The 121,896-nt window shown below is 44.8% G+C and overlaps 2 protein-coding genes across 6 annotated transcripts; one reads left to right on the forward strand and one right to left on the reverse strand.

Moving 5' to 3' along the window:
* Nucleotides 1–3,602: 3,602 nt before the first annotated feature.
* APLN (apelin) lies at nucleotides 3,603–13,315 on the forward strand. Its single transcript, XM_045068138.1, has 3 exons — nucleotides 3,603–4,006; nucleotides 9,903–10,074; nucleotides 10,761–13,315. Exons 1-2 carry the CDS (start codon nucleotides 3,940–3,942, stop codon nucleotides 10,067–10,069), a joined length of 234 nt encoding a protein of 77 aa, XP_044924073.1. The 5' UTR covers nucleotides 3,603–3,939; the 3' UTR covers nucleotides 10,070–10,074; nucleotides 10,761–13,315.
* A 43,946-nt stretch (nucleotides 13,316–57,261) lies between these two features.
* On the reverse strand, nucleotides 57,262–119,941 carry OCRL (OCRL inositol polyphosphate-5-phosphatase). Of its 5 annotated transcripts, none has more exons than XM_045068051.1 (24): nucleotides 110,268–110,495; nucleotides 109,937–110,007; nucleotides 103,749–103,828; nucleotides 100,507–100,545; nucleotides 91,854–91,964; nucleotides 91,341–91,430; nucleotides 90,562–90,682; nucleotides 90,310–90,471; nucleotides 89,420–89,521; nucleotides 87,948–88,062; nucleotides 86,513–86,629; nucleotides 86,223–86,410; nucleotides 84,093–84,204; nucleotides 82,615–82,724; nucleotides 80,998–81,133; nucleotides 76,180–76,290; nucleotides 75,374–75,539; nucleotides 74,874–75,109; nucleotides 66,257–66,280; nucleotides 63,352–63,468; nucleotides 62,367–62,451; nucleotides 61,613–61,740; nucleotides 59,781–59,892; nucleotides 57,262–59,633 (listed from the first exon to the last, which is right to left on the reverse strand). In XM_045068051.1, exons 1-24 carry the CDS (start codon nucleotides 110,304–110,306, stop codon nucleotides 59,512–59,514), a joined length of 2,694 nt encoding a protein of 897 aa, XP_044923986.1. In that variant the 5' UTR covers nucleotides 110,307–110,495; the 3' UTR covers nucleotides 57,262–59,511. The 5 variants fall into 5 exon arrangements, with proteins under 5 accessions (XP_044923986.1, XP_044923988.1, XP_044923985.1 ...); XM_045068053.1 differs by having other exon boundaries at nucleotides 90,562–90,607; nucleotides 109,937–110,016; XM_045068050.1 differs by having other exon boundaries at nucleotides 109,937–110,016.
* Nucleotides 119,942–121,896: the final 1,955 nt, after the last annotated feature.

Below are 121,896 nucleotides of genomic sequence, written 5' to 3' on the forward strand. Positions count from 1 at the left end.
GGCAGAGATTGGTGCCTTTGGGGAATAAGACAGTGAGCAGCTGTGATGGCTACTAAAAAGACAGGTGTGGATGGAGCCAAGCAAAGACAGAGACTTTCCTTCTTGATCAGTTTCAAGAGGCCAGAGGCCAGAGCCCTAAATGGGAGGGGTATGTCAGGAAGAAGAAAAAACTAACATTGAATGAGCAATTACCCAGGACCATGCTGCTAAGTTCTTTCTTTGCATTATCTCATTTAATCTCACAAGCATAATAAGGTGGGCACTATCACTACCCTCATTTAACAGCTGGAAACAGTTTTAGAGAGGTTAAATAACATTCCCAAGGTTACACAGTTAATGAATGAGATTGGGGAGGTAGAATTTGAATTCGGTTATTTGAAATTCCAAAAGCTGACCTCTTTCTAAGAGAGCACAGTGCTCGCTCAAACCCAAAGGACAGAAAGCTGGGTGAGTCCACGGAACAGCAGCAACCAGTGGTGGTGATGGTGACAGGACACTAAGCAATGTTGAATAGCTTGTACACAGCAGTGATGAGGGTGACAAGTCACAGAATGGCTTCATGCAGGTCGGTTATCTCAGTAATCTACTGAGTCCTACCCCTGCCCCCAGGATTGCCCCTGACTTTGATCGGAAACTGAGTCTTGCCCCTGACCCAATCCTCATGAGCAACAGTGCGCTTCACAGCTGCTTGCTGCCTCAGGGCAGGAGAGTGAGGGTAGTTTCACCTCCTCCTCACCCTGAAGAAACACCTTAAAACATTTATTTGCTGATATTAACTCAATAGTCTCATTTTCTTGAACAAGTGAACAAAGGCACCACAGAGTTATGTCAACAGTTATTTCTTCAGCAAGAAGTTTCCAAATGCCAAGTATGTGCTAGGCACTGTCTTAGGTACAATCATTCCCGTGACCTTGAAGTCTGGTGAGTGGAGACAGATATGAAAACCGGTCCCTTGAATATGACATTAAGAAACATGGGATCCCATGGGGGTTTCAGACTGAGCAATCAGAGTTGCATTCCTTGTCTTCTGTGCCTCAATTCTAGAAGGTATGCTGGTGGTGGACCTTCTTCACAGCCCCATAAAGCATGGCATGCAAATACAAAAGTGTTCCCAACTCATCTCAGGAGAGACTGCCAATGAAAGGTACAACCATAGCTGTTATGAAGAGGGCGAAGCCTTTGCAGGCAAGAGTGGCCCAAGAAAGGAGGAAGAGGAGATCTTGGATCCAGGACTGGAAAAATGGATGCAATTTGGTTAAATGGAGAGAAGGGTTAGATTAAAACATGATTCTCCCATGTGTTCAGCTCTTTAAATCTTGCTTTTAAATGCATGCCTTCTATTTACTGAGTGCTACTTGCCTTAAATACTACTGGTGTGTTTTCCTATTTTTTTCCCTTGTGTATTTTGAAGATTAGGTCAAGTGGGGAAAAGGATTATAGAAAAAGGAAGAAGGTGCTTAACCCAGCACTGTCGATAACACTTTCAGCAACGATTGGAATCTTCTATTCTGTGCTGTCCAATTCAGTAGCCACTGGCCAAACGTTGCTACTAAGGAATTGAAATGAGGCCAGTGCCATGGAGGAAATGACTTTTTCGATTTATTTCAAATGTTATTCATATCTACCATATTGGAAAGTGAATCTCTAGCCACTTGGCAAATAACCCATACACACCCTAGTAAAGGTGAGATTAAATAGAAACACTTCTATTAACCTAGTGTTGGGGGCAAGCCACGTTTGGGGTTGCATGGGCTTGATCAATCAGGGGATGGAGGGTCACAGTTCCTAAAAACGACCCTACAAGGGTTTATTCCCCATTTGCACGTGCCTTCAGGTATGCTATCTCATTTAATTCCCTAAAAACCCTGAAGAGGGGAGGGTGGAGATGATTATCCTCATGAAATCCAGTTATTAGATGACACTGGCAAGGTCCTACACCTCATAAGAGTGGAGACCAGAGGCCAGGTGATTTTCCTCCTGGTTGGAAGACTCTTTCCAGCAGGACAGCACCAGGGGAAATGATATCATATTACAAATGCCCACTGCTCACAGCCTGGGCCTTATGGATGATGAGAGGTGCTCTGTGTCTCGTGTCTGCCTTTTTCCTACTGGGCTGTGGCTTATGGGGCCATCGACAATTAACAGGAACTCTATTTTATTCCCTTCCCACTGCCTTGATTAAGGCAATAAGAATGTTTTGAAAAGTTCACTTACATATTCATAATTATGTACTGAGCACCAGCCCTGTCCCAGTTGGTGTTCTGGTTCTGGGGCTGCGGCTATGAACAAAGCAGAAAAAACTCTCCCTCTCTCTGACAGTTTTGGTGGGGGGAGACTGACAATAAATAAACTGTGTACATATTGGATGGTTTCAACATTTCAAAAATATTTTAAATATACCAGGGCCTCTTACATCGTCTGTGGCACACATACACACTGTCCAAAGTACTTTTGTGTGTAAATCTGGACCTCCACTTCTAGAATCTGCCTGACTAGCTGAAATGCAGAAACACCTTTTGATGTAGTCTTTCAACATGTGTTGAGTGCCACCTATGTGCAGTCCGATACTAGGGACTTTGGAAAGATGCCGAAGAATGAGAAGACAAGGTCTTGTCTTCGGGGCTTCCCAGCCCGCTGATACAGGCATTCCCTTCCCTTAGGAGCTCCCAGCCTGTAAGAGCTGACAGTCTAGCTTAGGAAAGCAACAACTTCAGGACCCAGTTACAAAGGGGGAATCCCAAATAGGGGCAAAATGAATCCAGTCTGGACTGTTCAGAGTTGGGTAAACTGTCCACCTCATGATGATGGGGAACATGAAATGGAACACCCTAGAAGTTGCTGCTTGTCCCAACAGCCAGGAGGAGGGCAGGGCGGGGAGAGGGGGGAGGCAACCCTTCGTGGATTACTGTCACCCAGGCAAGTCTTCTGGATGAGATGAGATTTGAGGTGCTATTGCAAGAAGGAAGAGCTGGGAGGCAGGATGGGGTGGGGTGGGCATTCCAGGTAGAGGGTGCCTCCTGGGGGCCCCTGGCAATTAAGCAGTCTTGGGCACAAGCCTAAACAGTCACCCCCAATACAAATCCAGCAAAGATGGGTATGGAGAAGATGCAGAGGAAAAAGGAGGGCCAGTGGGAAGGGGGGGGGGGGTCTTGGCTGGGGAGTGGCAGCAGCAAGGAGCCCGTCAGAGGTGGAGGGGATGAGTGGGGGCAGCCTGGGCCAGGTCCTCCCTGGAGCGCCCAGGTTCCTTGACAGCCCTTAAGGAAGCGAGGTGAGAAAGGGTTAAGTGTGCCCCTCCACCGCCCCAAATGCTTCCTGTGTTTGAAATCCTTCAGGTCTCCGAAACCCTCTGGCCCCCGGCCAGGCGGGCATTGTCCTGGGAGCGGTTGTGGGTTGTCAGAGCGGCCGTGCCGCCTTTGTTGTGGGGCCACCTCGAGGTTCCCTCTCGCGCCCAGCCTGGGGCTGCAGAAGGCGTGCTGGGAGGGGGGCGGCGCAGGAGGCTCGCTCCCTCTCCCTCTTCCTGCCCCCCCCCTCCAGGCCTCCCGATGACCACATGACCAAGTGGGCTCGCGGCCAAGCCACAAGCTACAAAATGCAGCCCCTGGAGTGAGCGGGGAGCATTCTCGCTGGCAGTCTGGGCCACGGGCAGCTGGAGCCTCGGCCGAGCAGCCAGCCTCTTGGAAAGAGCTTGCCGCGGTCCCCGGAGCCGCTCGCGGAGGCCCGCTTGGCCGCGCTGCCCCGCCGCAGGAGAGGGAGGCTGCAGCAGAGGCAGCGGCGAGCGGGCGCGGCAGGCGGCCAGCCCGCGGCGCAGCCGGAGAGCCACGCGAGCTCCGCGCCCGGACGCACGCACGCACGGTCCGCGGCTCGCGCCTTTCCCAGCCTCGGGGCGCCCGGCCTCCCCGCCCCCTGGCCCGGGCTGCGGCGGCGCGGCCGAGGAGCAGCATGAATCTGCGGCGCTGCGTGCAGGCGCTCCTGCTGCTCTGGCTCTCCCTGACTGCGGCGTGTGGAGGTGAGTGCGTGGCCCCCCGGCTCGCCCGCGCGCCCCTCGCCTCCCTCCTGGACCGCAGCCCACGCGCTCCCTTCCCTCCGCCCCCCGACTCGCGCGCTCTCAGCCTCCCGGGACCCGGGCGCTAGCAGAGCAGGAGCAGCCACGCGCCGGCTGCGCCGGGCCGCGGACTCACTGACAGGGCGCCCCGGGCCGGGGACCGGGCCGGCCGGGGCGACGGCTGTCTCCGAGAGGGGTCTTGGCTCGGTCTCGGGCATCACCCGCCTGGCGCCTTGCCCCTCCGGGCGGCTCCTTGAAGTCCGAGGAGCTCGGGGCCGCGGGCGTGCGCCCAGGGTCCCGCGCCATGCACCCCACGTGGTGGAGGGTATGTGCCTGGGGGGAGCATGTCCCGCTCCCCGCGGATCAGTGGAGGGAGCCTGACCTGAGCCTGGGGTCTGGCCTCCCGAGTTGAAACTTGTCCGGCCCCTGGAGGTTAGGGGCCGCGCTCCGGTCGCGGGGCGCGGGCCACTCGGGATGATGTGCCAAGATGCAGACGTGACACTTGTTGCATAGGCAGGAGCGCGCGGCGGGGGCGGCGGCGTGGAGCCCAGCTGTTGCTCCTTTCAGCCCGCATGGGAGCAGAGGCAGCCTTCCCCAGGCCGAGCTGGCAGGGCACAGCCAGGCTGGTCTTCTCTCCCCTTGCCCCAAGGTCTTATCCGGTCTGCTCTCCTGCTCCTGAACAGGAGGTCCTCCCCACAGACTCCGCGCTTCCCCGGACCCTCCTCCTTGGATATCCTGGCTCCAGCCTTTTACTCAGCTCTGGCACAGGCACGCTTCACCTTAGGTCCCCTGTCTCCAGGCACCACACGAGGAAACATAACGCCTGACTTGACACCTCCTTGCAATTCTGTGAGGGGAAGACCATTCTCCCCCACCTGCACCACACCCCCCCTCGCCTGGCATACTTGGCACTGGTGCTCCCTTGCCCTCCCCAGACCTGGTCCCAGCGATGCCCTGGCAGCCCCAGCCCAGGCTGCCTTTCCCCTGTGTGTCAGTGTCTCCTGGGGCTGTCAGCTCCTACCTCCAGCTGCCACAGTTCTGTGATCTGGCTGTCACTGCTGCCTGCCTGGCCCCACACAAGGGGAAGGCCAAGACCCGGTGGACCAATGCCAGTGCCAGGGCTGGAGTCACAGAGAGGTGGGAGCAGAGGGGAGGAGAGGGCGGTGCAGTTTCCTAGATGAAGGGCATGGGGCCCTACTTAGTTCAGACTCCCCAGAGCAGGAGGATGGCCTGCAGCCCAGGAGCCATGGAGGGGCCTGGCGAGTCTCCACCTCCCTCTCTGCTCTTGCCTTTCGAAAGGGCCTTCACCCTGGGAGCACAGCCTGGCTTCTCAGGAAGGTGCATAGGTTAGCTCTGGCACCCCCTGCCTTCAGCTAGCTGTCCAGTGGTCTTCTTTAGCGCCCAAGTGCTGCAGGAGCCTCTTCCTTGGTAAGAAGGGAGCAGCCTTTTCCTCAGAAACTCCTGTCAGGCAGGTGAACAGAGAGCAGAAGATAGGGATGAAGAACACCGTGTGGGCTTGCCCTTCAGGTGCCTTCCATCTAGTGCAGTTGGCACGACGAGACACCCACAGGACACCACCACCAGCAAACAGTCCTAAGTGGTACCGTCAGGGAAGAAAGCGTGGATACAGAGAGGGGGTCCTGGAGGAAGCTGGGGCTTCCTGATCTGCCTACTTGGCGCTCCCCCAGAGGTTATGGGGAGACCCTTGGGGAACTGACCACTACTAGGACACTTTAGGGGTCCAGCCGGTAAAGGGGACAGCTAGTTTCAAGGGAAGGGAACACTGTGTTTGGTGCAGACCCTGTCACCTTTTGCTTTAATTCACCCTTCTTTATTAAGTCCTCTACCTTTGTGCCCTTATTCGGTAAATTTATTGCTCTCACCTTTTGCTTAAGCCTAGCACTGGACACTGGGCTCTCACAACGTTCTCCCCCTCATGACATCTCTAGGAGCCAAGGAGGGACACTTTTGTGTAGGTGGCCACCAGCCAAGGATCCAGGTACTCATGTCCTGCTCCTCCTGCCTCCCGTCCTGGGTCAGAAACAGGGACCCCAGAACCACCTTGCCCTTGGCCCAGGCTTGCATGTTCTCCCCAGCCAGAGTCTCCAGTCAAAGTCTCAGAGGCCCAGGGGGTGCCTGGATGGCACAGTCGGTTGAGTGGCTGACTCTTGGTTTCACCTCAGGTCATGATCTCAGGGTCCTGAGATGGAGCTCCCCACCCCCCACATCAGGCTCCATGCTCAGAGAGGAGTCTGCTTGAGAGTCTCTCTCCGTCTCCCTCTGCCCCTCACACTCTTGCTTACACCTCCCCTCTCTAATAAATCATGGAAAAAAAATTCCCAGGCCTGAAAATCTTGCTTCCTCCCCAATGCACTCTGTCCTGACTCGGAATGTCTGCGCCTCCCCCCCCTCACCCAACACACACAAACTCCTCCACTGCTTCCTGACCTGAGATACACCTTGCTCTTCTGAGTCTGAGAGCTACTGGGCCAGGGAAAAGTGACTCTTGCTCTTATCTGAGCACCCCTCTGCCCCTCTCCCTCCTTCTCCTCCTCCCCTCCTCGGCCCTAGCTCAAAGCCTGCAGTCACAGTGCTAGTGTGAGGACAGCCTAGTGTACCTCACCCTCTCCACTCCATCCCAGTTCCTAAGTGCTAAGCACTCTTGTAACCTGAGTCCGGCCTCTGGGGCAGAAGACTAACGCAAGTGAAGTGGAGGGCCAGGCTGCCAGGGTGTGACACGTCCAAGGTCAGCGAAGCTGGCATGGGAAGATAGCTCAGGGCACTGGGGTGGAGGGCTGAGCAGTCCAAGGACAGATGCCTCAGCAAGGAGAGACCTGCAGAGCCAGGAGGGGGCATGCCCAGCAGGGTCCCCCCACCAAGCACTCGTGAGGGCTTTTAAAGCAGTCACCAGATAGACTAGATGGCGAGAGGAGAAGCAGCCGTGTCGTTCCTGGTGAGGCTGGCATGTTCCTGAAAAGTCACACGCACCTCTTTGTCTGCCAGCAGGGCTGGAGTTCAGGCCTCGAGAAAACCAATCCCTGTTCAGCCCTGCATGCAGCTCTCAGTATGGAGAGGCCGAGGCCTCATTCTGCTGGTGCTTCAGAGAGCAGGGGCTCCAGTCCCTCTAGGCTTCAGATTCCTTGGGGCATTGCCCCCAGCCTCCCTCGAAGCAGCACATGAGTTAGAAGAAAATATTTAAGTGCACTGAGGAAGGCCCCCATTTCTGAAGGGTGGTTCTGTTGTGCAGCCAAGACCTCCGCACTGATGCGAATCTACAGCCTCTAAAACGGACAGGAGAAAGCCCACATTTCGGGTGTCAACTTATCGTAGGGGAAGCCAGATGCAGAATCAAAAGCAGAAGGAAACAAGTGCATGATGGGATCAGGGTGTGGGAGGAGCTGCAGAGCTCTGGCTACAAAGAGGACAGTGAGCCCCCTGCCTAGGAGGTACAATGTGCCGGGGCCTTCTGAGTGGCCACTCTCTAGAGCTTGGCTGAGTGCTCAGTCAGTTCAAGGTAGTTCTTCTCTGCTGGCTTGGAGTCTAGATGTTTCCCTGGCCAGAGTCTGAGCCACCCTCCCATCCTGGTTTTGGCCTCCCCCCACTTAGGGCCTTTTACTCCAGCCCTCCTTCCCTTACTGCCACCAGCATTCACTCTCCATGCCCACCCTACCGCTGCAGCCGTAATCTGCGTCATCGGCCCACATCCACTCCGCCCCTAGCAGTCAGGGTCACAGACTCAAGAACCAAGGCCTCACACGATCAAGGCCCCTAGGGTCCTTCCCTGCACCTGGCCACACCCTCAGCACAGTCCTTCCTGCCCTGAGTGTGCCTTTGGTATGGGACTCCTCATCAGCATCATTCCTACCCCCCTCAGTGGTCAGGAAGGGCCTTGAGGGGACCCCAAAACATAGGGCAGAAGCTGCAGCAGCTGAAGTCAGGGGTGGGGATGCTTAGTGAAGGTCCTTCCCTCTTCTCTTCTCTTCTCTGTTTCCCTGGCCCAGCCCTTTTGCAAATGGCTTTATGATAGACAAAAGTGGCCTCCTGCCCCACTGCCCCAAAGTGTGAACATAATTTATGTTTTCATTCTTGTTCCGTGGGTAGGTTTTAATTCTCACTGGGGTAGGAGCTGATGGATTAACCCACCCCAACCAGAAGCACAGAAATGTGGCTGGTAAACTGTAGGGTCCTAACAGGTCCGTGACTTTTCTTGGAGAAGGCGAAGTGGGGGACTAGAATGTGTGCATGTGCACAGTGGGCTTGCGTGTCTGAGACAGCAGCAGGCCCCCGGAGCCTGGGTGGGGAGGGCCCAAAGGACAAACCTCGCCTGCTTTTGGCCCAAGAGGAGGATAACTGCCTGGAAATTGTGTGCAAACGGAGGAGAAATCACTAGAGCCAAGGAGCCAACAGAGGAACCAAAGCATGGGGATGCTGGAGGAAGGAGGAGGGAAAGGAAGAGCAGCCAGGGGTATGACTGGGGGGCTAGCAGCCAACGGGTGGTGATATGGAAACTGTGAGCTAGTTGTGGAGATGCCCGGATGGGTGGAAATGGGGCTTCGGGGGCCGGGATATAGCTGAAGGCGAATCCAGTGGTGTGGGAGGAGAGAGCATGGGATTTGTGATCACTGACCTCAGAAGCCATATTTCTGTAGGCCAGCCCTGGACTGGGCATTGCACAGGTTCCCTGCAGTCCGCCTTCTGCCCAGCACCATCTCACCTCCCTGTTCGGCCTGCTTCCAGAGCCCAGGCTTGTTTCCGGAGCGCAAGCTCGCCTTCCCTGGCTGTGCTGCAGCCTTTGCGAGAGCCGGCCCAGGTGACTTCTCCATCACTGCACCCAAGAACGCCCAGCACCACTCGGGTTCCATTGTCAGGGCTTGGCCTGGCATCGGGAGCCTTCTCCTCCAAGCCAGGTGTGGGCAGATGTAGAGCAGAGCGCCAGAAAGCTGGAGAGAAGCCACCAGGAATCTAAATGGCAGGAATTACATCAGACACGGGGTCGAGTGTGGTGTGGGGATGCAAGATAAGGCACTCGGTAGGCGAAGGTGCCAGCTGCAGGAGTTCACACTGCTCCTGACGACCAGACTCGCTGCCTCAAGTGACCATTCACTCATTGGTTCACTCATCCATTCAGATAATATTTCTGGGCCTCTAAGAATATATGACTAGCACCCAGCTTAAGGTACACAGAGACACAGGGTCAGAGACAACCCCCTCCCACCCCAGCCATGCCCACAGGGAGATTACAGGGATCTCCCTGTGATCAGCAAGGGAGCCTCGGGGATGCCAAAAAACTGATGAGATGCCCAGGGGTGAGGGATGGGGGTCTCAAGTCCTCAAAGGTGGGTCACCTGCAGATTGAAGGATGTCAGAGGACAATGACATGATGTTCTGGGTTTGCTGTAGAATACTTCCACAAAGGAAAAAAAAAAAAAAAGGGGGATAACGAAAGCCTCTGTGAAACCACCTGGATAACTGTTGAATCTGGGTGATGGGGACATGGTGGCGGGGGATTCATTTCATTGTATGTGTGAAATGTTTTTAGTAAATATGTTGCCAGGGTACAATGAGGAGTTTCTGCTTGCTGCGCCCTCACCAAGGGCAGACATATGCCCCATCCTCTACCCACATGTTCTAAATGAGGAACATGTTTGTGCCTGCCAGAAACATGGTAGAACTGCCAAAGGGGCGTAAAGTCAGCTCCATACGTTGCAAGATGTGAGTAGTAGGTTTTGGCCCAGGCCAGTGTAAAAATGGCAAACTGTTCACCAAGATGGAAGGTCAAAGCAAAGAAAAGCCTTGATGAGGACTACCTCTGCCCATTCGCATCAGCCCTCTTGGCTAACAGGCTTTCCTCTTCCCGCAGGGCCCCTGCCGCAGCCTGCTGATGGCAAGGGGCTGGAGGAGGGCAGCGTCCGCCACCTGGTGCAGCCCAGAGGCTCGAGGAATGGACCGGGGCCCTGGCAGGGCGGTCGGAGGAAATTTCGCCGCCAGCGGCCACGCCTCTCCCACAAAGGCCCCATGCCTTTCTGAAGCAGGTACTTGAGCCTCTGGTCAGTGGGCAGCGAAGGAGCAGGGGAGGGACAGCCTGGAAGGTCGGTGACTCTGCTGCGTCTCGCAGGCCAGACACCCACACCAAGCCCTTCCAGGCCCGCACGCGACACTGGGGCTTACAGAGCACCCATCTTACCCCTTTGTTTTATGGACTTGGAGACCAAGGCCCAGAGAGGGGCTTGACACCTGGGCCTGAACTCCTGACTCCCCAGGAATGGGGTGCCAGCTCCCCTCCACTCTGCTGCCTGGGGTTGGGCAGGCTGGCCCAGTTGGAGAGTTCTAGAAGTCCTGGGGGGACCTTGTTGAGCCAGAGAAGAGTGCCTCAGGGTATCCTACTGGTGTGCAGGGTGGATCTTCACCAGAGTGGGGGAGGGAAGCAGAGTGCCTTGGGGGACAGCAGGCAGAGAAGAAGAGCTGCCCAGAGCCATGGGAAAGAAAGAAAAATCCAAGGCAGTAGCAGAGAAAGCAGGGCCTGAGCTTGCCCCTGAGGCCTGGCCTGCTCTCTCACCCCTAGACCCCCAACAAAGTGGCACCAACTCAGGGACCTTGGGCTTTAGATTCAGGGTTGTGGGAAGAGGGAATTGAAGGCTGTCTCCTTTCCTTTCCCGGCTGGTTCCTTTGACCTAGGACACGTCGGTGACTTCTTCTCTGGTCATTTCTGTCTCTTTAGGACGGAAGAGGCCCCGGAGTGCCCGCCCCCTGTGAATCTGGCTACCCCATAGATTGGTCTGCTTCTCTGGAGCCCTCACTTCCATTCGCCTCTCTCCTCACACCTGTCCTCACTGCTGATGGTCCCGATTCTTCTCACCCACCAGCTGCCCCGAATGGCGTGGACCTGCCCCTAGTTCGGATGGTTCCCTTTCTTTCCACGGATCCGTCCAGCTCCTCTTCCTGGCCCTCCCCTGGACTGACTTTGGAGACCCAGCACTGGAAGGCCTGCCTTCTCCCCGGCCCTCGCCTTCCCCTAGCCCCCACCTCTCCCTGCCCAACAGCCCAAGCTCCGCCCAGCCCTTCCTTCCCTCACCGGGGCTGGGCGGGGAACATTCCCTTCTTCGGGGGGCTCCAGAAGGTCCCTTCAAATGGACCCTTCACCCTTCAAGGAGGTGCTGGTTAGAGGGGCTGGGGGCATTGATTGGGATGTGCACAAGGTGCCTTGGGGGGCATTGGAATGGGGTTCCGTCCTCTGGAAAGGGGAGTGGGAAAGCATTGGAGAAGAGGAGGACTAGCTGCTGTGGCCTTTTCCACATGCCATGTTTGGCTTCAGGAAGAGGTGAAGGAGAGGGGCCATGAAGTACTTTGTCACCTCTCTGTGTCTCCTAACACTGCCCCCCACCTCACCCCCCAACTCCCTCCCTCCCTTGCCCGCTAGTTCAAGCTCTCACTCAGGAGATGGTTCTATATCCTCCCAGGAGCAAAAGCCAAACAGGACGAGTGTTTTTTTTGCCAAGAATCAAAGAATGTCAGAGCCAAAATGAACCTTGGTGATCACTTAGCTCTGCCTCCTTATGCAAACTCATGTAAAACCAGGCCTGGAGAGGGACAGCAACCTATTCTTATTCGGGGTCACCGCACAGCCAGAATGAGGACCCAGGTCTCCCCACTCCCACTTGATGATGTCCTCTTCCCTCTTGATGATATTTTTTCAAAACACATTGAGTGCCTTTCCCGTGGTTGGGGCTGGGGGTGTCTGGGAAGGGAGGGGCAGGCCAGCTATGAACTGCCCCATGGCGGTATGGGGACCCAGCTGCTCCTGCCTCCCTGGGCTGCCCCTGCTGGTTCATTCCCGGACCTGGGCTGAGAAGGTCCCTGGCCAGCTGCCCCCTGCCCACAGCGCTACCAAAGCCCGTGTGCTCTCCCAGGGACAGCTCAGGTACTGAGTCTCCCACGCCAGCCCCAATACTGGTTTTCGCTAGCCAGGATGTAGCCTTAAGTCATTGGACTCGGTAGCCTTCCCTTCACGTTGACTGGACCTTCTTTCCCAGTGGCCTTTCCTTAAGGGAGGGGCAAGGGGGAGAAGAAGGAAGGAGAGAAGGAAGGAAGGAAGGAAAGCTGGGAGGAAATACAGGTCTGAGCAGGCTTCCTTCTCAGACGCCTCCCAGGAGGGAGGAAATGGGAAACCAGAGTCTGATGGCCCACCTATGTATGTGTGGGGACAGGGGGGGTCAGGGCCCTCCGAGTCCCATGGTAACCCCGGCGTCGCCTAACCACCTCTCCCCCTCACTTCCGCTGCTGCTAATGCTGCTGCCGCCGCCGCTGCTTCAAGGCCCACCCTGAGGAGCGGGGCTGAGCACCCGCTTCCCCCACAGCCCTCAGGCTGGCAGTGGGGACTGGCCAGGGTCCAGAAGGCCTCGTCTGCCACTGGTGCCCCCACCCGGGCTTGGGTCTTCTTTCCCCTGCTCCTTTCTGCGTCTCCTGCCTCAGCAGCTGTCCCGCCAGCCCCGTGGGTTAGGGGGGAAAGTTGGTCAAGTCCAGAGACACAGGGCAGAAGAGAGTAGTAGGTGGCTGGGGTCCTGTCTTATTTAAAATGATTGTGTATGATTCTTCTACTAATTTATACAAAGATATTAAGGCCCTTTTCTTTAAGAAATTGTCTCCTTCTCATAATTGTGTTCACTGTGTTTGTAAAGATTGTTCTGTGTAAATATGTCTTTATAATAAAGAGTTAAAAGCTGACAATTCACCCTTACTCTTGAAGATCATGTTCAGGAGGGGCATTCCTGTCCCCCGAGGTCCACAGTTGTCCCCGTGCCCATATACTGCCCTTGCACGGAGGGAAGTGCCTGCATCCCAGATCGATTCCAGGTCAAACGGCCTCGAACCACTTGGCCACAAACTCATGAAAGGAACCTCTGTGCTTAATGACCGGTTCCCATAATGTTCAGTCCACTTTTAAGTGTTTGGGCATCTGTTTGGGTGTCCTTTTTTTTTCTTCCTTTGGTGCCATTTAAAGCTTTTTACAAAGCAATTGGTATAAAGACATTCTGGTTAAAGGTGGGATTCCTACTCAAAGCTGTTTTATATCCTTGGTGGGTGTCTTCTAATTTTATCTACTTTTGAACACTTTCGGGACTTTTTAGTCAGGTTGCCTTTCCTGAAAATGGTTATGTTTCCTGCAATAAGTACACTTGGTAATGACTTTGTTATGTATCATTTTATGTTTCACAGAATAGAGCTGCTTGATAAATGAGAAAGCCTGAAAAATAAAATGCAAGGAGTTCAATACAATTCTGCCCCATCTGTCTCACTTCTTCATGCTTGCTGTCGAAACGCCAATATCTTGCAGAACAGGAAGGAGCATGGGTACATGCTAATTTGGTTAATCAACTCATTAGGTGCACACAGGCATACACAATGCAGAGTACCACCTAGCGAGAAGAAAACGGGTGTGATCAGAAAGGTGCGTTCGATAAATATTGTGGAATATTCTACAGACTTGGCAGGTATTTGGTGTTAGAAATACAGAATTTTAAGAAAGAGTCTGCAAACAAACTTGTTAAAAAGCTTGTTAAAAAAACTGTTCAATAGGAGATAAAATAGAAAAAGTCACACACACGCATATAAAATAATCTCATCATTGACAAAATGCTGCAGATTGTGACATAGTGATTTAAAAATATGACATTATGCTGGAATTGCCTCTTAGGAAAATTGGTACAAAATGCCTTCTTTCAAAATTACTACTTTGACTTTTAGGCAAACTGGTCGTCAGAGTAACTGGTTAGGCAGAGGGGTTTAGGTGGGCTGGCTTTATGCTGATTGGTCTGTTACCTCCCTCATCACCCCCAAAGCTCTAATTTTACATGAACCAAGGAGAAGGGGGTGGTGGCAGGGCTGGGGAACTTAATACCCACCCAGAAGTGTGCAGCTTCCAGAACTCTTTTTAAAAATAACTCTTTTTATCATCCTAACGACTGGGTGGCACAGTCCCTGAGCCCCGTTTTACGAGTGAGAAATGAGAAAACGAGCTCAGAGAAGTGAAGCCAATAAGTGAATCTAGAATCTGGACTTCAAATTCTAGAATGCAAATCCTTTCTATGGTCCTATAGAAGATCCCGTAGAGGGAAGACTTAAGTACAAAGTGTGTTTGGTATTCTCAGTAAGTGCCAAAGATATAGACGGCATGCTGTGGACTGGTGGGATCACTCACACCAGCTTCCGAGGCCCGATCACATCTGGTCAAGTTGGCAGGAAGATGGTGGGCAGTGGAGGTGGGGCAGGAAGGGGAGCAGCCACCAGGGTCCCCCGGTCGAATGTACCAACTGGATGCTAGTGGGTGACTGCGAGTCTGACCCTGGGACAGAGAATGAGGGAAAGATAATTAGGTAATTAGACACCAAACCAAAAGAAGGTAGGACATATGGGTTGCCCCCTTTGGCAATATCTTGGCCAGATAAATACAGTAGGATCAGAGTAGGGGGTAGTTTTGAAATTGCAGGGGTAAGAAGGAAAAGGGGTTCACTTAACTGTTTCTGGCCCGTAAGTCCTAGACCAAGAGGTTGAAGGGTGGGGTTCAGGGGCAGAGCACTTGGAAAACAACATTACTGGGCACCTGGGTGGCTCAGTGGGTTAAGCGGCTGCCTTTGGCTCAGATCATGATCCCAGGGTCCTGGCATCAAGTCCTGCATCGGGTTCCCTGCTCCACGGGGAGCCTGCTTCTCCCTCTGCCTCTCTCTCTCTCTCTCTCCATGTCTCTCATGAATAAATAGATAAATAATCTTTTTTTAAAAAACCCCAACAACAACAGTACTTTAAATCCACCTGGAAAACTTTAGGCAGCTTCTGAAATGACAGAGATTAGGGAGGCTAAACAGACCCAGGTCCAGACTCATGGCTTCTTAGGCTCGCAGGTGTGTGTAAAATAAGCACTAACCCTCTGGAGCCTAACATCTCAGACTCTCCCACAGCCCCTGGCTGACTTGGTACCACCAGCTAGGGCTGGGCTCCTTCATTGCGGTGGGAACTATGGGGCCTGGCCTGAGCAGCCATTCAGAAGTGCTTATATAACTTTCTTTCTCAGGCCTAAAGGTTAGGTTATTCAACTGAAATTTCTCAATTCACAGTTTCTTTCTGACCAGAGTGAGCTCAGGCCAGCTAACTGTGAAAGAGACTAGAAGAGAAGACTTAACTATCTTCTGCTCCCGGCTCCAGAAGGGGCTGCAGACGCAGCCAGCCCTTTTCTGGAACCCTCAAATGGGAGGCCCCTCCAGAGAGCCTTTGAAAACCCGTGTTCCTGATGTAACTGGCCAGGGCTCACAGAGGGAGCCCGGCAAGGGGCTCCCTCATTGTTGCTATGGACTTCAGCCAAAGGCCGGAGCTGCATCCAGAGTATATCCTTGAAAGTTTGAAATCAGGGGTCAGAACACTTTTTCTATAAAGGGCCAGATAGTATTTCAGACTTTGCAGGGCCAGTCCATGTCTGTCTCGACTCCCCCAGTCAGCCGCTATAAAAGCAGCCACAAAGTATAAATGAATGGGTGTGGCTGTGTTTCAACCAAACTTTCTATATTATAAAAACAGGTGGCAGGTCACAGTTTGCCGAACCCTGTCTCAACTCAGCCCTTGAACTCCTGCTTGGGGCCTGAAGAGAAGACTGACATTCTACAGCGCGGTCTAGAATGAAGGGAATTTAATAAACTGATTATGAGCCGGCCTCTGTGCCATGCTAATCTGATAATAATCATACTGACAAAGGGCTTTCAGTGGAAGGGGAAGTGTGGGTCAGAACAGGGTTCAAATCCCAGCACTACTATTCACTTATCTGTGAGAATTTAAAGGCAGCGTCTTGATCTCAGTGAGCCGTGTTTCCAAATCTGGCGGGATGCTCTGCCGACTTTTCAGTGCAGTGGTCAGGTTTGAATGAAATGACGCAAGGAAAGTGTTGGGCACCGTGCCCAGCCTGTGGTACAAGCTTACCAGTGGGAGTTCCCTATCTCTGCTAAACCTTATCCTACCCTTGAGAAGTGGACAGGCTGATCTCGGAAGCTAAGCAGGGTCGGGCCTGGTTAGTACTTGGATGGGAGAAGTGGACAGGGAAGCCATCATTATCCCCCATTTATAGATGGAGAAACAGGCTCAGGGAAGTCAAGTCGCTTGCTCAAATTCACAGAACCATCTGGTTCTGTCTTCAGCTGGGGTCACCTGCCGTGCCTTCGCTGGGGGTCTGCTTCCCCATCATGATTGCGTCTCGGCCCCTAGAAACTTTCAGTATTCCGGACACTGGACGCTGGAAGGGCCTCCCCAGGGACAGATCAGACCCTCAGCATTTTCCCCTGTAGCAGCATTAGTTGGGAAAGCTCCTGAGCTAGGATTTCCAAGCCAGGCTCATGCTCTAGGAGACTTGCCTGTCCCTTGAGTTTCTCTCTATATGAGGCCAAGGGCCCGGAAACCTGAGATCTAGTCCTGAATCTGCTTCTGCCGAGCACATGCTGGGTAGCTTGGCAAAATCTCTCCTTGGTCCTTTCTGCCCAGGCCTCCTTGAAGGTGTGGGTGAGTGAGAATCACCCATTGTGCATAAGGTCTTATTGGGGGTCCCAGCAAACAGTGAGACAATCCTGTGAGGAATCCTGTGAGGGCCACAAGCACGTGTAGGGAGGAGCTCCGGGAGAAGAAATGGGCGCATAGCAGGAAATGGGAACCTTGGCCAGCGAGAAAGGTTACCACTGGGTTTGGAGGGTCTGCACAAGCTTCGCTTGGTCCCAGAGGCTGCCATAACCTCCATTTCATATTTCCCTCCTTGTTCAGACAAAATGCTTTGATTCCCCCTGGGTGCTAAGGAATGGGCAGGCTGTAGCCTAGCCAGCGCAGTGGCCTGAAACTAAAGGTCTGGCACTCTGGAGCCTAACCTCAGCTTGGCCAGTAACTGGCTGTGTGACCTTCAAGTTAGTTCATCTTTTGGGGGCCTTCCAGTACCTTCTCCTCACCTGTCATCATAGGTCAGGAATTTCTGCCCTCCTCACCTCAGACATATAGAATCACAGAAGAGCAAAGCCGGCAGGAGGTCATTCAGTCCCCTGAACTCCTTTGATTTTCGATGAAGAAAGTGGGACTCAAAGTGGTGTTAGCAAACATTCCAGGAGCCCTTCCTATGGGCCTCGCACTGTTGGCACTTCACCTGTCCTGACTTGTCTCCATCGCAGGCCCACCCTCTAGCTGAGGAACCGGAGGCATGGAGAGGCTCAGTCCATCTGAGGATCCTCTGTGATGTGTAAAAATGAAAGAGAAGGCACTTTAAAGGAAGGCGAAGACAGTGTTGAAACACAAAGCATTCAGTCAATAGCAGCTGTCACCTCTGTCTTGGGACTGCAGAAGCACTGTGTCTGCGGAACCAGGGGGAGGTTCGTCCCCTCACCCGCCGCGGAAGCCCAGGTTTCCAGAAAGTCAGTCTCTGGTTCTCTCCCCAGCAGGTGTGGGGAGAGGGCCCAGTGACTGGGGCGTAGCTATGAGGTTTCATCCCCCTGTGTGTGGGGTCCCAACCTTTCTCAGAGCCTAGAGTTCTCTCACCTCCTTCGGAGAACTCCCAGCTCCTCAGGTGTGGGCAAGGTGGAAAGATATGGAAAGATTTGTGAAGCAGAGGAAAGGATCACACAGGGGTAGAGAGGGGCTGGAGGAGGGGTCTCGTGAGGGAAGGCTCACCACGCAGCCCCTTCGCCTTCCTCACTCAGAGATCTCAGACACAGGTTTGGCCAGGAGTCGCAGTCTGATTTCCCTCCTTCCCACACAACTATGGACCAGCCCCCAGCTCAGCTCCACAGCCCTCTTCACCCCATCCCCTCTCCCAAACTGCCTGTTAAGCTTTAGGTCCCATGTCTTGTGCAAGTTTCCCCTCAAGTTGCACCAACATTCTCAGAACCCAAGCATAAAAAACCCCTTTTGGCCTGCCCCTACCCTGAGTGTGTGTGAGCCACAGTGGAGGAGGGGCAGTGAAGAAGACTTGCTCTTGCCTCACCTCTGGGAGGCTGAAGGGAAAGGTGTGCGGGGAGGGTGGGACAGCCCTTGTTGCCTGTGGCTTCCACGGGGCGCTCTGTACCCCTGGCTGCTCCCCTGGCCCCAGCAGGAGCTGTACAGGAGGGAGCTGCACACACAGCTCTCGGGAAGCAGAAGCTGCGAAGGCATCAGCCGAAGTCCCCCACCCCACCCTCTTCCCAGTACTTTTCTAGTCTACCCAGGTTTCCCTTCCTTGGCTCTCTGCCTCTCCAGATTCTCTCCATTCTTCAAGTGCCAACCAAGTCAGCCTCCCCCAGGAAATCTTACAGGATGCTCCTCTACTCTGAAGGTCACAGCAGGTGATGCCCGGATGGGAACCTAGGTTTGTCTCCCTCCTAAGCCTGTGTGCTTGCCAACCATACACTTTCTTGCCAGACTGAACATGGCTATACCCGCAGTGGAGGTGATGATGCCCATAGTGATGATGACCAGGGAATATAAGATTGTGCCTCCCAGCGTGGGATCTGGAAAAAACCTTGGCTCCTCTAAGTACTAAGCCTGGGTCACTCCACCCTTCCAAGCCTCAGTTTTATTGTATCTACAATAGAAATAACAATCCGTAGCTTCCTCACAGGCTTGTAGTAAGGCTCAAGTGAAGTGAAAATGAAGTTAAAATGTTTTTGAAGTTAAATGCTTGGTACACTAGACAGCGCTATGCTTGTGTGAAAAATGCCTACTTTCCAGCTTGCCTGGCAAAGTGCTTTGTCATCTGCAAAGTGCCGTAGAAACTCATTTCCCAACACTCAACACGTGCTTGAGCGCCTACTATGTGCCACATTCCTTACAACCTGGTGAGGGAGGTCCGATGTCATTCAAAAATCACAAGGAATGTCTGACAGTGACTGTGGTAAAGGCTCTGGGGGGAAAGCACAGGACTCTGAGAAGCTTATCACAGAGAGAACTCAAAGTCTCGTTGGGGAAGGGGTTTGGAGATGCTTCCTTGAGGAGAAGTGGGAAGCTGAGACCTCGGGGTGAGTAGAGGTTAAGCAAGAGAAAGGGAATTAATTCCTGGCGGAGGGAGCATGCTGCTTGAGTCCAAGCAGGCATGATTTACTCTTAAACCCATTTCACAGACTGGGAGCGGGCCCTGAGAGGGGCTGTGACTTGCAGAATGAAAAGTTCCACTTAACTCCTGTGTGCTGGCTGATTCTCGTCCAGGCTCTTCGCTGGGCAGAGCTAGAGCAGGGGCCTGCCATGGTACCTAAGGCATCCTCTTCCCATAACTTGGCCAATACTCCCACCCATCAGCGCGGGGCGCTGGGTGTCCCTGGGCCAGCTTGCAGGCTGGAGAGGCGCTCTGAAAACTTCTTAGATGTTCCACTTTCCTTTTGCTCTGCCACCCTTTCTCTTCCAGGTCCCTTAGTCTCTGGGTGAAATTCACTGTGACATGAGAGGTTGCCCCCTGCTGGCTGATCCTGGGGACTGCAGGGACTTCTTACTGCCTGAGCCAGGCCTTGGCCCAGACCATTGAAGGTAGCTCTTGAGGTCCCCTTGTCCGCTGTTCAGCACGAGGTGTGAGGGAGAGCAGACCAAGGTGGGTGTGGGGGGAAGCTGATCGAAGTTAATCAAAGCTGACACTCGGTTGCCTCTGCTGCAGGATTCTAAGCCTGTGAATGATTCAGTGGGTGTGAATGTATGTCCCATGATGTAAGAGAATGTGAGGGTGCAAGGGTGTATCTATGAGTCATGAGTATAGGTGGGCTGAGTGTGTGTGTGCGTGTGTGTGTCAACACTGCCTGGGGCAGGTGTGTATATCTGATCCAAGATGTGTACTGTACAACGCTAACCATGCTTGTGCATGGGGTATGGGTGGGGAAGGAAGAGAAGTTGCTAGCCAAGGGCACCAGGGGTAAAGTTATCCAGTTTGTGGTTTCAAAAGGCAGCAGCTGGCCCTCTAAGTCCAACCCAGGCCCTGTTTGCATCCGTACTGGATGGTCCTAGGCTGTCTGGCTCTCAGGCTGTCCCAAGGAATATTTCTTTGTCCCTGCCAGAACGCCCTGCTAGCGGGTACACACCTGCACCCTCACAGCTCCTAGGGGAAATCTTGTAGCCTCTGGAGGCAATAAGCAAATCTGATTTCTGCATGTGCTCATGGGAGAACCCTAAGGGAGGACCCTGCCCCAGCCAAGCCCCAGTGTAAGACCTCTCTGCTCTTTTCCTCTGTATACTAGTGTAGGCTTTCTGGGTGTTTCTGACCTGCAAATATTCTGATCAGTCAGTGCTGATCATGTTATGCTGGTTATTAGGGAATTTTAATGTTACCCCTGTCCCCTTCCCATACTCCCGAGGAATATATATATATTTTAAACTGGAGCTTCAGGAGACCATGACTTAGTTCTCAAGCCTGAAAGGAAGGTTGTGTGGTTGGTTTTTTTTTTTTTTTTCCAAATTGCCCCTTCAACATGGCATGAAAACATTCGTCCATCTTACTAGTCTCAGCAGGCAAAATTCCTTGGTGAGCCCATCAGCCGTCAGTTAAAAACTAGAGTCACTAGGTTGGGTTCTGAAGTATCAGATCAGAGTCTAATGACTCCCTTGGACTTTGCCCAAAGGCCCAGCTTTCTGAATAAGCTCAGAGGTAAGGGAGCTCTGGAGGATTCAAGTTCAGGTTCAAGTGAATGCTCCAGAGCAGGCCTAGCCTTGTCCTCTGTCCGTGGGTGAGGCCCACCAGCCACACCCTCAGCATTTCTAGGAAACAGCTTCTTCCGCTCCCTGGGCTTTGGTGTCAGCTCTTCCTGAGAGAAATGCAAACTGTGGGAGCTGTGTTCCCGCAGGTGACTGCTGGGTAGAGCCCTTCCTCTGCCGGCCCCATGACTTGCCCTTACCAAGGGGTGATAATTGTACCTCTTGAACTGTCTTGAGGCTCAATGAAGACACTGAATCCTAAAGCACTTTAAAGTTCTCCCCTCAGCCAGCTCCCCAGTTGGGCAGTCTCACTCTTGCTAGAATCCCCGTTTCTATATCTGGGGTGCTCAGGTACATTTGTTAACAACAATCATACATAATCCCAGTGTTGGCAGAAACCTCTGTTCAGCCATCATTAGATCAGACAAGTTAGTATTTGTTGAGCGATTATTATCTGCTAGGTACTGTTCTAAATTCTTTACGTATATTTTCCTCACTGAATTCCCACAACAATCCCATGAGGTAGAAACTCTTATTATCCCCATTTTACAGATGAGGAAACCGAGGCTCAATGTGACCATAGCTAGTCAATTGGGACAAGATTTGAGGCCTGGAAATTTGGTTCCAGAATCTGTGCTCTTAATCATTGTGCTCTATGATTTCTACACGGTCTTCACTGGACAGTTGTTTTGCCTCTGCTTGCATACCTCCAGTGATGGGGAGCTCCTCACTTCTCAAAGTAGCCTATTCTAGCTATAGTTGCTAGAATCTTCTTGCAAGCTTTTGGTGATCCAGACCACAGAAAGATCCCAATTCCCTGAAGACTCAAGCATGGGGTAGGCTAAAAACGGAGACTACAGAAAGCAAATATTTTCCCTGGACCCTGCCCCCCCAACACACACAGCCAGACCCTCTGACCCCATTTCCTTTGGCATTCCCACACCTTCTCCTCCTGTGGAGATTGAAGCAGGAAGTAGGATGGTTCCCCACCTCACTATTCGTCTTCTGTTGAGGAGAGGGAGTGAGCAGGTATTCCTATAGTTAGAGCCCAGAGCATATACAGCGCTCATTGTATTAACAAGTGGTCAATAAACGCTGAATGAATAAATGGACAAGCGAATGAAGGACAGACTCACAGCCTCCTTTCCTGCCAGTCTCAATCTCCTGGAAGAGTTACTTTTACATTGTACTTTGAGATCCTTAGAAGCAGCTTTACCATGGTAACAAAGCCTGCCACTTTTCAGGGCCAAATTCTTTCCTCTCTCACTGACTCTGAACTTGCTCCAGAAAAGATCCTAAATTACCTTCAGTGTCCGTAGAACGGGTTACTGTCAATTGGGAGACCTGTGGAGTGTGCCCAGCCATGAGTGCATCCCCCAGCGCACATCTCCTCCGGGAAGTTCCCGGCTGATAGACCTTGCCGGGGTTTCCATGGTAACAACACTAAGCTAATGGGTTGCCAGGGTGATGGTGCAGCTACTGCTAAGATTGCACCAGGACTGGACCACACAGGGCCATCGAGTTGAAAAGAGGCTAATAACACCTTTCTGAGTCTCCATGACAACAACACTCCAGCACCGGGTAGGCTTTGTCCCAAATGCAGATTAAACCCCCACCTTCCACACTCAGCAAGGACACCCTGGGAGGCAGGCCACTGGCCCAGTACCCTGCTGTTCCCTCCCAAGACGAAGCTCTAGCCAGGGCTTATTCCCCCTCTGAGGCTCCCTCTTGACCCCAGACCCCCTATCCATACTGTTCTTCAGGGTGTTTGGCTGAAGCAGTCTGGGGTTGGGCAGTTCAGACTGTCAGGGAGAAGGGCTGAGGCAAGAAGAGGGCTCAGGCTGTTTGGCATGGAAGAAAATGGAACTTTGGGGCACCTTTAGGGGGAGGAGCATCTCTTGGTATGGCTGGTCCCAGGCCACAGGGCTCATGCTCTCTGGAGTTGAGGAAGCAGCCAGGGGCCATCTCCCCCTAGCAAAGCCAGAAGCATGGGGCCAGAGTTGTCAGACTACTTGTAAAGCTGTGGCACATATGAATTCCATCAAAGCAGGATCTGGAGGCCCAGAGCCTCACCCATTCAGTCGTATCCTTCTCCCCCACCAGTGTCCCCTGAAACACCTAGCCTCCTGCATAACACAATCTGAAAAGCCTCTGGTCTAGGCCAGTCCCTCACAGTCAGGATGGAGAGGCTAATCGAGGACCAGAGGGGACAGGGGACGCCCAATGCCTCACAGTCAGTCATCAGTATAGCCAGCACTACAATCCAGGACTCTCATGCTGGTAGGGCCACTAGCAATAAACCAGGAAGTTATGAACTTCCAGGTGATCTCTAACTTGGGCTCTTCGAATTCCCAAGACCACTTGGGAATTATAAACTTCATGGGAAGTAAGTTTATAATAAGGATCTGGAGAAGAGAGAATGTTATATTGTGGGGACAGGCAAAAATGCTTAGAATGGACCTTCCGGATTGACATTTTTGAGCACCTACTATGTGCTAGACATTTTGTCAGAACATGCATTCTGTGCTAGGCATTGTCGTATTTCTTCCTCCATAACAAGCTAGTTAGACAGGCATAATTACCTTCATTTAGCAGATGTGAAAATGGAAGCTTTGGGGGTTAACCGAAGCTTGGGTCGATTAAATATTGAGCATCTCTTCACGGGGAGGCCGCCTTACTAGCTCCAGCAGGGGATTCTGGGATGAATGCTGACCCATAACCTATCTCTGGAGACACTGAGCTGAATCAGGTGGATGCATTCAAAGCATTAAAGACCCCTGATCACCTGCCCCACCCCCACTAATCGCAGGTCTAACTCTGCCCCGTCAGGAACGACTGAAGGGCACATTCAGTCTTGAAGGCCAGACGTGTTATTTCCTCATGGCTCACACAGCTGCTGGCCACAACAGGCAGAACATCTTGAGTTGGAAGGGGTGGGGGAATGACTCCCAGTTGCCATGGAAACTCAGGGGAAGGTGTCAGAAATGCCACATCTGTCATGTGGAAGTTCTGGGGCTGCACCATACAGAGCTACGGCCCCACTTGGTGGGCCCGGGGGATGTGGCCCCCTTTTGGCTGTCCCCAGGACCAGCCCAAGTGCGTGGGCTCTGGGGAGAGGCTTTCCAGGACTTGACTGGGCCTCAAGGGACACTGCTCTGTCAGGTCGCACAACACTTTCCTTCTCCGCCTGCTGGCCGCACACCTCTCCTCCATTGCACATCCTCTTGCCTTCTTCGGAGATTCTTGGTCTTCTTCACGTGCTCCGCTGCTGTGACTGGGAAATGCACCGGACAGGGAGTCCAAGGGCTGACTCTGGGTCCTAGCTCTGGGACTCACTCACTTCACTGGGCCTCGGTTGTCTTCTCTGTACACTGGGCTGGGGCGGGAATCAAACAAGACCTCTGCTGAAAGAGTCAAGTTCTTGGGGAGACTTTCCCTGGCCCACTAGACCTGTTTCGGTTTGGCCCCTCTTTGGGGCCTCCACACCCCTCTCGCTCCCCCCCACCATCGTGCCACAGAGTAGCTGTTTGCTAGTTGTTCTCGTCCCTTGGACTGTGGGCTGTGTGAGTCGGGGACAAGGCCACCCCGGCCCCCCTGCACAGTCACAGAGTAGGTGGCTCACAAGTGTTAAAGGAATCGAGATGGTGGCAAGCTGCCGGCTCCGGCGCTTCTCCTTTTCTTTCCTGACCTTCCCTCCCCGGTTCAGTCTCCTTAGGACCCCTCAGACCGCTGCAGAGGTCTGAGAGATTCATGTCAAAGCCTTCATTGGGGCTAATGGCTTAATAGGCCTTTTGTTCCAGCACCTCGGGCCTCACAACACAGAGGCTGTGTGGAAGCACGCGGGACATTGGCAACCCCAAACTGGGCCCTGCAAGGCTGCCACCAAGCCGGGGTAGCTTCGAGCAAGCTGGCCTTTGACTAGCAGGGGCAGCAGCTCTGCTCCAAGCTGATCTGTAAAAGAGAGGTGCTGATGGCCTCTGCCTCACAGGGACCTTGTATGTCAGTGCTGTGTGTGTGTGTGTGTGTGTGTGTGTGTGTTATATTGCCTGGCACTGAGGAAGCACTGAATAAGAATTGAAGGGGAAAGTAAGGGGGCGGTCTTCATCCTAAGTAACGGTGGGGTTTCCCTCTAACACCCTCTCATGGCCGCCACCAACCCCCCCACTGCCGCCCGGCCCTGGTGTCTTGTCAGAGTTGGGTCCCAGGAGAAGAAAGCTCACCCTGGCTGTTCCAGTCTCATTGATTTGGACTCAACAAGACTCCGTGTTGGGCAGAGTTTTCTCCCCCTGTGGCATGGTCCTTTCCCCCACCTCTGCAGGACCAATCACTTTCCTTTAGTTATGACGTGTTTGTTAAGCACCTACTGCATGCCACTCCCATGCCTTCTCAAGCACAGCTTGGATCAGTTCCTTAGAAAAACTGCTGCCTTAGCTGCCCAGGAGCCCTTTCTTTCTTAGCTTCGGGTCTCCTTCAAACAGTGGCCCTTCCCCTCAACCACTCAGTTGCTCTGTGACCTTGGACCAAACCCCTCCTTATTTTGTACCTTAATTTCCTTATAGAAAAAAAAAAAAAAAACGAGGCTCTAGAAGGTCTCTGAGAACCGAGCTCAGGTGGTTCCAGATGACCGGTCGTCATTAGTTCCTTGTCCCAGGGTCAGGGTGAGTTGTGTGTGTCCTGGGTGGAGCTCACAAAGGGCAGGGCTTGGCTTCCCTGCCTCGTGGGAGAGACACAGCCCCAGGTCTCAGGGTGAGCCAGTTCCCCTGGGGAGGGGCTAAGACCATGCTGGGAGCAGGGGTGTGGCCCGAGACAGAGATTCCCAGAGGGAGACTGCCATCTCTCCAGTGAGTTTCTAAATGTTGCCCAAAGCTGGCTGGCCTCCAGCTGAAAGGGGAACACAGGCCTTGGCGAGGCTGGAACAAAGCAGCGGCTCACTGGGCTCCACAGCTGGCTGGAGAGCCAGCAGCACTGAGTGGCGAGGAGAGGAAATCATGGGGACAGCTCCTCCGCAGCGAGGACTGTCTTTCTAAGCCACAAGCCTCCCCCAAGGAGCCTTGCTTGGTCCACATAGACTCAGCAACTCTCTGCCCATGCTTCCTCACTGGGCCTAATCAGAGTTCTGTGGACCCTGCTGCACAGAGGCTCCCCCTCACACAGCAGCCCCCCAGTTTGAGTTATAGCCCCTTGACAGTCAAAGAATTCTCACTCTGTTCCACCTGTAGTGTGCTTTGCTTTCACTGAAACTGCAGTCCCTCATTTAGTCCCCTCGGGGTGAGAAGCGGTTCCTCAACTTTGCAGGCACAAGGGAGCTGAGGTTGGTTCTTGCTTGAGCAATGGAAGAGCACGCTGAAAGCGCTGCGGCCTAGTGAGGAGCCAGCCCGGGACTGGAAACACCTACCAATACCTGACTTCTAGTCCTGACTCAGACTCTTACTGGCTCGATGACCTCGGGAAAGCCACTTCCCCTCTCCGTCCATGTTCCCTCCTCCATACAATGGGGATGATGCGAGAACCCACTCTGCCAACCTCACTCGGTTGGTGTGGGAATCAAATCAGAAAGTGCATGTAAAAGTGCTTTTAACCAACTGTGTGCTATATAAATACTCAGCAGCAGATGACAAGATGCCCTGCCTCTTCTAGGAGTCTGGCTCCACGCTTTCCCTTTCCCTCCGCCACCTGTAATGCTCACCTCCCTGCTGGCTCCTCGCCTTCCCCTTGGTCTTCAAATGTGCTCACAGCTTCCGTCTGTCCACTGACATACACCAGCAAAGTTCTGAGACAAATGGTCTCTGCCAGCTGCCTTTATCTGCTCTCTCTGTAGCCCATCCTCTTACTCCTGCTCTCTGGTTTACATACCCTCCCACCCCCGCCACCTCCCCCTTCATCCTCCTGGATGTCTCTGTGGACATGTGATCCCACTGATCCTGTGCCCACCTAAGTCCTCTGGTTTCTGTGGTAGGCAGCCTGTACGAGGGTCCCCACAATCCCCCCTTCCTGGTGTCCCCACCCTCATCCAACCCCTCTCTGGGGGGTGTGGACAGACCTAGTGACTTGCTTCTCACAAAGAAAATATGGCAAAGGTGATGGGTTGTCATTTCCAAGGTCTGATTATAAGACTTTGACTCCTGTCTTTCTCACACTCTCTCAGCATCTCTCGCTTGGACTGAGGAAGCTGGTTGCCTTGTGAGCTGCCCTGTGGTGCATTCCACATGGCCAGGAGCTGAGCGTAGCTGACAGCAGGACCTTTGCACTTGCTATTCCTTATCCCAGAATGTTCTCCTGAATATCAGCACTTGTTTTTTGTTTTCCTCTCCCCGCACTAGAATGTAAGGAAGGCAGAGGTTTTCCCTGGTGTATTCTCTACTGTATTCACAGCGCATATAAGCCTGGTACGTCCTAGGGGAGGTGGGGCCAGTTTTCATCCAGAAAGTTTTACCTATCATGAAGGAAGGCTTTCTGGAAGAGTCTCAGTCCACACCCACAGCACTTCTGCTTTCTCACAGTGAAAGCAAAGCACACAAAAAATGGACTGGGTGCAGGCATATATGTGAGAGCATGCGTGGAGCTATGTGGAGGTGGGTAGGATTGGGAGTAGGGAGTATGTGTATGTGTGTGTGTGTGTGTGTGTGTTAACTGTGGAGTAACTGTGTGTATGTGCACAGGAGGGAGAGGGGAAAGATAAATTCCTGGGGCCTTTAGGGTGAGCCCAAGCCCCTCAGATTCCATCTTTGACCTCCAGCAGGTGTACTTGTGGCTCAGTGTCCCTTGAGGAGCCAAGAATGGTGGTGACTCTTTGGACAAGCATCTCTGAGGAGGTGGGGGGAAGCTTCAGGCATTTCCCCTCCTGAGCCAAAGGAATGCCGGAGAAGTCCTGAGAACAATGGGGAGCTGACAGCCTCTCAGTGGACCTGTGACGTGCGGACCCCGAGAGGAGTGCACAGCTGCCTGCCAGAACCTGGGGCATGGGACAGGGGCTGGCGGGGATACAGAGGAGCCACGGAATCCATGAAGGAGGAAGCCGGAAGCAGCTGGGGATGACACTGAGAGGCATTTCCCGCCTCAGGATGCCCTCCCGCTTTCTTCACTGCCGCTGCAGCTGCAAAAGCAAAAGACTCAGCTTCCCTCTGGCCCCAAGTGGCTGTCCTACACATTGGGAGCTCGGGCCCCAGGCAGCCCCACTCCCAGCTTCCCTCTCCGGTCCCCGAGGGAGGCAGGCAGCTCCTCTGGGTAGGTGCCCTATCCCACCTCGGTACAGTGTTCCCAAACTTTTCAATCTTCTTGGCACCACAACACACTCTGACATACTCAGATTGTGGTGACAACTACCTCCCCAACCCAGATGGTAGTAAGCATGGCTACACATATTAGTGATGCTTCATGGTGACTCCAGGGTTGTGCCTAGAGAAGACGGGGATGGGGGTGTGTGCAATCCCAGCACGAAGCTATAACCCCATGCATGCCGGACCAGCTCAATGATCCAGGGACAGAAGCTCCGCAGAGCCTGAAGACCGAAGAAGACAACACACTTCAGAAAACGCGTGGGATGCACTGAGCCTGGGTGGCTCAGTTGGTTAAGCAGCTGCCTTCAGCTCAGGTCATGATCCCAGCGTCCTGGGATCGAGTCCCACATCGGGCTCCTTGCTCAGCAGGAAGCCTGCTTCTTTCTCTGCCTCTGTCTGCCTGTGCTCACTCTCTCTCCCTCTCTCTCTCTGACAAATAAATAAATAAAATCTTAAAAAAAAAAACGCGTGGGAGATAGTCAGACACAGGGAGTCCTTCAGTGAGAGAGAGGAAAGGGTGCTGAGAGATCCTGTAGATCTCCGCCGTCCAAAATGGTCATCAACAGCCCCATGTGACTTTGGAGCCCTTGAAATGGAGCCTGTGCAAAGCAAGGCATGCTGTCAGTGTAAAACACATCGTAGTTTGAAATCGTAATATAAAAAAAAGAATGGCAAATATCTCATTAATAATTTTCAAGTTGAATTTAGATATAAATGGCAATATTTTTGATATGTTGAGTTAAATAAAATATATCATTAAACATATAATTACAAAAGACACTAATCTTGATTGTGGGGAGGGTTTCACAGATGTATATATATGTCAAAACTTTAACTGCACACCTTAAATATGTTGCAGTCATGTCAATTATACCTCAATAATGCTGTTAAAAAATTCTAAGTAGATCCCCCATTGCTACCCAAGAGGATAAAAAAAGAACTAATTTCACCTGTTGATTTATGGTGTGGTTCTTAGAAAATTTATTTATTTGTAAATATTTTATTTACTTACTTATTTGAGAGACAGACAGAGAGATTGGGGTGTGGGGGGCACAGGGAGAAGAAATGAAACCTCAAGTGGACTCCCCCCAGAGCGTAGAGCCCAGTGTAGGGCTTGATCCACAACCCTAAGATCATGACCTAGGTCAAAACCAAGAGTTGGATGCTTAACCGACTGTGCCACTCAGCCACTCCAGAAAATTTATACTTACGTGTGTTGCTTGCATTGTATTTTTATTGGACGGGACTGATTTAGTGGTTATAGTTCATTTTACAGACCATGAAACTGAGGTCCAGTGACGGGAAGGAGCTTGCTCATGTAATGAGGTGGGGAAGATTTCATTACTCAATGGCAAGAATCCACAGGGCAAGAACTGCCTATGTTGGTTAAAAACAACAACAACAACAACAAAAAACAACTTACCTACCCCTGACCTTCACACAGTTAATAGGTACCAAGGCTTCAGAAGTGGGTGAATTTGTTGTAAACTCAGAAACCTTGAAGGGAAAGGGTAAGGAACAAAGGGGAAGGGGGACAGAGGAGCCAAAGAAATGAAGAAACTCCATGTGTGATGTGACCCCTTCCCCAAGATTCCATCCCCCAAAGACCTTCAGTAAATTCTGCTCTCCTTTACTTGGTGGGAACTGAGGAAGGGTCAAGGTTTCATGCCTTGGTCAGTGCAGTGAAAGTAGGGACCATGCCCTGAGCCACAGAAATCTGGGTGGCAGAGGAGGCTGCAAGTATATAAATCTTATGGGGCTCCTGGCTGATTCACTTGGTAGAGCATGCAACTCGAGCTCAGGGTCATGAGTTCAAACCCAATGTTGGGTATAAAGCTTACTTAAAAAAAAGAATATAAATCTTTTCTATTCCTCCACCCCAAGAAATTCACCAATACCTGGGACAGGGCTCTTGACTTGCACAAATCATGGCACAGAGGTGAAGGGCAGATCATTATAATGTTGTTTAGATCTCACGGGTCATGAAAGACTCTGGTAATTCATGGACCCACTAGCATGATCAGAATTTTAAGAGAAGAATATGATCATAGTGATTGTTGCTTTATTTCCCTCATTCAGCAACTGAAATTGCTTTAATTTAACCCTTTAATTCAGCAACTGAACCAGAGGATGCCTCTACTACGTTCAAGGCCAACCACCAGCCCCACCATGTTAGGTGCTGTGAAATATACAAGAAATCTATGGTCACTTGAAGCCCACAGAGAAGTCATTTCAGCAAGAGATGGATAAGCAAAGAACAAAGTCAAGAGAGTAGAGTAGTTAAAAGTATAGAAGGGTGCTTAGGGCTACCAATGAAACAGCTCAGTACCCTGGTAGGACCCAAGTCTAACTTCATTCGATATGGGCCTGGCTCAAGGAGGTGCTGGATGTGTCCATAATCCCTGACCAGGACGGAAATAAAATGGACCAGGAGGCCCAAGATCAGCAGGAACTGGGTCAATCATGGAAAGAGGACCAGTGAGCTGCATTTTGGGGGAAGGAAATGTGTGACAGTTGCTCTGAGTTCTGGATTGATCTGACTGTACTGTAGACAGAGAATCCCAGGATCCGAGTGGGCATAAAGGTGCCCAGACCCTGTCTATTGTGCCTTATGGCTACTCTCAGAGGACGACATGGTGGGGGCAGCTTGGTGCATCCCTTCACTGTGTCCTGCTAACCGTGCCCCAGCCTTGCCGATGCTCACAAGGAAGACCTGATGAGAGGATAGAGATGGATCTGCAGGAGCCAGCACCACGGTCACACACGTGACTAGCTGGTGAGGCGTCCCTCGCCTTCCCCTGGAGAAGCAGCCAAGGCTGAAGAGTGGCTGCACTGTCCCTTTGGATCCTTTTCAGTTCCATCCAATTGTTCCCTAAGCATCCACTGAGCACCTAGCGCGTGTAAGGTCCTGTGGAAGTTACAGAATGGATCCCAGCCCTCACTTAGCTGGTACCTGTGCATACATTGTTACAACGCAAAGTGGCTAGGTGTTCCCAGGGCAGATCCAGCTAAAAAGCTATGGGAAGTTGGAAGAGAGAGAGAGCATTTCCACTTGGGTTGTCAGGATGACTTCATAGAGGAGGTGACATTTGAACTGAACTTGGAGAGGGGATAGGATTTGGATATCAATTCCTAACACTTTATACAGTGCTTACTGAGTACCAGATAGTCTTCCAAGTGCACTAAAAATAGTAACTCATTTGGGCAAACCACAATCCCATGAAGTAAGTATCATTGCCACCCCCATTTAACATTACGGAGGTGGAGGCACAGAAAGATTAAGTGACTTGCCCAAGGCCACACAGGTAGTAGATGATGGAGCCCAGAATCAAACCGAGATAGAGTCATGCTCATACCACTGCCTCTTGGATAAGCAGAAACAGGGTGGGCCCAGGGGTCCAAGCAATAGAATGAGCAGAGTCAAGGATGTGAGGAAACATGGCCCCCTTATGGAAAGCAGAGGTGAGTCTGTCAGGGCTAGAGTGTTTGGTGTATCAATAGGAGTGGGCAAAGATGAGGTAGAAAAGGAAGGTGGTTTCAAGCTGGGTTTTCAGGCACCTGAGGGTAATGTGTCTTAGGGAGCTTTGAGGGGTATAGTAGTGGCCATTACCCCAGGCCTGACTCCAGAAGGGAGGCATGCCCCTCTGAATCCAGGCCCCGCTGAGCCAGTATTGCCCATTTCCAGGAGGCCTTGCTAAGCCCCAGCAGCAGCCACTAAGCTTTGAGGTGAGTGTTCATTCAGGGACAAGAATGGAAACTTCATCATGTTTACCACAGGAAATACCACTGCATCAAGAGCCACCCCCCTTGGGAGGCAGGTTCCATTCCTGTTTTGTTTGTTTGGGGACTGAATGTTGTTATTCCTGTGTTTATGTCAGGGAATGTTTGCTATCAAAAAAACAAAGTCCAGGCAGCGCCCCTACCAATGCAACAGCCACAGAGCCCTTCGCTCAGGCATTTCCGGGCGCTAGCTTCCACCTAATGGATTTCTCCATTGAACAGCATCAAAGACCTCCTCTTTTGGTGTCCCTCTCATCTTAAAGGGACTGGTGCTGAGCGGAAGTCATTTGACTCTGGAAGAAAAGCAGTTTCTAGACTTGGCATCCTTGCCTGTCTCCAGCCTGGGTGAAAAGTGAAATAGGCTTGTACCCCAAACCCCAACAATCAGGAGCAGAGACCCCCCCTCCCAAGCCTGGGCCCTCACACCTCCTCCCCCTGGGGGGACATCCCCAGGAGCCTGCAGGGCTCAGGCCTTGGGGAATAGCCCTAAGGAAGCTGGATCTTACTAACCAGTTTTCAGAACCGAAAGCAGGAGAGGTGACACCACAAGCTTCCGATAAGCTCACCTTTATTTTGCAGATGAAAGAACTAAGACTCAGGAGAAGGGAGGAGGGCCCTGACTCAGAGAGAAGGGAGAGAGAGTAGGGGGAGTTCTGCAGAAAATCCTCTTCTTCTTCAAGCCCTAATCCCATCTCTTCTGCTGTGGTCCTCACTGTTCTTCCCTTCTTTGATGGCATAAAATATGGCTTGCATAGTTTCACACTAGGCTATGGAGCAGCACCCCCTGGGCTTCCTCCTTCCCTCCTGCAGGAGATGACAACTCTCCTTCAGCTAGGGCAGAAACCAAGGACTCATCTCCCCCCTCCCTCCCCCTCCTCTTCCCCAAAGCACCCAACAACGGGCCCTGTCCTGTGGGCTGGTAAGACCTATTGGTGTGATCCAATGAGCCTCCCCATTGACATGAGGGATACACTGACCACTGAAGCCAGTAGTGACTGAGGACAGGAACTGGAGAGTGGGCAGGTGGTGAAAAGAAGAGGACAGAAATAGACAGAGTCTCTGACAAGGAGGGGAAACTATTTCTCAAGAAAAGGGGAAGAGTCATGACACATTGCTAATGGCCAAAAAGCTGAGGAGGGGAAACAAAAAATTGGTGACCCAGTTATGATCTCCACAGCGCTGACACCCCAAGTCCTGTCTTATGCACAGCTGGAAACTCGTGCCTTGCTCTGCTGGTGGCCTTGAACTTGCACTCAGTTGTGCCTCTGGCGCAGGTGTGGGCATAGGATTTGCAGGTGTGATTGGTGCACTGAGCCAGCGACACTCTCTGGTCTGGACCCTGTGGGACCCACAGCAGGTGCTCACACATCCAGCTTCAAAGTCTCATGCATGAGGCAGCTGGATTGGAGGCTGTGTGAGGAACAGAGCCAAGCTGATCCGTGTCTGACTTATTTTTGCATTCTTCCTCCATATTCTCCTGTACCTAGTGCACTGCCTAACACACAGTGCATGCTCAGCAAGGCCTGGCTAATTACGGTAATCACAGAACACCTGCTATATGCCAGGCACTGTGCTAGGCACCTTACAAAGATATCTCATTTCGTCTTGACAGTCCTATGAGGAAGGTGTTGCATTTTTAGCCCCATCTTACAAATGAGAAAAATGCATGCTCGGTGAGGTTAAAAATGACTTGTCTGAGGTCACAGGACAAGTTCATGCTTGGACTAGTACTCAAGTTCAAGTCTATCTGATACTAGACTCAGGCTCATAACTCTGTGTTATACTGACGAATGAAAGAAACCAGAATCCACAACTCTAACCGCATTAGTCCTATGCTGAAGCAAAAGACATGAATTGATGAAATGTGAGGGTTCTGAGATTCATCCCCCTTTTGCAATGCAGACACGCACCCACACATGCACACACATAGCAGGCTTTGAGAACATCTTTTTTGTGCAAATGTTACAACCCCCAGCAGAGAAGTAATTCTGTGAAGCACAGGCTGCTGAGGGTTTGGGGGAGGGGGAGGGAGGGCCTAACCCAGGACTGGCTTCACACTGGACATACAAAGTCAAAAGGACAGACTGCAGCTGATGTCCTCAGCAGGGAACCAATAAAATGCTAGGGAATGGGGCTGCCCCTTTGAGACCTTGGGGAGCCTCTTGGCTCCTGCTGCCCCTTCAGTGGCAGGAGGGGCAAGAGGGTAGGGTTATTTCATCACAGCAACTTCTGAAGCCCCGGCAGGGTGGGCGGGGGCGGGGGGGCCCTTGGTCTGAGCTGCTTATGCCAAGCACCTCCCAACACCTGCAGATCACAGGAGCTGACTTGGAAAGAGGAGATCCAGGAATGCCTGGGTGGTTGAGTTGGTTAAGCATCTGACTCATGATTTCACCTAAAGTCACAATCTCAGGGTCTTGGGATCGAGCCCTGTGTCAGGCACCTGCTCATTGTGGAGTCTGCTTGAGGTTCTCTCTCTCCTTCTGCCTCTACCCACTGTACTCTCTCTTTTTCTCAGAAATAAATACATGTTTTTTAAAAAAAGAGAAGATCCACCTCTGAGGCCTTGGCAAGCTGCCATGATGCCCAGGGCCTCGGGCTAGTCTCCAGGAAACAGGAGACTTTGCTCCCTCGTCACTTTCTCAGTAAGGACTCCCTCAGCCACCCTATTTAGAACTGTACCCATACCCCTTTATGCTTTCTTTTTCTCCAGTAGCATTTATCACCAAATGACATTTTTTTACTTATCCATTTTCTTTGCTGTCTGTTACATGGTATGGACCACAGAGGCAGGGGCCAGTGGGGTGGAGAGGGGAAGGGGTGGGTTGGTTTGCCGGCTGCTGGGCCCAGCAGCCCCGGTACCAAGAATAGTCCTTGAGAAGAATTTGTTGAAGGAATGAATTCACTGATTTCAATTCTTTTTGAGCACTACACAAAACACGATGATATTCCCATTGTCATGCATCCCCAGCCACCCCTGAGGGGACGGCATGGCATTTGGGAGCTCAGCCATTAAACTGGCCAGTGGGAGATCCTAACTTAGAACAAAGAAAAACTCTTATAAACATGACTTCCCTGCCAAGATCAGTTACTGCAATGGTCACTCTTGAGAAAGGGCCTCGGTGACTGAGGTTCAAAGCTATTCAGTTGCATACAAAATCAATGAGACAATTCAGAAGTGCTCTGGGCACACATGCAGGTCTCCTACAGCATTCTTTGTTTACCATGACTATCAGCAGACAGGATCTAAACTGCAGTCGGGGTTGATGTAGCACTTCCTAAGCAACCTGGGTCAACAACAACCACAATAGAAACAGGGGAATCCCCCCCCCCCCCCCCCCCCCTCCCCCCCCCCCCCCCCCCGTTACTGACTAATAATAGCTCATTTCACACTCAAAGGCTGTGTGACCTGGAGCAACTTACTTGACCTCTCTGAGCCTCAGTGTCCTTGTTTGTAAAAATGGGAATAATTATGGTGCCTGTTGCCTGGGCCACTGCGAAGTTTAAATGAGTTACTAGATGTAAGGTACTTGGATCTAATGCATGGTACGTGTTGAGCACTCTGTAAGTGTCACGTGTTATTTGTATTGTCATTTCTGGATAGTGAGTATTTCTAGGAGAGGATCTATATGCCCCTTCCCCCCCATGTCCAGAACAAAATATGTAAGCACATTTTGTTAGTTGTTACTACTGTTCTCAGGATGATCGCGATGATGATTAGGAGTAGGTCTGGTATTAATTACTTGATTTCTCTATCTTTCTTAAGAACTGTGAGCTCCATGAAGTCAGGCAGGGACCACGACTTCCTAGAGCCCTAGAACATAGAAACTCCTAAACTTATACACAGTAGGTATTCAGTTGACTCTCATACGACCTTCACCCAGGGCTTTGCTAACTCTTCTGCTACTTTAGGACTCAAATATTCCTAAATATGAGTCAGCAGTGCCCCTCCCTCCTAGGGGGAGGGAACGAAGGATATAGAGACCTCAGTCCCTATTTTCCCTGAGGAAATTCACGGTCTAGTACATCCAGCCCTCACAAATCACTTCCAAGTCATTAATGAGCAAGTAATTGAAACAGATAGGTGCAGACTGTGACCATTGTTACCAAAGAAATAAATTGGGTGATGATAAAGAGTATATGTGTATGTGGGTGGCTGGGGGAGAAGGGGGCAGACTTTGACTTTAAACGACTAAAGACTGCTATGAGGTGGTGGCATTTGAGCAGAGACCTGAAAGATGGAAAGGAAGCAGACTGCAAAAATCTGGGAGAACATTCTGGGCAGCGGAAACAGCAAGCACAAAAGCCCTGAGGCACCAAAGTGTTTGGGGTTTATTGGAATACAGTGTGGGCCAGCATGCCTAGGTTGTTAAGCAGAAGGCTGAGGCTGCAGAGGCAGGTGCGGATGTAAGTCATAGTAAGAGAAGCCAGTGGAGAACAAGCCCAGATGACCCAGAGCCTTCCCTAAAACAACCCTCAAAACATACTGCGCAATCACCCACAGTCTATTGGAAAAAAGGAAAGAGTGGCACCCAGTCACGCATTTTCCCATGATGGTTATGGACATTTCCGAACAGCAAAGCCTGTCTATTCTGGACTTCACCAATTCCAACGTTGAACGAGTCCACACAGAGGCCAGGCTATGATGTGGTGGGTTTGCTCTACTGCCTCCCAAATGCCACCAGATAAAAGCAGAGCTTATCTGTTGAAAAGAACAGACTCTCCAGCAAGTTAGAAATCAACCACGGCTGTGCAGCTCACAGAGCAGTCCTATCTAGCCATTAAAGTAGGTTGCTGAAGACTCTGACTTGGCTGCATATTATTAGCCTTTTTCATATTGACATTAGTGGAAAATGATTTTTTAAAAAATTTATGTAGGCTCCATGCTGGGCGTGGAGCCCAATGTGAGGTTTGAACTCACAACCCTGAGATCAAGACCTGAACTGAGATCAAGAGTCAGTTGATTAACCAACTGAGCCACCTAGGGGTCCCCAAAATGATTTAAAAAAAAGAAAAACAACAGAGGAATATTCAATATATCAATTTTTTAAAAATTGAATCAAATCTTGGTCTCTGCGCAGTTCACTGGAACTTCCTGAGCATCTGTTGGTATATCTGTGATGAAACATTTTGTTTACATCCTGGGCAGGACATAGTAAACTCAAAATATACCAAACACAAGGACGGGCTTCCTATCCTCGCCTGCTCAGCCCTGGAAATTTTGTTCAGAATCAGCTTCTAGGTCTTCGTTCTTGGAACGAACCTGGTAGATAGTCCAGGCCGTGTCTTTTTCATCCTTACATCTTACATCTGTTCTTGTGACCTTCAAGACTTTTCTTTTCCAGCAAAGCCCAGCCCAGAAGAGAGTACATGGCAAAGATCGCGCTCAACAACCACACATTTGCTCCCCTACGTTTCCCAGCCTCCCTTCTAGTTAAGTTTGAGACACGTGACTAACTCTGACCAGTGGGGAGTCATCAGAAGTAGTGGGCAGCATTTCTGGGCCGAGAAAGTTAACAGGTGGTATGTACTATGACCAAACTGCATCCTCTCTCCCAAGTTCCTATGTCGAGGCCCTAACCTCCAGTCCTCCGGTGTGGCTGTATTTGTGTTAAGGAAGTAATTAAGATCGAGATCAAACGAGATGATGAAAGTGATGTCTCTGTCTCTGTTTTTGTCTCTGTTTCTCCTCCCTCGCCCTCTCTCCCTTCCATGTGAGGATGCCTGTAAGAAGGTGGCAGTCTGTTAGCCAAGAAGAGAGTCTCACAGGAACTGAAACGCCCAGCACCTTGATCTTGGTCTTCCTGGCATCCAGAACTATGAGAAAATACATTTCTGTTGTTTAAGCCACCGCATCTGTGGCATTTTGTCATCGCAGCGCAACCTGACTTAGACACATGCTTCTTCAACTCTCTCCTCCCTGCTATGGCGATCTCAAAGATCACATGTTCCAGATAGCTCAGCTTGTTCTGTGAACAAGAAGAAGACTTTCCTGTGTTAAGCCACTGAGATTTCAGGGTTTCTGCATTACTACGGCATAACCTAGCCCATCCTGCCCAATGCCCGGTGGCAGAGAAAAGGACATGATATATATACCATGTTAGTCCAGACACCTTAGGACCAAAGCAGATGAGTGCACCAGCACCAGCGAGGCCTGGGTATTCACACAGATGCAAGCTATTCTTCCTGGGTCCTGGGATTCAGCCCACGATGAAGATGTCAAGGGCTCAAGGAATCCATTGAGGTTTCACATAAGAAAGCAAGTGCTCCAGCTGCTAAACATTGTCTCCCGGAAGCCCCCACTGAAATGCATACCAGTTCCCTTCAAGGGCTCAGTCATTTATCCTGTGACAACCAGGAGGCACTTTTTAAAAGAACATTTTTTATTTATTTGACAAAGAGAGAGATCACAAGTAGGCAGAGAGGCAGGCAGAGAGAGAGAGAGAGGGGAAGAAGACTCCCTGCCAAGTAGAGACCCTGATGTGGGGCTCGATTCCAGGACCCGAACATCATGACCTGAGCCAAAGGCAGAGGCTTTAACCCACTGAGCCACCCAGGCTCCCCCTTTTTTGTGGTAAAAAAAAATTTATATTTAGATTTAGCCAGCCGGACTCCGTTTAGATGATCCCAATTCTGTTGGCCACATCCAAAGCATCACAGTCAAGAGCCAAACACATCCCTTCTCTCCATCGGGCCTGATTGGCATGTTGACTTTGGCCATGTCAGTGTCATAGAGCTTCTTCCCAGCCTGTTTGATCTGGTGCTTGCGGTCTTCTGTTTTCTTCATGGCTGACTTGGTAGTTGGGGGAACTTGATGATGGCACAGTGGTCAGGCTTATTTCTTGTGGGGGCTCTCTTTTGAGGATATTGGGCTGCCTTCAGAGACACAGTGTCTTGGGCCGTTGGAAGGTAGGTGATGCATGGATCTTCTTTTTTTGTGTGACTGTGGACACTTTTCAGCACCGCTTTCTTGGCCTTCAATGCCTTTGCTTTGGCTTCAGCTTCGGGTGGGGCTGGGACTTCCTTCTTTTCCTTTGGCACCATCTTCGTGAAGAAAGGAGGAGGCATTTTGTTTTCTTTTTTATTTTTTAAGATTTTATTGATTTGAGAGAGCACAAGCAGGCAGAGCAGCAGGCAAAGCAGCAGGCAGAGGGAGAGAGAGAAGCAGGCTCTCCGCCGAGCAAGGAGGCAGATGCAGGACTCTATCCCAGGACCCTGTAATCATGACCTGAGTAGAAGGCAGATGCTTAACTGACTGAGCCACCCAGGTTTCCTGAGGAGGCATTTCCTAAGGACTGATTTCTCAGGGAACAGGATGGGCCCGAGGTCTCAGGGCCATGCTGGGTCACAAATTAGAGGCAGACTACACAACTTGGACCAAAGTGATGCCTCCCTCGCCTGTGAGGGATTTGAATTTCCCTGGGAGCAGGAGTGTCATTTCAGTCCTCCAGGTTCCCTGTGATGACTTCTCACTGGTATGCCCCTCTTGCTCTGGGCTACCTGTGTGACCATCGCTATAAACCGTCCATGAGAGAGGATAGAAACGAACTTTGGGGACTTGGTTTTTCTTTTTTTGTTGTTTATTTGTTTTTAATGCTTGAAAGACTTACCTACAAGCATCTCCTCCCATCTGACCTCCCAAATTCTCCTTTATCAAAGCCAAGTTCAAGCCTTGACCTCTCCTATGAAACCTTCCCTGACTTCCCCTTCCTACTGTCATGTCTGCTGATCTTTTAATAGTAACTATAACCAACACTTATTGTATACCACGACGTACTAAGCTCTCTAGTAGCTCATATTTCTCATATTGTATCTCATCTGATCCTCCTACATCCCAAGGGAGGTGTTACCATCCCTACTTTACACCCAGGGAAACCAAGGTTCAAAGAGGGGAAGTGACCTACCCAAAGCCCCACAGTTCATAGAGGGCAAAGCTGGAACCCAGGCCTATCAGATTCTAAGATCCCTACTATTAACACTACTCTCTCCTGCTCCCAACAGCTCAGCCTCCATTATTATATGTTTTGAATTTCTCCCCAATCCCCATAAGCTCTTTGAGGGTAGGGACAGTTTTTTCTAACTGGTTAATAATTAGCCTTTCTCTTTTGACCATACCTGGTGTCATCTGATCTTTACTACATTCCTGAGACATCTGTGTTACCCTCAGCTAACAAATGAGGAGACAGAGGTTAAGACAGGTCCATGAGTTGCACAAGACACGCATCCAATGAAAGCTGCTCTTTTTGCTGGCCCGAGGTGCCACTCGCTTACGAATTGGGCACCACCTAAGCCCTTCCTCCTCTCCTGGCATTATGGTGTTCTAAGTCTCATTTATGTCCAGTTGAGAATAGCTGGGCTCCATAAAGGTACTCGTTTTATTTCTGATCCTTGGGATTTGGAGCGGAGTTGTGCAGTTGCCAGCCAACAGGATGTCGGTGGGATTTCTCCTGTAGGCCTAGAACTGGTTACTAGGGCCTAAAGCTGAGGTCCAATGTCAGATGAGAACTGCTAAGGGACTTCCAGCAGTGGGGGACCACCACCCCACTGCTCCCAATCCCCTCCTGCCCCTTCTGTGTAAGCAGAAAGGGGGGACATCATTGGGACCAGGAAATTTGGGACTGGTGCTGTAGCTTCTTTCTCCCCCAGACCCCAAGCCAGGTAAGGGGGTTCCAAGAGAAAGCCATCAAGATTGGGGAGTCTGTGAGGAGAGGACAATGGCACCTCATTCCTGGTGGGACATCTGCTTGCATGGCAGACTCGTGCCACTTTCCTCAGATCAAGTGGCCGCCTCAGAAGGTAGTGAAGTTTGAGCTATTTTACCTTATCCTATCCAAGAGGACTGGCCACCGGGCAAGGGGACCCTGAGAGCAACGGCCTTTGGGGATACTGCGGGCAGCAGGGGTGTGTAAGTATGGGCATGAGGGCAGGGGGCTTGGTTGGAAGAAGTGGTGGCTGACTAGTTTCTCCCATAGCAGGAAACTCTGAAGTGGGGTGGCCTCCAGACACCTCCCAAGTTGGGGATAGTAACTGAAGACAGCGTGGAACACTATCCCTGAGCTCCTGCCATCAATTTGAACTCTCTTCAAAGAGCTCCTGCAGGGGTGCCTGGGTGGCTCGGTGGGTTGAGCCTCTGCCTTAAGCTCAGGTCATGGTTTCAGGGTCCTGGGATCGAGCTCCTCTTCGGGGTCTCTGTTCAGCCGGTGAGCCTGCTTCCCCCTCTCTCTCTGCCTGCCTCTCTGCCTACTTTTTTTTTTTTTAAAGATTTATTTATTTATTTATTTGACAGAGAGAAATCACAAGTAGGTAGAGAGGCAGGCAGAGAGAGAGGGAAGCAGGCTCCCTGCTGAGCAGAGAGCCCGATGCGGGACTCGATCCCAGGACCCTGAGATCATGACCTGAGCCGAAGGCAGCGGCTTAACCCACTGAGCCACCCAGGCGCCCCTCTGCCTACTTTTGATCTCTCTCTCTCTGTGTCAAATAAATAAATCTTAAAAAAAAAAAAAAAGAGCTCCTGCAGCCCCTGCCTCCTTTGTGGCCCTCTGGGGTCAGACTGGCCTGGCAGCCAGATGGAGAACAAGGTCTCGGTTCTCAGCGCTGTGCCCAGGGCCAGGGCCAGGGAGAGGCAGGTGAGGCTCTCACTGTCACGTGCTTACCCTGCCCTTGCCCAGCCCTGCAGTGGGTGAGCGCCTCCCTAAATTCTGCGCCCTAGGCACCTCACCTGCCTCACCTCCATCCTAGTCCTCTTTGTAGCTGGCACGAGGCCTGGGCTGGGTTCCCTGGGGTTCACAGACCCTTTCAGGTCCATGAAGATATTCTAGGCTTGGGTGCTGAGATGCTAGGGATCTGGAGCTAGCAGAGCAGCCAACTTCGACTGGGATGGGCAGGCCGAGAACAGACAGGCTTTCCCAGAGGGGAAAAGTGTGTTGGGGGCAAGCACCAAGGAGGCAGCTTTCTGTACGACGCCCTAACAAGCCAAACAAAACTGAGGTCATTCTGCCCCCTGGTGGCCCCTTCTGTCACTGCAGTCACTGCCAGTGGCCCATCTAAGTTTCAGGACATTTCGCATCACTTACATTCATTCATTCAACTATTCGTTTGTGCCTCACACACTTATCGAGTGCCCCACTCTAGGCTTAGCGCTGTGTCATACACTGTGGGTACAAAGACGAATAGTACAGAGACCCCACCTTGCAGGGTGCTGTAGTCCAGTGGGGCAGATAGACACACCAAGAGATCATCCCGGGGCATTTAAATAAGTGCTCTGTTCAAGATTATGTGGCACAAAGGGGGACTGCTTGGCTTAGGGGAGGCAGGGGACATGGCAGGAAAGCTTGGCGAGAAGAGGTAGGGGTTGAGTTTGCTGATTGACTGAGTTCTTTAGGTGGCTGAGGGAATAGATAGAGATGGGTATATATGAAGGCATGGGGTCACATGTAAGGACTATAGAATGTTCCATTTGCTGCAGCCACAGTGTGCATTTGGAGGGACAGGAGAAGATGAAGTTAAGAACTGGCTGGTGGTCAGGGCTTGAAGGGCATTGAGGGCCACATGGAAGATTTCGACCTGATCCCTAGGTGATCAGGAATCCTTGAAAGGCTTTGAGCAGGGTAGTGACATTGTTAGATTTGAATTATTGAGAGTTTATTCCGGCCACTTTGTAGAGAATGGGTTGTAGAAGTGTAAGGCTGGGGAGGCTCTTGGGAGGGTTGCCAGATGAATAAACAAAAGAAAAGAAAACAGGATGCCCACTGAAATTGGCATTTCAGATAGACAACAAGTTTTGGTAAAATTCTATCCCAAATATTGTCTGGGATATGCTAAAATTTATTCTTTATGCACTCAAAATTCAAATTTAATGGGGCATCCCATATCTTATCTGGTAACCTGATCTTAGAGCCACCAAGGAGAGATGATAGAGGTTTGGACTAGGGCAAAGGTAGTAAGGTTGGATAGAAGTTGAAAAAATTCAAGGGGTATTCAGGAGATAGAAATGAAAGAACTTGGGGATGACATGGTTGAGGAAAAGTGAGAGGGAGGTGTCAAACATAACACCCAATCTCCTGATTGGGCTGTTTGCTCTGTGTTGGGTCCTTTAATCGCACCTCACCCCAATTAACACATACCCTGAGGTCAAAGTTCCTTCCTAAAATATCCCAGAGAACCTCCGAATCCAGGAGCCAAGACAGCCTCCAAAGCCCTGTCCTCTCCTGCTCTGGCTGGCCTCCTGCCTGGATCATTTTGGTTCCACACCTGCTTGATTCTGCATTTTGGTCTTAACTCTTGCTTGGTCCAGCTAATTGCCCAGGGTCTGGTGCCTGGAATCAAGCAAGGGCTGCTTTAGGCCTCTGTTCTTTGCCTCTGTGCACCTCTCTTTGCAACAGCTAGCATGAGGTGCCCAGGCCAGGCCTCCATGACTGACTAGAACAGATTCTTCCTGCCAGGGAGGGAAATCCCAAACATTCCCAGACCACAGATTTCCCCTAGAGGCTTTCTCACCCTCTAGGGCTGGGGCTTGAAGGTGGCCTGCTTTCTCAGAGCCTCTTGTGACCCAACATTGCCACCTAGTGGTCCCACAGCACACTGCAATCCAAGGTGAGATGGGAGACCGCTTTGCAGACCACTAAGGAGAGCTTCACATGCCTCTCTCCCCCTGGCAGGGCACATGGGTCCTGCTTCTGCTGGTGGTTATCCATCCATGATACTCCTCAACTCTTACGAATCCGAGCAACACATCCGTTTGGTGGACCTGCTGGTACAGAGGTGGCCCAAGATGGCATCCAAGGAACTGAACAACTAGGCCTTGAGGTCTCTCTCCGTGGCTGGACTCAGGAAATTGGGCTCCAGGTTGAATTGGTCGTAGTCTTCAAATTTCCAAGCCTTCCATGTTTGGTAGATGCAAACCTGGTATCTATCTAAAAGTAGCTGTGTTTGCAGTCCCTCCCACACCTGCTTGTGGACATTCCCACCCGGAAAACTAGAGGGACAGAGTGGGTCCCACAATTGGGTTCCCCATGGTGGGCAAGTTGCTAGCCAAACAGTGGGCCCGGCCACTTTCCAGCATTCCACCTCCCTCTCTGGGGTTACAGCCAGTCAGAAAGAACTACCAAGTGCCACTCTTTCCTCCACACCAGAGTCTGTGAGTGCATGGCCAGAGCCAGCATTCTATGCCCTCCAGCTGGGGAGCTGAGAGACAGCAGGCCTCAGACGACCCTGTGGGCTGTAGCACAAGGCTGGTCTGGAGTAATTGGAAAGGTCTTCTAAGGAGACTGGCTCAGGACATGCAGCTCCCTCCCTTGCCCTCTGACTCCAGGAACTTGTCAGGAGGGCCCGGGGACACACCAGGCTGTGTCACTGAGGCTGAGATGATCACTAACCCACTGCTTGCATCTCCCACAACATCTGACTAGAATGGTGGGCCATCCCCAAAGAATGGCATCCTCTCCTAGCACGTTTCAGTCATCAGCCTTTGTCATGGCCCCTGGGAAGCCTGGACCTTATTTTCCTAGGCCTACGACTTTGGAGAAATCTATAATTTATCATGGAGCTCATCTGTAAAATGGGAATAATAATAATACTCACCTCATAGGGGGGTCACCCAGGCTACATGAGTTAATATAGATAAAGTGCTTCATTGTTTGTTGTAATTACTACTTCTCAGGGTCTGAGCTTGGGCCCCTGCCAGGATACTAACACAAACTCGGGTCCAAAGTGCCTCCAACTCTCTCCCTTTCTCTTCCCCTTAGAGACTCCGGTTGTTGACTTGAAACAGGAATTGCTTCATCTTTTGCAGGGGCTTTGAGTCTTCCCAAATGAGGACCTCTGGAGGTTCTGTGGATCAGGACAGGTCAGGCGACTGGGGAGCCCATCATCATGGTCATTAAGTCATGCAGCTCCCCGGCAATCTTTCAGTAACTAACGAAAACAGCTGGCCTCACCTCCTGGCCTGATGGGCTGTGGTCTGCTTAGGCCAACGAGATATGCTCCTGAGGCTTCACCTTATGTGAGCCGCTGGCCTGCTCCATCCTACTGGCTGCTTTAGCCCCATTTCCTGGCTGGCTCTGAGACATACACATTTGAGAAGCCCAGGGACAGAGACTGAGGGAACAGCAGATTCACAATCCCTGTGTAGTTCATGCTCTGTTTAGGTATGTGCTCGCTGAGTGGTAGGAGACCGAAATCCCTGCACTTAGTCATTTTTTAAAATCTCTCTTTTTGTTCTGAGCATATATACATAAATTCCTAGAAGTTAAACACTACAGCTACATGATATGTACTTACTATCAAGGCCAACCTCCAGGTTTGTGGGTGTTCTGTTAAGAAGCCCCAGCCTCCAGTGTTGGGGGGGGGGTCTCATACCACCACAGTCTAAAGCAGGAGTCAGCAAACCTTTTCTGTAAAGGACCAGACAGTAAATATATTAGACTTCGCAACCCACAGGGTCTCTGTTGCAACCATTCAACGCTGCTTTTACCATGCAAAAACAGCCATCGACAACATGTAAAGAAATAAGCATGGCTATGTTCCAATAAAATTTATTTACAAAACCAGATGGAGGGCCATAGTTTGCCAACGCCCAAGAGTAACTGAGACATAGTTCTACAAGACCTGTCCGAGGCAAATTATACAAGAGTCACACAGGAGAGTGCTATATCAAACATAGGGTCATCGAGAGTCTTCATGGACATCTTAAATGGAGCCTTTCTGGCTGGGTAGGTGGGCAGGGCTTCTGGCTTACGTTCCTCAATAGTATGTCCCGTGCCTGCCTTCACAGAGCAAGCCATCCTGGCATTCTAGGTCTCCTAGATTATCACTAGATTAAGTCTAAATCTCAGCCAGGGCCGCTTCACATAGGTATTGGTCTCTTGCCTGCACCAAGCCATTTGTGTTAGCTCACTGGCTGATGCCAAGCACACCACCAGCCAACCCTGGGCCACCCCTTGCCCTGTCTGTCTAAGGAGAGAAAGGACATGAGGACTGCCAGGATAGATGGAACTGACATTCACTGAAAACACAGGAAGAGAAGGAGGTTTATGGGAGTACAGTGAGTTTGGTTTGTGATGTGTTGAGTTTAAGCATATAAGCATTTGATTTATCTGAATTCAAGTCTACTCATGCTGCCAAAGAAAGAAAAGATGATGATGGAAAGTATTCTAGTGATTCCACCTGCAACTGAGCCTGGACTCTGGAAAGAATGTGAGACAAAGAAGTAGGTCTGCCGCTCCTTCAGTGAGTCCCAGTTCTTCCATGGTTATCATGGTGTGATCATCTATCTGGGCAGATATAGGTCATGCATTTAAAGCTGCTGTTGTGGGGTGCCTGGCTGGTTGGGTAGAGCACGAGATTCTTGATTGTGGGGTGCCTGGCTGGTTGGATAGAGCATGAGATTCTTGATCATGGGGTGCCTGGCTGGTTGGGTAGAGCATGAGATTCTTGATCTTGGGGTTATAAGTTCGAGTACCATATTGGGTGGAGAGATCACTTAAAAATAAAATCTTTATAAAAAAATAAAGCTGTTCTTGTATGGTGTGTGTGTGTGTGTGTGTGTGTGTGTGTGTGTGTGTGTTGCTTCCTGGGACCATTATTTCACTTTGGGATATTTAAGGGATTTTTCTGGTTATATTCCATTTTTCACGAAGTAATTGTAGAGTATGCTGAATGAGATGTGATGCCACTGTAAATGTGTCTGAAGCAGAAGGTAGCGGGGAAGGACACTGCTTCAGAATTTTGAGATTTACTAGTGGACAGGTGGCAACAGCAGACAGAGGAGTGAGTGCGGTTTTCAGAGCAAGATTATGGAGTAGGAAGAGAAGTGGCCCAAGTCCAAGGCCTACGACCTAGGATGTGCTGTCATTTACCAACAGGACCAGGGAGGGAGATGAGCCTGCGACAGAATGGTGGGTGAAGTGGGAGAGAAACCAGGAGTTTGGGTCCAGACAGTCTGATGGAGGGAGTGTTCCAGAAGTGGGGAAGTGCTACTGAGAAGTTAGAGAAGGTGAGGGCTAAGAAATGACCTTTGGCTTTGGATACATGGTGGTTACTGGTGACCTTGATGAGAGTGGTATCAGAGGGAAGGGCCAGAAAGGGTAAGGGGTGAGTGGAGGTGAAGAAGTGGGGACCGTAGGTGGAGACAACTCTTAAGTGTGGCTGTTGGCGACAGATTGCTAGAGCGGGAACATGAGTCCTGGGGAGAAGCAGAGGAAATACCTCCATTTTCCGCCATCATCTCATTTTTCCTAGAACCTTGCCCCAAAGAGTGTAGTTTTTGAGGGCTGCCATAATGAAGTACCACAGACTGGGTGGCTTAAGCAACAAATATTTATTCTCTCACAGTCCTAGAAGCCAGAAGTTCCATATCAAGGTTGGCAGGGTTGGTTCCTTCATAGGGTTGCCAGGGACACTCTGCTCCAGGCTTCTCCCAGAGCTTCTGGCCATTTGCTGGATGCCTTTGGTGTCCCTTGGCTTGTAGATGCAGCACCCAGATCTCTACCTTCATCCTCACATGACCTTCTCCCTGTGTGTCTCTGTGTCGAAATTTCCCCTTTTTATAAGGTCATCAGTAATACAGGATTTAGGGCCCACCCTCCTCCAAAATAACTTTGTTTTACTTGACAGATGACATCTGCAAATAAGGTCAAAATGACAGGTAGGAGGTTAGGATTCTAACACACGAATGGGGGGGGGGCACAATTCAACCTATAACAAGCCTTTTGGTCTCATTCTTTCCACTTCCTCTCCAGTTGTCTGGCCAGAGAATATTCTGTGCCTTCCCATTCACATCTGTGCCTTCCCCTCTTCTAGCTGCTTATGGCTTCCATCCCTCCTTCCCTGCTTAGCCCTCTCTGAAGACCTGACTCATCAACTTTCTGCAAGAAGACTTCCCGCCCTTGTGGAAACTTGCTAGATAACTTGCAACACTGAGCGATGGTGAAGGAAGAAAGAGAGGAAAGTGATATTTAATTCTGCCTGTTTTCAGCAAGATGGGGCTGAAAGCTCCATGGCCTTTAGATAATTTCTGAGAGACTGTTTTTGTCTTTGCTGGCTTTTGAGCCCATAAGTAAGAGATTTTAAGGAGGACAGTCAATAAAGTTCCTCAAAATAGAAAGAAATTATCATGAAACCAGAAAAGTAACTGCAGTTTCAAATACCGTTTTCCAACTGGGAACACTCTCCTCTGCCATCTACTGGCCACAACTACAATCAGTAAATGATCCTTGCTCCTGGGAACGAGGGTCACCGTTAGAGGTAGAGCGGTGGCCCGTGGTCACCAAATGGCCCTTGCAAGTGTGCTTTGTGTCAGGATGTGGTTTACAGCCTCATGCCCCAGGGAGCTGTGAGGCTGGCTGGAGGGCCCCTCGGCTGCCTGATGGAGTGCTGGTCTGACGCGCCAGAAGCTAGAAGAAGCTTGCAGATGCCAGAAGCTAGAAGCAGCTTGCAGATGCTGGGGACAGAGCAGGCCGGGGATGTGAGGGAGTGGTATGGAGTGGGCTAGGCTCTGTGCCCGAGAGGCCCTCTCCAGCCGCCTAAAAGCCCGAGAAGGACACTGTGTCTGTTCATTCCAACACACAGACGTTTCTTTCTTTTATGAAATAATGTTTTCTTTAATCTTTTTCTGATATAAAAAAGTAATGCATGCTCATTGTAAAACATTTAGAGAACCAAATATGAAGGTAAAGAAATAATTTAGGTTGGCATTGGAGGGTGGCTTGGGGGACTTTACCATAATCTCCAACAGCACCCCCAAAGTCTCTCCAAATATACATGCAGTTTAAGGAAAAACTCGGCTTGCTATGCAAAGACAGCTTCCAGTGTCAAGACAAAGTCACTAGCCTCTTTCTGAATGGCTTCTAAACCTTCCTTTATAGACATTCTGGAGCCACCGCAGCCCCCAAATCCCACCACCCAGGGGGTAACAGCTAGTTATAGAATGGAGCATCGACTTCCACTATTTTTGTGCCTATGGATTATTTTTTAAATTTTACTTTTTATTGAGATATAATTGATATATAACATTATATTAGTTTCAGGTGAATTTGCGTATATTGCGAAACGATAACAGTAAGTCTAGTTAACATCCATTACGACAGAATTGCACATTTTTTTCTTGTGAGGGGAACTTTTAAGATCTACTCTTAGTGAGGCAAACCATAAAAGACAATAGAGAACAAGCTGAGGGTTGCGGGAGGGGGAGCTGAGGGGGGGGTGGGCTACATAAATGGGTGATGGGCATTAAGAGGGGCACTTGTTATGCTGAGCACTGGGTGTTATACTAAGTGATGAATCACTAAATTCTACTCCTGAAACCAATATTACACCATATGTTAACTAATTTAAATTTAAATAGAACCTTGGTTAAAAAAAAAAGCATCTACTCTTGTAGCAACTTTCAGATATATGCTACAGAATATCTACAAATATATGCTATTTTTAATTTTTTACCATTTTACCACTTTTTAATTATTTACCATGCTATACATCACATGTTTAATTTTTATGTATTATCTTTATATCTGATTTCTTAAATTTAGGGACATTTGGTACATATCTACTTAGAAGCCTGCTTTTCTGCTCAATGTTACCTCTTAGCATTTTCCCTGTCCCCATTCCTCAGCAGCATTATTTGTAAAGTCTGCATATTTTATCCATAAAATATATAACGTGTTTACCCATCTTCTGGTTCTGATCGTTGCCAGATTTTGCTCTAATGAATAATGCTAGGATGACCCTGTGTGGACTTAACCTTTTGTGCTCCTCTAGGGTCATCTCCTAGAAGCAAAATTGCTACTATGAATGTTTCTAGGCTCTTAATACATGACCACATTGCTTCTAGGAAGGTGATACTCATTTACCCTTTGACAAGCAGCAGACACGCATGTTCGCCCTCCCCTCTGCCAACACTGGAGTTGTACATGACACGGATTATTGGATGCTGGACTTTAGACTAGGTGCTGGGGATACCACGGTAAGGGAAATAAACCATGGTCTCTGCCCACAGTCACTGACCCAGTGGGAGAGCGGCCTGATCCAATAATGAATGTGTAAATCACACTGTGATGATGCTCTGGCGGACACTGTAGCATGGGAGGAGTTGGCTCTGTGGTGAGAGGAGGCTGAGAGCAGTCAAGGAACAAGTCCGTGTAGCTGAAGCGGAGAGAGGTTAGGGTTAGGAGGCTGGAAGTCTGTAGCACTCAGACCTGCAGGGCCTTGTGGGTCCCAATTCTGGGAAGTCACTAAATGGCTTTAAACAGAGGGGTGATGTGATTAAATTTACCTTTGGAGACTCACTTACAAATTGTTTTTAATTCTTAAAATTGTGGTGAAGTAATGAAATTTACCACTGTAGCCATTTTTAAGTGTATGATTCAGTGCTGTGAAATATATTCATATTGTTGTGCAACAAAGCCCCAAAATGTTTCCAACATGCAAAATTGAAACTCTATACCCATTAAACAACAACTTCCCATTTCTCCCTTCCCCTAGTCCCTGGTGGTTACCATCTACTCGCTGTCTATAAATTTGACAGTGCTAGGTACCTCATACAAGTGGGCTCATACAGTACTTGTCCTTTTATGACTGGCTTATTTCACTGAGTATAATGTCCTCAAGGCTCTTCCATGCTATAATGAGTCAGAGTTTCCTTCATTTTTAAGGCTGAATAATATTCCACTGCATGCAGATACCACATTTTGTTTCCCCATTCATCCGTCAATGGACACTTGAACAAATGGACACATTTGTTATTGTGAATAATACTGATATCAAAGTGGGTGTGCAAATCATCTGTTCAAATCCCTGTTTCCAATTCTTTTGGATCTTATACCCAGAAGTATGATTGATGGATCATATTGTAGTTCTAACTTTTTGAGGAAACTTGAGTATCACTTTTAAAAAGCTAATTCAGGGGGCGCCTGGGTGGCTCAGTGGGTTAAGCCGCTGCCTTCGGCTCAGGTCATGATCTCAGGGTCCTGGGATCGAGTTCCGCATCGGGCTCTCTGCTCAGCAGGGAGCCTGCTTCCCTCTCTCTCTCTGCCTGCCTCTCCCTCTACTTGTGATTTCTCTCTGTCAAATAAATAAATAAAATCTTTAAAAAAAAAAAAAGGTAATTCAGCAAGGCCGATTTTGTTGGTTACAGAACAAAAGAAAATAGAACTGGTTGGCTGTTAAAAGCTGTTAACTTTTTGGACGACACTAATATAATTTACCAAGTACCCTGTACACACCCACAAGTGAACTTCCCTCAAGTTAATAGAGCTCAGTATGAATAATAAATGTATTCATATTTCAGAAACACCTATTGTATACAGACTTGTGTCTTTAAGTGCTTTGAAGGACAGTCTTTATTTATTAACAAAGTATCGTTGAGCACTGATGGGGAAATGGCATTGTGGGGAAATCCAAAATATGCCCAGCTTGGTTCCTACTCTCATGATGCTTCTTGTCCCAGATGGGCAACAACACCTTTTCTGTGTGGTGTGTTAAAACAGTGGTACAAATGGAAGGTTCTGAGAGTTCAGAGGAAGCAGGAGTTGTGGGAGTAGACTTCCTGGAGGAGGTGACATTTGGGCTTGACAGGGTTTGGGCAGGTGGAGTGGTGGGGGCTAGAGTTCCAAGCGACTGACACAGACTGAGCCCAAGAGGAGTTTAGGGAAGATAAGGGCATGATAAGGTCAAGACTGGGAGTTTTGGCCAGAGAGGTGGGCGGAAGAAACTAAGGAGAGCTTTAATCACAGGCTGAAGAACTGGAACTTCTATGGTTAAGTGGAGGCTCAGGACTCTGAGGGGTTTTGATGAGGGGAATGACATCAAAGCATTACATTGGGAGGATTAGTCTGGCAGTGATGTGTGTAGAATAAACTGAAAGGGAGCTGAAAAATTAGTCAGAAAGGGAGTAAGCAGGACATGCCAGGCCTGAGGTAATGAGTGTTTGGATTTGGTGGTGGGCCTGGGAAGTGGGCAGTGGGAAGGAGGAAAGAAGGTCAGATGGACGAGACTAGGAACAGCCTGAATCTGGCCCCATGAGAATGTCCCATGACACCCTTTCCCCTCCCCTCCTTCCTTCCCTCCTCCTTTTCCTTCCCTCTTTTTTCCCTCTGTCTTTATAAAAAATATTATGTATGACTTAGGATGACCAGTTCAACTTATTTTGGTTTCCTTCAGAACCTTGCATAGTGGCCTACCCTTACAGGCGCTCCATGAATATTTGTTGAATTGCACCTGGTGACTGATTAGAAGTGGCCCAGGGACCAAAAATAATCAAAGGTTCCAGTCTGGCTGATGGGAGAGAGGAAATGCCAGGAGACGTTGGTCAGGGTCAGAGTCAGGTTAATTTGTCCTACTGGCAGGTCACCTGGCTGATGTGAAATCTTGGGATGTAGCTTGAAGAGAGATTTCAAGGAGCACCCCCACTTTCATCCCCTCTCCAGCTGGGCAGATACTAGCTATATGTAAAAGCCCAAATTTTGGTCTGGGGTCATATTCTGGTCTGCCACTAGCCAAGTACCAAGCTAAGTAGTGCTTCTGAGCCTGTTTTACCCAACTCTGGAAGGGTGATAAAGTAGTCCGTAATAAAGTCGTTGTCAAGGCTGAAAGTGAGGTTAAATGTATTAGCACCGCATCTGGAGTAAATGATAGCTGTAATTGTTTGCGACTATTACTGTTATTAAGAAGAAGCATAAATCATGAAGTTCTAGAGTGAAGTCATCCATGGCTTCCTGTTGCCTGTAGAATAAAAGGCAGCCTCCTTCCCAGGTTCCGCAGGCTCTGCCCACCTCTCAACAAACACCCCTACCCCCACCCCACTGTGTTCTGTCTGTCTGTCTCCTGAACACAGCAAGCTGCTTTGCATTTGCTCTTTCCTTTGCTTGGAATGTTCTTTGCCAGACCTTGTATAGCTGGCTTTTTAGGGGGGCAAGTGCCTTATATACTGTGCAATCATCCTTCAAATCAAAATATGGGACCCGTTGGTCTCCTGAGATTAGGTCTTGGCAACCATCATCTCCTCAAGGCAACCTTCCCTGACCAAGTCTGCTTGCTGTGCCCTCTGGCACGTCACCCTGCCTTATTCTCTCCAGAGCGTTTGTCCTACTCTCCAGTTACCTTGTGCATTATTTCCATCTGCTTTACCCCATCCTGCCCCATGGTGGCTATATCATCAGCACCTTGAACAGCACCTGGCACATATGAGGCCTCAATAAATACTTAATGAATGGCGGATATTGAAGATGCAAGGCAGGGGGCGGGGTGGGGTGGCGGTGGTGAATGATGGGAACAAGTCCAGTGAGAGTGGGAAGAGATAGACTCAAAGCACAGTGACAGAGTTAGCCTAGGCAAGAAGGAAGACCACTTACTTCTGACACGGGTGGGAAGGGGGAAGGATGAGGTAAAGCTGTGACATTTTGATTTGCAGAGCAAGACTTTGAGGGTTGCTTTGGCTAACCATTTTGACATTTTCACAAAGCAAAGGGTGTGGCCACCTACTGAGAGCGGAAGGGCTGAGGAAGAGGTCTGGACCTGGAGGCCAGTGGAAGTTTTGGAGTAATTATACTAGCTGCTATTTATTTAGCACTTGCGCAGCAGGCACTGTTCCCGGCCCTTGAAATGTACTAGCTGATACCATCTCGTGATGACCCAGTGAGGAAAGGTACTATTATTACTTTAAGATGGGGTAACTGGGGCACCTGGGTGGCTCAGTTGGTTGAGCATCTGACTCTTGATTTTAGCTCAGGTTGTGATCTCAGGCTTGTGAGATCAAACTCTCCGCTGGGCTCCACGCTCAGCACAGGGTCTGCTTGGGATTCTCTCTCTCCCTCTGTCCTTTCCCCCAACTCCTGCTTAAATAAATAAATAAATAAATAAATAAATAAATAAACAAAATGTGGTAACTGAGGCCTAGAGAGGTCAATATACTTTTGCGCAACTTTGGACACCTAGGAGTGGCACAGCTAGGATTTGAATCCAGGCAATCTGATTGTTGGAGCCTATGCAAAGAACCACAGCAATTTCCTGTCTCTCAGTCCCTGAGGTGCAAGTCTATGAAGGGTCCTCAAGAGAGGAAGAGGAGGGACGCCTGGGTGGCTCAGTTGGTTAAGCAGCTGCCTTCAGCTCAGGTCATGATCCCAGCATCATGGGATTGAGTCCCATATCAGGCTCCTTGCTCCGCAGGGAGCCTGCTTCTCCCTCTGACTCTACCTGCCACTCTGTCTGCCTGTGCTCGCTCGCGCTCGCTCTCTCTCTGACAAATAAATAAATAAAATCTTAAAAAAAAAAGAGAGAGGAAGAGGAAGACTGTGGAACGAATGATATATGTAGGCCTACAGCTATGCCAGGAAGCCCAGAAATGGAAGTGCTGGGGGTGGTGATGACTTTGTTAGGCTTGACGAAGTTGGAAGCCGAGCTACTCTGTTTTTTGGGTTTTTTTTTGGGGGGGGGGTTCTTGGGCTCAGTTCCAGTCAGTCTTCGGTAAGCATGAGCCCTTTTTTTTCCCCCTAAATAACCTATTTTATTTATTTCTTTATTTCTTTATTTGTCAAACAGAGAGAGATTGCGCGCACAAGCAGGCAGAGTGGCAGAGAGAGAAGGCTTCCCGCTGAGCAAGGAGCCCAATGCGGGGCTCAATCCCAGGACCCTGGGATCATGACCTGAGCCGAAGCCAGATGCTTCACCGACTGAGCCACCCATGTGTCCCAAGGAAGCTTAGCTATTCTTAAGTGCACAAGAAAGGTGGTTTCTGGATAGAGGAAAGCAGCACATGCAAAGGCCCTGAGGTGGCAAAGAGCTTAGCTAACTGGGAGGAGTGAAAGGACAGTGTCAGAGTATAGTGTTGGGGGCAGGGGAACGTTACTGGTGAGCATTCAAACATTCTAAGATAGTGTGTAGGCACTGGTATTTTTTAAAACCCTGGGTTATGTGCCCAGGGTTAAGAACCACTGATTTAGACCAGTTTCCTCATAATACTCATTTGGGGCCCACACTTGGAGAAACATGCTCTAGATGACTCTAGTGAGTAGCCAGGATTGAGAACTACTCATCTATACTGAAGATGGGGAAGTGAAAGGCACAAAACCACGGCTTCAAAGTGTGATTGAAGAAAAGGCAAGCCCCTCTTGTCTACCTGGGGGGCTGGGGGTTGGGAGTAGCTCCCACAGGACAGACAAGGGAGAAGGTTAAGTAGCATTGGCTGGGTAAGAATCAATTCAGGTAGGAGCAGCAAAAGTGGAAACTGGAGGGGGCATTTATCTACAAAGCAGAGAAAGAAGGGCCAGGAACCAGGCACCCAGGGCAGGGCGGAGCAGGATAGGAAAAAGCAAAAGGAGGTGCCTGGGCGGATGGGCAGACTGCAGGTGTGGTTCCTGAGGCTCAACAACAGCCAGGTGTCACATACTAGTGATGGCCGCTCGGTATGTGTCCTTTAATTTACACCTTAGCCCTACTTCCCAAACGTGCAGGAGAAGGCTGAAATATGGGAGTATAGACCGTGGCACTGTGATGTATCTGTGGTGGAGGGGGAGGGCAGTGGAGTAGGCTGAGCATGGGGTCTGTTATCTAGTTGACAGGATTAATGTCAAATGAAAAGACAGAAAGCCTTTGGCAGTTGCGAGACAATCAGTGAAATACAGGGGAGAGCTAAGGGGCGCAGGGCAGAGGCTAAGAGCTACACAGCACCCACTGCATACTGGGCCTGCCACGTCATTTCTTTTTCACTTAATAATGCAGGGCCTGGTAGGCCATGGGAAGTTTGGAGTTTCTTCTAAATGCACTGGGAACTCACTAAGGAGTTTTGAAGAGGGAAGTGAGGAGATGTAGTTAAGTCATCAAAACAAGTGCTAGGGGGGCACCTGGGTGGCTCAGTGGATTAAGTCTCTGCCTTCAGCTCAGGTCATGATCCCAGGGTCCTGGGATGGAGCCCCGCATCGGGCTCTCTGCTCGGCAGGGGACCGGCTTCTCCCTTCCCTCTGCCTGCCTGTCTACTTGTGATCTCTCTCTGTCAAATAAATAAATTAAATTTTAAAAAAAGTAAAAATTTAAAAAAAAAAAGTGCTAGGCCTGTTCCATTTTATAGGCCAGGAAACTACAGGCTAGCCAGTCTAGGGTCACACACAGGGAGGAAGTGGCAGAATCCAGAGCGAAGATCAAAGCTCTCTGATATGAATGGTGGCAAAATGTTAACAGGTGGTGAGTTAAGGGTATAGAGTGTTCACTGTATCCTTTTGACTTTTCTGTATGTTTGAAAGATTTTGTAATAAAAAGATGGAAGAAAGAATTAGGTCTAACACCAAAATTTAAACTCTTCTTTCCCACTCTGGCATGCTGTCACTAACCTAAGTGACCTTGAGTTCCTCACTGTCCCTTCTAAGCCTGAATCTGCCTGTGGGAACAATGAGATTGAGTTAGATCACTAAGGTTCTCTGCCTAACGCTTGGTGATCCCACTCTGGCTGTGTGTAGCTGTTAATTATTAGGCTACACCAAGAGCCAGGTCATCCATGTGCCCGGTGGTCTGAAAGACCCAGTGGTTCTCCTGTAACAGGAGCCAGGATTGCAGTTGGTCACCTCTGGAAAGGTCGTCACTGAGGCTGCTCTGCCCACATTGCCAGCTGCTGTGTAAAAACTGCTGGATGTCCGTCGTCTCTGTCCGCTGGGGAGAAATCTCTCTCAAAAGGAAACACCTTCCCCTGCCAAGGCTTCGGGTGGGGCTAAAAAAACTGTTTATGACAACACTGAATCAGCACATTCATCAGGGTCAAGCTCATAGTCAGACGGAACTGGAAGAGGGCCCTGATTGCAAAGAAAGCTCCAGCTGAGGCCTATTTGGTCTGAAAGGGAAGAGAACCAGAATGGAGATCGGCAGGGGAATAAAAGGCACCATGCTCAAATTAGGGGTTTCCTCTAATTCAGATTAGAGCCCCTCTAATTCAGATTAGAGCCCTACCCAAAGAACTAAATTTATGGACTTTGTCTCCCCAAGAGGTAATAAAGGTTCAAAACTGATTTTCAAAGTTGCAAAATGAATCCTGTGAAAACAGGCTCTTTGTAGGGAATGTCTAAACTGCTGAGGCTATATTGGCAAGGACATTGGGTTCTCCCAAAATATGTACGTTCGGGTTTGTTGGATTTCTGAGGGTGGGATGATCATGAATCTGACCCAGGGTGACATTTACATGCATAAAGAATCAACATCTTTTTTTCCTAACAGTGTTATTTTGTTGCCTGAATCCCCAGGGTTAAGATAAGATCCTGGGCTGGCCTCTGGAAGCACTGTGACTTCTTTCTTAGCCTCTGAAAATACGTGGCTGCTTCTCCCATCCAAGGTCAAATATACTGAGATTTCTTGTATTTCCCTGTAAGGAAATAACAGAAGAGTCATAGCTGTGAGGACCACAGTCAAGTGGGACCCAGTGACCTAAGCCTCCCTCCTCAGTTCTTCTTACCAAGATCACACTTATTTTTCACACAACATATATTTATTCAGAAAAAAAATTTGCAATAAATTATAATAAAAAAAGATGACACAAAATACAGAATACCACTAGCAGCTTTGCTTAGTGACCAAGACATTTCTGGGAAATATAAGAATTACAGAGTAAGAATCAGAAAACAGTGAAAGGGAAACTAATGCAATGTCACCATGTGGGTTCGAACCATTTCTTCCCTAAAACAATACAGATGCAGAGTTCTTCTCTACCAGCTGGATCTGAACTCCTTACTTCAGAGGAGCTATGAAATAAATAGCGCATTAGAGTTACTTAGGAATTAGAGGTTGGCTGCTGGAGTAGGCACAGTAGGGGAGCAGATTTCTTACACCTACTCTATTTCTGTCTCCCCTGCCTAGAGATTGTCTCAAACCCTTAATGCTGTATACATCCCAGGGCCAAAGCTGGAAAAACACAGAGTCGGTAAACAAATTTAGTGTGTTTGCCTCATGAACAAAGAGCTAGGATGCTGCAAACGGTCCCCACCAACCATAACCTTGATGACCCAAAGATCCGAGGTTGGCAATATACTAGACAATGTGCCCAGGACAGGCATTTCCCTGTCTTTGTGTTACAACCTTGCCCAAGCTTCTCCAATCTGCCTCTCCTATGATCACTTTCTGGCCTAGTGGAGATGAGAAAAGCATTCTGCTCACAATCTTCCATTCATGAAATTCTGACCTATCAGATCTGCAGCTATTTGGCACCAGGAACTTGACTCCTAGTTTCTTAACTCCAAATCAGGAAAGGGTTTAACCAGTATATCACAGGATACATACCTTTTCTTCCCCTACAGAACTCAACTTACGAGAGATGGGGGGAACTGAAGAAGCATTCAGCAGTGGTGTTTCCCCTGGCTCTCTCCTTCAGTGTGCTAAATGAGTCGAGTCAATGCCCAAGACCAGACACAGAGCCCGTACATTAGGCTCCTTGGCTTTAATGTTAACAGTCAAGAATGAGCTGATTCAGGGTGGTTTTAATGAAAGACATCCAGGAAGAAGCCAACTGCATCAGGCAGTTCTGCAGTCAGTGGCTGGTAGCTGGTTTGCCAATCATCACAGAATAATTTAAGAAAAAATGCTGCCCCACAGAGCTTGAGTAAACGAAAAGCTCAGAGGGTTGTCTTGGGTGGGAGAGAAAGGGGCTTCGTTGGGCTCACTGCACAGTCTCTTTTATGTAACACTGGATAAGGAGCCATAGGGAGCTGGTCATAGAGCCCAGAGCCAACCCTGGTGAGGGAGGGGGCAACAGCTGACCCCCGGTATTTCAGGAAACCAGAGATGGGTTCTAAGGATTATTCGCTATACCCTGCTGGGAGAAGGAGCAGTATCACCAGAGAGGCCCACCTGAGGTCCAGACTGCCTTTTTGACTGTGATGCAAGCATTGCTCTGGAGGTGGATTTCTAAGTGACGAATGGGTCCCCCAGACAACCAGTATTAGTTCTCATGTAAAATCTGATTAAGAACAGAAAGGGATGGTAGAAAGCAGGATCTGTCAAACACGAATATTTTCACTTCTGAAATGCTCAAAGTGCTTCCACTCTGACTGTGATTCTCTCACATCAATGGGATGTCATCTCTAGTAGTCCCTAAACTTCTGCTAGGAAGTGTGGTCTGGGACAAGAGAATATGGTTCCACTCAGTGCAGATCCATGAAAAGGCCAATGTTATAGACATATAGATGCCACTGTAGTAGAAATGCACAAATGCATGTCACAACCACACGTAGATGGTTAATTCACTGTTGGGGACATTCGAGGAGTCACTAGCTTCACTCAGACTTCCTTTGACGTAATAGAACTAGTGGAGTGGAGTGCATAGGGGTGATATGGGAGGGGGTCGGGCAAAAGTGCTTTAGACGAAGGACTGCAAATGAGTCTGAGCTACAGCACGTAGTGCTTGTAGACCTAGAACGGAAACATCTCAGAATCTAGGCCTAGGGCGCTAAGGACAATCATGATAGCTGGGCAGGAGGGCAACAAACACATCCCCAGGTAAAGGAGTGTAAATACAGATCTCTTTGCCTTATAAAGAGAGAACACAAAAACACCAAAATATGGTACCTTTGGCTTGGCAATATAAGTCTAAAAGTATTTTGCTGTGTAGGATATGGTAAGGGAGCGATTAGGCAACTCTCTTCCTCTTGCACTAGAAACAACCTTTCCATGCCAACAGGCTCAAAATTCTGCAACAGACCCTTCCTGTGGCATGACTTTTCAAATCATTCTGAAATACTTGGTGCCCCAAATCTTCCACCTCTAGAATCTCAGAGAGTACTAAGAGGAAAAGGCTTATTAGTCTTCATCACTTTCAAGAAATCCCAGAAGGAACTGGATAGCACGTTGACGGTCACTTGGAGTCTGTCTTGCCATAAGATTGGGTGGAGGCCTTAGGAGAAGACTGGTGAAGAGAGTGGCTAGAGGGTGAGAGAAAGGAAAGGGGAAAAATCTTTGTTAGACACAACCAAAGCAAAGCCTCAGGGACGGGAACTGGGGGACCAGGGGATGAGGGCACCTGTGCCCACCCTCCTGCTCGTGTTGCTATTCTCATGAAGTACTCTTACCGATCATGTTTTCGCTGACGTTGTTGTATTTAGAGAATTTTAAGAGTTCTCGAAGGAATGCCATCAAGTAATGGAAAACATTTCTATGGCATCTTGGAAGCTGGGAAATCACCTGTTTTTAAAAAGAGGAGGGCGGACAGTGAGGAGAACAAGTGAAAGAAAGGAGTAAGAAGAGCTTTTAGCTGCCACAGTAGTTTATCATCCAGCCCATACAGGATCCCATTCATTTGTCACAACTCTCTTTTATTTCCTCATGACTACCAGAGTACCTGCCAAATGAAAACTTCCAAGTCAGAATGGTCATACTGTTTGGTCTCTGTACACTCAATGACCAGGCCACAGTCACATGTGTGATATGGTCATCACACATTCACACATATCCACCACCTCACAAGCAGGTTAGTATTAATCTGGTCTTTTCCTCAGACAAGTAGCCACAGCATCTGCCAAGCTCAATGGTTTTCTCTGTAATGTCATTTAGCATGGATGGGAGCTCCTCTTAATATTCACTGTTCTGATTGAATGGTATTCTCAGCCACTGTGCATCAAAATTATTTCAAGATTGAGGGGCGCCTGGATGGCTCAGTGGGTTAACCCTCTGCCTTTAGCTCAGGTCATGATTTCAGGGTCCTGGGATCGAGCCCCGTACTGGGCTCTCTGCTCAACGGGGAGCCTGCTTCCCCACCCTCCCGCCTGCCTCTCTGCCTGCTTGTGATCTCTCTCTCTCAAATAAATAAATAAATAAATATATTTTAAAAAGTGGTGCCTGGGTGGCTCAGTGGGTTAAAGCCTCTGTCTTCGGCTCGGGCCATAATCCCAGGGTCCTGGGATTGAGCCCTGTGTTGGGCTCTCTGCTCAGTGGGGAGCCTGCTTCCTCCTCTCTCTCTCTCTCTGCCTGCCTCTCTGCCTACTTATAGTCTCTGTCTGTCACATAAATGAATAAAATCTTTTAAAAAAATCTTTAAAAAATTATTTCAAGATTGAAAATAAACACCAAGAAGGGGCACCTGGCTGGCTCAGTCATGGAGCATGCGACTCTTGATCTTGGGGTTGTGGGTTCGAGCCCCACACTGGATGTAGACATTACTTTAAAAAATATTAAAGAAAATATTTTATTCATGTATTTGTCAGAGAGAAAGAGGGAACACAAGCAGGGAGAGCAGCAGGCAGAGGGAGAAGCAGGCTCCCTGCTAAACAGGGAGCCTGACACAGGACTTGATCCCAGGACCCTGGGATCATGACTGAGCTGAAGGCAGGCATTTAACCAACTGAGTCTTTTAGGTGTCCCTAAAAACAGAATCTTAAAAGAAAAAAAAAAACCACCATGGGGGCTCCGGGGTAGCTCAGCTGGTTACATGTATGCCTTCAGCTAAGGTCAAGATCTCAGGGTCTTGGGATCAAGCCCCATGGCAGGCTTACCACTCAGCAGGGAGTCTGCTTCTCTCTCCCCCTCTGCCCTGCCCCCTCACTTGTACCCTCTCAAATAAATGAATAAAATCTTAAAAAAAAAAAAACAACACCATGAAGACAAAAAGGAGAAAGGCTCACAAATGTCACAGATCCTTCCTGGTAACATCAGCCAGAACTCCATGTATGATCAGCTTCACCAATCCAATGCCAGAGTAGAAGTATCTGACCCACTCAATTAAGCCAACTAGAAAAGTATGGCAAATATAACGGGAAATAACACAACCTAAAATTTAAGAGTTCCAACTCTCAATGTTGGTGTCCTACCATGAGTGACAGATTCAAACCCATCCTACCATATCTAAAAATTGATTTCTCTATGGGGGTACTTGCCCCAGATATATCCTCAGAGCAGTAAAACTCACCTGTCGGCAGTTCTGGGGATCCTGAGCAGAGTCAAGGCATCGCTGATACAGCTCATAACAGATGACAGGCTCTGGCAGGGCTTCCAGGAAAATGAGCAGTGCTTCAGCCACGGAGTGATTACTGCCAGCTGGATGAACTTAAGTCAAGGGAAAGGGGCTCCAGGAAAAAGTCCACACAGAGACCCGATTTGCTTTCTTCCTCCAGCTCCCTCAGGGACGTTTCCTCCCTATTATTCAGGGCACACTGATCCTAATTGGGATTTGATATTTTATTGGTCCAGGTATGCTGCAGGTGAGCTGTTACAGAATTGACCAAAGACTCTTGGGAGGTTTGGCTCAACTTGAGTCAGGGGAATATGGCGTGCAGAATGACAATCACACTGGATCAGTCCTTGAAATTAGTCACTAATGTTTCCCATCCTCTTCCATGTCCTAGTGACAACACATGTGGTGGCAGGAGTGATCAAGGGCCTGAAGCAGAACAGTACCAGTGCTGTGGGTCCTATGTTCCATATTTATTAAAAATCATTGTTACCTACCCCTTGATTCCTTTCAGTAAGAGTCTGAGACAAGAGAGAAGTCAAAAGTTCCTGAAAGGAATTGAAAAACAACTGCAGAATCAATGATTACCTTATAGTAAAAGACAGTTACAAAGAAAGTAAAGATGGAAACACAAAGCTCAAATGCAGGTGGGAAGGAGAGTTTGGTCAAAAATTCTTCATCCTGCTTCCTAAGCCTTTGTCAAAAAGGATACGGATTGTCTCGGGAATGCTAGTATCCAGACAATCAATGATCTGCTGTAACTCTTCCTGCATTCCAGGGGTTTGGAACAGGTCCTCCTACCAGAGAGGTCACAATGAATGGAACAAGGCAAGATAATCGGCCCTAAGTTTCTGAAGACCACCCAGGGATCAAGAGAGTGGCAGGATGCAGATGGAAGGGTAATATGCACACTCCTGACTAGGAGCAGAGGTGTGATAATGGCATCTTTTCCACTTATCATCTGCATAATCCACATGAAATTTTGTTTCAAACAAGTAAATGATCTTCAAAGGTTTTAGCTTGTACTTGAGATGGAAGAGGACTAGATGCCTAGAGTGGGAGATGAGGTGTCCCCACTTCTAGCTTCCTGTCAAGTAGAAGGCAGACTCCAAAGAGCTGAACCACATTCAGATACTGAGACTAGGGAATGCTAGGGCAGGGGTAAATGGCATGCCCATACCAAGCCTTGCCTTTGAGTTCTATTACTCTTTGGTAGGTAAGAAAACATTTTCCTTCAATTTAGTCCCAAGAAATTTCTCTATCTGGGGGGTTGGGTTGGAGGTAGCTAGCATTTTAGATAGGATTAAGAAAAGAAAACCAAATTAAAGAAATGGGCTTGAAGTTTGCTTTGGACTTTAAAATCTGCAATGCCTACGTGAGACTGGAAGCAGGTCTTACAGACTGAGGTACACAGCGGTCCAGGGAAAAGTTTGTGTAGCCAGTAGACAGGCGTGCTTGGTTTGGGCCTGGCTCCACCATTACACTTAGCTGTGGTCTTAATTGAATCACTTAGTTTGCAGGCTTCAAGTCTCATATCTGTAAATAAGGATACTTCCATCTGCCTAGATGACCCAATAGCGCTGCTCTGTGAATATAGCTTGGAAAAGTTACAAGCCCTATTCCGACATGAGATATTATCATTTCCTACCAGATTCACACACCTTCCAAAGTTGCAGGGCAGGCCCATAGTCACTTACCTGGTGACAGGCGTATTTGAATAAGTGATCTACCAGAAGCCAGATCTCCTTGGGGACCTGAAGGGGTCTCTCGCTGGCACCTTCATCCAAGGGAACCATCTGCAGAACGGATTTCTCCTAATAGATGAAAAAGGAGATTCAAAGAGGTCTCAGTAAAAACTTGTGTAACTTAATCTCCTTCATATTCTGCTTATGTAGGTACAATGTGATCTTGTTAAGATTTTTCATTTTTTTGCTTCCTGGGGACACCCCTGGTCAGAAGGCACTTGATACAGATTCCCACGTTAAAGGATTTCCTTCCTCTTCTAGATGCTTAACAGTGAAGCATTCCATTTGGGTTTATTATGTTCATCACATGGGCACTGGGTGCACTGTGTACTGTAAACCCTCTCAGGGGTGACACAAAGAATGAGCACTACAGCAGTACCGGCACAGCAGAGTGCGCAGGCTGCCCGAGACCTAGGGACCGTTCCAGCATGGCAGCCTATACAGTCCTCAGAGACGGCAAGTTTTTGTTGACTTTTAACCTCCGATTCTCTCAGGTCTTACCACAAATATTACAGTTTTCATTGCTGATTTAAATGAGGCTCTCTGGTCCTCAGAAATTAAAGACAATTCTCCACATTACACCTACATTCATGAATATTTCAGGCTCAATGGAAGGTCTAATCTTAAGGCACTAAAACTCATAACCCTTAAGATCCAAAAATAGTAAACCAAATACAGCACACCAAGAGCCAGAAATACTGTGAACAGTTCAGGGTCTGAGTCCAGAAGTTATTCTTTACTAAAAACTCAGCAGAGATTTCTCAGGTCTGTGCCCTTTTTCACGTATCCTTCTACTTTCTTAGATTCTCCTGAAGGAATCTAAGAGAAAAACCCGAAAGTGACAACTAAATCTGAACTTGTAAATGGCTGGGGAAATAAACTCAATTATCTTATGTTTATATAGTCAAATAGAAATTACATTAAAAAGTGTCTGTGACAGATTAAAAGTCATATGAAAGCAGCCTTCAGAAAAATCCTAGTGGAGAAAATGGTGACCATTTTTTTTGGATCTTCTCCCCCTTTCTCCAACTCTGGGGTAAGGTTATATATTGTGTACTTTCAAGTTTAGGAAACTCTGTACATTCTATCCCCAACCCCCAACCGCGTTGCCTTATGGGGAAAAAAAAAAGAAGTGTTTCACTACTTCCAGAGACTGTGTATACTAGAGCAGAGCTGAGGGCTCTGCTTAACATTATGTTCTTCAATAAGCACTGGTGACCTTTTAAAGCTGCTGTACCTTTCTAAGAGAATGAGGAATAGAAAAGAGCATGACAGTCCACTGCTGTTTAAAATCTAATTTCTTCACATTCATTTTGCTTCCTTTCTTTTTTTCCCTGGGATTCTATCACTTGATATTCATGTTCCATGTAGCTGCCAGAATTTCTACCAGCGGCTCATCCACTAACTTCTTTCCGGTTGCTAGTATTAAATCCAGGCAGACACATGGTGTCTGAACCAAAGCACTGTCCATAATGCGCTCTGCTCATTTTCTGAACCAAATGTAACACATGTATAGATTTAGCATATGCCTCCAAACTTACCACATATCAGTTATTCAGCACTGATTCATGTACTTTTTAAAAAATTCGACATCCAACTGACGCTTTTCTTGTACTAAGGCATTAAGGCAATACAAGGCAATTTCATCTCACTGTCTGAGATGAAAAGACATTATGGCCTGCTATTAACAAGGAAGGGCTGGAAAGCAGAACGGCCTCAATCCTTAGCAATTTAAAAAGGTTAATAGAATGTCAGTAGGTTATATACATCATTCACTATGCATTTTCAAACTCGTGTGATAATATAAAATGTCATATTTGTGTCTCTAAAGTCTAGAGAAAGATCATGCACAAGAAACAATACTTTCTCAAAAGTCCACAAATTATCCTGAATTCTCATTTTTAAAGGGAAATCAGGCACACTTTGTTTTCTTTCAATGAGACACATGTGGTGCCTGATAAGCCCACAGTTTGAAACCATAGTGCTAAAAACTAAGGCAGAAAACAGTACACCATCCCCATTATCAAAATGCATTAAACTCCACCAAATGGGGATATCACATTAGATACTATGTGACAGCGCTTTAAGAATGTTTTTTCAAGCCCATGTTTCTCTACCCGATAGGCCACATGGAGCCAGATACCCTCCAGCCTGAACAAGGGAGGTGGCCCAGCACTGTACGACTGCTTTACTAGCTTCCTTCACTAGGTATTCAGGAGACCTGGGTTCCAGTCCCCTCTGCCCCACATGTCAGGAACAAGCCCCTGATGTCAGGAACAGTAGGACTTCAGTGAGTGTTTCAACCTTCCTGGGCCTTGGTTGTCTTGTCTATTAGAATGGAGAGAACACCTTACCCATCCGAAGGCAGAGCACTAGACCAAATGATCCCTTATGATCTCGTGCAGCTTGAGGATTCTGTGCTGTTTCTTAACCATACACCTATGGATTCTTTTAGTAATTAACCATTATTGTCACTAACTCCAAACCATTCTTAACGCAACAGAAATCCAATTCTGGTTTTACTATCATTGGAAATGGAGGACAGCTAAGCAGTGCCCTCCTCCACCTCATGAACTTTCAGATATATCAAGGCAGCTCTTTAGTTACTTCTCATTTTAAACATACAAATCTGGAATTTGAGTCTTATTACTTTTATGTACTGGGTCTCAATGGTTACCAGTGCAACAAAAGTCTTTTCTATGCTTCAGACGCACTTAAAGACAGCTGGTAGGACTTTGGTGGATTCTCATGGAGCCAGAGGACTCTGAAATGGGAAAGACTAGGGGCAAATTCTAGGGACAACAGTTAACTGTTAATCAAGCACAGGAAACACATAACCACCAATGGATTGCATTACCTTTTCTAGGAAGCTGTCTTCTTCCTGAGAGCAGAGCAGGAAAAGAAAGTCATTGACAGACAGAAAATTATTTGAATTAATTTACAGAATTAGAAACAGATCAGTATTATTAGAACTCACTAGCTTACTAGATACATACACTTTAAACATAAGCTGTAAATTTTTCAAATAAATCATTATTGTTGAAAATGGAACATGTTCCCATATGTAAAAGTTCTGTATTATACATATTAAATTTTCATGCAGTTTATTGAGATTATCTCTCAAGAAACATACATGTGCAGTCCTAGACTTTTGTGTCCCTTGGCAGCTGCCACTGACCTGGCCAAATGCCCAGTGGTGGCTCCTTTCCACATGCTGCTTGGAGCCAGGCCCTGCTGCTACACAGTGCAGCTTCTTACCTCATCCTAATGCTACACGAAGGACGACTGTGAGTCCAACAGTGGCCATTCAGAGGGACACAATCGGCTTCTCTCCTATCTACTGCCATTCCTCTCACCTTCGTTGGTCCCCTAAGCAGTATTCCACACTCTTTTCCCTAGCCCCGGACCTACTCCCCTCTTCAAAGGACCCGAGAATCCCCAAATATGGAGGCCCATCTGAATTGTAAACTTATTTCATTTCAGACTTTGTGGACCAGAAGACCCATCATTAACCCCTATTATGTTTTCTTATAATGTATAAGACGAAAAAGAAACAAAGGAAAGGGAAGAAGGCACCTTTTTAATGGTCTCTGTCTTTTTGTGCTCTTATTACAATCCAGTAACCAGCACTACAACAATAACTACTGCCTCCATTTAGTGGGCACTGCCTAACGTGCTCGTGTACAGTGTCATTTAGTCTGCACAGTGTGCAAAGTAGGTACTATTTCCATTTTATAGATGAGTAGGCTGAGGCTCTGAGAGGTTCAATTATTGCCCAAGGTCATACTACTAGGTATTAAGTGGCAGTATCAGGATTAGAACTCAGGTCTGATGGACTCCATAATCATTACCACCACGGTCTCCTACACAACTCAGAAAGTACAATTTGGCTGCTTCCTGGGCAGAGAGGCAGGGGAAAGCTGTGAAAAAGACAGTGAGAAACAAAGCCCCATGGTTAGCGGAGAGAGCACTGGCACTGGAGGTAGACAGTCCTGGGTTCAAATCTTTGTTCTGCCCCCAATTAATTTTGTACAGACGTTAGGCAAGTTACTCAACTTTGTAAAGCCTCAGTTTCCTCATCTCCAAAGCAGAGAGAATAATATCTCCTTTGTAGGGTCAAGGAGGCAGCCTAAAATCAGGCATGGTAAGGCAGTGGTAGTGCAGTGTATGAGCACTTCCCGTCCACTGCCAACTGGAATCCTCCCAATTCTGCCATAGGCCACCAGGAACCTGAGTATAAAACACATTTCTCAGGTCTGACAGTAAAAGGAGAAGTCCTGATCTCACTATGAAAGATGTGCAGGAGGCTGGAGGTGGCAGAGTATGTGTTCCCTGTTCCAAAGAGCAATGTTAAGTGCATTTCCCCCAAATGACTGTTATAGATATGGTGGGTAGATATTTTAGTATTATTAGATACATTATGAATTAAACAGGCTCTTGTATGGTGAGTGCTGTGAAGTGTGTAAACCTGGTGATTCACATACCTATACCCCGGGGGATAAAAATGTATTATATGCTTATAAAAAAAATAAAGAATTTTTAAAAAGATGGGAAGAATAAAGAAAAAAAAAACTAGACACATAAAAGGAAAAAAAATAAAACAGGCTCTTAGAGGTTTACCTATACTTCTAAATACCACATATGAGATAAAAATAATCAGAGTAATATTGTTTCATAAAATATATTTATAGTATTGTAATTACAATATTTTTTAATTTAAAAGTTAAATTCTGAGTGCCAAATATCCAATTTAACACAATTTTGGAGAACAACCTTTTTAAAAAATTTAAGACTATTTATTAAGAAATTGTAAAACCTGCCTAATAGACTTCTCTATTTTTCCTCCCACGAATACATGCCACATGACATGATGAGTAGAACTAGGCAGTTTTCATATACTACCCTGTTAATTCAGGCCCTCAAAGAGGTTTTCTTCAAGCAGTGACCATCTACTAGTGCAACGCATGTCTTTGGGGAGTGTTGGTTGGGGCGGGGGAGGATGAAAAATGAGGCTACACAGAAGAAAATGATATGGTCCCTGACTTGGGTTTGCAATTGAGTTGGGGTAAGAAGTCCCAGAGTTTATAGCCTGATATTTTTATAATTCACAAATATGGGTTCTCAATAAACGGTTAATAGGAGAAACAAACAAAACAGGGGTTCAAAGGAAGGAGATGGCTTTCAGATGGGGCGATCAGGGGACTTTTTACAATGGAGATGGGACCTAACTAGCCCTTAAAAGATTCATAGGATTTTAAAGAGTGCAGATGGGGTTGGGACACTACAAGTGGAAGAGGCAAAGATAAACACAGGTTTAGAGAAGGTAAATCCCAAGGTAAAAGTAGGGAAAAGTCGGTCATCTGTTCTGCAGGAAGCATGGGGGGATGCTCAGAAAAGTAGTGGGAAATAAATATGAAAAGCAATGTTGAAGGCAGATTTTGGGGGAACTTGAATGACAGGTAAAGCAATATGGATATTTAGCAGGCATAAGCAAGCTGCTGACTACCTTTAAGGAAGTCCTAGGCCCCAAAGCTGTATTAGAGGAAGATCAGTCTGACAGCCCTGAATAGGAAAAATGAAAGGGTAGTGATAGAGGCAAAGGGAATTGGTTTTGTTGTTATTTTTTAAAGACAGAGTGAGAGAGAACACACAAGCAGGGGGAGCAGCAGGCAGAGGAAGAAGCAGGCTCCTGCTGAGCAAGGAGCCCAATGCAGGACTAGATCCCAGGACCCTGGCATCAAGATGAAGGCAGCCGCTCAACCAACAGAGCTACCTGGATGTCCCAAGGCAAAGGGAATTCTTAAAAGGCTATCAAGGTAGGTCAAAAAGAAATAAACACTTTAACAATGGGAAAATAATATATTTTTTAAGTGAATGGATTAAAGAGAAAATTCTGAAAGAAGAATCAAAAGGACTTTGATTAGATATTGGTGGAAAAGCAGCACATTTACACTGAGAATTTACTTCTCTGGCTATAGGCACATAGTGGATGTAAATAACATTTATCTTAACACTAGGCTTGATTCTGAAAATAGAAACACCACTTAGCCTCCACTCATAAACAGCATACTCCTAAGGTAGTCCTAAGGTTGCTGATAATCACTTGGTTCAACTCACCTGCCCACTCTCTGCAAAAGGCTGTGTGTTGCTCACATTTAAAAAAGGAACCTAATTCAGGATTCCCCAGTGGGGCAACCATGGCATGCTACAAATGCATTGCAAATCATTATTCACTCCAACATTCACCCATAGAGGAATTTTGCCAGTAGCAAATGCAGTTAAAATAATGTAAAAGAGTCACTTAGAGGAAGATTCAAATTTAAAAATAAAAAGCAGAAAAGTGAATGGATATCAAAGTTCTAGAAAGGATCAGTTCCTATAAACTATAAAGAGAAGTAACACAAACCATATACCTAAAAGGATAAGAAATGAGTGGTTGGATCAGTAAGATGAAATAAATACCTAGTGAAAAGATCACTAGGGACAAATTAATTACCAAGATGTTATTCTTGTTATTTCAAACTTTGATAACAGTTCTCCAAATAAACATGTCCCCAAGCAAATATAGTCTGTCCACCCATCCTTCAACCTTTCTTATCTCTGTATCTACCAGCAACACCTTTAACCAGACCTGGTAAGTTCAAACCTGGTCTCTCCTTTAGTCCAATCTATAAGCAACACCAGACGATTCCTCAAAATATGTCAACTTATTACTTCATACTACTTATAAAAGGCTTCTGATAGTTGTAGATGCCCTGTGGCTCCAGCACAAACTCATCTGTTGACTTTGAGACTCTATCCCCTGCTCTCAAACCACCCTAATAGCCTCACATATTCTTTTCTTTAATCCTCACTCTTCCCAGGGAAATCTTACTATTTTTCATATATGGCCTTTTTGTTTTCACCTTCTAACGTTTATTCATCATGTCCCTTATACCTGGAAGAACCTGCTCACCCAATACGTTAATACATATTTCTTTAGTACTTGGACTTGACTCAAAATACATCTATGATGAGCCCCAAATCACTTTTCTAGTCCACTTTATTCTTATGTGCTTAATTTGTTTCTAGTTATGTTAATGTTACATAAATCAAATTTTCAAAAAGCCAAAATACGCCGGTTCTGACATTGATCTTCATAGAAATTAGCTGGTTAATCAATAAGCTTTTATAGCATATAAGCTTGAGTAAACGGCACAAAAATCCATTGGACAGACAGTAGTAGTAGACACAAGTAGGCAGAGAGGAGGCAGAGAGAGAGGAAGGGAAGGAAGCAGGCTCCTCGACGAGCAGAGAGCCCGATGTAGGGCTCAATCCCGGGACCCTGGGATCATGACCTGAGCTGAAGGCAGAGGCTCTAATCCACTGAGCCACCCAGGCGCCCCAGGCACAGGAATCTATTAATACAAATTATAAGCTCCACAACTCTCATTCTAAATGCCTTTTCAAAATACTGATTTACCAAACACATTGGACATCAGCTAGTAAAGGCAGTTAATGTTTAGATTACCTTTAACCAAATTCCCTATTAACTTCGATTTAGATTTTAGCCATATTGTATACATAAGCAAACTTTCATCACCACTAAATTACAGTCCCCGCATAAACTCCATAATACTTTGTATTCAATGTGTAATGAATAAATATTGATTACTCCAAGCTAGTTAATATGCTAGTTAATAAATCAGAAAAAAAATCTATCTTTATTCTGGAAAAGAATAAAGAAAATTACAAATAAATTCTCCTCTGTTTGCCATTTGTGCTAATTCCAACTATGCTAGTAGTGGCAAAGTCACTGTCATTGTGAAGGGCAAGAAGAATGAAAAGGACTTGTGCCAGTTATTTCACTCCACATTTGGCAGGAAGAGGGTGTGGCACAATAATCTTTCTGAAATAGTACATGGAAAGTCTATGTAGGCACTGAACTCATTTCTGGTTTCACCAAAATTTTAAAGTAAATAATATAATAGAGGATAATATGTATCATTATTAATAGCATCATCTCACAGGATCTGAAATATCATTCTGGGTCTTGGGACAAATATGAACAAACAGAAAGCATTGCAGAAGGTCAAAATCAAGTCAAAACAAAGTGGGAAAATATTACAAATGGGGTACAGATAATTTTAGATTTCTTGTTTATTGCCCTACACTAATATGGACAACTTTATCATCAATGAGATATAGGAATTTAATAATACTGAAATGTGACAGGCTGTGGATAGAAATCAGAACCCTATATTCTGCCTTCAGCTCAGGTCATGCATGATCCCAGGGTCCTGGGATCAAGTCCCACATCGGGTTTCTGCTCAGCAGGGAGTTGGCTTCTCTCTCTCTCTTTTGTGTGCTCCCCCCCCCCGCCACAAATAAACAAACAAATAAATAAATAAATAAAAAGCTTTTAAAAAGGAACCCTGTATTCTACAAAATTAAAAGAATAAACAGGGACCACACACATACAATTTAATAAGAACTCAAAATTTCGGGGTGCCTGGGTGGCTCAGTGGGTTGATGCCTCTGCCTTCGGCTCGGGTTATGATCCCAGGGTCCTGGGATCAAGCCCCGCATTGGGCTCTCTGCTCAGCGGGGAGCCTGCTTCCTCCTCTCTTTCTGCCTGCCTCTCTGCCTGCTTGTGATCTCTGTCTGTCAAATAAATAAATAAAATCTTTTAAAAAAATTTAAAAAAAAGAACTCGAAATTTCATAATGAAAAAATTAACAGGGTTCTATTTTTTTAAACCTTGAATTATTTGTGCAGGAAAAGGGCTTCCTACAGACCCATTAGCTCCACTAAAGATTCTGGCTACTTCTTATTCATGGTCAAACAATGAATTACCTGGTAACATTTTAAACAAAATAAAACATTTTCACGTGGTTGAGTCTCCTTCCAGTCATTCTGTTTAAAACAGGACAATTACAATAAAGAGTATCATAATGCCACTGCCAACTTGGACCAAAAATAAAACTAGTTTCCGGATTATAGGAAATAAAGTGAAAGGAGAGAGTATGAAAGGATTAAATTTAAACAGTTACCGAGAGGAAACAGACAAATTTAGGAAATGGTGGATCCTTGACTGGGCTACTGTCCTGGACTCTAAAAAAGTCAATGTCATTAAAGAAACAAAAGGGGAGAACTATTTTACTCTAAAAGAGATTGCAGGGGCACCTGGGTGGCTCAGCTGTTAAGTGTCTGCCTTAGGCTCAGGTCATGCTCCCAGGTCGGGCTTCCTGCTCAGTGGGAAACCTGCTCCCCACCACCACCAGCACCACTGCTTGTGTTCCCTTTTTTCCTGTCTCGCTCTCTGTGTCAAATAAATAAATATTTTAAAAAAACAAAAAACAAATAAACAATCTGGGGTGCCTGGGTGGGTTAAAGCCTCTGCCTTCGGCTCAGGTCATGATCCCAGGGATCATGCTGCTGGGATCAAGACCGCAGCAGGCTCTCTGCTCAGTGGGGAGCCTGCTTCCCCCTCTCTCTGTCTCTGCCTGCCTCTCTGCCTACTTGTGATCTCTGTCTGTCAAATAAATAAATAAAATCTTTAAAAAAAAATCTGCCTTCAGCTCAGGTCATGATCTGGGGGTCCTGGGATGGAGGCCTCTGTCGGGTTCCCTGCTTAGCTGGGAGTCTGCTTCTCCCTCTGCCCCCACCTACCCCACTTGTGCATGCTCTCACTCTCTCAAATAAATAAATAAATAAAATCTTTAAAAAAATAAATAAAAGAGACTGCAGAGATGTCACCAAAGGTATTATGAACCCAGATGAGATTCTGGCTTCAAAAGCTACCAAAAAATTCTTGAGACAACTGGAGAAACTGAAATGTGGAATGGCTAGTTTTCTTAGGCATAATAATGGTATTGTGCTTATAAAGAAATAGTCTTTCTTTTTCTTAAGAGGCAGGCTAACATGTTCACCAGTTAAGTGACACATCACTACTTCATTTCAAATGGTACAGCAGAAAAGAAAAAATACAGATCTATATCTATAAGGAACATGAGTGTTCACTGTATTGTTCTTTCCATTTTTCTGCATATCTGTCACTTTCATAATTAAAAGTTGGGAAAAAGAAAGCTGGGAAATGGTGTTTGGGATGGAGGGAAGGGGGCAGGGAAAAAAGGAGAAACTTCATTTGGAATATATCCTAAATGGTGAAATACTAAATTTGAAAGACAGAATATAGTGGTAAAAGAGAAAACAAGTATTATAAGAAATAACAGAATGTAAGGATGTGAATTTCTGAAGAAAATGGTTCTCTCTCAAACAGAGGTAATACACCCAGTCATGAGGGCTCTAGGGAAACAAGTATAATTCCAAGAAAGAATGCTGGGACTGGACTCAAGTGTTTTAATCTACCATCTGAGTCATAGCTAAAACAATTCTATGGCAACAGAAGAGCTCACACTCAGACAAGCCAGCAGCCTGCCCGCAGGTCTGGCCCTCCTTGCTAGATGATAAAATCACTGCTCTGGTGAGGCTGAAAGGATCAACACGATTACTAATAGAAATGATAAAGTATGGCTGCCACATCACCTCATTTCCTTTGGTAAAAGACCAAAAGTATGCTTTTATAGCCCAAAGAGGTCTGCACTCTTCAGGTGCAGGAATATTTCCATTTAGAAGAAAAGTTCTTAATAGGATGAACCTGTTACTAAATCAGTTTATGTTACTGAAGATAAGCGTTTCTTCCATAAGGAAACTGATACTAGAGCTTGGAATCAGGGAGGGGAAATCCTACTCCTTCCCTTTGTTAAGTGTGTTCCAATAAACACGCTGCAAACTCCAGGGCACATTATAATCATCCAGAATGCTGATAAAATGCAGGTTCCTAAGCCCTGCGCCCTGTGACTGTGATTCTATTGCCAGAGGTGAGTGGGGGTGGGGAGAGAATGTGTACTTGTTCAAGGACCCCTGCGGGATTCTGAGGCAGGTACTCTGAAGTTCACTTATAGGTCTGGGCTGCAACACGTAGCCAAGTTTGGGATTAGATATGATGATACAGTGAGGAGTTACTAGACTAGGAATCAAAAAGTCTGGGACACAGCCTTGTCACTAACTTATTCCACTTTGGGCAAGTTCTTGTCTTTGTGCCTCAGCTTTCTCATGTGTTTAATGAGGATAATACTGCTGCCCCCAATTACTGTATCTTGCATACATGCTAATGTATACAAGAGTGATTTAGAGTAGGAAGAGCGTAACAAATAAGCATTAGATCTTTGAGAAGGGAGCCTTTAATCTAATTCAGTGAACTCAGTATTACACATTATATTCCTGACGAGAGCCAATTACTGATTGCTCTCTTTGCTTTCCTTTGAGGCTTACTCTAATGCAAGTAGTGCCAGAGTAAAGTGCTCTTATTTATCACCTGACAATTTCCCCAACCCCGACCAAAGAGAAAGCACAGAGACAATGAGGATATCCTTTAAGTATTATGAAAATTACATCTAGAGGAGGTTCCACGCTCTTAGAATGTTTCTTACCAAGTCTATGAGTTTGGTGACAGGAACTTCTCGGATTGGTCTTTTCATTCGGCACAAAGCCTCTAAGGATGTACCAAAACAACTTGGGAGGTAATTTCCACTAATGGTCAAGAAGTAATCTTTGCCTCGATCCAGGTGCAGGACTAGAATATCTTCAATCTTATCTTCCCCTGAATTCAGGATGGTCACAGAGTCTTTGCTGACATACACATCAAGGGAAATGTCCACTGTCTCATCTGAAATTAAAGAAATAACACATGGTAACAGAAACTTCTGATGGAAGAGCAAAAGGGAGATGAGAACCAATAGAAGTAGTGTCCTCTAAAAAATCACCAAGTGATGGAGGAGACACTGGACACACAAAAGAGGTCTCCCCAGTATAATGACAGTGAAGGTAAGAGACATGTGGTTAGAAAACAAGAAGTTAAACAAAGGGAGGCATGGGAGTCATGGGGAGATGGTACATTGCAAGCAGAGACAATGGGAAAGGGACAACTCACTTGGCTCCAAGTAGCCCTCAAAAGGTTCAGCCCGAAGCCATGGCTTGCAGTACTGGCTGTCATTAAGTTTAGGGATGAAAGAAAAATGGCAGGGAACCTGTCCATTGTTGCTGATCTGGAACTTCTCCTTTTGTAGTTGCCGAAACTTCACATTCTCAAACACAAACTGGGGAATAACAGACAGACACAAACATGCATCACTAGTAGGGGGAGTATGTCAGTTGGATTATTCCATAGAGAATATGAATAAAGAATAAAGTAATTATTAACCAGGTGTGCAACTGCTGTATGCATTCACCAGCTGAGCCAGCTGGACATGATGCCCTCTCATTTCCTGTAGTATTCACACCAGCAGAGGAGGAATGACACAGCTCTTGCTCCTTCTCTAGGCTACTCTAATGGTTCCTGAGAACCTAAGAGGGTAACCCAACCTGGGGTCAGGACATCCATCCCATGACAAAGTAAGCCCTGGTTCCTGACATAAGAATTTGCCAGCAACTCTGAAATATTAAATAAGAGCAGCTAACATCTGAGGGCGTACTTCATGCCAGGAGCCGTTTTAAGAGCTTCACACACATTAACTCGTGTAATCCTCACAACCACCCCTTCAACCAGAAAAGAAAACTGTGGCTCTCAGAGAGTTACACAAGTGCCTCTAAATGATAGTGCTTGAATCACTGGAGGCAGTTTGACTCTAACACACACGGTTTTCACCACTTTGCTGTGTTGCCTCCTCTACCAAACATGGCTTCCCCCAGACTAACCACAATGGGCAGTAGATAGGGAAGCCATGTATTTTTGCTCACCTCCCTCCTGCTGAGTTCTAAGGAAGGAAGGAAGTCATTTTCCATCCTGTCCATAATCCGTACAATATCTTCAAACACTTTCCGATACCTCCGTTCATCCACAACCTTCACCTGAAAGAAAACAAACCCTCTTTTCAGTCTTACATGCTCCTAGCTCATCTTCCCTTGAGATTACCTAATAATTTAAAATGGGTTGTTACAGCAATCATTTAAAATAAACTGTGGTGCAAACAACATCCTCAAACACTTTCTGAAATATCGCTCCATCCACAACTTTTACCTCAAAGAAAACAGATCTTATTTTAGTCTTGTGTGCTCTCAGCTTGAATCTCTATGAGTCTTTTTTTTAAATGTCACTAAAACAAATATAAATTAAAGTAAGCATTATAGCATATCCACTTTACGGTAAAGGTATGGTTAATTGGTTAACTTCCTGGGAAAGTCAAACCTCTGTACTAAAAAGCTTGGCAGTAATGTTTGGGAAGAACATTTTCTTGCTCCACTGTTACTTGGTGGTGGGGGAAATGTGACAATTGTGGTAGAAATTATTTCTTGCATTGCACAAAATAAGTGTCAAAACATACCTAAGTACTGTTTCTAATAATGATCACAAAGCATTAAAACATCAGAAAAAATGATTAAACCATTTAATTATATTAGCTGCTATGCACAATGCCAAGAATCATAACGTCAACACACAGATTATATAATGACAAAGGCATGTTAGTAAATAGATCCTGTGGCCATTTTAGAAAATAGCCAATACAAAATGCCCTAGATTAGAGTAAAAGCATGACAATGGACAAACAAATCATTTCAACTAATAGATCAAAAAACATCACCCACAGCACATTCAGGCTTCCTGATATAGTTGTGTTTTTTTCCACTATTAAAACTTCATACAAATCAATGCCAAAAATGAACATAATTAACATAGCATTTTAACTTATTGAAGTCCAGTTTCTTTTTAGAATAGGAAACTTCACAAATTCAACATCAAAAAGAAGAAAGGACTGATGCATGTAGAAGAAGTTATAAATCAAATGTGGAAAATAAGAGCATCAAAGCTGAGCCAAATATCTCAAAGACTGGGAAGGTTTTATGTATCTAAACCATAATACTTAGAAAACTGAGGAGCAGGCAATCACTACTGTCACCAGAGTCCACACTACAGTGTTAGGTTAGGAGAAATTTTTTACTTTTAAAATATTTTTATAAAATTTTGCAGCTTGTTTTTTATGAGGTATTTTACATGTCTCATCTTTTCACAATAATCTGCAAAGCTACCCAAGCAAGTATTATTCTTCTGATCTCAGTTGAATAGATAGAGATACAAAAAGATCAACTAAGTTGCTTCCTGCCCCAGTTAATACCAGAAGTTGTATAGGGACCTCTACTGCCAAGACCCTTTCCAAAATACCAGCTACGCAACAGGATTAATTCAGGTAGGTCTTAAAAATACAGATGCCTTGGCCTACTTCAGTTTTTAAAAGCTCTCTATGCAATTTCTATGTCCACCAAAGTCAGAACTAACGCAACAGATCCCATTACCAAGTACCAGGGTGAAAACCCAATCTCAGCCTAATCTCAGCCAGCCCACAGCAAGTCTTCTAAAGTTAACTGGCCATTGAGCACTTTGTTCCTTTGTTAACAGTCACTGATGACAGTGGTGGTAAAAATATAATGTGTTTTGGGGCGCCTGGGTGGCTCAGTGGGTTAAAGCTTCTGCCTTCAGCTTGGGTCATGATCCCAGGGTCCTGGGATCGAGCTCCGCATCGGCTTCTCTGCTCAGTGGGGAGCCTGCTTCCTCCTCTCTCTCTCTCCCTGCCTCTCTGCCTACTTTAGATCTCTGTCTGTCAAATAAATAAATAAATAAATATATATATAATGTGTTTTTTAAAGCCTCTAATCATAGCATCCCCAAGAAACCAAAATATGGGGTGGTTACTAAATAAAATTTAAAATCTTTCCTCAGTGGGTTATCATGATCATAACCCTTAATGGCACATCAAGGATAATGAAGGGGAAGAAAACATAGAATGTAATCACCACCTGATACACCCACTTTAGAAAAGGAAATTACCAACAAAATTAGGAATTAAGAATGAGCGAGATGATCAATGAGCGAGATCTTTCTGTAGTGACATGGGTAGCTCTCCAAGACATACTACTGAATTTTTTTTAAAAAGCAAGTTGCAGACTAACACATACAGTATGAGACCATCTATAATATTTGCACCAACACATAGAAAAATACTCTATTGTGTATGGGTCAACAGAAAAACATATGCAAAAGTCTAGAACTATGCTGTTCAAGATAATAGCCAAAAGCCACATTCAGACATTTAAATATACATTACTTCAAATTAAATAAAACAGAAAATTCAGCTCTCTCAATCATACTAGCCATGCTTCAAGTGATCCAGAGCCACCTAAAGTTAACAGTACTGAACTGGACAGTATAGATCTATAACATTTCCATCATCACAGAAACACCTACAGTACTGTGGTCTATAAAGATATAAATTCATAATGGCAGTTGGCCTGGCGGGGAAGTGGGGCTTTTGGGCAAAGGTGGGAGTGCAGGATAGAACAGGGGCTGAAGAACTCCAGACTTATCTGTAAATTTTGCTTATATATTTTTTTATTTTAAAGAAAAAGCACCTTTGAATTCCTGTGCAATTTAAGTAGTATTAAAAACTAGAAAGGTAGACCTTTATTAAAGATACACAAAAATACGCAAGAAGCATGGAAAATTTTTAAATATCCTGCTGGGAGCTCTGGATTAATATGTGTAGACTATTACAAATATTCCAAAGTTCTTAAAAGAAATACAAACAAAAAAGCCAAGCATAGCTGATTAAACCAAAAAGGTTAGTGTCTGGGGAAAGACATCCTTTTAAAAATGGATCAAGAGAGGGAGGGCAACTGGGTGCCTCAGTAGTTAAGCGTCTGCCTTCTTGGCTCAGGTCATGATCCCAGGGTCCTGGGATCAAGGCTCACATAGGGCTCCCTGCTCACAGGGAGCCTGCTTTTTTCTCTCTCTCCCTCTCCTATTCCCTCTCTTGTTGTCTCTCTGTGTCAAATAAATAAATAAATAATATCTTTAAAAATGGTTTAAGAGAATTAAAATGAAGAAAACAGGGCAGACCACAAGTACAAACAAGAAATTAGGTGGGGTAAAAGTAGTTATCTAAAGGTTTATCTAGTTAATAAGTTCTTTGAACTATAGAGGCATTATGGAGTTAGTGGAAAGAACACCTATAGGCTTGGGAGTTAAACAGACAAGATTTGAATCTTAGCTCTCCTTCTAGTTGAATGCATGTAAAGAAGTTATTTAATCTCATCAGTTCTCCATTTGCTCATCTGTTAAATGAGAAATATTTAACTCAAAGTACTGTTGTGAGGAGTAAATGAGATGTGTATAAAATTTTCATTATAGTCCCTGGCACATACTAGCTACTATTTGAGAAATATTATTATTTTAAAATTTCAAAATGGACAAAACTCAAGTCACAACTGCCTCGATAAAATTTAGATTCTTTTCTGAGACTAAGAACTAATTCTATAAATAAAGGAAATACCCCAAAGTCATTACCCTTTAAGACAGGAGTAGGACAAGACATGTTGGTGATAATCTGAAAAGCCAAAAGAATCAAATATACATCTATTATGTTCTTCACATGTCTTTACCTCATCAATCCTCATAAGTAAGTACCATTGTTATCTCCATTTTATAGAGGAGGAAACTGAGGCACAGGGCTGTTACATATGTTTTCCAGGGTTACAGAGTTAGGAAGTCGTTGAACTGGGATGCAAATCTAAGCAGTCCATCTCTAAAGTCCACCCTATCAAGCACTGCACTTTATAGATTCTGACAGATTACAGGACTGGAGGTCTGGAAAATCTACAAGAAATAATCTAAATGTACTAGCTGTAATAAATCAGTAAGATCCCAAGACATAACCTACATACCATTAACATGCAGCTAAAATATACAAGTGAAGACAAAAACTACTCACATCAGAGACAAAAAAATTAAATGACTGGCCATCAAGCCAGCCCAGGATGCAACAGTTAAAGAAAAATTTTAAAACTTGTGCTCCTGGGGGCGCCTGGGTGGTACAGTTGGTTAAGTGTCTGACTCTTGGTTCCTGCTCAGGTCATGATCTTGGGATCCTGGGATAGAGCCCCATACCGGACTCCACGCACTTGGCATGGGATCTGCTTGGGATTCTCTCTCTCTCTCTCTCTCTGCCCCTCCTGCTCAGGCTCTCTTTTTCTCTAAGATAAATAAATAACTCTTTTAAAAAATTTAAAACTTGTGCTCCTGGACAGCAAATTTCACTAATAGTATGGCTGGCAACATGCCTTTTAAGGTAAGATACAGAAGTGTTTGTATGCCACCCAGTCAAACGCCTTTGCTCTTGCTGTCCCCACCCCTTCACCTGGAACCTCTCTCCCAGGGCTTCCCTTCTTATTTATCTGATGAGAGGCTACTCATCCTTTAAAACGTAGCTTCCAGTTCTTCCTTATGTATAACAACTTTAGTAGGAGTCTAAGGTTACCACCCAGCCATTATGCAGCATAAGAAACATCTGTGTCACTAAATGGCCTAGCACATTAAGAAGCATATGGACAGCATTTAGGAGGATTGAGGGCACTAATTTCTCAATGTTGCAAACGATTATCTGGTTATGGTAACATTTAGGGCTCACTGAACTACTGAACTCTTTTGAGTCTAAACGATGTTTTAAGAATACCTAACACACACACACACACACACACACACAAATAAACGAAGAAACAAGTTTTTACCCCAATATGGAAGAGGGCGCTAACAGGCTTGTGGTCACTGGTTTTTAGTTCCATATGACTCCGGTAATGAAGCTGATTAACATTTGTTCCTCTCCAAAGAATCCGGTCACACCAGGCTGGAACCCGACATTTCCCACTGCAAATAAAGAAAGACATTTAAAGGGATCATACCACACTGGTTCAGACCTGGGTTAGGTCCTTTTTTATATGCTTCTCTTTCTTAATGATCCCAACTATAATATTCCCTATATAATATTCCCTATATTCAAGCTCTATAAAGGGTCTGTGTCTGCTTGTTTGCCACTGAATTCCCAACCTCTAGCACATTATCTTGTGCAAAGTAGGTGTTCAATGAATAGTTGTTTAATGAATGAATAAACAGTGCTCCCAAAATTCACATTACAACTTCAACAACACTGTCCCAGGGGAAAATATAATAGCCTCTTCTTAAAATATCCTCAGAAGGTCAGGACTATATTCAGCACTTTGCTCGATGAACTGCAATGACATTTCATAGAGACAGACAACTAATAAAAATCTAAAAATCCAATCCTATATTCCAAGACTGGGCTTAATTTCTGGAGATAAATAATAGTAGAGATTTCTCCTTTAAACCTAGACTTTCATGAAAGTCTAGCTTCTTCAGATAGAGATGAACTAACCAAGCATGCAAGTCTGAACATATAACAGCCCATAGATTACTAAGGTTAGCGACAAAACCTATTCATCATTATATTAAAATAAGCAACACCTTGTACACCTGATCCAGAAGTGACACAAATAAGTTCTTATCAGTAGCTCTTCAACTGACTCTCAAATCAGGTGAGTGGGAGAAACAAGGTAAAGTGCATAAGCTCTGCCAGTGTCACTTTTCACTTGCTGACCAGCTCCCTCAGGGCACAAGGATACAGACTCCTCTCCACCATACCCTACTGCTCTGAGTCTACAGAAGCTGAATATGCCCAGGGATTTTCTCTTTCAAGCTTCTGGGCTCAGCCAGATAGGAAATGAAGAGATAGCAGGTAGAAGACAGTTACCAGGAACATACTGACAGGGGCGCTTTACTGGGGGGAATTAGGAAATCAAAGCTCCCTTCTCCCACCAGACAGTGGTTCTTAGCTTTCTCTGGCAGTTGCAGAGGTTGGGCCCAGGCATCAGTATTTTTAAAAGTCCCCCCGAGAGATTCTGATGGATAGTCAGGGCTGAGAACCACTGTGCTGGAAGAACCTATCATGGTTCACTTTCTGGTGTTCTGAGCTGAGGAGCTGAGAAACAATTTGGAAAAAAAAAAACATTCAGAACAGGATAATCTGTAAGGAAATAAGGGTGAAATCAGGAAGGTAAAAATCTAAGTCTGTTTAGATGACAGAAATAAGGCACTGCAAGCAGCCCATAAAACTTGAACAGCTCTGACACAGAAGAAGTAATACTTTCTTCAGATAAGCTCACCTTTAAGTTCACATGAATTAAAAACTCTTCTGTAATAGCACTGAGCCATTAAGTTTTTATATCTGCTTCTGGCATAACAGAAAAAATTCCTAGCCCTTCACCAATGTAGTCAGACAGAAATAAAAGCAAGCCTGAAGCCACTCTGGGAGGAGGGTCTTGTTACTTTACCTGGAATCCCAACGGTCTGTTTTAGAGTCATACTTATAAGTGGGAATAAACTTGATTTCACCTTCGGTGAAGTCAGCAAAAGCTTTTTTCTGTGTGCGCTGAATATTTAGCTAGAGATGGAAAGAAGCATCACATAAGCAGGGTAACACCATCTTAATAAAAGTGATAATCAGGTTGATCATCCATTTCCGACTAGTTCCATAGCCTTTCCAACTATCAGATATATAAATGAAATTTCTGTACCTTGTGAATTAAAATCTTGCCATTCCCATAGCATCTAAACTCACCCACAGATAGGATGCTCATTATGAACACATCGCTAATTTTTTATTGCTAACAGTCATCAGGTAGAATGGAAAAATGAAATATGAATAATCTAAAGTTCTCCCAAATGGGACAGGAACCATCTAGCAAAATTTTAACTTAAAAACACACATCCACACAAATGTGTGGATAACTCCAAAAGCCAAATTCAGTGAATTTGGACACATACACACAAACGAATGGATAACTCCAAAAGCCAAAATTCAGTGAATCGTTATGGATCATTCTGAAAGTTATCCTCACTCAAATACTTTTCCAGAATTACATAAGATTCAGAATTTATTCCAACTGTACCCCCTTTGGAAGCATGACAGAGGAAGAAATGCAAAAAAATCCACCAGCCAACCTCAATATGAAGAAAGAAACAGCCAAAAAAGGCTCACTATAAAAAAACCATTCAACTACAGAACTCCTAAATTTTTACTATGTCTGAAGGTCAAAAAGGCTTACATAAGGATTTAAAGACATTAAAATCAAATCGAAACATTCTCTTCCTCCATGAGAAGCATTCACTTTTAGCAACCAGTATCCAGAAGCTGAAGTAAAAATTCAAGTCATGTGCCAGGTTCCAGGCAAATTTACAGAAAACTTGAATAAATGTTACTGAATCAATGCTTTTCCTACAGGTTTTAACACTGATAAGCCAGATAGCCCCAACTTCTCAATCAGTTCCTATTAGACCACGGTCTGTGTTATTTATCCCAAACTTCTCTTCCGTTCTTCCCAATCTCCTCACAGGGCCTCCCTCTTTTACCTCCACACTGCTGCTAAGCCTGCCAAGAAATCACACAGCAACTCTCCCTGTTCCATCTGCCAAACCACATCAGCATAGCTGAAGGCCCACTTCCTCCAGGAAGTACTCTCCAATTAACCCCACCCATTCTCCAACTTATTTATATAAATCTCTGAAATCTCTTCTTGATAAAGACAATGAACAAATGTTGTATTTACTTTTTATCTCTCCTGTTCCTATCCAAGCACTTCATAAAAGCACTACAAACCTTGTGTGTATTACTAGTCATATGTTTTCTCAGGACAATGAGACCTTTCCATCTATTCCTAGAGTAAGACACACCTGCTACCCACATATCTCATAAACCTAACAATACTGTCTGCCATTTAGGAAAGTGCCTATAACATGAAAATTTACTTACCTGGTCAAATTTCAAGAGTCTCTGAAGGTCATTCTTGTTAATAAGACTCTTCACTTCATTGGCATCAGGCATACAAAGTCTATAGTTCAAATCTCCCAACCAGATGACAACACTGAAGATCAAGAAATACATAAATAGGAGTAGCAATAATTAGCATAAAAAGAGAAAATGGAGAGGAAAAAAAACTAGATAGATTATTGATAAGGATTCACTTATCACTACCTGAGACAAAGGGTTTAAGCTACAACTTATCCTTCAAAGGGAAGTACTACCAACACCTGAGAAGGCCCAGGGATTACCAAATAGGTGGGAAGATAGGTATTCCATACATGAAGAACAAAGATAGGGAAATACAGTATCATGTGTGGGATTCAGAAGCCAAGGAGTTAACTGCCTAAAAGAAGCATGTAGTTTATTTGCTGGACTAGTGCCAAAATTTTGTCTGGCTGCCTGCCAGGTCTCCAGGGGAAAAGAATCTGAACATTTTCTGCCTCTCTGAGCCCTGACATTCTGCAGGCTCTCCACTAAGGTATGCATGGTCTGAATGACAGCTCTCCCAGTCAGGACCCTAGCAAAAGTAGGTCCACAGCTCCCCACTATAGCCAACCTTCCTATCCCTGTCCCAGATCCACAGTCCAAGTCGCAGACAGGAGGAAGACTGGCTTGCCACAGGATTCTTAATCTCCCAATCACAGCAACAGGCCCTTACATGTGCTGAGAGCCCCCATGGGGAGACCCTGAAATTACTACACTAAAAGGGGTTCTCCTTGTGAGCTATCCCAAGTCCTGAATCGGGTCTCTTTGGCAATCTTAAATGCAACATGAAATTTCTGGAATTCTGAGGAAACAAATTTAAGGAATTTCAGGGCAACTGTTTATTAATGTCAAGGCCTTGACTTTTTACTGCCATGATACAGAATTGTATATGATCCTAATTGTTAAGATAATACAGAAACAGGCTAAGATCACTACCCTTCCCTATTCTTTCCTCAATTACCCCACTCTGTTGATGCTAATATCCTAAATTATCTTTTGTTTTCCTACTAATTCCCATCTCAAACCACTCTCAGAATTTCAATTACCATTGTTAATTTCTTGACAATTATTCATTTCCTACCACCCAATCCATCCCTCAACTGATTTCTGCTTCTATCCTTGTCCTATTCTCCATGAACCTTTCTCCCATATTATCATACTGATCCACTGTTGTCTAAATCTCCATTGCCCCTATTCTTGATGATTCACAGCCACTAATAAGAATATACATATACATATACATAGTATATACAAAATATATACATTAATATGGGTAATGTAATACACAGACACACACACACATACACACTGACTTGGAAAGAGAGCCACAATAATAGGATGATATAGTCCTACATAATAAGTGTGCATGTGTTTGTATGCATATAGAGAAAGCTCTAGAATAGCACTATTCACAGGAAATAAAATGCATGTCACAGAAGTAATTTTAAATTTTTAAGGAGCTGCATTTAAAAAGTAAAAGAAACAAGTAAAAATAACTTTAACAATAAATTTACTTTAAGTCAATATATCCAGATTATCATTTCAACATGTAAGCAATATTGAAAAACTGAGGTATTTTACATTTTTCCCACTAAGTCTCTGAAATCCATGTACAGTATACAGTTTATGTTTACAGCACATCTCAATTTGATCTAACTACTTTCAATTGTCCAATAGCCACTTATGGCTGGCTGTCACAATGGACAGCATAGTTCCAGGATACGCAGCGTAATGTTAATATAAGTTTCCTCTGAGAGACTGGCTGGGAGAGCAGAGTGATTTCTACTTTTAATTTTCTTTTATTATATTTACAATGGACATTTCTATTTTATAATAAAAAAACAATAAAAACTGACTCCAGCTGACAGACACCTCCAGCATTACTCTTATATGGCCACTAATAGAACCAATCTTACCTCTGATAGTAAATCCGATTTCTCTGCCTCAATGAATCTGCTATTCCTCAAAAACCCTATCTTCTTTGTGACCCCAATCCCTAAATGGTAATCCTTCACTCTTCACAGTTTCCTATCCATTTATTAAATTCTCTTCTCAGCCCCACTATTCAAAGGCAAAGGAGACTGAACCACTCACTCATGTTTCATGATGTTCAGCTGTGGAAGGGTCTGATTTGGGACCACAAAACTCATACGTGCACAGATGTCCTTATAATCTTGATTCCTTCTCTCAAAGTCCTCCACGTGGGCAGCCAGGTGGGAGTTGACAATGCAAAAGGTAGTGTTGTGAAATACAAATCTCACAGCTACCCCACCTTTGTTTCCCTGTTAGCAAGAGTAATTATTCAGTTAGTACAAAGACACAACTAGCAGTTAAACATTAAATGGACATTAATAATAATCAAGCTCATTTCCAAAGTAACTTGCCATTTTCCCCATGATTCCAGTTCCAACTGTTTCTGTAGCAACATCACGGATATATCGCCACTGGTCCTTTCTGGCAAATATGAGGAGCATCATCCCAACAAGGCGGACTAGTTGAACCTATGAGTTCCACGGAGTTAGAAAAGGTTCATGTTAATACCACTCTGCCACACAACTTGCCCAACAACTGATTTTCCACCAGGAAGATATTAATGATGCTCAAATATGAATCCAAATCCTCTAATTTCCCAGTGAACCCCATAAAAAGGAAACAAAATTTCTCTGGGCAAGCTCTTATCTGACTTTGACCAGCAGGAGTTAAAAGTCTTTGGGGACATCAAGTACACTCAGCTCTAGGATTCATTATTTTAAACACTTATAAATCTACCAGGAGTTGATAGCATTAAAAAAAATCAAATAAAAAACCCCATCCCAGCTTGTTCCTTTTGCTTCTCCTTCTTAGTTTCTCATTTCCAATTTCTTAAAATATTAAAATTTATAAAAGAGCAATCTTTTTTTAATTTTTTTTATTTTTTAAAGATTTTATTTATTTATTTGACAGAGATCACAAGCAGGCAGAGAGGCAGGCAGAGAGAGAGGAGGAAGCAGGCTCCCCGCTGAGCAGAGAGCCCGATGTGGGGCTCCATCCCAGGACCCTGGGATCATGACCTGAGAAGAAGGCAGAGGCTTTAACCCACTGAGCCACCCAGGTGCCCAAGAGCAATCTTTTTTATTCTGATTATTTTTAGTCTGAGAACTAGAGCTAGAAATATGTCTGAAATATGTGTTAAATCAGTGACCTATATGAGAGGAGTTAACACCTTCAGCATTTTTACTACCTATATCAACTGTCAGAAGAAGTAAATAAAAAATATTCAAATGACTGCTTTTAAAGGGTTTGTATGGTAGCCATATAATTAAAATAACTCTTCTGGTAGCCTCTACCACTTGCTTTCTAAAGACCAACAAATTGGCCCACCTTGCTAAAGTCAACTCTACTTTTGATTTATAACAAATTTTAGAACTCATTTAAATTCTACAACACTTCTTGCTGATTCCACAGCATACCCTATGCACCCACATGCTTCAAACTACTTCTCTATAGAGCATCCAGTTCTGACCATGTCAGCGAACAATTCTGATCCTAAACTCTTACTGTTACCTTACAAGTAATTATTTTAAGCTAATTATCATTCTGAGAATAAAATTCTTCTTTTCTCTTAAAACTCCCTAAACAATGAAAATATAGCATCAGAAAGCTCAGGAAAATTATTTTCTAGAAAAATAGGTATAAAGAATTAGTCTACCCCATTGCAGTATTACACTCAGGGAAAAAGTCAATTAAACCATTCTTTTGGAACAAATTATAGATAACAGAATAAGTTATAGGGAGTTCTATTCAGTTGTATATTAAAAAAGAAAATGAAATGCAGCTTACTTTTTTATACTTGGCTTTGGAATGCAAACCTCTCTCCACAGCCATGGACCACTCTTGTTCTTTCACAGATTCAAAGTAGAAAAAGGCTTCTGTGCTCAAGTCCAGCTCTTGGAATCTGAAAAAAACAAAAAGACATGAGATCTATACATCTCCCATAATTCTCTCTGTCTTCCTCCTTTCCCATTTTCTGAGATATTAGGTGAAAAGGGAATGGGGAAAGAGACAAATTTTTATAGAACTGCTCTATTGACCCAGGTGATCAGTAAGGACAAGCAGCTTTCTTTTTCAAAAGATCCTCTATAAGTATATGCACTGGCTATGCAAAATAAATCTTAAAAAGGGGGCGGGGGCACCTAGGTGGTTCAATTGGTTGAGCAGCTGACTTTTGATTTCAGCTCAGTTCATGATCTCAGGGTCCTGGGACCCCTGCTCAGTGGCTATGCTGCTCAAAGATGCTCCCTCTCCCTGCCCCTCCCCAGTTTTTATGCACTCTCTCTCCCATAATAAATTTTTTTTTAAAAAGTATATGCGGGGAGGTCGTGGGGTGAAGGGAGGAAAAAATGAAACAAGAGGGGACCGGGGAGAGAGACAAACCATAAGAGACTCTTAATCTCAGGAAACAAACTGAGAGTGGTGCCTGGGTGGCTCAGTGGGTTAAGCCTCTGCCTTCAGCTCAGGTCATGATCTCAGGGTCCTGGAACTGAGCCTCACATTGGCAGCCTGCTCTCTCCTAGGCAGGGAGCCTGCCTAACCCCCAGCCTTCTCTGGCGGCCTCTGCCTACTTGTCATCTCTGCCTGTCAAATAAATAAATAAAATCTTTTTTAAAAAAAGGAAACAAACTGAGGGTTGCTGGTAGGGGGTGGGAGGAATAGGGTGGCTGGGTTATGGACATCGGGGAGGGCATGTGCTATGGTGAATGCTGTGAATTGTGTAAGACTGATGATTCACAGACCTGTACTCCTGAAACAAATAATATATATGTTAATAAAAACTTAAAAAATAAATTTAAAAAATATGCATAAGAATCTTGCCAAAGATCAATGTCAAAAAAACTAATCTTTACTTTTATAAATCTGACATTGTCTTCCATAGAAAAATTAAAATAGTATTGTCTCCAAAAAATATACGCAAAGACTATGTAAAACATAAACAAAAAACAAAAAACCTCCACAAGGGACAACAATGGAGCTTTGTTTATATATTCTAGGAATAATCACTGTTAGACTTGACCTCAAGTCTGTTTCTATTAAGAAAGCAGTTTTCTTTGCATTTTGAGAGGACTAGATGTTTCCCTTCACCATTTCAGGTATCATTCCTTTCTTATCTCATAAATTTGACCCACAAGTTAATTCTCACATATAGTCTAAGGTGAGTTTTTACCAAACAGTTAAAAAAGCAAAAGGAGGACAAAATGTCACGGAAACTAATATCAAAGATATAGCCAAAATGAAATTCCAGATGTGTTCTTTACCCAATACAGTAGATATCAGGAGGATTTGAATCACAGTTCAGCCAAGGTTCCAACTCACTATCTGGAGACTGGCCATTCACGTTCCACGTTCCAACAAAAAATCTAATACACAACACCAAAAAATTATTTGAAAATGAGGGTTAAGTATGAACCATTGAAGTTCTCTCATCATTTTCATACAAGGGTATGTTCACAATAAACCAACATAATTTCTCAAAATGTTCTGCTATACATATAAGAAATGCTCTCACATGTAGAACACAAAGGCAGTGGGCTCAATTCTCTGAAGTTTACATTAGGTAGGTGAACCCACAGAAAGGAACCAGGTCTCTATTTTAAAAATGCAAAGTTAATTGCTCTACCACATTTCCTGTCAATTAAACTCCACCCAAACTTATACTTGGAGAGCTTGTGGATGGGAAAAAGGTATCTTCAGGCTGTAAATACATCTAATGTGGATAACTGTTCCATAAGGAGCTGTAACTGAATCCAAAAACTCACTTCCCGAAGGATTACAAGGACATCTGTGTAGGAAATTCTGTTGAGGCAGATACAGTATTAAGGGGGATAGCAGAATATAATTGTCTTAACTGTTTACACACAAAAATAAGCATCATGGGGAATATGAGGAACTACAGGTTTTAGCATAGGGGATACAGTTATAATTGAATTAGGACAAATGAGGCATACTGGGATAGCAGATGGGACCAGAATCTTGGACTATTAAGGGTACGTGTTGTTCACAAACAACAAAGAGAGGTGCTGCTACTTTGCACACCAGAATAATAAAATTTATTAAATTAAAAATAGTAATTATTAATTAAAATAATACCTTAAAAAACATATAGCCATTTGTATGCCATACCTCAGTAAGTAGAAGAGAGACTAACCTGAAATTCTGAATGTTGACATATTCTTTCTCTCGCTTTGCCAGGATATGTTTGATGAGGCCCTCCCGCTGCCCAGCCTGGGTATTTGGTACAAAGAGCTTCCGCATAGTGTTGGTCACTTTGGGCTGTTCCTTGTTAGAAGCTTCTTTGTCACGTGGAAGCCTAGCAAATAACAAGAATTTCAAAAGTGAAACTGCCTATAATAAAAAAAAAGTCTCCTAAATGGGAAACATGTTTTGACACAGGACTTACATTCTATTCACTGAAGGGGGTGGTGGAGGGGGTTCCCGATGAATCCCTGTAGGATGATTTTGTGAATTAATTTTCTTGTCCAAATTCATAGATGAAAAATTATCCTCAAATCCAAGAAGCCCTAGTACACAGAACCCAGAGTCAAAGGGGGAAAAAATAAAGATAACATCCAGTTTATCCAGGATAGACAGAGCTTTTCTTTGATCAGTGGTATTAATTTGATCACTATTTGCTCAATGTCATTACCAAATAGAGAGGTACCATAGGGATACCCTGAAAGACTTGACATACTAACTAGAACAATAACAAGTTACATTAATTTGGAATCTGAATATTAATAGCTAACATTTACTAAAGACTTAGCATAATGCCTCTTTGATATAAAGGATTATATCATTATCTCCTTTAATTATCATAAAGACCCATGAAGCCAGTACTATTAAAAATCTTCCCATGTTACAGAAAAAGAAATGGAAGCTCAGCATTGTTGAGTAAGTTGACCAAGGTTATACATAACTAGCAAGTCACAAAATTGGGGTTTAAACCCAAGCAGTTTGGCCCTGGAGCCTGCAATTTTTACCACACTGCTAAGCAGGCTCCGGAGGAGATAACATGCCGCAGAAAGGATCAAGAATGAACATCAGTCAATGGGCCTGGACTCAGTAAAACCACTTCATAGCAGAAAGTGTCTGGGATTGACATTGTCTTATCTGTCCAGATGAAACCTATTTACTCTGCAATGATCATAGCAACCAGGCAAAAGAGAATCTTTTCAGTACCTGAAAAAACAGAAGGTTTGTCCTTAGTGTCTAACTTCTGGTACCAGCTAGATGAGTCCTTTTGCTCTGGAACAAGAAGTTGTGACTGAGCTAGAGAGATAAAAGTCATGGTCAGAAACGGGAGCCCTTCACTGAGTGGAATTTATCATAATCAAAAGCCATTTACTCAGCAGTCCTCAAATGCAGGACCCAGCAGCTCTCTTAAACGTAAAGGAAGAGACAAAGAGAGGGAGGGCAGCTCTGGGGTCATCCGGGAGCAGAAGGAGGATGCTAGTCTTCAGTAAGCTGTCCATGCTGTGACACTGAAGACTCTGGAAAAGGGCTCAGTGTCCTTATAGCTGAATAGACTTGTTCCCTAACCTAACCCTTGGTTCATTCCTGAAAGCAGAAAAATCAGCACTGCAGACTGAAGGGGTGAGGTACTTTGCTAATGGCTGCTTGCCTCTGCATCAGCATGTCAGAATTTCACTGCCATTCAAAGAGCAGAAAGAAAACTTCTGAGTCTTGACTTACCTTCCTGAGCAGCAAAGACCTCTGAGAGGAACTTCAGACAGTGTTCCTCATCAGGGATTTCAAAGCGCCGCTCTCTGGTCCGATCTCCCTGAATCCGAATTTTGCAGCCACCTAAAAAGAAGTGAAATCCACACACATATAACTATGGAATACATGCTTTCTTGGGGTCATTCTCTCAACTTAACAGTTGAGCAGGAGAAGGTCCAGATCACAAAAATTCTAAGACCTCTAATGTAGGAAACATGCCTATAGGATCAGGGGATTGGGTGGGTGGGTGGGTGGGGGAACAATAAGGGGAGGAAATCTAAAGGGCTGATGAACTGTGTCAATCAGCAGCCCAATTATAGTGATAGGATTCATACTGAAAACAGTTTTCCTATGTTCTGATATAGGTCCCCAATGTCAGTGCAGGGACCAAATTCTAACAAAAGATCACTTCCCCACCCACCCTCCTCCCATCTCCCAGTTGGAAATTCCTACCATTTCAAATCCAGATTATATAGTAAGAGTATCTGAAGCATAAAGGGAATAAAGAAAACAAGATGGTTTGCTCCTGGGTATTGACTGTACTTAGGCAATTGAATTTACAAACTAATTTTAAAAGAAAAGAATAGTGGAGTTGGTTTGAATTATTATGAAAAGAAGTAAAAAGTAAAAAGTGGTGCATGTTTTGAATGAATGTATGACAGCAATATAATGACCTATGGCCAGGAGTGGTCTGGTTCAAGCATAGCCAATTGGAAAATAGCAATAATTAGCAGCAAAGTGATCTAGAACATTAGTTTCTTATGTATATAACATACTGTCTCCCCTTTTCTGATGCCCTAGTTATCATATGTATCAATCTTCTGGATATGCTAATCCAGGAAACCTATGTGCTTGTTTATATTCTTATTTTAACTGATTTAGTACATGTATTGTTTTCTCATGCCCCTGGAAACCGTAAGTTCCTTGAGAGCAAGAAGTGGGGCTGCACATACAGGAAATCCAACACAACATTTACGATGATCTCCTAGGGTTGTCTGGAACTGAAGGGCTTCTCAGGACTCAGGACTTTCAAAGCTAAGACTGGGCAAGTCCCAGGCAACCCAGGATGATTGGTTACATTACTGGCGACAACGCTGTCAGACTTCACAGAGAAAAGGTATTTAATAGACAACTGTTGAACCAGACTCCCTCACACTTGTAAATTAAAGAGATGAGAAAATGAAATGAAAATCCTAGTTTCTTATGTTGGAAATCCACTTCTGAATCTCTCTTTCCTTTGCATTTCTTTGTTTCTATCTTCATAGACTTAGTGATTAGAAGAAAAGAGATAAAAAAGAAAAATGTGAGAAAGAAGGCACCAAAGCGAACCACAGATAAGAACATTAGTGAGGGTGTTACCATAAGGAAAAGAAAAAACAAAGGGCATGAATAAAGGCTGTCAATTATCACAGCCTTGAAGATAGAGGGAAAAACCTCCTTTGGGGCACAAATAGTCCTCCCTTTCTTGGATACTTTATATAAAAAATAGAAGAAAATTAAAAAATAAGTTTCTATCTGATATAAACTTAAACAAGAATACATAATCTCTCTCCCACAGTCCTTGAAAGATATATTTTAGCAAATATAAAAAATACATTGACTCATTTAACAGAAAATTCCAGAAATTGCTTATCAAATAACACTGGATACTCTCTCACCATGTTGCATAGGAAAGAAGACAAATTACCCCATGACCCAACCTTCTACTATTTTTCCTTCCAAAACCCCCTAGCCTCTCTATAATCAACAAACTTCTCTGAACACTCCCTGTTCTCTCAGTAATTCTCTCAACAATCTCTCAATCTCTCAGCAATTCTCAACTATGTCTGCGTTAAACTTACCAGAGACATTTTTAGAAAATGGACATTTGGGTCCCACCCCAGCCCGATGAAGCAGAATCTCAGAGGGTGAGGATCAGGCACTGGTAGTTTTTATAACACTCCCCAAGTGATTCTAACGTGTATCCAAATTGAAAATCAAAGAGTCACCTGTGAAGTGGCTGGTCCCTGGATGCTGTTTATGGTCTCTCACACCCTATGGAATTTAAGACTGCTGTCCTTATTTGTCCTAATGCCATCTCCAAACCATTCCCTCTCCTCCCTCAGGACAAATCCTTTTTCCTTTTAGGTTCACCCATTGGGTTATACCAACTTCTTCCCTTCTCTCCTCCCTCTATGAGATCATGTACCATCCTCTCTACAACTGAATCTATGATTCAATACCCAACTCCTAAGACTTTCTCGCCACTCAAACTCTTGCCTTAAATTTGGATTCCTTACAAATTAGTGTAGAAAACACAGTCAACATCTTCAACTTCCTCATCCGATGACCTTGGCCCACCATCTCAGCCACCTGCTCCTTCAGTACCTACGGGGATTTCTCTCAGATATACTCTGAACCTTTTAATCATAGAAACCATCACCTCACAAATCTCTAATTGAAATATCCCATTCTGACCTGTTACTTCCAGCTTACTTGCTCATATGGGAACCTCCAGCCGACTGATCCTCTCTACTTTCTTAGTATCCATGCACTAACTCCTGCTTTCACTTTCTATTTTGTCAAACAGATGTCATCATTAAACTCTGTTGCAAAAGTCCAGAACTGCCTTATCACACTGTTCTTCCACAGCACCTACTGCTCACCATCCTGTTCCTCCTACCTGGTTAACTTTCAACCCTCAGAAATCCAACTAACTGTCTTTCTCCAGAGGGAGTAAACACACACACACACACACACACACACACCATTATAAACTGACTGCTAACCTCAACTAGGCCCTCTATAATAGGAAGTCATCTAAGTTTCCACAGTCAACTAGTCTCCCACTACTATCTGGGACAAACACTTCACACCTCTTCAATTATCCTTAATTTTTGGATCCCCTCTTTTCAAACCCTCTCATTCCAAGTGGATTGCTTACCTCATGCTTCAGAGAAAATGGAAGCCATCACATGGAAACCTACCTGTATTTGTACTCAAATTCTCCTTTCCATTCTAAGGAAGAGAAGTCCTATCAAAGGCCACCTCCTCTTTGAATTATAATCCCTCCAATTCTCTCAGGAACCTTACACTCGCGATCATTTCCCAGAAACCTCCCCCCAAGATCTTTAACCTCCCTCTTTCACAGGCCCCTTCCCATTAGCATTAAATTGTATTCCAAATCCTATTTTATTATTTTTTTCATTTCATTTTATTTTATTTCTTTTCAGTGTTCCAGAATTCATTGTTTATGCACTATACTATTTTAAAAACAAAAAACCTTCCTAGACCCCATATTTCCCTCCAACTCTAGTCTATCTCTACACTCCCCTCCACAACAGAGGTTTTTTTTTAAGATTTTATTTATGTCTGGGGCGCCTGGGTGGCTCAGTGTGTTAAGCCGCTGCCTTCGGCTCGGGTCATGATCTCAGGGTCCTGGGATCGAGTCCCGCGTCGGGCTCTCTGCTCAGCAGGGAGCCTGCTTCCTCCTCTCTCTCTCTGCCTGCCTCTCTGCCTACTTGTAATCTCTCTCTGTCAAATAAATAAATAAATCTTTAAAAATAAAATAAAATAAAATAAAATTTAAAAAAAAAAGATTTTATTTATGTCAGAGAGAAAGAGAAAGAACAAGCAGGGGGAGCAGCAGGCGCAGGGGAAAGCAGGCTCCCTGCTGAGCAAGGAGCCTGATGTGGGACTCAATCCCAGGACCCCAGGATCATAACCTGAGCCAAAGACAGATGCTTAAACGACAGATGCTTAAACGACTGAGCCATCCCGGCATCCCTCACAGCAAAGCCTTTAAACAACAACAACAACAACACAGTCACTACTTACTCACGTCCTATTTCTCACATTAATCCATTCCAATATGACTCTTGCTCCCACAACCCTTTTAAAATATCTTTGTTAAGGTCACCAATAACCTCCAAATTGCTAAATCCAATAGATCCTCTTCAGTCATCTTATTAGACCTATCAGCAGAAATCAATAGTTAACCAGTCCTTGAATAATCTTTTCGGAAAGCTTCTATGATACTATACTCATCTAGTTTGCCTCTCTCTGATCACTAATTTTTTAGCACCCTTTCAGGTATTTCCTCCACTATCTAACCTTTTAAAAGCAAGGTTCCTTAGAGTTCAATCTAGAACCTTTCTTCTCATTTTCTATCAGCATTGTCCAATACGGTAACCAATAATCACATGTGGCAAATGAGTACTTGAAATGTTACTAGTGTGACTGAAGAAATGAACTTCTCATTTTATTTCTAATTAATTTAAACAGGCACATGTAACTAGTAACTACCATATTTGATAGTACAGCTCTATGTCCAGTTGCATCATCTCTCATGGTTTCAAAGACCATCTATGTGCTAGTGGCCCAAACCTCTCTTCTGAGCTTCGGATGCATACATTCAACTGTCAATTTATCACCTACACTCAAATGTCCCAAAGAACCCTCAAACTAAACATAACTAAAACTGAATTCACAACCCCCTCAAAGGAAAACTTAATCCTTCCGCAACGTTCTTATTTTTGCAAATGGTACCATCATCCACATTCATGCCAGTAACCCAAGATTCATCCTTGACACTTCTCTTCAACTCACTCCCTATGCCCAAACCAATCTCTGGTGATTTAATCTCCAAAAACATTTATCAAATCTGTCCACTTCTCTCCACTTATACTGCCACCATGCTCATATTCTAGATCTTAAAATCCTTTTTTTAAAGTTTTTTTTTTAAAAGATTTTATTTATTTATTTGACAGAGAGAGAACACAAACAGGAGGAGCAGCAGGCAGAGAGAACGGGAGAATCAGGCTCCCTGCTGAGCAAGAGGCCCAATGTGTGGCTCCAACCCAGGACCCAGGATCATGACCTGGGCTGAAGGCAGATGCTTCACCAACTGAGCCACCCAAGGACCCTAAGATTTATTTTAGAGAGAGTGTGTACATAAGCCAGGGGACAGGAGGAGGAGGGGCAGAAGGAGAGGGAGAGAGAAAATCTCCAGTAGACTCCCTGCAGAGCGCAAAGCCCACTCAGCCAGATCCCATGACACTGAGAGCACCAACTGAGCCAAAATCAAGAGTCTGACGCCCAACTGACTGAGCCACCCAGATGCTCCTCTAGCTTGAACTAAAACAGCCTCCTAACTGGGTTCCATGGAAATGATGACACCCTGGCATAAAATCCTTCATATTCTTCCCATTTTTAAAATGTAAAAATCCAGATTCCTTAACATGGCTTATAAGATCTTACTGGATCTGGCCTTAGCCCATCCTAACTTGATGCCTAAACCTTGTTCCAACCACCCTGGCCTTCTTTCACGTCAAAGAATGTGTCAAGGGGTGCCTGGGTGGCTCAGTGGGTTAAGCCTCTGCCTTCCGCCCAGGTCATGATCTCAGGGTCCTGGGATTGAGCCCCACATTGGGCTTTCTGCTCAGCGGGGAGCCGGCTTCCTCCTCTCTCTCTGCCTACCTCTCTGCCTACTTGTGATTCCTCTCTCTCTCTCTCTCTCTCTCTCTGTCAAATAAATAAATAGAATCTTAAAAAAAAAAGAATAAATAAAATCTTTTAAAAAAATGTGTCAAGTTACTTCACACCAATTTACCCCCCCCAATTTGGGGGCCTTTACACATATAGTTCCATTTACTTTTCTCTCCCCTATTTTTACCTCTCTCTTACTTAGCTCCTCTGGTCTCAATTTAAATGTCACTTAAAGAGGCCTTCCCTGGGGTGCCTGGGTGGCTCAGTGGATTAAGCCGCTGTTCTCCGGCTCAGATCATAATCTCAGTGTCCTGGGATCGAGCCCCGCATTGGGCTCTCTGCTTGGCGGGGAGCCTGCTTCCCACTCTGTCTCTGCCTGCCTCTCTGCCTATTTGTGATCTCTCTCTGTCAAATAAAATAAATAAAATCTTTTTTTTTTTAAAAAAAGAGGCCTTCCCTGAACACATCACCTAATTTAGTTAACTCTCTTATAAACCCCGTATTTCTCCTTGAGAGCATTTATCAAAACTGCAACTGTGTAAGTATCTACATCTATCAGTTAAAAGTCTGTTTTCTGTACTGACTGATGGTATAACATGACTATATTGCTTTCTGATACATCCCTAGAGCCTAGCACAGTGCCTAGCACATAAAGAGTATTCACATTTCATAGAAAGAATTAATTCACTATAGGCATATAGTACCAAAAAGCACAGAAGCAAGAACAAAAGCAGGTGCAGCAATCTTATCTATGTTGTTCTCCACTGATTCTGCAGCACTTAGAACAGTGCCTGGCAAATAGAAGGCACTCAACAAGTATTTGTTAAATAATGAACAGTAAAGGAGGATTTAATATCAGGAAATTAGTATAATATAGTCCAAGAGGTCAAATAAGGAATAATAATATAATCATCTCTATAAATAGTATAAAGACATCTGATAAAATTCAATATACATTTATGATTTTAAAAACCACATAAACTTGAAATAAATGTAGTTTCTTAATATGGTTTTTTAAAAACCCTATTAAATCAATATGCAATCATGTCCTCAACAATGAAGTACCACCTGAGGCATTCTTACTGAAAATAGGAGCTAAACAAGGATTATCATCATTATTTAATATTGGTCTTAAAATTCTCATTGGTGAAATGAGACATGAAGCAAAACTAATAGTTACAGGTACAAGGAAGGAGACAAAATTATTATTTGCAGATGATTAAGGCTGTCTATCAAAACGAACAAAATAAACAGCACCCCCAAAATTTTAAATATATTTCTATAAAGTGACTGGATAAAAGATAAATATCTAAAACCCGGTAACTGTTAGTTAGTACAGTGATACACCATGTTCCTTGACAGTGTCTTAATTTTAAAAAGGAGTTAATTTAGTAAAATCTGGCACATACTTATGGTGAAATATTAGTCATTAAAAATCATGTTTTTAAATAATTTTAAATGACATGGAAAAAGCTCACAATATAAAGTTAATGAAAATGCAACATAAAAACTACATATAAAGATTCCAATCATATAAAAACATAAAAGACTGGAAAGTGACACGTAACAGTGTTACCTACAGCAATGATCTCTAGATTGCAGGAACATAATTTCAATTTGATATTTCAAACTTTTCTGAATTTTCCAAATTGTACATAATGAAGATATATTTATTACCTCAATAATCAGAAAAATATAAAATGTTTAAAACCAACATCCAGACAATGGGAAAACATATTTACATTAAAATCAGGCCTGCCTAACAAACCAGGGCCTCCCTCCTGCACATACTATATGCTTTAAAGGTTTATGTATGAAGCGCAAAGATCAAGACAGAATCTGGTTTCCCTGAAAATATTACTAAATGGGCAGAAATAACGAAGGATTTTATTCAAGTGGTTACTGATCCTGCTATGATCCAGTAACTTGAACCCAGGACAAAGCAACACATGGCTAATTTCTATGTAGGAAAAGCCAAAAGAACTGATGCTATAAATAGGTGTTTATAAGAGAAAAGGCACAGCTCAGTTTAACTTTTCGGCTTTGGCTCAAGTATCTATTTCTACGGGAACAGGACATTTTGGCATCTTATTTTGTCAGCAATGTCAGTCACTACTGAACTGCCTTTGCTCACATTTTATTCTTTTAGTGTTGTTTCTGTCTTCTCCTTTGTAAACACAGTAAGACATAGATAGTAAGTTATTTGCCCTCTTGAATACCTGTAGAAATCAGCAGCTGGGTTTATTTAGCTTTTTAGAACCAACCCTTAAGACTTCTAAAATCCATGACCAAAGAAAAGAATAATAAAACCCAAATCAGAAAAAGTCTAACTGAACTATTCAATACAAAGTAATGGTAGCCAGAACAGGGACTGCTTCTAAACAAAATTATGTATAACCCATAGCCTCAAGGTAAGGACTCAAGCAAGAGATAAGGCAACCAGTTTGATTAACATTCATGTGGTCACAAACTCCTTTCCATAGCAACCACTGAGTAGTCAAGGTAGCGTTCGAGTGCCCATTTTATCCTCCCCATAACACAGTACAATTGGATGATAAACAGAGAACAGCTTGCACAGAAAGTCAATGATGATTTGCTTCAAACAGATAAAAATGAGAAAAGTGAAACAGTGAGAAGGAAGACTGTGTTCTTTCTGATGAAGGGATGCCTTGAGGGGATGGAGCTTAAATGAAAGACCAAAATTATTTTAAGGAAAAAGAGGTAGCCTGAGACAAGCAATCAAACTGAGTCCCTCAGTACAAGGGGGACTCTATGGCCTCCCAAAATGATATAATGACTAAAGGAAACCATTATGATTTAATACGCAAAAATAAACAGCGAATGAGGAGAAAAATTTTAAATATAATAGCAGTTAAAAAACAAAACCACTGATGCCAAAAATACTGATGGCTCAAAGAAGTTCAGCATTAGAGAAGCAGATCACCTCTTCAACTTTTTAGATTCTTGCCAGCTACCTGCTTTTTCTTATGTTTAGACTAAAAGTTTTTAGGGGGCAAACTTAATTTGTATGGCTGCCTTAAGAAAATGAAGAATACAGGATAAAATGGTAAAATCAAAACATGCCCCAAAAGGGGTCTTAGTGGGTATTCAATTAAATATATGTTGAATGAAAGTAAATTCCATTCAGAATGGTACTCACTGTTTGAAGCTATATCAATCAAAAGAGTTTCTTCTGCTTCTGAGGGAAAAAAACAAAGAACAGGATCAGGGAAGAGAAAACCATTCATTACAACTAAAAAAGGTATATGCCTAAGTAAATAATTGTTTCTCTCAGTCACCACTCCTGGGTCTTAGAAAACATTTTAAAAATCCTTTGCTTTTTTTGTTTAGCATTTTTAAAAATGGATTTTGGAAGCACTAGGTTCTAAAGATTATAAGCAATTCAACTAAAAGAAAACTAAACTGAACAATTAACCATATGGAACACCTCAAACCAAATTAAGGAACAGCAATAGTAGGCAATATAAACATATTAATTCAAGCAAAGATGAATTTAATTCCCCTCAACTATAACATACTGATTTAATATAATCTAACTGTGTCACTTAGTTAACTCTTTTTTTAAAAACGTTTTCATTTTTATGTGATTTTTTACACCCAACATGGGGTTCAACACCAAGATCAAGAGTCAGTCATAATCTCTACTAACTGAGCCAGCCAGGTGCCCCTAGATAATTCTTATAGAAAGCCAAGACGCACCTGGGTGTTTCAGTTGATTGAGCGTCCAACTCTTGATTTCAGCTCAGGTCATAATCTCAGAGTCATGGGATAGAGCCCCGCATCTGCATCTGGCTTCATAGGGCTCTGTGGGCTCTGTGTGTGGGGCTCCCTCCACCTCTGCCCCTCCCCCCACTCTCTAAAAATGAACAAATTTTTTAAAATCTTAAAAAAAAAGCCATGGAAGTGATCCTAAAGGTCCAAAGGTGAATTACTTTCTTAACTCGGATTTTGTCTCTGAAAACTTCCCAGTGATCTCATTTCTTCTGCCTCTGCCCCATTTAGGATCAGAGAATACCTTAAGCTCTTGACCTTCAGGCTACAATTAATACATGGGGTCTGGCCTATCACACCCAACAAGGAAGTATAAAACAGGGCAAAGCACAGCCTCCAAGTTCAGTTCTATTTTCTCCCAGCTGGCTCTCCTGGACTTCCTTCCTTCCTTCCAGTGTCTAGATGCAACCTATCTCTTCTCTGACTCCCCTGGATCTGGCCAACAGCACTTGTAAGACCCTCCTGGCTAGTTGAACTCTGGGTACTGACTCCTTAGGATTAGCCTGGATCTACCTTGGCCAGATGGAGTAGTCTCAGCCTTTTCTAGATCCCTCACAAGCCTGGATTGTATATTTGGTCCCATTATTCAGCTATTACAGTAGCTACTATAAGTAGTTATCTGATATTAAAAAATAGCCTCAATATTCTCATTAGCATGAGACTAGCAAGGGACAATAGTGTATCAAGACATAAGTACTATAAATTTTTCACTGTTCTTCAGTAACTTTAATTATTTAAAACCAAGTATTGGGGTGCCTGGATGGCTCAGCTGGTTGGGTATCTGCCTTTGGCTTAGGCCATGGTCCTGGGGTCCTGGGATCAAGCCCAGCATCGAGATCCCTGCTCAGTGCGGAGCCTGCTTCTCCCTTTCCCTCTGCCCCTCCCCCTGCTTGTGGCTCTCTCACTCTCTCTCTCCCTCTCTCTCTCAAATAAATTTTAAAAAGCTTAAAAAAAATAAATAAAAACCAAGAATTTATAGACTTATCAAAATAGATGCAACAGGTTGGGAAACAGAAAGGGTGTAAAAACAAGGAAGTAACTGTTCCTTCTGTTATGGGGAACTACGATGTGTGTACACACATATTTTCTTAGATTACAATCTAACAATCGACCATTTCCTATTAAAAAGAATACTAAGAGAAATAATGTAAAAAGAGGTTGTAGAAATAGTACAAAAAGGTACAGAGTTAATAGGATGCTAAAACTTACTGAGGTCATGGCTTTTCACCTCCTTAAAGGTGAAAGGAGTTTGTGACCACAAAGGTGAAAAGTGAAATGACCATAGCAACTTACTATGGCATGCAGATGTCTTGTTCAATATGTCCCTCTCACACAGTGCAAGCTAAATGGCTATGATTTCATTCTTCTATACAATGTGGATACAATTCATTGCAGGTATTTTTAATTCTTAATATATATTTTCTTAAAAAGTCAGACCCATTTAGTATTTCTATTTAGAGTAATAAATCCTAATAAGAGATATACAAGGAGGTTTATGTACAGAGATATTCATCACATTACTATTTAAACTAGCAAAAAAAACCCCAAATGTCAAACATGGGAATAACTACATTATGGGCTATTCATAAAATGGCATATATATACCTATTAATAGCATGGAAAAGCAATCAGAATATGACGGCATAAAGAACACACAAAAAACTGCATATAGTATGAGTTCTGCCCACCCTAAAAGTTACATGTGTAGAAGAAAAGGAAATGTTAGGTGTTTATCTCTGAAAGATAGGAATGTACTTATTTGCTTTACACTTTTTCTGTCTTTTCAAACTTTCTACAGCATATGCATTACTTCTGTGATAAAAATAAGATTCTATGAAACTTAAGGAAAAAAATCTATGCAAGATAAGATTCAAGTTTTTCAAAAAGCTACAGTTGATACAGAATGCTTCTTTCTGATGACACCAATGAACCCACTGGAAACATAATGCATTTGTTCTCTAGTAATCAATTTCCCTTCTAGAGCAATGTGAGATAACAGAAGCAACAGCTCCCACACAAATCTCCCAAATTTTGAGTCTCATTATAGCAGATGAAACAACAAATGTTCTGTTCTTTGTCCCCAAATTTGCAGGCAGGAAGCCAAATATTTCCTCCTTGGGAGTCAATTTTCTTATGATTCACCAATGTCAAGGTCTGAGAATCAGCACAATTGAGTGTAAGGTATTAAAATCTGGTAAGGCTTGTTGCCAAATATTTTAATTTCGAATAGTGTGGGGAGAAAGTGCTGAATGTGTGTGAATCCAAGTGACCTTGATACTTTACAATGAGCAGTGTGTTTGTTAAAACCAAGAATGTCATTTAGATCCAAACATAGGTCCATAAGCATAAAAGACTACCATCATAGGTAACAGACTACATACACCTCTAACTCCCAACGAGGGAAGCAGGTGATTGCATTTCAGTACAATCCTTCAGCACTCACAGACAAAGCATCTTCTCAATAGTAGCTTAGTAATGTTATCATTTTATGCAAAGAGTAATACATTTCATTTATGTGCAGTGACAAATTTAAATATGTATGGTATTACACGATGCAATAATGACCAGGAAAAAACACTGTAAAACTAGCTAGGCAATTAAAGCCAGTACCTTGAACACATCTGAAGTGGCTATTTATAGGAATGATATCTTGAACATGCTGTTCCTTCTCGCGCAACTGGATTATTAACCTAGGAAACAGAAGAATGCATCAGGGAATAAATACTGAAAAATTCAAACATTTAACAAATCTAGTTACACAAATCTAGTCCATATTTATTAGACTTCCTGTATCTCATTCCCTGGATCTGAGCATCATGACAGCTAGAAATTGCTCTGGATCTAAGAGGATATTAGTGATGATCAATATCTGAATACCACACTGTCCTTTGCCATAAAGAATATATAATAGACTATGTCCTAAACACAGCTTATGATCTTAAAAACAAGAATTATAGTGCATACACATTTAGAGTATGCATAGCAGAGTGAAGAGTAGCTAAGTGTGAACTCCATGAAGGCAGACTATGGTTGTCTTTTCACCATAGTATTTCTAGTACCTAGCATAGTGCCTAGAACTTAGCACTCAAGTTTGTTGAATAAATGAATTAGAAATTTCATAGATTAGCCTTCAGATTATATTCTCATGGCTTTTTCCAAACAATGGTTCTGTCTCTTCAAACAAGTAAATAGGTTCATGGAGAAGTACGAAGAAGTGTCCAGCCAGCTGGATCAGTTAAAACAACCCATGACCAACAGGGTAGCAGATCTCACAACCAGGGCTTTTACATTCCTTGTGCTTTCACTCTGGCTTCCAACTTGAGGCTGGCGTTTCTAGGTAAACAGGACTGAATCTGGGCCCCCAGTATGAAATGAAAGACTTCTAAATGTATTTCTATGTATTCCTGAAATATTAATTTTCATTTACTACTTATTCTTAGTGGCCCAGAATCAAGGGATGACCTATTTGTAAGCAACCATTCTGAATATCTCCTAGCTTCCCCCAAATCAAGCAGTCCTCAGATGGTACTTTTTGCCAGAAACACTCTTCTTCCTGAGACCTAGCTCAAATATCACCTCCTCTTAGCAGCTTCTCCTGTCCGAAGCAGAACCGGTACCCTAATCCTCTGTTTACCCCTTTGTTTACCTCTTTGTTAAAGCACAAACGCCCTCCACTGCAGTTATATTTATTTCCCTCACTGATTTGAGCTCCTTGAAAACAAAGACCTTATCATACTCAGTTTTGCTTCCTGCCTAATATAGATGCTCAATACTGGGTGAATAAATGAACCAGTTTAACTAAACTATAAACAGATAAATTTCTAAGCATAACTTGTTCAGCCTCTGACATTAAAAAATGTCATTGTTTTAAGGGGTTTTATTTCTAGTTTGTGTCTTTTCAGAGGACTTGTTTTGGCCTTATGAATTTTTATTTCAAATGTGTTCACTTTAAAGGAGATAACATGAGGAAAAGAATTGCCTAGAGAGAACTAAGTGGAAATAAAAATATTAATGCTATCTTTCTGCTCTGATTCTGCTTACCTAATTTGCAAAGGTTCATATTTTAAGGTGATTAGAGGAATATGGAGCATGCTCCTTTTAAAAAAAAACTATTTATTTGTTTTAGAGAGAGAACATGTGTGCATGAGTGTGGGGAGGGGCCGGGGGAGAGGGAGAGAGAGAGACTCTCAAGCAGACTCCCCACTGAGTGCAGAGCTGGACATGGGGCTCAATCTGAGAATCCATGAGATCAGGACCTGAGCCAAAAATAAAAGTTGGATGCTTAACCAACTAAGCCACCACCCAGGTGCCCTTGGGCAGGTTCCTTTCAGCCAACAGAGTTCGTAAGTTGAGCAGAAAGTTCTGTAAAGCCAAATGAATATCAGAAACTAGATAAAAACTGACAACGCAAGAGTGAAGGAAGAAGAGCTGACTTTTGGGAAAATGAACACAAACCAATATAATCTCAAAGAAATGAAGATGAGAAATAGAGTGAGGGGCGCCTGGGTGGCTCAGTGGGTTAAAGCCTCTGCCTTCGGCTCAGGTAATGATTTCAGGGCCTGCTTCTCTCCTCTCTCTCTGCCTGCTTCTCTGCCTACTTGTGATCTCTGTCAAATAAATAAATAAATATCTATCTTTAAAAAAAAAAAAGAAATAGAGTGTTTGACATTGGCAGTAAAACTTTAACTGGATTGTACTGTGAAAAGCCATTATGAAGATGCACCTGGTGGCTCAGTTGGTTAAGCGTTTGCCTTTGACTCAGGTCATGATCCTAGGGCCCTGGAAAGAGTCCTGCACTGGGCTCCCTGCTCAGCTGGGAATCTGCTTCTCCCTCTGCCCCTCTCCTGGCTCATTTTCTCTCTCTCTCTCTCTCTCTCAAAAATAAATGAATAAATAAAAATCTCCAAAAAAAAGCCATCATGAAACAAACAACATGAATGGACCTTGAGGGAATTATTGTAAATGAAGTAAGTCAGAGAAAGACAAATACCATATGATCGCACTTATATGTAGAATCTTAAAACAAAACAAAACCCTGAAATCACAGATACAGAGAACAGATCAGTGGTTGTCAGGGGTACGGTATGGGTAAAATGGATCAAGGGGGGTCAAAAGGTACGTATTACCAGTTATAAAATAAAAAGTCATGGGTATGTAATGTATAGCATGGTGACTACTGTCAATAACACTGTATTGTATATTTGAAAGATACTAGATGGGGCGGCTGAGTGGCTCAGTGGGTTAAAGCCTCTGCCTTCAGCTCAGGTCATGATCCCAGGGTCCTGGGATCGAGCCCCGCATCGGGCTCTCTGCTCAGCAGGGAGCCTGCTTCCTCCTCTCTCTCTGCCTGCATCTCCGCCTACTTGTGATCTCTGTCTGTCAAATAAATGAATAAAATCTTTTAAAAAAAAGAAAGATACTAGGAGAGTAGATCTTAAAAATTCTTATAAGAAAAAAATCTGTAACTGTGTGGTGATGGATATTAGCTAGATTATGACTATTTCACAATATATACAAATACTGAATCATTGTGTTGTACACTTGAAACATATAATGTCAAATATATCTCAATTTAAAAAGTGCAACCTCCTAGGGCACCTGGGTGGCTCAGTGGGTTAAGCCGCTGCCTTCGGCTCAGGTCATGATCTCAGGGTCCTGGGCTCTCTGCTCAGTAGGGAGCCTGCTTCCTTCTCTCTCTGCCTGCCTCTCTGCCTACTTGTGATCTCTTTCTGTCAAATAAATAAATAAAATCTTTTTTTAAAAAAAAAGTGCAACCTCCTCAAAATCCATCACAAAACAAAGATAAACTTGGAATTTAAGTCAATTCCCCAATATCTACTATGTGTTAGTCACTAAATAAACTTTAGCAATAGGGCTAAAAATAAGTATAAAAAATTCTTCTTAGGGATGCCTGGGTGGCTCAGTGGGTTAAAGCCTCTGCCTTCGGCTCAGGTCATGATCCCAGGGTCCTGGGATCGAGCCCCACATGGGACTCTCAGCTCCGCGGGGAGCCTGTTTCCTCCTCTCTCTCTCTGCCTGCCTCTCTGCCTACCTGTGATCTCTGTCAAATAAATAAATAAAAATCTTTGAAAAAATTCTTCTTAAATGTAATCATTACTTTCAGAACAGGAAGATGAAAAGTAATAGGTATACGGCAAAAAGAATGGAAATTATAATTTGGTAGTTGTCCAAACAGAAAAGTAACAGATTGTGAATATGAACTCAGCATTACTAAGAAATACTTTGATTAGTTCAAGGAAGGTTAAAGATGAAACAACACATTGCATCATAATCCATTTTCCTTGAAAAAAAAAGAATAGTGTTTGAGTCCCTATTTCAAAAAAAAAACTCTTATTTTTATTATAATTTTACTCTCTCCACTAAATTTCTCCAATGGTTGACAGCAGGAACCACAGAACTAAAGGTTATAATAGGCTTCAAGTTCTAATATAAAAAGCCCAAAAATAAGAAAATTACTTGGAAGAATGCAAGTCAGAGAAGGTACCCATGAGACAAGAATCTGAGGATTATAGATTATATGACAGTTTTAGGTACCAACAAACAATTTCAAAAGAAACTTCTCAAACAGCGTTAACTCTGAAATTCTACATAGGTTCACATCTCAGGTTTGGTACTTCCTGTGAACAAGTGACTTAATCTCTCTGTGCCTCAGATTCTTTATCTAGAAATGGGGGATGATGATGAGACTATATTATAATTTCACAGTAAACCTCACATGATGGCTAAATGAATTCATGGAAAGTACTTAGAAGAGTACCCAGCATATACTATATGTTACTATACCCTTGTACCTTAAACAGAAATGGAACAGAAGACTTTGATTTCTTTGTGGAGAGGACACAAATAGTCAGGAGAGCTGCCACTCCATTTGTTTTTTGTTTTTTTAGATTTTATTTATTTATTTGTCAGAGAGAGAGAGAGCGCGCACAAAGCAGGGGGAGCAGCAAAGGCAGAGGGAGAAGCAGGCTTCCCGCTAAGCAAGGAGTTCAATATGGGACTCAATCCCAAGACCCTGGGATGATGACCTGAGCCAAAGGCAGACACTTAACCAACAGAGCCACCCAGGTGTCCCCCACTCCATGTTTAAACGTTCTTCTAGTACAGGAGGCCAGATGAAACAAGGAATTATCTCAAAGCCAGCTGGTCACTTCAGTATTAGCTAACTAGAGCTCTAAACCTATCAAATCAAGGAACCACATCCTATCTGTGTTCATTTCAACAGTGTAGCTCTTTTATTTATCCTCCTAATTGTGTTTTTACAGAAGAGTAAACAGAAGTACAAAAATTTTACTGATTTACCCAAGGGTCACATCTTTTCACCCATTCTAGCCTTTGGAAGTGGCAGTGGTATTCCACTCTTCAATTCACTTTTTTTTTAAGATTTTTATTTATTTATTTGACAGAGAGAAATCACAAGTAGGCAGAGAGGCAGGCAGAGAGAGAGGAAGGGAAGCAGGCTCCCTGCTGAGCAGAGAGCCCCATGGGGGACTTGATCCCAGGACCCTGAGATCATGACCCGAGCCGAGCCGAAGGCAGCGGCTTAACCCACTGAGCCACCCAGGCGCCCTTCAATTCACTTTTCTATTGAATTTACTATTAAACTGGTCTTCCAGGGTTTGCTGAAATCTGGGAAAGACAACATGAATTTACCACACCAACAGAGCTGACCAAACAGGACCTAGGGAAAAGCTACTTCATAAGCCCAACTAATGTCCAGTTAGAGTGGCACCAAGAGACTCAGAAAAGAGAAGGCTAGGTTAGTGGGAATATCCTCTGTGTAAATTATACAGCACCAGACACAGATCTGAGCAATCTAAAAGCAGAGATTGAGAAAAACTGGTTTTAGGCCTAATTCAATGTTGGGAGAAGACAAGATTTGAGTGATCAATGATTTTTAAATTCTGATGTCAAGAAACCAATGAACAACCAAGGAAGGTGGCTTGGGCACACAGGGATAGGGCCCATGATATGTACTGGTCACCATGGATACTTTTAAGATGTGGCACTAGTGGAAAGGAGTGAGATCAGCAACTATAGTGACAGCTTATCAAAATAATCTTTTATAAAAAAAAATCTTTTATTCAACAGTGTTTACTGAGCTTCTAAATGCAAGGCAGAATGGAAGGTTAACACACACTGACAAACTGCCAAATGTTTATGTTTCTACACATTTCATTACTTTTTCTATCAGTCAAGTCAATAAGTGAGGCAGTTACTGGTGTACACTAAACCATTACTGAATTTATGATTATGCCTTCAAGCAAGTGGAACAGGGGGTGGGCAGACTGGAGGAACCAGTTGAATGGGATTAAGAAAAGGCACTTCTGTAAGGCTAATATGCCTTTCCATAACACTTTTACTTTTTGCAAACTATTTCAGCATTTATTATTATTCCAGTTACAACTTCAAAGTCCATAAGGTAAAGGCAGTTAATGTTTTTATTTAACTGTTGAGGACACCAAAGCCCAGAAAACATTATTGACTTGCCCAAGGTTACACAACACATGTCAGTTGCAGAGGCAGGAACTAAAAACCCAGGCTTCCTGCTTCAGCGCCCGCCTGTTGAGTCCTTCCACTGAACCACACTGCTAGGAGCGATCTGGCGGCTTGGAAGTTGGGGACAAAACCCCATGCCTACAGCACTCGCACTTCACACCTGGGCCTGAACCTGTTGCCCACGCAGCCTCAGCGGGAGGAGAGTGGGTGGCTTGTCGCGGTTTGGTGTTAGGAGGTAATGGCAGGCTCCCCTTCTCCGTGGGAATCAGGTGGTTACTTACTCATATTGCCCGTTCCTCCGGGCTAGCGTCAGGGCGCGGGGCTCCCGCAGAGTACCCTTCATCTCCATACCCTCGATAGTATGCAGGCAGTAGTCAAGGGTCTCCTCTAAATGCGCGGCCAGGCAGGGGTGGCGCGGTGCGGGTTAGAGGCTCCCATCCCTCCGCCCGTCCTCCCCACTGCCCAAGGCATCGCCTCCCGCGCCGTCCCCCTTCCCCCGGTCGGCTCGGCCCCGGCCCGACCGCACCCCAACCTCTCCACCGCATTCCGCAGTTCCTCCGACCCCCCACCCGCCCTGCCCGGCCTTCCCTCCCCCTTCCCTCAAGCGGATACAGCAAGGGGCTGGGCTCCAACCGGGAGCCGCGGCTCCATCCCGGCGGCCTCCAGGCTCAGTGGGGCTGCGGACTGCGGGCGGATCAGACGACACTGCCTCCCGCGTCCTCACCCACAGTCCTCGGCTGCGCGTCGTTTGAGGAACAGCACTGCGCAGGGAACAGGGAACCCGGAGCCGGAGCCGGAACCCGGGAGATGGGAGACGAGAGCCGGGAACCGGGAGCCGGGAACCGGGAACCGGGAGCCGGGAGCAGGGAGCCGAGCCCAGAGCCGAGAGCCTGACCCGAGAGAGAGCGGCGTCTCGCGCCCCCGCCAGTTTTCCAGGCCGCCGCAGATTTCGCCCCCTGCGGCCAACCAGCGGAACTGCAGCAAGAGACCCGACGGACCGGGGGCGTTTCTACCACGTCCAGGGTGGACTGCGTTTTAAATACTGCCGGTGACACAAGAATTGTTCTGTGGGCATCAAAGGTTGCCATAGAAACAAAGCACCGCTATACCTATGAGAGAACGCAAGTGTGATGGACCGATAGGACCTACATCATCCAGTAAAAAAAAAAAAATCGTTATTACAGTTATAACGCACTTGGTGGTTATCCTACTTCAAATGTTTTCCCATTCCCTCTCTTCCTTTCACCACCTAAATCTTTAGAAAGATCCCCAAAGCTCAGACCTTTATTCTTCCTTTGCGCCCCCTCCAGGTAATCTCTAAGCAGGCAAAGACCAAATACACTTCCTGGGTCCAGACCCGGTGCCAACATATCCCACTGGTTAACGCAATACTGGACCACAAAACTAACTCATCATTTTACACAGTCACTCAGGCTTGAAATTTCTAAGCCATGTGCTTTCCTCCTTACTCCTAATTTCTCTGTATCGAATAGTTCAACAAACAAACATTTTTAATATTTTCTTTGGAATTACTTTCAGATTCCTTGTTTTCTCTCCACTTGCACCCCCATCATTTTACTGGTACCCCTTTGTGATCTCTCCTTTGACCGTTTTACTCTGTTGATAATCATAAGAACATCCTTCCCGGAATAATGTTTCACTTGCATTTTTTACTTGCTCAAGAATCTACAGGGGAGCCTAGGTGGCTCAGTCATTAAGCATCTGCCTTCAGATCAGGTCAAGATCCCTGGGATCCTGAGACTCAGTCCTGCATCAGGCTTCCTACTCAGCAGAAAGCCTGCTTCTTCCTCTCCCACTCCCTCTACTTGTGTTCCCTCTCTCGCTGTGTCTGTCAAATGAATAAATACAAATCTTTAAAAAGAAAAAGACTCTATAGTGGAGTGGATAGCAAGACTGATTTTAAAACTGTAGTAATTAAGAGCATGCGATGTAGAGCTGGTCAGACCCATAGAACAAAATTCAGAGCCCCAAACAGATCCACACACAAATATGGAAAGTTGATATGCAACATACTGTGGCATTTCGAATCAGTGGAAAAAGAATGGATTATTCACTAAATGGTTCTGGCACTCTTGATCATCCATATAGAAAATTATCAAACTAGATCCCTACCTCATACCATAGAGGAGAAATTCAATTCCAAGTGGATTCAAGATCCAAACGTGAAAAAGCAAAACTTCCAGAAGAAAATAGGAGGATATCTTTATGAGCTTGGAATAAGGAATAAGAATGACTACTTACGACACCAAAAGCACAAACAATAAAGGAGTTGATAGATGCATTTAACTACATTAACTTTCAAAATGCCTGTACTTCAAGACAACACAAACAAGTTAAAAGACAAGCCACAGACTGGGAGAAGATATTTTTGATACATTTAACTGACAAAGGACAAAATATGAGGCTCTATACTTCTACCTGTCATCACCTTACAGAATTGTCTCCCACCACTCTTTGCAACTCACTCTGCCCAATCACACTGCTCCTTGTTATTCCTAGAACTTTCTAGGCACACCCCTGCTCCAGGGCCTTTGCACTTGCTGTTTACCTGCACTTTCACCTCCTTCGGGTCTTTGCTCAAATGTTGCTTTCTCAGTGAGGAATTCCTAGACAACTTTATTTAAAATTGCCATTCAACAATTTTCTTAACCACTTTCACAAAAACATGCCTCTTCATTCATCCTCCATGTTCATTTTTTCCCATAAAATGTATCACTATCCATTATTTTATCTATTTTATTTATTGATGTTGTCTATTATTTACCTTCCATCCCCCACAAGAATGTAAGTTCCATGAGGGCAGAAATTTTGTCTGTTTAGTTCATAGCTACAATCCCAGAACATATAACCATTCTTGGAACAAAGTATATACTAGAGAAATTTTGATTAAATTAATGAGTGAATTAGTGTTCAGAATGTATAAGACTCCTATAAATCAGTGAGAAAAAGAAAGAAAATTGATAAAATACATGAATAAGCAATTCATATTCAAAGAAACCCAAATAGCCAAAAAAGACATGAAAGGACGGCGGTGCCAGGCTGGCTCAGTCAGAAGAGCAGGTTGACTCTTGATCTCAGGGTCATGAGTTTAAACCCCATGAGCCCCATGGTGGGTGTAGAGTTTACTTAAATAAAAATTTCTTAAAAAGACATTAAAGGATGTTTCACTTCATTACTATTCAGAGAAATTGAAAACTAAAACAATGAGGTAGTTTTTCACAACATTGGTATGGCAAACTTTAAAAATTCAGATATCCCCAAGTGTTGTTGAGGATATAGAACAGATGAAACTCTCTGATCCATTGCTAGAAGAAGTTGGTAGAACTCCTTAAGTTCTACCATAAGCTGGTAGAACTGCTAGGAAGAGAAATTTGACATGGCCTAATAAAGTTGAATATGTAATACAATTCAACCCAGAAATTCAATTTCCAGGTATAGACTCGGGCAAAACTCTAACCTTTATGCACAAGAAGACATGAAAAAGAATGCTCATTGAAGGGGTGCCTGCGTGGTTCAGTCGGTTGGGCAAAGGCTCTTGGTTTCAGCTATATCCTGATCGCAGGCTCAGGATCTCAGGGTCATATATGGGATCAAGCCCCACATCAAGCTCCATGCTCAGTGCAGAGTCTACTTGGGATTCTCTCCCTCTCTCCCTCCCCCCACCACTTGCAGGCATGTGTGCTCATGCACTCTCTCTCTCTCAAATAAATACCTAAATAAAGTTTTTTTTTTTAAAAAAAAAGGTTTTATTCATCTATTTGACAGACAAAGATCACAAGTAGGCAGAGAGACAGAGAGAGAGGAGAAAACAGGCTCCCCGCTGAGCAGAGAGCCTGATGCGGGGCTTAATCCCACAGCCCTTGGGATCCTGATCTGAGCCGAAAGCAGAGGCTTTAACCCACTGAGCCACCCAGGCGCCCCCATAAATAAAGTTTTTAAAGAGAATGCTCATTATAGCATTATATGTTATCTCAAAAAAAAAGGGAAGCAAATTAAATGTCCATCAACAGGTGAATGGGCAAATAAATCACCATGAATACAGTTAAATACTATTTTGAAATTCATATAATCTGAACTATGTATTAACAGAATTAAATCTTAAAATATAATGTTGAGTAAAAAGAGCAGAACATGTGCAGTAGTCTACTGATATAAAGTCTGAAAATACTGGGGCACCTGGGTGGCTCAGTGGGTTAAGCTGCTGCCTTCGGCTCGGGTCATGATCTCAGGGTCCTGGGATCAAGTCCCACATCGGGCTTTCTGCTCAGCAGGGAGCCTGCTTCCTTCTCTCTCTGCCTGCCTCTCTGTCTACTTGTGATCTCTCTGTCAAATAAATAAATAAAATCTTAAAAAAATAATATTTAGAAAATATTATCTGTTGCTTATGGTTACATAGATATAATAGTAATAGTATATAAAACATGATAGGGCATAATCATCACCAAATTCAAGTGGATTGAGACTGGGGAGAGGCGTACAGCGAATATCAACTATATCTATAATACTTATTTCTTTAAACCCATTCTGAAAGTTAATGTTGCAAGATTCAATAGAACCGGGTAGAAGGTACATAAATTGGTTATATTATATTATGCACATTCCTGTTTTTGAAATTGTTAGCAATCAATGAAAATGAAAAACAAAGAAATAATATGTAGGGGAAGGTTAGCAGTGTCAAATGCTGCATGGAAAAATGAGGATGGAGAGACTTTTTAGATGTGTCAAGGAAGTCACTGGAGACCACCACGTAAGTGGCTTCAGTAAGTAGTGAAGATGGGAACAAGATGATTGGGAATTGAGAAGGGACTATATTGTGAGGAATGGAAACAAGATTCCGTGTACTGAAGAGGCTTGAAAATAAAAAGGAGTGAAATACGATTTTAATTCAATTAATTAGAAGAGTCAGAAATTCTTTTATTTTTTTAAAGATTTTATTTATTTATCACAAGTGGGCAGAGATGCAGGCAGAGAGAGAGAGAGAGCCCGACGACGCAGGGCTCGATTCCAGGACTGGGATCGATCCCACGACCCTGGGATCATGACCTGAGCCGAAGGCAGAGGCTTTAATCCACTGAGCCACCCAGGCACCCCAGAGTCAGAAATTCTTGGCAAAACCTGAAGCCAAGGGGAAAAGCAAAGGGGAAGGGGCTAGGAAAGAGGGATACATTTAAGATATTAGAAAATGGAAACAAAATTTCTAAGAAAATTCCTCCAAGGGCACCTGGGTGGCTCAGACAGTTAAGCATCTGCCTTCAGCTCAGGTCATGATCTCTCCGTCCTGGGATCCAGTCTTGCTTCCAGCTCCCTGCACAGTGGGGAGCCTGCTTCTCCCTCTCCCTCAGCTCCGCCCCCATATCATGCTCAATCTCTCTCTCTCTCTCTCAAAGAAATAAATAAAATCTTAAAAAAAAAAAAGAAAATTTTCCTGGTGATTGGGAAAGACGAGAATCCAAGGTACAGATGGAGGAATCAACTTTAGGGAAGAAGAGAGAGATTTCTTCCTCCAAACCTACAGTATCCTCAGCATCTAAAACAGTGCCAGATACATAGTGGGGTACTCAAATAGTTGTTGTAAAGAATAAGAGGTTGTGAAAAAACCGGAAATATATTGAGATGAGGACACTAAAAACTGTGGTCCCTGACAGGGGAGATGACTTTCTCCAAAAAAAGTAGTAAGTGAGGGCGCCTGGGTGGCTCAGTGGGTTAAGCCACTGCCTTCGGCTCAGATCATGATCTCGGGGTCCTGGGATCGAGTTCCGCATCAGGCTCTCTGCTCAGCAGGAGCCTGCTTCCTCCTCTCTCTCTCTCTGCCTACTCGTGATCTCTCTCTGTCAAATAAATAAATAAAATCTTAAAAAAAAAGTAGTAAGTGAGTGTTATAATACTAATACCAGTAAAAATCCTGGTGGCTGATGTTCAATAGTTTTGTGACAGACACATTCTGCATAGATTTACACATACACTTTCATTTAATCCTCACTAAATCCTTGTAAAATACTAATATTACTGTTTCCATTTTAAAGGTGAGAAAGCTGAGACTTGGAGAGGTTTAGCAACTTGCCCATTAACTAGTAAATGTCAAATTTAACATTCAAACTTAATGTTTGTCTGACTCCAAAGTCAGAACTCTTTCTTTTATAGTTTGCATTTTTTAAAAAGATTTCATTTATTTATTTGACAGAGAGAAATCACAAGTAAACGGAGAGGCAGGCAGAGAGAGAGGGAAGCAGGCTCCCTGCTGAGCAGAGAGCCTGATGCGGGACTTGATCCCAGGACCCTGAGATGAAGGCAGCGGCTCAACCCACTGAGCCACCCAGGCGCCCCCAAAGTCAGAACTTTTTAACCAAACACAATATGCTGTTCATTCAGTATTAACAGTACTAACAATAAGTTTTCACTGAGAACCCTCTGTGTGTCAGGCTTTATGGTAACTGCTCTACCTGAATTATCACATTTAAGGTAATGAAACTGAAGTTGAGAGAGAGGGGTTGGGAACTTGAACAAGGTGGAGAAAAAGGGAACAGGCACCATTGGAGAATGACAATGAATCCAGAAAAATTAAGGGGTTTTAGAGGAGCACCTGGGTGGCTCAGTTGGTTAAGTGTCTGATTTTGGCTCAGGTTATGATCTTGGGGTCCTGAGATCAAGCCCAAAGTTCAGCTACCCACCTAGTGGGGAGTCTGCATTTTTTTCCCTCCCTGCTCCTTCCCCAGTCATGCACGCATGCGCCGCTCTCTCTCTTTCACTCTCTCTGTCTCTCAGATGAATAAATAAAATCTCTTTTTTTAAAATAAGGGGTTTTAGAGCAACAGAGCAAGCCCAGTTGGAGGCAAATAACCTGAATTTCCGTGGTTGTCCAAATCAGCAAAGGTCTGTAATTTTCTTTGTCTATACTTGGCAGATCAAAAGCAAGAGTAGAAAAAATATACTGAAAAGGTGTACTAAGCTTGAGAATTAGTATAACAGGCAAAGCAGAAGTCATGAAGTGAGAGAGTCTGAAGTGGTAGTTGTGACATGTTGGAGTAGCTGATCCTGAAGTCAAAACGAGGTAAAAATATATACCCCCTCAGCCTGGGGTCAGCAGACAGAAGGAAGGCAAGCTTGACCAATGTAATCATGCCTAGGTCTGACCCAGCAGCAAATTATTGTATATTTGAAGTCTCACTTCAGGGACTATGCTTACTTAAGAGCTTATGTAGGTGTTAAATAATTTTTGTAAGTTGGCTAAAATCATTATTTTATCCACAACCACCTTCTGACTTAGCTACAGTTGTTAATGGTACCACTGTTTAACTTGTCACCCCAGTTTAAAGCTTCAGGTTTATTGATGAACTTGCTCACCTTCATCTACAGTACCTACTAACTCAAGTTTTCTCAATTCTATAGTAAATTCCTTAATGTATACCTCTGATTGTTCTCACCTATCATCATCAGATGACCATTTGCCTAACTAAAGGTCTTATACCCTATACTTGTATTTACATACAAGAAACATGCAGTGAAAAGAGTTGAATGGTCATTTAATAAAATTCAAATAAACAAAATTCTAGCTTCAAGAAAACACGAGTCTCACCACCTTCACCACCACCACCACAAACACACGTCAGTGCACAGTGCTTATTTTTTTATTAGACAACTATAACTAAGAGCTTAGAACTTAAAGGCTTTTTAGAGACAAATTAAAAAGTGAGATCTTAAGGAGAGTATAAAATACTAAAAGAAAATGGGAAAATTCAAAAATAATCATTTAATTAAAGGCTACAAAACATAACATATCAAGTTCATTAATTATTCAATTTTCTATTTATTAAAAAATTCAGTCTTTGAAAACAACTTTTAGGTTGGATCTTCTCACTTCCCAAGAATGTCCAAATATGCATAATGATTATGGAGAAATCACAGCCATCATAAATTAAATTAGTTATGCACAGACAAATAATTTCAAGAACAAAATTACAAAAGCCCTTTCAAAAATTTATAACAAAAATATAAATATTTAATGCAGAATGTGGATGCATTTTAATATGTTTAATATGAGGCTGGCTGAAGCCTTCACAAGTGAGAAAGCTTAAGGCCTGTGAAGGCAGAAACAGGCCTGCCTAACACAGATGAGGCCCGGGAAGATTTCGCATCGGTGAGTCAGCAGCCAGAGGCTGAAAGGCAGGCTGGGCAGAGGTATAAATGATTCACAGATTTTTAAGTCACCACTAGTTGAAAAGACTCACTTTTCATATACACAAATCCAGTACAGATACTGCTTTCCATAAAAAGCAGCATAAAGAAGAGTTCTTTTTTTTTTTTTTTACATATTTCCATTTATACTTTTTGTTCCTTATAGAATTTGGTACTTGCTACTTAATTCCTATCCTAGGTGGTTTCTTCATTTCCTTTGACTTCCACCTCTATTTCATTCTCTAAGGTTAGACTCTCCTTTCTGCTTCAAGAATCCCATAGTCAGCTCTGGCATTGTGCACCCAGTCCTACTTTCCCTCTCCCTTCAGAAATTGGAGATGCTGAACCGAAAGAATATGGAGTTAGCCTGGCATTTAAGGCTCCAAGGATTCTGCCCTGAACATATCTTTCCAGTTACTTCCCAAGATCACTGTTTACAAGCCTTATTTTCTACCCAGCATTTTCCTTAAGAACTGAACACATGCAGCAGTTAGTAGCAATCAGACGGATATGCTTGTGATTCAGGTATTCCACTGATCATTCAGCTGAATACTGCTAACATGTTATCTTGGTCTTGGCCTTTATAGAGTGTTCAATTTTTTTAATGGTCATAAGCTGTTAAATATATATCCATAAAAAATCAAAGAGATGCTGATGTTGAAATACAGACCATAAAAATGATAAAAATTCTACAAGTTCTCAAGGTGATACCCATCAGACCCATAAGCTGCATTTATCTGATCAAAATTCTTACATGGCACGTAAAGATTTCTCTAGTACATACTTCAAAAACCCTAAAAGAGAAAGTAGAGTTATGGCTAAATTCAACCGAGTTTTTGTTTATTTGTGACATTTAATCTACACTGTGATAGATCTAGTGGGATGATCTATGAAGATTACCTAAGCTCCCTTCTATCCTCAATCCTGTGACCCTTCTCAAGACAAGCAGTGGCACATGAGGCTGGTCCCGTCTCCAACACAGTTGTCATGAAAGAAGGGCAGAATATATTCTTGCTTTGTAGGTTATTGAACCCATCCCTCTATCCTAGTAGATAAGAACCTCAGAACTGAGAAGAAGAAGGCAAGTAGAAAAGGGAACTTAGAAGATAGGATCTTGGGACACCTGGGTGGCTCAGTGGGTTAAGCATCTGCCTTCAGCTCCAGTCATGATCCCAGGGTCCTCGGATTGAGTCCAGGTTGGACTCCTTGCTCAGTGGAGTCGGTTTCTCCCTCTACTCCTCCCTTACCTTGTGTTCTCTCTTTCTCTCTGACAAATAAATAAATAAAACCTTAAAAAAACCCCAGAAGATGGGATCTTGTGGTCATGATGAGGGGAAGCAGCATTGGGTAGCCATTAGGGACACAGTAGGGACTATGCCATTAGAGGCTTGCTGGGGACTTGCCCCCCCCCACTTAATGAATGGCAGTAGGGACAGAGGAGAGGGTGACTGTATAACCTAAGGAAGGCTGGCGCAGAATATATTAAGAACCCAAGAAGTAGACACCTCCTCCCCATCACTGCTATTTCAGTCTTGCATAAACTCTACAGTTCCAAATCAACATGAGGGGCATGAAGAAGGAAAGAGATAACTCTGAAATCTGAGTTTAACATGAAATATCACACACACACACACACACACACACACACACACACCATTGAATTTACTGAGTTCATGTGGACAAGGCTAGATTATTCTCTGCTCTCAGGAAGAATGGTAACTTAGATGTAAGTCCAGATATAGGCCGTGTAAGCTCCAGAACCTTGTCTGTCTTGCTATGGCTACGCACCTAGCACCACAGCTATTTGATAGGTATCTGTGGAACATATAATCATCCCTTGCAGAAAATAATGCACGATTTGGAATTTTCCTAAGAGTGTTAAGCATCAAAACAAGTTGTGAAATACTGCTTTAAATATTTGACTATTTAATTTCTTGATCACATACTACTACTTCCATCTTATTAATGATAACTTTCCCTGCAACTATACCTGCTGAAATCCTCTCTATTCTTCAATGCTCACCTCAGATGGTCCTCTGAAGCTTTTCTTCTCTCAGTCCTCAGCTGGAAAAGAATTCTCCCTCTCCTGAACAACCGTCTCTGTCCGTCTCTGTGTATCTCTTATAGAACCTCTCAAGGTCTACCTTGTATCATATTGTTACAGAACAAATAAGCACAGGATGAGCTCTGATCATTCTTATCTTCACTTCCCCACCACCTCTGCAGCACTTTACAGTTATACTTTTTTAAGTAAATGTTTAGAAAACATTTTTTTACAATTTTCCATAGTATGCTTATTTCCCTTCTTTTTAAAAATTTTTAAAAAGATTTTTATTTTTTTTTTATTTGAGAGAGAGGGTGAGACAGAGAGCACAAGCTAGGGGAGAGGCAGAGGGAGAGAGAGAGAAGCAGGTCCCCCACTGAGTAGGGAGCCCAATGTGGGGCTCAATCCCAGGACTCCGGGATCATGACTTGAGCCAAAGGCAGACACTTAATGACTGAGCCACCCAGGTGCCCCTATTTTTCCTTCTTTTAATGAACATAAAATATATATGTACAGTTTAACAAATGATTATAAAGTGAGTGCCCATGTAACTTCTATCCAGGTCAAGAAATCAAACACCGTTCGGGAGCGTGGCTGGCTCAGTTGATAGAGCATGTGGCTCTTGACCTCGGGGTCATGAGTTTGAGCCCCATATTGGGTGTAGAGATTATTTAAAAATAAAACCTTAAATAAGAAAAAAGAAAAGAAAGCAAACGTTGTTAGCAGTTTGGAAGACACCCCCAAACCAGACGCCTTTCTCTCGACCACCTCTTCTTCATCCACCCAGAATTAAACCAGGGCTGGTACTGAGCTCGCATACTCTGATGAGGTATAAAAGCTTCTGTCTATTTGGATTAGCCAAGGTTTGTGTCATAACAGCTGTTAAAATTTTTGAAGATCATTCCTGTACATAACCACTATCTTGACTTCTGTGTTACCCATTTTGTTGCTTTTCTTTATAGTTTTGCCAATTACAGATGCAGCCATAAATGCCTTTGCCTGTTTTTCAACTTTCTATGAATGACCTCATACAGTATTCACTCTTTTGTATCTTGCTCATTTCACTCAATATTATGTCACTCATGTAGCTGTATATAACTGTCATTTTCTTTGATGCATAATGTTTCATTGTATCAATACATCACAATTCATTCATTCTCCTGTTGATGGACATTGAAATGGTTTCAAGTATTTCGCTATTATAAATAAAACCTACTATGGGGGGGGCGCCTGGGTGGTTCAGTGGGTTAAGCCGCTGCCTTCGGCTCGGGTCATGATCTCAGAGTCCTGGGATCGAGTCCCACATCGGGCTCTCTGCTCAGCAGGGTGCCTGCTTCCTCCTCTCTCTCTGCCTGCCTCTCTGCCTACTTGTGATCTCTCTCTGTCAAATAAATAAAATCTTTTAAAAAAACCTACTATGGACACTCTTGTATATGGGTTTTGGTGCACATATGATTATTTTCTAGGATATATTATCCTGGTGGAATTACTAGGTCAAGGTGTTGCAATTTGGGCTCTCCAGAAACAAAAGCTGAGATGGAGTATTGAGTGCAAGATGTTTATTAGGGACTAACACTTGTGGAAGAAAGGTGAAGGAAGCAGGATTGAGCAGTGGAAGAAGATGAACTGAGATACAAGTCTGACAAAGCTTGAGCTGACTTGGTGTGGAACTTGGGAATAAGTAGTGCCCATCTGTGTGTTCTGCTTCAAACCTCACTCAGTTACTCTCTTGCCTTACTCATTCACCTTAGGAAGAGCATGACTTTGAGTAAGGCATCTCTCTGCGGCTAAGGCCGACCCTCAGGGAGCTGGCAGCTTGAGGCTATCTGTTGATGCATTCCCCATACCTGTGCAGAATGTCCTTCCTTGAAGGGGAATCAGAGTGGCTTCTCTGTTTCTCTACCACAATCCATCATAGGGTACATACGTGTTCAGTTCTAGGTAATGATACCAAACTGGTTTCCAAAGTGGTTGTACAACTTACACTCTCAGTTGCACTATATG

Source organism: Mustela putorius, unplaced genomic scaffold, assembly GCF_011764305.1.
Source record: "Mustela putorius furo isolate JIRA1106 unplaced genomic scaffold, ASM1176430v1.1 tig00003899_pilon_pilon_pilon, whole genome shotgun sequence".
Taxonomy (NCBI): domain Eukaryota; kingdom Metazoa; phylum Chordata; class Mammalia; order Carnivora; family Mustelidae; genus Mustela; species Mustela putorius.

Coding starts and splice junctions, on each gene's coding strand:
- APLN (XM_045068138.1), top strand. CDS start 3,940: ATGAATCTGCGGCGCTGCGTGCAGGCGCTCCTGCTGCTCTGGCTCTCC. Junction 4,007..9,902: donor CCTGACTGCGGCGTGTGGAG/GTGAGTGCGTGG, acceptor CTCTTCCCGCAG/GGCCCCTGCCGCAGCCTGCT.
- OCRL (XM_045068050.1), bottom strand. CDS start 110,306: ATGGAGCCGCGGCTCCCGGTTGGAGCCCAGCCCCTTGCT. Junction 103,829..109,936: donor CGGAGGAACGGGCAATATGA/GTAAGTAACCAC, acceptor TCTGTTTCCTAG/GTTAATAATCCAGTTGCGCG. Junction 88,063..89,419: donor CCTGATATCTACTGTATTGG/GTAAAGAACACA, acceptor TGTTTTTTTCAG/ATTCCAAGAGCTGGACTTGA.